At 34.4% G+C, this 144179-nt stretch overlaps 10 protein-coding genes, 1 long non-coding RNA gene and 1 other non-coding gene across 16 annotated transcripts; 7 read left to right on the top strand and 5 right to left on the bottom strand.

Moving 5' to 3' along the window:
* Positions 1-5278: 5278 nt before the first annotated feature.
* LOC126682693 (vacuolar-sorting receptor 6-like) lies at positions 5279-9719 on the bottom strand. Its single transcript, XM_050378440.2, has 13 exons — positions 9118-9719; positions 7907-8599; positions 7740-7828; positions 7579-7648; positions 7394-7477; positions 7201-7277; positions 6997-7078; positions 6758-6840; positions 6573-6639; positions 6341-6469; positions 6143-6246; positions 5653-5770; positions 5279-5560 (listed from the first exon to the last, which is right to left on the bottom strand). The coding sequence occupies exons 1-12, from the start codon at positions 9422-9424 to the stop codon at positions 5654-5656; spliced, it is 1902 nt and encodes a 633-aa protein (XP_050234397.1). The 5' UTR covers positions 9425-9719; the 3' UTR covers positions 5279-5560; position 5653.
* Positions 9720-22001: 12282 nt separating this feature from the next.
* On the top strand, positions 22002-22107 carry LOC126685228 (small nucleolar RNA R71). The gene has a single exon (XR_007643339.1). It is a non-coding gene; the product is annotated as a small nucleolar RNA R71 (small nucleolar RNA).
* A 24410-nt stretch (positions 22108-46517) lies between these two features.
* Positions 46518-49484, top strand: LOC126682885 (receptor-like protein EIX1). The gene has a single exon (XM_050378653.2). It carries the CDS (start codon positions 46621-46623, stop codon positions 49345-49347), a length of 2727 nt encoding a protein of 908 aa, XP_050234610.1. The 5' UTR covers positions 46518-46620; the 3' UTR covers positions 49348-49484.
* A 16255-nt stretch (positions 49485-65739) lies between these two features.
* LOC126681521 (uncharacterized) lies at positions 65740-67029 on the top strand. Its single transcript, XM_050377064.2, has 2 exons — positions 65740-66053; positions 66241-67029. Exons 1-2 carry the CDS (start codon positions 65993-65995, stop codon positions 66846-66848), a joined length of 669 nt encoding a protein of 222 aa, XP_050233021.1. The 5' UTR covers positions 65740-65992; the 3' UTR covers positions 66849-67029.
* A 424-nt stretch (positions 67030-67453) lies between these two features.
* On the bottom strand, positions 67454-68295 carry LOC126681520 (E3 ubiquitin-protein ligase SINA-like 10). The gene is made up of 2 exons (XM_050377063.1): positions 68209-68295; positions 67454-68134 (listed from the first exon to the last, which is right to left on the bottom strand). The coding sequence occupies exons 1-2, from the start codon at positions 68293-68295 to the stop codon at positions 67454-67456; spliced, it is 768 nt and encodes a 255-aa protein (XP_050233020.1).
* A 1745-nt stretch (positions 68296-70040) lies between these two features.
* LOC126681519 (uncharacterized) lies at positions 70041-73548 on the bottom strand. Its single transcript, XM_050377062.2, has 2 exons — positions 71359-73548; positions 70041-71141 (listed from the first exon to the last, which is right to left on the bottom strand). The coding sequence occupies exons 1-2, from the start codon at positions 73546-73548 to the stop codon at positions 70041-70043; spliced, it is 3291 nt and encodes a 1096-aa protein (XP_050233019.2).
* A 1122-nt stretch (positions 73549-74670) lies between these two features.
* Positions 74671-75466, top strand: LOC126681518 (uncharacterized). The gene is made up of 2 exons (XM_050377061.1): positions 74671-74680; positions 74838-75466. Exons 1-2 carry the CDS (start codon positions 74671-74673, stop codon positions 75464-75466), a joined length of 639 nt encoding a protein of 212 aa, XP_050233018.1.
* Positions 75467-77687: 2221 nt separating this feature from the next.
* On the top strand, positions 77688-80716 carry LOC126683043 (uncharacterized). 5 transcript variants are annotated; one of them, XR_008790818.1, is made up of 11 exons: positions 77688-77817; positions 77916-77948; positions 78206-78258; positions 78337-78386; positions 78466-78540; positions 78663-78890; positions 78976-79057; positions 79544-79578; positions 79767-79874; positions 80077-80448; positions 80533-80716. It is a non-coding gene; the product is annotated as an uncharacterized LOC126683043 (long non-coding RNA). The 5 variants fall into 5 exon arrangements; XR_008790819.1 differs by lacking the exon at positions 78206-78258; XR_007641579.2 differs by having other exon boundaries at positions 77688-77948.
* Positions 80717-91461: 10745 nt separating this feature from the next.
* LOC126682308 (receptor-like protein EIX2) lies at positions 91462-94752 on the top strand. The gene has a single exon (XM_050377949.2). It carries the CDS (start codon positions 91680-91682, stop codon positions 94647-94649), a length of 2970 nt encoding a protein of 989 aa, XP_050233906.2. The 5' UTR covers positions 91462-91679; the 3' UTR covers positions 94650-94752.
* A 2350-nt stretch (positions 94753-97102) lies between these two features.
* On the top strand, positions 97103-100241 carry LOC130014746 (receptor-like protein EIX2). The gene has a single exon (XM_056105768.1). The coding sequence runs from the start codon at positions 97134-97136 to the stop codon at positions 100098-100100; it is 2967 nt and encodes a 988-aa protein (XP_055961743.1). The 5' UTR covers positions 97103-97133; the 3' UTR covers positions 100101-100241.
* Positions 100242-100736: 495 nt separating this feature from the next.
* Positions 100737-103032, bottom strand: LOC126679740 (uncharacterized). The gene is made up of 2 exons (XM_050374710.2): positions 102738-103032; positions 100737-101089 (listed from the first exon to the last, which is right to left on the bottom strand). Exons 1-2 carry the CDS (start codon positions 102937-102939, stop codon positions 100956-100958), a joined length of 336 nt encoding a protein of 111 aa, XP_050230667.1. The 5' UTR covers positions 102940-103032; the 3' UTR covers positions 100737-100955.
* Positions 103033-103797: 765 nt separating this feature from the next.
* Positions 103798-106011, bottom strand: LOC126679865 (peptidyl-prolyl cis-trans isomerase FKBP13, chloroplastic). Its single transcript, XM_050374876.2, has 5 exons — positions 105612-106011; positions 104965-105057; positions 104620-104680; positions 104451-104519; positions 103798-103967 (listed from the first exon to the last, which is right to left on the bottom strand). The coding sequence occupies exons 1-5, from the start codon at positions 105954-105956 to the stop codon at positions 103903-103905; spliced, it is 633 nt and encodes a 210-aa protein (XP_050230833.1). The 5' UTR covers positions 105957-106011; the 3' UTR covers positions 103798-103902.
* Positions 106012-144179: the final 38168 nt, after the last annotated feature.

The following is a 144179-nucleotide window of genomic DNA, read 5'->3' as shown; positions in this document are numbered from 1 at the left end:
AAATGTTGAAGTTGAATCAAATTTGAACAAATGGAAACTTAAATGTTGACATTAAACGGAATTTTGACAAGTAAATTCGAATATTGACACAAACCAAAATTTCAAAGGGAGTTCATACATTTTACCTAATGAATTCTAAATTCTTTCAAAATCACCCAAAATTACACAATTTCTTTTTTCCTATTTATCTTTTAGTGAATTAATTAATCTTGAACAATTAATTAATCAAATCTGAAATGATTAACTAATTGAAAAGAGAGAAAAGAAACTTACCTGCTGCAATGGCCGGAGAGGAGCTCGCTGCCATGGCTGCCGTGGGGAAGCTGTTGTCTGCCCTGGCTACCACGGAGGTCAACTGCTGGAAGGAGCCGCCGGACTGCTGCTGGTTAGAACCTCCGGACACTTGCCGTTGAAGGATGCCGCTGCTGCTGGGCAAAGAAGACGCCGCAGTTGCCATGGAGGACGTTGCCGCTGACGGAAAAGAAGCTGCCGGTGTGATCACCATCGGGTTGCAGCTGAAGCTTGGCGAGAGAAGTAACGGCGAGCTGTTGGGGTGGAATGTGGTGGCTGCTGACGAAGAACAAGCCGCCGTTGGTGATGTTGAGGCAGACAGGGCTGCTGCCGGCGATGGAAAAGCAGACACCGCTGCTAGCGAGGAGCTGGACGGTGTGGTGATGGGCGAATCGCTGACTGCTGCGAGAGAGGAGCTTGCCACCGAAGGCTGCTGCTGCCGCTGGAAAGGAATGACGGACGGCTGCTGTTGGCGAGAAACACCATCGCTGCTGCTAGCCGCCGGATCTCCACCGAGCTGTTGGGAGTTAACGGCTGCCGTTGAAAACAGAGAAGACACGGAGCCGCTGACAATCGCCGTGATGAGCGGCGGCGAGGGCGAAGAGCTGCCGACTGCTGGCAGCGTGGTGGCCGGCGGTTCTTCCTTCTCAACTTCAATATTTGACATATTTTGGGGTCTATCAATTTTTGGATTAGGGGAAGAATTGGGTTTAATTTTTGAATTAGGGTTTTGTTTTAAATTTTTTGGAGAAGATGAATTTGAAATTTTTTGATCTTCTAAAACCTTTTCACCTTTTGGATTTTTGTATATCTTTGAAACTTTTGAAACCATGTTTTCTAGAGGATTTTCACCCTTTCATAAATCCTTATCAATTTCAGAAAATAAAACCTTAGGCCTAACCATTGTGAAAGCTAAATTTTTTAAATTTTGGCTAAAAGAAAAATATATAAATAGCTTTATGTCTAAAAAGCCAATTATATAGGGGGCATTGTTTGCACCAAAATTAAAAATAGGGCTTTTTATATAAAATACAGGATTTAGGTTAGACTTTACTTTTATACGGCCCAATCCATATCTTTACTTTCCACACCATCAATTTTATGAAACCTAACCTTTTTTTTTTGGATTTCTTTCTTTTTTACCGTTTTCTTATTTTCCTTCTCAATTGGCGGTTTCTTCATTCTTCTCCGCCATTTTCGCTTCTTTTCTCCACGATTTTGCTTTGCGTTATCTCCATTACTGCACGACTCCTCTTGCTTCTCTCATTTTCATCTCTATTTCATCATTATCTCAACCGTTCTTGCTTATATAACAATAAATTCTTTTGAGTTGTGAAAAAAAAATTCACGATTTCTACTCCTTCGCTTCCGCCGTTCCGCCTCTGCTGTTGCGCCTCCGCCGTTTCGCCTCCATCGTTCCGCCTTTGTCTCGCCGCACCATCTTTCTTTTATCTTTTTAATTTTAGATCTGAAATATTTTGTTCTTTTTTTTATTTTCAGATCTGTAATTTGTTTATCTTTTACTGTTAATTCACCATTAAACATGTATAAAGAGTATCTTTAAAGAATCTAATGCTTATTTCATGTTATATAGAATAATTTTGTGATTTTATATAATAAAATTATGTTATTTCTGTATTTTTTTGTGTTTTGTTGTATTTCTGTGTTTTTTTATTCTGCAGAACGATTTGTTGATGATGATTGATTGCTGAATTATTGTAATGTTACAGTGTTGTTGATTTTATGTTGACTTTATGTTGATACTATGTTGATATCTGCTGATTCTTTTTTATTTTAACATTAACAAATAAGATACTATTGTCTGTGAAATAAACTTTCGTTAGATGAAATAAAACTGTATCATAATCGTCTTTGTCGAAAGTTAGTTAGGTATGAGAGGTGGAACGCAAAACAATTATACAAGTGATTTTGAAGAAACTGTGCAGCTGCAAAGAGAATTGAGAAAAAATATATTTTAAAATAGATTTGTTTAATTTGTGAACTGTTGTGTTGGTGTATATTTAATATATTTTTATTTTTATATGTAAGAATAATTTTATTTTTTCATTTGAATTATTGTTGTTGTTTTTTCATATTGTTTTGATTACTTACTCTGCTAACATCTTTATCTGATTCATTTATTTTAAACATTTTGTACCTTTATTGTTCTTTAGTAGAATTACTACTATCATATTAACAAGTTATCAACATAATGTCAACATGATATCAACAATTAATGCCAATTTAGTCAAGATGTTTGTAAAATGAGAGCATCGATTGATTTAAGCCAAAAACAATTAACATATTATCAAAAACATGTCAAAAGCTCATCAATACAACAATTTAAGACGAACTTTACTTTTCTTTTAATGATTGAAAAATCAACATGTTATCAACAGTATATCAACAACATGTCAACATAAAATTGAAAATCAAAAAAGTTAAAATACTTATCAACATAATGTCAACAATAAATCAACAACGAATCAACAATTAATGCTAATTTTAGTCAAGATGTTTGTAAAATGAGAACATTGATTGATTTAAGTCAAAAACAATCAACCTATTATCAAAAACATATCAATAGTTCATTAATACATCAATTTAAGACTAATTTTATTTTTCTTTCAATGATTGAAAAATCAACATGTTATCAACAGTATATCAACAACATGTCAACATAAAATTGAAAATCAAAAAAAGTTGAAATACATATCAACATAATGTCAACAATAAATCAAAAACGAATCAACATAAGGAATAAAATAAAATATAATTTTTTGAAAAATTGTGACAATCGATAAAATATCAACAAGAAATCAACAACATGTCAACATGATAATGCTAACATATTCTTATCTAATCTCATTTAAATTTTGTTTTTTTTTAGTTTATTTCACACACAAAATTATCTAATTTGCTAATGTATTTTTTAGAATAAATTTTTTCAATGTTAAAATTAAGAAAATACCAACTGATTATCAACATAAAATCAACATAAAATCAACAACACTGTAATATTATAATATTTCAGCAATCAACCATCATCAATAAATCGAACTACAGAATAGAAAAACACAGAAATACAACCAAACACAAAAAAATGCAAAAATAACAAAAATTTATTCCATATAATCATAAATTTACATTACATAACATGAAATTAGTATTATATTCTTAAAATATAATCTCTATACATGTTTAATGGTGAAAAAACAGTAAAAAAATTGTAGATCTAAAAATAAAAAAGAAGAAGAAGAAGAAAAACAATGAATAAATTATAGATCTGAAATCAAATAGATGACGGCGATGAGTAGAGGAGATGATGGCGTTGACGAAGATGACAACGGAGACGATGATGAGAACGATAACGGAGGAGCGGAAGAATAGAGGACGGCTCAGCAGAAGACGGCGAACGGTAAAAAAAGAGAGGAAGATGAACTGAGAGGAAGAGAGAATTGAATGATGAGGAGAGAGAAAATAATTGAAATTATGATTTGTATGCTGTTAGGGTTTAATATATAGAATCCGTATAAAAGTTATAATTCAGTCCGCACATGGTAGTTTAGAAAACCCAAACCTGCACCCATATAAAAGTTAAAAATTTGGCAAAATAGGTTGTTTGTGTAAAAAGCCTTTAAAAATATGGCCAAAAGGCCATAAAATCCCATATTCTTTTTTCAAAAGATAAAAAGAGTACTGTGAATAATTGACTTAGGAGGTTGATTTTCAAAGGTTAATTTCTAGAGGTTGACTAATTTTTACTCCAGAGGTTGATTTCCAGAGGGTGACTTCCAGAGGTTGATTTTTAGAGGTTGACTTCTAGAAGGTGATTTCCAGAGGTTGACTAGTTATTCCTAAGAGATTCAAAAAGTCCAAGTCCATTTGCAGAAGATTAAGCTCAAATTTGAGATGGCCATTAAATATTAATTTAAATGGCCCATAAGCCCAAAAAGTCCATTTCAGAAGAAAAGAAGTTAAAAAGCACGTACAGCAGAAACAAAACACGATTGACAGTTCTTGAAAGTGGGGAAGAACGTGTGCAGTTAACAGTTTTCAAAGGAAAAAGCTATAAATAAGAGAAGAGCAGCCAATTTGCAACCCCCGATCAAATCCAACAAAAACCAGCACAAAGGCAAAAACACTCAACACTTAGCATTTCAATTTTCTTCAATCAGTAAAGAACTTTACGATTGAACTTCTGCAATTTCTACACAAACACCTGTACTTTTATTTCATTCAATTAGTAAACACATTTACTGTTGAATTTCATATTTTCTATTTAAATTCTTAGCATTACTCGTTGGAGTACTTGTAATAAGATTAACCAGACCTCAATTGCTTGTTTAAGAAGTCAAGTTTTTACAAATTGGAATCCGCTTCCTGGCACGCCCGCATTTCACGCACTTGTTGTTACAAACGCAAAACGCCAGTAACAAGAAGAAAGAAAACGTTCCCAACGATCTTAGCAAGACTCTAGTAAATGTTAATTGTATAAAGGATCAATCCGGCCCCTAAACTTATATCTCGAAATTAAATCAATACTTTTCAATTTTTTTAGATCAATTAAATTTTTTTTTTAATTTTATCAGTCAATGCTCAAATGGTATAAGAGTTCAATTCCTCCCATAAGCGCTCCAAAAAGAAATTTATCGCTTAATTTAGATCAAGAAATTTCAAAATATACACCTCAAACGCGGACTTATTTGACCCTCAAACACAAAATAAGGGACGTAAGTGACTAAAATGATCTATTTGATCCAGAAACACAAAATTGAAAATTTAGCTGACCTACAAAAATTGTAAAAATACTTAAAAACCGCTTTAAACCTTTATTCAATGTTAATTTGAAAGGAAGACTCTAGTAAATAAGTATACTCAGCAGATTCAAAATTTGTTCTGTGCAACAGCAATATAAAAGCAGTATATGTTTCATTATAGACTATTTTCTTTATTCTGTTTGTTCCTTAACCTTTCTTCAACTCTATGGACATCCAATTGTTCCTTATTTCAACCTAAATATACACCTCAACTATTTTATTTACAGATCAAGAAGCAGAAAAACAAGGACCCGAAAAAATATTCGTCTGTTACAATAACTCGGCAACATGATTCTAAGATCGTATGGTATGCTTGATCAAGAAGTTGCCCCTTTTCTGCATCATGTAAGAGCAACATGATTCTTAGAGTCACTACGAGTTTAATTCCGATCCATCATCTAACGCGATCATTCTACCGTGCAACTGGTTGTTTCAGATCCTGTTTGTTGCTGCAGATAGTGACAGTATATGAGTTGGTTGTAGGAAAACATTTCAGCATTACCAAACTAAGACAAGCATACATAGGAAAATGATTTGTTACCTTACACAGATGTACCTTGTCGTAGAGGTTGAGTTTCGGTTGAAACTTCAGTGTTATGGTGGTTGTCAAGTGGCATGTACTGTGACATGATTGCCATGATCTCTGAATCCATGTAAGACTGCAACAGGAAATATAATTGTTTTATGAGTTATTACAACTATGCTAAGAATATGAACACTGGAGCTACTCTCGGAGTCCAGAGCGTAGTTAGACATATGAGCATCAGTCGGTCCATTCACCGAATGGACTGCTCACCCCAAATCGATTGATTATTGAAAACAATTTAAAGTTTAACTGATCCAAACTGAAAATATCTGTTTGGTTCGATCAAAATCGATCAGTTACTATATTATTAAATGATTGTGCGGATTCAAAACCATGACCTAAAAGAACTAATACGAGCACTTAACCACTAATTCAAAGGAGGAAGTTGGTTGTATTGTATCTATTAAGTTTTGACCAAAGACTGAAAATCCGTAGTTAGACGTACCCGAAGCCTATATTTGTAGAATACGTAACCAGCAAAACCAGCTCCTACTACAACGGCTACGATCACAACAGTGACGAACCATCCAAATTTTGATCCATTTCTTTCTGCATAAAAGCAAAAGGTTCGCTAATTCAGCTTAAGCAATTAGCCAATGAACACCGATAATTCTTTCAAATGTGAGTCGATTTTGTATCTTACCGATACAAGTATCTTGGTCCTTTATGTAAAGGAGGTCCCCTTTGCACTTGCACTCATATCCACCCCAAGTGTTTTTACAGGAGCAACCATCACACTGACAGGCAGTCCCGTCCTTGCATTCATTGTAATCTGTTCAAGGTAATTGAGAACAGAAATTGTTTCAGATACTAATTTGAATATATAGCTATATAGCTATCGTTTTCTCAATGTTGACACTTATTTAGAAAATAACCTTCACATGTATCACGGCCATTCCCTTTAAATCCATACGGGCATTCACAGCCTGATACCAGGGATTCCTGTTTATAAATCAACGTGGGAAATAAGAACACGGAAAATACTATTGCAACGTTATGGCAAAAGATGCAAACCAAATACATTAGTAAAATTAGAAAATTATGCATAAAATTACTGAACTGAGCATGCTGAGAAAGTTAATCCATTTCTTGTCTCTGACCAGCATCCTCCATTACTTACAGAACACCTTGCAGCTCCAAAAGCTGTTGTTCAAACAAATATAACATGAGTAGCTAATACATACATGAACGTAACATTTTCGACGACATTTACCAGTTTACACATGAAATTTTTACGCTCTATTTCAGATTTAAAACAATTGCACATGAATGATATTTCTCAATTAGGAAGAGATGTACCTTCACAAGATGCATAACCATCTCCCCTGTATTGTACCCCCTTCACAACTGGACACTCGCATATTCTTCCCCTAAATGTATCCTAACCAAATTCATTTTCCGTAAATTAGTATATAGGAACATATGAAAAACAAGAAAAGACCTGAAAATGAAGGTTAAAAATACCAATCATAATGTTTGAATTGATAAGTTCCATCAGTATACCTTGCAAGCAGTGACATTGGATCGTTTGTCCTGCCAACAGCCTCCATTTCTTTCAAGACACTCATTTGTCTCAAGATCTACGGAACAACGCAAGCCATATTAACAAAAAATGCAGAACGCGATAAATAATCAGCAAATTGTTTTCCAAGAGTATGTATAACAGTCACGGTTTGCACGTAAGATGTATACCAACCTGAACTTAAGCAGATTGGAGGATCAGTTGTCTCCTTAAAACCAGCACATACGGCTTTAAGCACAGCATTCCTCTCCAATTTTCCTTTTGAGTAACAAATTAAGACAACATTAAAAAATTGATGAAAATAATAAGACAGTAAATAAAAGAAATAACAGAATGCAATATAACGGCTGTATACACACCTCGGTATTGAGCGTTGTTGATGACTAATGTTGGCAAGATGGTAACGTCGCCGCGAGATCCCCGGCCAATCTATATGGAGTATATTAGCATGCCAAACTATATTAGGTTAAATTCTATGCCATCAGCATTTCTTTGTGTGTAATGAAAAAGGGAGTACTACCTGGAGCTGTTGCTCAGCTTTCAGTACTTCATTCGCTACATCAGCTTCAGGATCGCCCATGCACTTATGGATCTTATCAAGAGGCAAATCTACATTGGCATTGTCAGCCCGAGAAATTAATCGAAGAAGATTGCTACACAAATTAGGCATCAAAGAAGATAACTTACCAAGTGATCTAAGAACCTCCTCGGCACATTCTTTGCTATACCTCTTCTTCTTCATGGAACACCTTATATGGAAATCTGTCACAAAATCCCACCAAACCCAAGATCGGCCACTCTCGTTGCCAACTCTATGAACACAGAGCTGCCTCAAGTTCTCAATCACCACATCCTTCCCCTGATAACCCTCCCCAAAATCCTGTTCCGGATCAGGTGCACAGTATCTTCCATGGTTTATGCACTGAGACTTGCACTGATTGCTGAGAATAAAAGCCGGCGGACAATACCAAGTAATATAGTGCGGAGTGAACATTGTGAACCCCCCTTTCTCTAGGATCTGAGCATGACCCTTGAAATTCTTTACAAAACTCATCTGCTCATCACATCGAGTCCCACATTCGTCGTTGCTGTTTGTCCAAAGCTCGTACTCGACTCTCTTGTCAGGATGGGGCATCGACTCTCTCCAGTCCATCTTGATCACAACATCGTCACCCTTCTTCAAGGCTTGTTTCAAGCTCTCACCGAAAGACTTCTCTATCAAAGCCGATGGGATTGTGATTTTCTCGACATACCCATCTGAATCGCCGCTTGCCTCAGGAGAATCCATAGTTATTAGTGGCTCATCCATAGTATCAACCACTAACACCGCGGCAGCTCCGGCTTGCTGGGCATTCCATACTTTTAAAGCAAAATAACATTCTGCATTTCCAGGCAGAAAAGCATAAAGATCAAACTTTTGTATGATCACACGAAACTTTATCATTCATAAGGACATAAAAAAACAGAGTATCGCGCAGTAGGATTTCAAATTGTTGCAGAGGAATTCTGAGAGACTAAAAATTTAATAGCTAATCCTTAATTTCTATTTGAGTTTAATGCTGAATCATTGAATGATTTTTTTGCTAGTCAAGATCAAAAATATGACCTGCAATCTTAAAGTCAACTACACAATTTCAATATTAAAAAACCAAAGAATTATACTTCCAACAGCAAAACAGACTCAATTTTCACATCAAAAATTTGATAAATTCAATATTGAACATCCCATATGTTGTCTTTATCAACATCCTCCAATCAATCTTGATAAATTCAATCAGAATCAACAAACAAAATAGGCCCATCAAAACATTATTAAACTAGCACAAGTTTGAAAAAACGAACAATTTCAAGAATGAATAAGTTACTGAAACAAGAAATTATGAATAAAGAATTTATACCTCCACGATCAAGAAGAAGAATGGCGGGCCTCGGAGACTTAGACCTGAAGGGCTTATCACCATCAAAAGCTTGACAACCAGACGCACCTTTATCAGGAAACAGAGCAGAACCAACCATGAAACCGCCATAATCAGGCACACCAAAGTTCCCTATTGCACTGTCATGTTTTGATCTTAAACTCAACGGAGACAACACACTTATGCTACTCTTCTCCACTACAAAACGGCCCAACACACCACTGCTTAATATCAACGTTACAAGACATAGTAAAGAGCAAAGAAGCTGATGTTGTTTAAGCATAGCCATGCAAATGAAACGATGGCCAATTCTGTTTTTTCTCTTTGTTTTTCCCTGTGGTTTGTTTGGTTGTCGAGAAAGAGAAACGGGGACGGGTGTTAAAGAGTGTAGTTTAATGGAAGTGACAGTTTGAAAGAGAAGGGAAGAGTTTACTTTACATTTTGGAAATAAAATAAAGTGTGACGTAAAGGAAACGACAATTGGAGAAGAAGAAGAAGAAGAAGGGTGGTGGCGTGGCGGACGCAGTCAGCGGAACTACCCTCTCTTTTTCATTAGCTATACACTTCAAATTTTAAATGTTTGGAAATTTGTAATTGTGGAAGTGTGACATGAGAGATGGCAACTCATTTTCTACATAATTTCTTTCTAAATCAAAACTAGTAAATTATAAAATTTTATATTTTATTATTGAATATTCTAAAAAAAATTATTATTGAATAAAAATTATTTTTTGAATATATGAATAGACTAATATTTAATATGTGAAAATTACATTGCTACAGAAAGACACTAATGAATAAATATGAAGTATTCAAACTCAACTATTTTAATTTATTAGGTCAATTTATGTATATATCTATAGTACATGAATATAAAGAAGGGAAGTTAAAGAATTATTAAATTATATTTTTATAGAGTAAATTAATATGAGGCCCTCTATATATTATAATTAATAGTTTGATAGAACTTGTTTGAAAATTCTACTTACTAGTCCTCAATTTCAATTCTATTAATTATTAAGGCATTCGGTTAATTTGGGGTACACAATTGTTAAGAAAATTGAAAGCAAGGTATCAAATCGTTTGAAAGCGAGGTATCGAATCGGTAATAAAATTAAAAGTGAGGGGCCAAATCATTAACAAAATTGGAAGTGAGATACCGAATCGTTAGAAATTATATGTCGAAATTAACGGAGGAAACTAATAGTTAACATAATTGTAAGAGAGATACCATATGTAGGATTTTCAAATAAAAAGTATCAAATTATTATTCATGGTATAGCTAATAAGTCTTAAAATAATATGCTCTTTTTTAAATGAAATTTTGCAGATGAAAAATTGGAAAAGTCCCCAAAAATTTCTACTAGATTGACACATGTCTAAGCATATGCATCATTTTTCTCGCTTCTAATAATAATATTAAACTTAGAAGATTGTTCCAAGATATGATTATGATTTAATATATTGAAAAAGGAAAATATGCTTCTTTAAAAAAAGCGGCAAGACCACTTGTCAAAAATAAGACAGATCCAAATCGATGAACGATTGGTAATCCAGCTCGACAGGATTGCTGGTCGATTTGCACAACTATATAAATTCGTTCGATAGTAATTTATGAAGTTCGAGTTATTGATCTCATAAGAAAAACATGCTCAAATCACTAGATTTTCTTTCATTTAACTTCAATTAGTCTAGCAAATCAAATATTTTAGTTTAAAAAGACTAATTGTAACAAATAAAGAAAATATAATCAATTCAAATAAATTAGACAATTAAGATTATCTAAGATTTTAACTAACACATTGGTAAATAAATAGGATAAACTAATTGGGTCATGACAATTAAAACATACTAATTCAAACTATGATTTATGAATGTTATGTTGTAAATGTGTTCCCGGATATTCCTAGACAGTTTCTCCGCTCTCTCGAGTCAAAAGCAAGCAAAGGTTAATCAATACTAATCAACTTAATTAAGTAACTCACCCTCGTATTATTATTAATCAACCTAATTAGTTTTAATTAACCTAATTATACATTCTAAGTAGATCTGTTCATGGGCCGGATTTGGGAGGGTTCGGGCCGGGCTTAGGCGGACTTGACTTTTTTAATGCAAGCCCAAGCCCGCCCAAGCCCGCCCAAATCCGGTTTGGGCCTATGCTACCCAACCTCTGCCCTAATACACTATTTTTACGGGCTCGGGCCGGGGTTGGATTGGCTTACGTTGATTTTTTACGATATTGAAAGCCCGAGCCCGCCCATAAAAAGCGGGCTTTCGGGATCGGGCTTGGGCCGGGCTTGGAATCAATTGGTGTCCAAGCCCGGCCCTAAGAGGACGGACCTAAACGGGCGGGCCGGGTACCCAAGCCGATGAATAGGTATAATGCTAAAGAAACATAAAGTACAATTAAGCTCATCCTCATGCTACTAAGTGATAAATCACTGCCGACAGGCCGATTTATGAGTTCCGGAACGTCACCTGAAAGAGATAAGAAAAAACAGAGGTCAGTCCGAATACTAGTGTGGGACACCGACAATTTTCTTCGACGCTCAAATCAATTTAAGTTAGGGAAGAAGAAGAAGATAAAGAGAAAAGTGTAGTGAAAAAATAATTACCTCTAGGCACGTAAGTCGTCTTTTATAGGTTTACCCCGTGCAAACCTATTGTAGCAGATTCCTTCTGTTCTTTTGTCCCTACATTTTGGTTAACTGACGTGGAAACTTCACGTTGCGTCTCGAGTGCTGTGCCAGATACGCAATATGCAAGGAACATTATTCGTGTGTCAGATTCTGTCTATGGTCCCAGAAAGTTAGGATCATTTATTATCTTGATCCATGATCTATCCGAGTCATAAACTTATATCGCGTTCTGGTAGCCTCAGTTCTTAAGTATGTGTCGAGATACCCTGATATGTCTAAGTTTCCCTGATGCCAATTTCAACCGGTATAACCGTGTTATTGTTGTATCTTAGTGATACCCTCTTTAAATGAGGTTGCTTCGCCCATATGACGTGTTACTGCTACGCTATTACCGGTCCCTCTAGTTTGTCGAATATTTATGTCCGAGTTAAATATATTTTTCTAATTTGTGATAATACTTTCCTAACTTCCTTTTTTAAGATAAGGACGAGCCTGCTTGATTACGTGTTACGGTGTTATGTGTTAGAGGTCACGTCTTAAAATCTTTATCCGCGGTATAGTCAAAATTTTGTTGTCTATGACAAATGTACCAGAGGTGTCGTGTAACGCTTAGTCAATACTTCTTTTATGGATTTATGCCACGTGTTTCTTTCGATAATTTTTTGCGGTAATCTAGGCGATGATTCCGATAAGTGAGACAGTGGAAATTGAATGTGACTTTTCAATTTTCTCTCCTTCTTTCGGTTATTTTTTATTAAGTCTTTTCAATTTCTTTTTTCCACTCATTTGTGTTTTAGAAATTCGAAACTCCTAAATTTCTCTCTAACCTTTTCTTTTCTGAATTTCAAAAACTGAACTTAAAACTTAATTTTCTAACGAAATCGATTTCATTTTTCCCTGCAAATCTATGAGCAAGAGGTTATGTGAGCGGAGCGGGGTTCAGGGGCCGCTCGCCCAAGGCTTATGGCCGACTTCTTGATCTTGAAATGGTTTGAAAAACTAAGTCGCCACCTAGTTCAACTAGGAAATGCCTTTTAACTGACTAGATAGCCTTACTCGCCTCCGGTAAGACTATCGTGCATCAGACCAAAGACTAGGGTTCATGGATCTCCCCGAGACTCTTGTGCTTGGCTTTTCTGTTACCGGCTTTATTTACTGGACATATTCGTTTTATATCTCATCTCAACAGTACATTCAGTTCACAAGATATGAAAACTGTAAATAAACAAGTATGAAAGCAGTAATCATGTTTGACGTGCATATGACTCGATCTGGACTGGCATTTGTTACAAATAGCAGGTACTCCTAAGCATTCATCTAACCTTAGAGGTTTCTAGCAAATAGCATAAGTCTGACTGGTCTGGATTAATTGCATGTACAAAGCCTAAGACCGGTTGTATAAGTGAGATTGATTGAGTTAATTAGGCGATCTTGAAAAACCTATGCAACCGTTAATACATTTTCGTATTAGTCCTACGATGTTTAAGTGATGGGCTGGAATTGCATTAATGTGACAATTTTAGGTGATTAGTTCTTTAACCGATTATTATTTGATTTGGAATGCTTTTGGGAAGCGATAAAAAGTATCAGTATACACAAGGGCAGTAGGATATACATACAAGGTTAGTAATACTTTTGAACGTCGTTGACTTTGAGTGCCTAGCACTCGGCTTGGTTTGACCGTCAATCCGGTCGGATCTGGCTCTCGGTCAAAACACAAACATTGACCGGCTTGTCGATACAAATCCAGAGGTTCAAACCGGAGTTGATTCGGAGTTCGGTTGAACCTAGAAATCGGTCTGGAAGTTGCTAGTCATATCAGATCTGGTTAGGTGGGCCCGATTGACTAGGAAGATTACGATAGAGGGCTTTGAGGCCCTAAAAATATCGGGTTAAGCCCATTGACTATTACAAATAGGTCCTACAACTAAAACAATATTTATGGAATCAAACTGAGCCTAATTCGAAGTGCAGATGAGCCCGAAAACGCGTCTGAAAGTGTGAAAGATCTGGGAAGCGAGTCTGGGAGGCTAGGAACGAAGAACACAGCGCCAGCTTAAGCTGCCGACGCCGGTAGGACAAGGTGGCGGCAGCGCATTTTTGTTCTGGCGGCGCCGCCGGTTACAATGGCGGCGGCTGGGCTTTTTGACATCAGTTTTCCGGATTTTATTTTGCTTCGTTCTCACTTGTTTCAAGTCTTTTTCTCATGCAAAATTAGTCAAAATCGCATAAAATCAAACAAGGAATACATATATGGCATAATCGAAGTGTTTAAAGCTCATTTAAACAAAATTAATTTTCGGGCAGCAAGTACAAAAATTGAGTTTTCATGGCAAAAAGAGCTAAAATCTCCCAAAAACATGCATTCTAAGAGCTCTAGATTAACTGGATTTATATATTTGAGCTTAAACATGATTAATTACATCATTTAACATGTCTATCATCGAATTTCATGGTAATTATTGAAAGCATCGAATTGATTGATTATAGCAATTTTTTTAGAAAAAGCAACAAATTTACCTAAACATGCATCCTAAGCACACAATCACAGCAATTATGGAAATTATATATGTAAATTTATGGATAAATCAAAAGAAAAATATTGAGGGTCCTCAGAATTAGCGGTCTAAGTCCTTAGCTCATTTGCTGGCTAAGTGGATGCGGAATCTAGCTTCGAGTCTTTGCAGCTTGCATTCGTGGAGAATCAAAGCGTTCTTAGTATTTCAGGACTGTATTTGTTTTGTGTGTGTGTGTGATGGTGTTCGGCCAAATTAAGGTTTTTTTTAAGGGTGGAGATCGAATTTTTATGCCTATGGTTTATGTGTTTCTGGTCCGACCCCTGATTCAGCTACTAACAGCAGTATTTATAGAGGTCAATTAGGTTTAAGGTTTGCTTAAAGTCTAATTACAAGTTTGTCCTTTAAGAATTTAGGTCAAGGTTAAAGAAGTGTTTAATGATAAGTATAAAAATATTAGGATTAGCTTTTAATTATTTAATTAGGATTTTAATATGTTAAATATGTATTTATGCTTGGTGGCTAAGTAAAAAGGTGCTAAAAGTTAGTTTTGGTGCCTAAAAGTGTCAAAAAAGGCTACTAATTTCCAATGGGTTTGGTCATGGTCAATTCCAGTCCGTAAAACGTGCAAATTGGCCCATAAACTTCTAAGATATTGCAATTAGTCCAATTTCTAGACTTAGATCATAATGTTTTTGGATTTTTATGGGCTATTTACGCCTAATTGCGTTTTAGTCCCCCAAGTTTGCAATTATGCATAGACTACGCCTGCTTAGATTCTAGCAAGAAAATCGAAAACTCGTTGTTGAGATTAAACCCAACTCGTAATACTCGGTAAATACGAGATCGAACCCACAAGGAGCGAATTAAGAGCAATTGATGAGAATGAACTTTAGTTATGATTCAATTCGTTTAGCGAAACACAAATGGTTGAAGTTTCAAGTATCCGATTACTAATTAAGAATTATACTAAACGTGAAATTGCAATTAAATAAATAAGAGATACTAATTTTCAAGAATTTAATTCAATAAAAGGGAAAAGTCAAGGGATTGGTAATCCAACCTAGGTTATGCATTCATGGTTGATCAAAGTGGAAGCTACTAAGGACCGAGTGAGGCCTAAAATGTCATTCCCGCTCTCTCGAGCCTCGAGGAATGCCAAAACCACTATCTAATCAATTAATCAACACCAAGCTCACTCTCGTGTTACAAGGCAAAACTAAATCATTATCTAACGATTAATCAATCCACTCTAGGGCCACCTAGGTTCAAACCCACTCTCGTGGTGCTCTAAAATCTAGGTTTTCAATCTTATGAGTCAATCTAATCAACCACCTCTCGGTGTATCAATCAAACTCTAAACATGATTAGGGTAGCTAATCCTAATCAAGCAATAAGTAATAGGAGTGAAACATAAGCATACAACACTAAGAACCAACCAATCAATAAAATCCTAAGTTATCATACCAACCCCCTAACAAGGGGGTTTCGCCACTCATACTTAAATTAACACAAGCAATTGAGGAATAAGAAAAGTAAAACATTCAAGTAAGAAGAATTACCTTAATTAAATAAGTAGAAGAAACAACCATAAAGATAATGAAGATTCACAATGAGTAGCTTGTAATAAAAATGAAGATCTTGTTCTCACAAACCAAAATAAAACATTCAGTCAAGCTCCAACAATGGAAGAATCTCCAAGAAGAAGGTAGCTAATCTAAAAGAGGTAAAAACTAGAGAACAATCAATAATGTCTACAACTTGTCTTTTTACCCTAAAAAAGGTAAGGTGCTATTTATATGGGTTACAAATGAGGTAAACAAAGGACACCCTTCTAAGGAGTGTTGGGCCTAAAATAGAGATTGAGCCCTTTGAGTTTTGTCTTGTCTCGAAATTCAAATTCTGAGCTTCTTTCTAAGGGGCTCGATCAAGCCATCCTCTTAAGAGTGAGGGCTCGATCAAGCCTTATGCCTTCAAGAAATTTCTTGACCCATTTGTTCATAGGGCTCGATCGAGCCTTCCTTCATAAGTGAAGGGCTCGATCGAGCCCTTCCTTTAAATGTCCATTTCTCGCTCGTTTCTTTGCTCTTTCAACTCGCTCCTATTCCGATACTTGATTTCTTCCTTCTCTAAGCCGAAAACACTTCACATTGCTTCATTTTACCTGAAACGCTAATATACAAAATAAGTACACCAATACGGGGAAAAAGCGCTTCAAAGTATACTAAAAGCAAGCGAAAACAACTCCTAAACATAGGTGTAAAATGCACCTATCAAACCTCCTCACACTTACCCTTTGCTTGTCCCCAAGCAAGAAATGAATCTCACTATCAAAACATCATTAACAACCTTGGTGATTATGAACACATGTCAACAACCGAACTCCCAATCAATGAAGACACAAATACAATCATCTAGCATTATCAACCACAAGCTATGCAAACAAATGATGAATGCAATTATAATGACATAGTCCAATGACATTGAGGATACTATTGATATGACATTATGTCAAGCAAATTCGAAGTCACAATCATCTACGGGGCATGCACACATTGGTTCAAAAAGAAATGGCAATTCATGGCATATTGTTCATGGACATCAAGCAAAAGCAATTTAATTCTCACAAGATGGCACTCCAACACACAAGTGTTTCGGGTAAACAATTAGGCTCACTACATGCAAAATTCACCATAAGCTTGCTTTTAGTCCCGAACTCCACTACTTGATTCGGTAATCAACAACTATCATATGGACTTGTGTAAGGGTTGTAATTTGGCTAGGGGTTAGGGGTAGGTAATTTCGGATAATTAGCTAAATTGGGAGAAATGCCATTTCATGGTGGATGAAGGCATTGTACTCGGGCATAGGATATCGGAGGCGGGAATTGAAGTGGATAGGGCAAAGACGGCGGTTATTGAAAAATTAGTCGCTCCGGCTACGGTTAAGGGAGTTCGGGCATTTTTGGGCCATGCGGGTTTTTACCGGCGATTCATTAAGGATTTTTCATCTATTGCACGGCCTTTGACAAGTTTGCTAGTAAAAGATGCACCGTTTGATTTCACAAAGGAATGTCAAGGTGCTTTTGAGAAGCTAAAGGAGGCACTTGTGACCGCTCCTATTATCTCATCTCCGGATTGGAGTTTGCCTTTTGAGCTAATGTGTGACGCTACTGACCAAGCATTGGGTTGCGTGTTAGGGCAAAGAGAGGACAAGCGGGTGCATGTGTTCTACTATGCTAGTCGAACTATGGCAGGCGCACAACTCAACTATACCACTACCGAAAAGGAGATGTTGGCGGTTGTCTTTGCCCTCGACAAGTTTAGACAATATTTGATTGAGTCGAAATGCATCATATACACCAACCATGCCGCTTTACGGTATCTCTTCACTAAGCAAGATGCGAAGCCAAGGCTCATTCGGTGGATTCTTCTCATGCAAGAATTCGATGTAGAAATCCGAGATAAGAAAGGTACGGAGAATGTGGTAGCGGACCACCTTTCGAGATTTGAAATTCCGGAACCAATTCCTATCGGTGAGGAGATCAAGGAGTGTTTTCCGGATGAAACACTCATGATGATTCGGGAAGTAGAAACACCATGGTATACCGACTTTGCAAAGTACCTCTCATCGGGAGTCATGCCTCCGGACTTGACATCTCACAAAAGGAAGAAGTTCTTATCCGATGTTAAAAGGTACTTGTGGGATGAACCTTTCTTGTTTAAAATATGTGGGGATGGGATGTTGAGACGATGTGTGGCCTTGGGGGAAATGATGCCCATTTTGAGTTCATGTCATGAGACCGGACATTATGGTTCTTGCCTAATGTGGGGATGGAATCATGACATGAACTCAAAATGGGCATCATTTCCCCCAAGGCCACACATCGTCTCAACATCCCATCCCCACATATTTTAAACAAGAAAGGTTCATCCCACAAGTACCTTTAACATCGGATAAGAACTTCTTCCTTTTGTGAGATGTCAAGTCCGGAGGCATGACTCCCGATGAGAGGTAATTTGCAAAGTCGGCATACCATGGTGTTTATACTTCCCGAATCATCATGAGTATTTCATCCGGAAAACACTCCTTGATCTCCTCACCGATAGGAATTGGTTCCGGAATTTCAAATCTCGAAAGGTGGTCCGCTACCACATTCTCCGTACCTTTCTTATCTCAGATTTCTACATCGAATTCTTGCATGAGAAGAATCCACCGAATGAGCCTTGGCTTCGCATCTTGCTTAGTGAAGAGATACCGTAAAGTGGCATGGTCGGTGTATATGATGCATTTCGACCCAAGCAAATATTGTCTAAACTTGTCGAGGGCAAAGACAACCGCCAACATCTCCTTTTCGGTAGTGGTATAGTTGAGTTGTGCGCCCGCCATAGTTCGACTAGCATAGTAGATCACATGCACCCGCTTGTCCTTTCTTTGCCCTAACACGCAACCCAATGCTTGGTCACTAGCGTCACACATTAGCTCAAAAGGCAAACTCCAATCCGGAGATGAGATAATAAGAGCGGTCACAAGTGCCTCCTTTAGCTTCTCAAAAGCACCTTGACATTCCTTTGTGAAATCAAACGACGCATCTTTTACTAGCAAACTTGTCAAAGGCCGTGCAATAGATGAAAAATCCTTAATGAATTGCCGGTAAAAACCCGCATGGCCCAAAAATGCCTGAACTCCCTTAACCGTAGCCGGAGCGACTAATTTTTCAATAACCGCCGTCTTTGCCCTATCCACTTCAATTCCCGCCTCCGATATCCTATGCCTGAGTACAATGCCTTCATCCACCATGAAATGGCATTTCTCCCAATTTAGCACCAAATTTGTCTCCACACATCGTGCTAAAACCCGCCTTAGATTCGCTAAACAACCATCGAACGAATCCCCAAACACGGAGAAATCATCCATGAACACCTCCATTATATCCTCAATCATGTCGTTGAAGATTGAGGTCATACATCTTTGAAATGTGGCGGGTGCGTTGCATAGTCCGAAGGGCATTCGCCGGTATGCAAAGGTACCGTAGGGGCATGTGAAGGTCGTCTTCTCTTGATCTTCCGGGAGAATTAATATTTGATTGTATCCGGAGTACATATCAAGAAAACAATAAAACTTGTGTCCCGCTACCCTTTCTAACATTTGATCGATAAATGGTAGCGAAAAGTGATCTTTTCGGGTTAACTCGTTGAGCTTCCGATAATCGATACATACTCGCCAACCGGCTACCGTCCTTGTGGAGATTTGCTCTCCTTTTTCATTCTCCACCATTGTCATACCTCCCTTTTTAGGCACACATTGAATGGGACTGACCCACTCACTATCCGAAATAAGGTAGATTATTCCGGCGTCGAGGAGCTTGACGATCTATTTGTGCACTACCTCCTTCATATTCGGATTTAATCTCCTTTGCCTTTGAGTTGATTTCTTTGACTCGTCTTCGAGATTAATCTTATGCATCACAATTTTAGGACTTATGCCTCGAATGTCGGAGATTTGCCACCCCATTGCTAACATGTGCTCTTTCACTACTTGCACAACCTTCCTTTCTTGATCCTTAGAAAGCTTATTTGAGATGATTATCGGCAAGGTCTCATTTTCCCCAACAAAAGTATACTGGAGGTGTGGCGAAAGCGGCTTCATTTCAACCTTCGGGGGCAACTCCGAAGATGGTGGAGTCATACCATTGCTCTTGTTTAAACTTTCCGGCTTTGGTTCATCCTCTCTAGTGTATTCATCATCCACCGACCCGGAATGAAACGAGACTTGAGAAATGTGCTGAGAAAAAATTTCTGCTCCCTTTAACTCATGGGGCTCGATCGAGCCTTTCATTAAAAGGGAGGGCTCGATCGAGCCCTTAGTGTTAAAGGAAGTAGGGATTTTTTCCTTTGAGAAGCTTGACAACTCAAAATTTTCAGAAATTTCCCCCCTTGCTTGATTCAACACTTGCACATTTTCTTGAAGTTGTTCTTGCACAATCTCATCAATCAAGTCTATCCTCATGCAATCCTCCTCCTCGATGGCATTCCGCATCACTCTCTTCATATCAAACTCCACACTTTCCTCATCAATTCTCAAGGTGAGCTTGTCGGCATGAACATCGATGAGAGCACGTCCGGTGTTCATAAAAGGGCGACCAAGGATCATAGGGCATTCTTTATCTACCGCATAGTCTAAGATCACAAAATCCACCGGAAAGATGAATTTGTCCACTTTAACGAGTATGTCTTCCACTATCCCATACGGCTTTTTGAGAAAGTGATCGGCAATTTGCAATACCATCGAGGTGTGTTTCACCGGTTGATCACCAAACAATGACCTAGAAAGAAACAATGGCATCAAATTAATACTTGCCCCAAGATCACAGAAGCAATTTATAGCATTCATATTTCCTATGGTGCAAGGTATAGAAAAACTCCATAGATCCTTAAGCTTTATCGGTAAGTTGCTTTGGATTATGGAACTATAATGTTCCGTGAGCGGTATTGTCCCACCTTGCTCCCAACTACGCTTGTTCATAATTATGTCTTTCAAGAATTTTGCATATTGGGGCATCTCCCTCAGTGCATCCGCCAAGCTTAGATTAATTTGCAACTTCTTGAAAATCTCAAGGGACTTATGAAATTTTTTGTTCCCTTGAGCTTTCCTTAAACGACTTGGGAACGTGACCGGTGGTACAAACGGTGGCGGCGGCGGTGGCCTCACATAGGGCTCTTCAACCTCGATAACCACTTCCTCACATTCCGTTGGTAGTTCTTGACTTGAGCTTGCTACATCAACAACCACTTGAGGCTCATCCTCCTCAACAACATGCTTCTTCCCATTGGCTTTCTCAAGGTTTCTCCCGCTTCGGAGCTCTACCGCCTTAACTTGCTCTCTAGGGTTGTTTTCCGTAGTGGATGGAAACCCTCCTTGAGGTCTTCCTTGAAGCGAAATCTCCATTTGAGAAATTTGAGTTTCCAAATGATGGATAGTAGAAGCTTGATTCTTCTCCCTTTGCTCCATTTTCTCTAACTTCTCTAGTACCTTGGAAAGCACATTTCCCTCATCCGTATTCTTTTGTGGGTGGAATCCGGGAGGGTGTTGAGGTCTCCCGACATAATTGTTTCCTTGCCCTTGGTTGTTGTGATAAGGGCCTTGTTGTTGGGGCCTAATTCCACCTTGAAAACTAGGACCGGCTTGTTGATGCGCTTGAACATTGCCTTGGCCCTCTTGATTTCGCCACCCAAAGTTTGGATGGTTCCTCCATCCGGGATTGTAAGTGTTCGAGTAGGGATCATTTCTTTGCCCTTGACCTCCCACATAGTTCACTTGTTCACTCCATGCTTGACCCGTGGCATAACACTCACTACTACCATGATTGACGTCTCCACAATGTTCACATCCCACTTGGACATATGCCACCGGAGCATTCCGGGGGGATACTTTCTTCTTCAAGGCATCAACTTGGCTTTGCAAAGAGGCATTCATGGCCTTCATAGCTTCAAACTCCTTCGATTGGTCAAGTGTCATTAATGCCTTTTGAGCCGGTGCTCTTCTTTTCTCCGAGGACCAATTGCTACTAACCATCGCCAACTTCTCAATCAAATCATTGGCCTCATCAAACGTCTTTTGCATCAAAGAACCACCTGATGCCGAATCAATGGTGGACCGTGTAATCTCACCCAAACCATTATAAAATATTTAGAGCACATGCTCCCTTGCAAGGCGATGATGAGGAACGTGCCTTTGAAGATCCTTGAACCTCTCCCAAGTTTCATAAAGAGATTCCCCTCATATTGGTAATAGTCAATGATGTCCTTAGTCAACTTCGCGGTTCTCCCCAACGGAAAGTACTTATGGAGAAAAGCTTGAGCGAGATCCCGCCAATTATGGATTGATGCATTAGGTAACGAACAGAGCCACAAGCTTGCCTTGTCTCTTAATGAGAAGGGAAACATCCGGAGCTTGATTTGATCGGCGGTTACATTGTGGAGCTTGAACGTATCTAAAACTCCCAAGAACTTTGCTATATGCTCATTCGGATCCTCACTTGGTAACCCACAGAATTGGCACCGATTCTCTAAGAGTTGAATCGTGCTAGGCTTGATTTCGAAAGTGGTCGCGGTTACCGGCCTAGCAAAACACACATAGGTGGCGTTATCCACATCCGGAAGAAAGAATTCCCCCAATGTTTGCCTTTGTACTTGATGGCCTTGAACTTGAGGGTGATTGTCCCCTTGTTGCTCTTGCCGATTTTTCTCATCAAGTGGAGGAGGCGGATGTTGCCTCACTCCATCGTTTTGAGGGTGATATTACTCTTCCTCATAATTATCTTCCTCATGTTCCACGATAATGGGTCTACGATTCTCCCTTCTCACACTTCTTTCAAATCTCCCGAGGTTGTCTTGGAACGGTTCTAGCGGAAGATTGGCCCTTCGTGTATTGTGCATACACTATAGTCGATCTCCTACACAAACAACAACAAACAAACCACGCGTAAATCCGGAAAGAAGCAAAAACAACAAAAGTGATAAAAACAGAAAATAGAGCTAACTCGACCGAACAATAACTAATTTAAATCAATCAATAAACACTCGTCACTCCCCGGCAACGGCACCAAAAACTTGTTGAGATTAAACCCAACTCGTAATACTCGGTAAATACGAGATTGAACCCACAAAGAGTGAATTAGGAGCAATTGATGAGAACGAACTTTAGTTATGATTCAATTCGTTTAGCGAAACACAAATGGTTGAAGTTTCAAGTATCCGATTACTAATTAAGAATTATACTAAACGTGAAATTGCAATTAACAAATAAGAGATACTAATTATCAAGAATTTAATTCAATAAAAGGGGAAAGTCAAGGGATTGGTAATCCAACCTAGGTTATGCATTCATGGTTGATCAAAGTGGAAGCTACTAAGGACCCAGTGAGGCCTAAAACGTCATTCTCGCTCTCTCGAGCCTCAAGGAATGCCAAAACCGCTATCTAATCAATTAATCAACACCAAGCTCACTCTCGTGTTACAAGGCAAAACTAAATCATTATCTAACGATTAATCAATCCACTCTAGGGCCACCTAGGTTCAAACCCACTCTCGTGGTGCTCTAAAATCTAGGTTTTCAATCCTATGAGTCAATCTAATCAACCACCTCTCGGTGTATCAATCAAACTCTAAACATGATTAGGGTAGCTAATCCTAATCAAGCAATAAGTAATAGGAGTGAAACATAAGCATACAACACTAAAAACCAACCAATCAATAAAACCCTAAGTTATCATACCAACCCCCTAACAAGGGGGTTTAGCCACTCATACTTAAATTAACACAAGCAATTGAGGAATAAGAAAAGTAAAACATTCAAGTAAGAAGAATTACCTTAATTAAATAAGTAGAAAAAACAACCATAAAGATAATGAAGATTCACAATAAGTAGCTTGTAATAAAAATGAAGATCTTGTTCTCACAAAGCAAAATAAAACTTTCAGTCAAGCTCCAACAATGGAAGAATCTCCAAGAAGAAGGTAGCTAATTTAAAAGAGGTAAAAACTAGAGAACAATCAATAATGTCTACAACTTGTCTTTTTACCCTAAAAAAGATAAGGTGCTATTTATATGGGTTACAAATGAGGTAAACAAAGGACACACTTCTAAGGAGTGTTGGGCCTAAAATAGAAATTGAGCCCTTTGAGTTTTGTCGTGTCTCGAAATTCAAATTTTGAGCTTCTTTCTAAGGGGCTCGATCGAGCCATCCACTTAAGAGTGAGGGCTCGATCGAGCCTTATGCCTTCAAGAAATTTCTGGACCCATTTGTTCATAGGGCTCGATCGAGCCTTCCTTCATAAGTGAAGGGCTCGATCGAGCCCTTCCTTTAAATGTCCATTTCTCGCTCGTTTCTTTGCTCTTTCAACTCGCTCCTATTCCGATACTTAATTTCTTCCTTCTTTAAGCCCAAAACACTTCACGTTGCTTCATTTTACCTGAAACGCTAATATACAAAATAAGTCAACCAATACGGGGAAAAAGATTTTCAAAGTATACTAAAAGCAAGCGAAAACAACTCCTAAACATAGGTGTAAAATGCACCTATCACTCGTCACCCAGACGGATTTCTCTGGAAATCACCATTGGACGCTTCAGTTCCTTATCACTTTTTACATGTCCGAAAAGTAGGTGTCTACATGTTCCTTCTTACCACTCCATTTTATCATCTTCGCTATTTTTAGATCAATCGACTCGAACCAAGTAAGATCTATGTTCTTGTTTAAATTTGACTTATCTATTTGTTCTTGCTGATGATTTGCATTGCCGGTTCTCTATTTAAAAACTCAAACCGATGCGTTTGAATATGGAAATAAAAAATATTTGCCTGTTTTTGAAAATGGTAATCGATGTTTGCATGTGTTGAGGCTTCATTGTTGACTGTGTGTAGATTTCTGGGACGTAGACTTTATTTTTGTTTCAATAGTGGATTGTGTCTATAGCTGTTGTAATTTTTGATGTGAATTTGCGTTTTGGAAAAATTTCCTAAATTTTTATGGGTTTCATATCGTCGTGTCCGTCCTTAGGATTTCTGAGATCCTTTCTTTAGATCCTTTAGATTTAGGAAAACCTTTCCACTTTTGTTTTTCTATTTAGGGATTTTTCCTCATTTGGGATTCCATCTTTTGCCTAAGTATGTCGGACGAATACGATGAACAAGAAGGGTAAGGTTATGACGATGATAAGAACCTGAATGACTTGGATTGTGATGATGTTGAGCAAAACCCATAGGAACGTGCTCCCCTTCTAAAAAGGCTCTGGCGAGTAGGGACGTTATTCCGTAGGAAGAGTATCCTTAAGAAGACGTTCCAGTTAAGAGAAAATTTTGGGAAAAGTAAAAAAAAAGAACTCGTTCCCGAGGTTCCTCCGAGAAAGCCAGTGGTGTCCTAGAAAGAATCTAGGAGAGGGAAAGAAAAAATTCCTAACCCCGAGGTAAACGAAGGAGGAGAGGAAAAGGACGGGTTAGTGCCTTCTCGATGCACTGAAGGGTATCTTGATGCGCTTGCATCTGGCTTTGATATATCAGAATCCTTCATTTTGTCTTTAGTCCCGGAAGGGGAATTAGCCAACGTCACCACCCTCTCCGATAAAATAGCGTTGCACACGGAGCATATGCAGTCTGGGATTTGGTTACCAATCGACCCTCTGTATGATGCAGTGAGCACCTAGTTCCGAGTTCCCTTAGGACAGATTCATCCTAACGGGATACGACATCTCAAATGTTTAATAGTTATTTGTACAAAAAACAATCTAAACACCCTCCTTTCGTTTATTCGTCTGTTTGTATAATATGATGTTATCTGATAATTTAAACTTTGCCCATTTTTGTTACTGCAAAGAAAGGAAACCCGATCTTGACAAGGTGGTGCTAAAAGTTTCTGAGTCTTTGCAGGATTGGAAAAAAGGCTTCTTTCGGAATAAGAGGATGGACAAAAAAACCGTTTATTTCGTGCAAGCTTTGGGTCAATAAACCTGTTAAGGCAAAGAAGGACTACTGTACCCCGGGTCCTTTTAAATTAGAATAAATAAATTTTTTGAACGCGGCTAAGGAAGCAAGCGGGGTGCCTCATGCCAAACACCTTTGTCCCATAATACCTTTTTCATACTTGAAGATGTTTGGCAAACCATCTGGTATTCCGATATAAAACTCTGTCATACAAGATTTGTTGTTGTTTATTTATTTTTCTTTCTACTTTTTAACCGAGTTATTATTTTCTTGTATTTTTTATAAGACTAACGTTTTATCTTTCTTGGCGTGCAGCGGATATCAACTTATCCAAACTGAAGAAACCTGTGGGAAAGAAGAAAAGGCCAAGCACGCACAAACTGACTCATCCAACTGTCCCTTCTTCGGCTCCTGCAGTTGTTCTTCCTCCGGGTGGTGGTCCCTCGATACCCCATGAAGCTGATGCTGAGGGCAGTCTGATCCGTACTACTAATGGGGGTGTTAAAATAGGTTGGTGGGTCGTAATAATGTCGTGTCGACCCAAAAACGCGATTAGAGTCAACATGAACACGATCTGTTTAACTAATCGTGTCAAAACCTTCAACCTTAATAAGACACGAATTTTAAGCAAGTGACAAGACACGACACGATTAACACGTTAAGATAAACGGGTAACACGATTAACAAAATTACACGACTAACACGACACAACTAACACGACACATTTAACATTTAAAAATATTTAAATCATAAAAATATAATTTTAACCTCAAATTTATCAATTATTACTCTAATAATAAAAATTAATATAATTAATTGTATTTCTAAATTAATATTATTATATTTAAATTAATTTAATAATTTTTGTTATTTTATGAAATTATAACTAATTTATTTCTATATTATTATAAATAACATAATTTGTAAACGAGTTATATGGGTTCGTGAGTCAACCCATGACACGACCCATTTATTTCGTGTCATAAACGGGTTGACACGTTTATGACACAAACCCGCTAAATCTTAACCCGAATTTGCCAAATTTAAGTGTTAAGCGAATCGTATTATCGTGTCATGACCTATTTTGACACCCCTAGCTGCTAACGATGACCCCTTAGGTCGTTCCTTTCATATGCCCACTCATGTGCAATTGGGAGATGCAAACTCCATCTCATGGGAAACAGTATCCCTGAGATTCACCCATCGGGTCGATCCTCCTCCAGATCTCCCCGGAACAATGTAACCAAGTAATAAATCTGGATTCCATGGGCACCACCGTAAATAAACCAACTAATAGAAAATGCCTAGAACTTCGGAACGACATTTCTAGTTTTTCTGAGATCACGAGGCTTACTCCTGCGATTTTTCATGAGTGGATGAATGGCGTTGTCTAGGTAACGTTGCTGTCAGCACGAGGAACTTGTCTGTGGCTGGGGAAATAGCCCGAGTCACCACTCTTCTGGCGAATCTAGAAACGTTTCAGGGGTACCAACCTCAGGATTTGGGTTTGTTAGTTTCTTTTTTGGGGTAGCCAGGTATATGTTTTGTTTGGATGATATTCATATTTCTATTTCGTTCCTAGTTATGTTATTTGTTTTGTTTTCTCAGGCTTCTCAAGTTGGTTATCTCGCATATCAAGCTTACAAGATATTGAAGGATGATTAGGAGCTGGCTGCTGAGCAACCAAATATGGAGAAGGCCCGAGTTTCCAAAGCTGAAACACAACTGACCGAGCAATCATCCCAGGCTGCCAAGACATCCAAGGCGCCAGAAGAAGCTCGGGCCCGAATTAAAGAGTTGGAGGATCTTCGTGCTGTTGACTTCAAAAAACTTGATGAACTCCAAACTCAAGTTAATGTGTTTCAGGGAGAGAAAGATGGAGTGTAAGTCCAATTCTCCAAGCAACTTGACGGTCTGAACAAGCTTTATGACACCATGTGTACCAAGTTGAACAAAGATTTTAGTGCTTGACGAGACACTATCAAGGAAAATGACCAAAAATGGGCGCCCAAACTGGAGTCTAAGGAGGAGCTGTTGTATGCTAATTTCCGTCAAATTCTCTGAGCTAGTGAGCTTAAAAGTTCTAATGCAGTAAAGGCCCTTGGAGGTGAACAAGTGGGCCTGACACCTTTTCTATTGGATGTCAAGGAACTAGCTACGATTATGCTGACTTTGCCTTTAGAAGAGGAAGAATACGAAGAAGAAGAAGACTTTCTATCTCTCCAGATAATCAAGATGAAAATCCGCGACCTAATGATTGAACAATTTTATTGCGGTTTTTTGTACAGCCATAACAATGTGGTTTTGATTTTCTTTTTTTTGTTACAATTTTTCTGATATTTTGGTTCCATGTAGGAACTTGAATGTTTTTATATCTTTTTCTGGTGTTTTGGATGTTTAACAAAGTATATGGCATAGTATACTTTTCCATTTCCAACTCCGATTAGGTTTAGGCTTAATTGTACCAAAAATGAAAAACTTTTGTGTGTTTTTGGTATTTAATATAATATTTTTTCTTGGTAAATTTAACATTATCTTTCATTTTTTGGCATATTTGTCCGCAATTGCGTTTTCTTTGAAAAATTGTGCTGGTTTGGATGCAAAACGACGTAGTTTTTCATTCAAAATGGTCACGTGGACAAATATACCAAAAAATGAAAGTTAATGTTAAATATGTCAAGAAAAAAAGATCATGTTAAATACCAAAAACACGCAAAAGCTAGTGATTTTTGGTGTAATTAAGCCTAATTTTTATATAGGCACCTTTTATCTTTTGCTCGTATATCTCGGTATGTAAACTGACGTCGATTTATCAAACTTGTTTTGAAAAACTTTCTATCTATTTATAAAAAAAACTCAGTGGTTTTGTAGCATTTGAGACTCTTTGCTTTTTATCATATAATTATTTACCGGGATATCTTTTGAACTACTTCATAAGTTAGATGACTTAGCTATTTTTCCTTATTTACATCGACTATATTCGATAATTCAGTGGGAGCAACGTTATCGCGAACAATATGAAGCCTTATCAAGGAAGGAGGAAGCCGTATCGCCGAAGCTTTATCAGGGACAGCTGTAGCCTTATTATGGACAGCTATTTTACTATATGTTTATTAAGTAAAAACACGCTAGCTAAATTATACATATGCTTATTGATAAATCACTAAATGAATCCGATCTGCTAAGGCCTGCAAACACCAGCAAACAGAGGTCAGATGAAACTTCCGGTGGGGGTCACCGGACGTTCGCTCCGACGCTCAAGTAAGGTTTCTGTGAAAGGAAGAAGAAGACGAAGAAGACAAAATAGAAAGGAATTTCAGAGAATAAAAGAAGTTCCTTAGGGTTTGCCCTTAAACCCCTTTTTATAGTTAGGGTTTAGGTGCAAACATTGCCTTGCTGGCAGGCTCTCCTTCACGTGGTCCCAGAATTCAGTTATGCATACATGGAGAATATCCCCCGTTTTGGGCGTAGTTTGTTAGGTGTGTCAAGTGGAGGGAACATTCCTCCCGCACCTGTCAGAGGATCTTCTGTGGTCCCAAGATCTGGTACACGTGAGCGTGCTCGTCTGCTAGATCTCGGAGCTCGAACAAAGCTTGAAGTCCGGATTGTCTAGACCGAACTCACATGCTTCCAGTTCCGGAGCTTGAGCGTATCTCGAAGCTTGAGTTGTCTATACCGGGCTTTCATGTCTCCAGTCTAGAAGCTCGGACAATATCTTCGATCCGACCTTGTCATAATCACGTGTCTTGTATGATGCTCGAGTGTTCATCGATCCGGTGACTCCCCCAGGTCATGTGGTCTATGATCTAAGAGGTGGTCGGATGTCGACACCAGGTCGGTAAAATGCTTGACTTAGCAATGTTCGTTCTTGGCGAAGTTGCTTCGCCCCTACTAAATGTACTACGTTATCACTTATAATTTTATATATATATATATATATATTATCGGCTAAACGCATCCTAAAATTTTGTACTGTTAATTTTTTTTGTATTTGGTCCTTAATAAATTTTTCGTATTTAAGTCGTAGTTTAACTATTTAATTTTTACATATATGGTCCTTTGAGATATGAAACGTCGTCGCTTCAAATCAATAAAAACATACTTTTTTTTTTTGAAATTTCGTCCATAAAAAACCACATGTATAAAAATAAATAATTAAGAAAACATTTAAATGTAATATATTTATTAAGTCGGATAAAATAAAAATTAATAATATAGGAATTTTGCAATGATCTTTAACCACACACACGCACGCGCGCCCACACACACACACACACACACACACACACACACACACACACACACACACACACACACACACACACACACACACATATATATATATATATATATATATATATATATATATATATATATATATATATATATATATATATATATATATATATATCTATCGGCGAAGCCTCATGCTTGGGTAGGGGTCAATTGACCACCTTTTCAATTTTTTTTTAACTAAAATAGCAAATTCATTAGTCTAAATAAAATTCATACTAAATTAACTTTTAATTTATATTGACCATCTTATTTTTATATTTAATATAAAAATATAAAATTTGCCCTCCTTTTAAATAATTTTTAACTTTGTATATATATATATATATATATATATATATATATATATATATATATATATACAAATAAATTTATATAATAAAAGTTCTTTATTATAAATTTATTACCATTGAAAGAGTCTTAATCTAAATAAAGGTCAATAGCATTAGAAACTACCCACTTTTACTCTCTCTTTTTTTTCAATAGCACCACAATGTTGCAATTTCGTCAATTGCACCATATTTCACATTTTTACATTTCAATAGTACCCTGAAATATTAAATTAAACTCTTTTTATTTGAATAAAATTCAAAAAAAAAATTCATATTTTTTAAAAGTTATAAATATCATATGATGTTTTAAATTTTACATACAAACCCACTTCTCCATCAAATAAAAATATAAATTGATAAATTAAATAAAACATCTCCGCCACGGCCCCATTCGAGCCCGCCGCTCTTTGTCATCACCGCTTTCTAAAACGAGCTACTCATCTTCAGCCCGTCTTCCATGGAAGACCAACAACAATCAGTCTTCTTTAAATAATCTTTCTAATAATAAAATTATTTAGTTTCTTAAATTTAGAGTGATGTTGAAATATAAAAATACGAAATAGACTGCAATTAGCGAAATTACAACTGCTATTGAAGTGAAAGTTGATTGTTTTTGAGACTATTAGCCTTAAATAAATATTAAATTGTTATAAGTAAAGATTTAACACTAGTATTATATATAAAAAACCTTTGACTAAACTTAGAGTAATTACAAAATAAATTATAAATTTTAGTATATTTTATATGAATTTTTAATTGGCAATTTTATATTTTATATGAATATTTATAAGTAAATATACCACGTAGTTTTTTGATAACAAAATACTATGGATGCAGCACAATATATATATTTTGGTGTTTTTATCAGTGTTTTTTACTATAAAATTGTTAGGTATTCACAACCGTTAAAAGTAGCAATTTATATTTTAAATTATTAAAATTAAAATTTTGTACTAAAATAATAAAACATGTTAGATCTCATAGTTTATTTTACAATTAACTCTAAATATATCACTTGTTTCTTTCTCTTTTGATTGAGAGATCAATTCTTACTCTTTTATTTTGAAAAAAAAAATTCTCATAGTTTATTTTACAATTAACTCTAAAATATATCACTTGTTTCTTTTTCTTTTGATTGAGAGATCAATTTTTGCTTTTTTTTAATAATGTTAAGTTTTAAATAAAATTTAAAAAATTCAAATGTAAATTGAGTAAATGGTATGTTTATATCCATCTACACGTCAGTATGAGCTAACACGATAAAATAAAATTCTACTGAAAAATGATCTAATTTGGTCATTTTAATTAAGCTTAATTACTTAAAAAGCCTCCACCTTAAATTTTTTTATGTTTATACTCTAATCTTGGAAAAAAGTCATTTGTACCCAATTTTAGGTTTTTAGGTTTCATCTCTACCCAAAAGTACTAAAATTGCCTCTTTTCATTTGAAAAAAAGTTTAAAATAATCCTTTAATTTATATTTATATACTAATTAAATGTATGATATAACCTTTTATTTATTTATTTTTTTAATTTTTTCTAATTTTTTCATCATTTAATTCATTAAATTCTCAATTATATTTTTATATTGGGTAGAAATAAAACCTAAAAACTCAAAATTGGGTACAAATGACTTTTTTACAAGATCAGGGTATAAACGAAAAAAAATTCAAAATGAATTTTTTTATATAATTAGGCCTTTTAATTATGTTAGGGTTTCAAATGGTCTAATTTGGTCATTTTAATAAGGCTTATCCCCTTAAAATCCCCCCACCTTTTACCCCCAATTCATTTGCACCCTCACGTTGTAAAACCACCAAATATACCCAAATTACGACCTTTCACTTTCAATTGCACCCTCAATCATTAAATTGATCTCTTTTCACTTAAAAAATGTTCAAATCAATACTTTAAATTTTAGCATATATTTTAAAATTGGACTTAATATTTTATTTAAAACAAAAATAAATCTATTTTTTCAAGTGAAAAGAGATCAATTTAATGTTTGAGGGTGCAATTGAAAGTGAAAGGTCGTAATTTGGGTATATTTGGTGGTTTTGCAACGTGAGGGTGCAAACGGATTGGGAGTAAAAGGTGAGGGGTTTTTAAGGGGATAAGCCTTTTAATAATGTTAGTGTCTTTATATATAGAAACATAAAATGTCTAAAGCGAACACCAGGGTTCAAATTATACCTTTGGCCTAAGTAAAATATGATTAAACGGAAAACTAAATTGTGTCGTTTTTACAGGGTTCTTATCTTATGTTATTAGCATCCATAAATTTAGAATTATTGATAGATTTCTTCAACATTAAGGTATAATCATATTTTAACTTTGTGATTTAATATAACAGAGATATCTCCACCTACCGAGTTATAGTTTTTTTTTTTATATGATTATGACATACAATAATGTGGTGTATGTTAAGGTCAATTATGAAATTCAATTTATTTAGAGAAAAAAATATTTAAGGAAAGTTCGGTTTAAACTCGGGATTACAAGGGGGAAAATGAAAAATTTAAAGCTAAATAATTTTAAAAAACCAAACATTTAGCAAAGATGTTATAACTTTTAAAACATCTCTATTATAATCCAAATCATATTATTATTTCTAAAATCAAAAAAACGTTGATGCATTTGCACAAAAAAAACTCCTTTTTTAAAGGTCTAATCATTCAAAAGTCCTCTATCTTTAATTTGTTTTTCAATTGCACCCTGACGTTGAAAAATTCTCTCAAAACCTCCCACCTTTAAATTCCATTCCAATTGCACCCTGTCGTAGGAAAATTCTTTCAAAATCCCCCCACCTTTAGATTTTTTTTCAATTGTACTCTAAATTAGAAATTTTTTTGGTTAATTTTAAAAAGTTATTGGATATAATTTTAAGAAGAATGATTTTTTATATTATTAATAGTATTAGTGTTTAATTAGAATATATATTAAAAATAAAAAAATATTTTAAATTTGTTTTCATATGAAAAGAGGTCAATTTAATATTTTATGGTACAATTGAAAAGGAATCTAAAGATGGGGGAGGGGGGGAGGGGGGTTCTGAGAGGATTTTGCTACATCAGAGTGCATTGAAAAAAAATTAAAGGTGGGGGGCTTTTGAGTGATTAAGCCTTTTTTAAACTTATCTATTCCCAATATCTCAATTTCAAAACTTTACTTTTTTACTCTATTTTTTTATTATTTTTAATTGTAATCTCAATTAGTAAAATAGCTTATTTGGGATATTAAACTCCCTAGGTCATTAGGGTTACCACGAATTACATAATGATCACTAAATTTCATTTTGTTACAAAATGGTCACTGAACTATATCTTTAATTACAAAGGGATGTCACCCATATAAAACACATCGTTTTCACACTAAAGTTGTTACAAAAAGAACACTGAACTTTTCATGAATTACAAAAACGTCACTGAGTTATATTTTTTATTATAAAAAGATCACTGAACTATGTCTCTTTTTGTAATAATAGCTTGCCACGTAAGCAAAAATATTGCATTTTATATGGGTGACATCCATTTGTAACAAAAGGTATAATTCAGTGACCATTTTGTAACAAAATAAAGTTTAGTGATCATTATGTAATTCGAGGTAACCTTAGTGACCTAGAGAGTTTAATATCCAGCTTATTTGCATTTTTGCTCTCCTTCTTTTAAACACACACTTATTTTGTTTCTCTATTCTTTTTTTTCTTTCCTCCTTTTTTCCTTTTTCTCTTCTTCGTCTTTTTCTTTTTTTTTTCTGTGCAACTTTTTCTCTCTCTCTCTCTTCTTTTTCTCTTTCCTACTCTTTCTTCTTCTTTTTCTTCTTCTTCTTTTCCTTTTCTTTGCAACTTTTTATTTTTTATTTTTCTTCATCTTTCTCTCATTTCCACATTATATAAATAAACTCTAAAACACCGAAATTTAAATAAAATATCAATAAAAAAAATTCACTTAGATGAGAAAACTTGTAATTGTGAAAGAGTTTAAAAGATAATATGATAGGTGATGGGCGATAAATTTCTTCTTCTTCTTTCTATGTTATTTTAAATTATTGTAATATCATTTTTTGGAACGGTTTTCAACTTTTTTTGAAAAAATCGGCATTTTCTTCATTAATGATATTTTGAACTAGTTTTCAAACATTTTTAATTAATTTTAAAAATTGTTTGAAACTGTTTTTTTTTTTAAACTGTTATTTAGTGTTCGAAATCTTTGTAAACGGTTTAAAACTATTTTTTTGAAACTGTTATTTTTTAAACTGTTTGATTTTTAGAAACTGTTTTAGACTGTTTGAAACCTTTGTAAACGGTTTGAAACAGTTTATTTGAAACTGTTATTTTTGAAACTGTTTGAAAGTGTTTTTAGAAACCGTGTTAAACTGTTTGAAACCTTTGTAAACTGTTTGAAACATTTTTAAATTGTTTGAAACTATTTTTAGATAAAGGTTGCAAATTGTGTTTAATGAAATTGTTTAAAATTTTTATAAACTGCTTGAAACTTTAGTAAACTGTTTGAAACTTTTGTTAGCTGTTTAAAACCTTTATAAACTGTTTGAAGCTATTTTTAAAAAACTGTTTGAAACGCTTGTAAACTGTTTGAAACTATTGTATAATTTTTTTTTAAATGATAATATATGTCTTTTAAAAATTGTTTGAAACTGCATTTGAAACTGTGTTTGAAATCATTTTTAATAGATTTTTAATGAGAACAAATAAATAAAAAATTTATATTTTTTTATTTGTAGATAAAGTTATGATTGTTGGATTTGAATTGCAAGTGAAATTTGAAGCGATTTGATTACGAATTAAAAATTCGAGCGGATTCGAAACTAGATTTGAAACTAGCAATAAATCACATATTTTTTTTTGAAATGTTATGAGCTGAAAATTAGAATTGATGTTGATTTGTTTTGAAAATAAACTGAAAAGAAGAAGAAGAAGGAGAAATTTGTTAGAAAGGAAAATACATGGAGTAAAATTTAAGTATAAAACTAAATGAACAGAGTAAAATAATATTTGATGGACACACTAGAGTACAACAATAAAAACTTTAAAACAGGGTTAGGAATTGCAAATATTTTACCTAATTAGGCATTTGCCTAATTTTTCCAAAAACGTTTGTCACTGCTGATCTGGTGCTAAATTGGCCCGTCATATATTTATCACTCGTGAAAAGTACTTAATCTAACACTATATAAATTAGGATACGTAAAACTCTAATCTAATATGAAATTATCATTAAATTAGGGTGATGTTCGCGTGGTCCTCGAATAAAAATTCCAACTTTTAAGTTTTTGTTTGAATTAATGTAGTCCAAAATATTATTATATAAAAATTACTCATCAAATTCTACAATTTATAAATATAAATAAAAGCATAAACTTTCATAACAAGAAAGTAATTAATTTTTGACAAGTTTTAAACTTTAGTTAAACTAAATAAATTACTAATAGAACTTTACAAACTGATCATTTTTTACAATTTTTGAAAATATTAATATAAAAAAAAATAAAATTTTATGGTAAAAACAGTACTTTTGTCACGATCCAATTTACCGTGACCGGCGCTACGTTATGGGAGTGGTAACTCTGAAAACTGTAGTTAGCCTCGCGAATAACATACAAAACACATAACCTGTATCAAGCAAACCTCGTGGGCGACCGAGACTCCAACCTAAATCTAGAGGTTATATAAGCATATATAAAAATGCTCGACACAACTCCGAAACTCAAACAACATGACATATTAATCCAAGGTAAAACGATGCTAACATAAAAATAAGCAACCGTCAGACCAATCCGACAAAACAACGAGTCTAATAAAATAAAGGCATAAAGCTAATACTTCTACGGTCTTAGTTTTAAATAAGTTTTGACCATCTTTATTTGAAGCAAAAAATAGACCTCCAAGAAAAAATGAAAGCTGGAGATCAAACTGACGACAAATGTTAACTTAGAGAATGAGAAAACAACGAGATCTGATATACTAGGATGAGTTCTTATTACTATTTTTATTTATTAAGTGAAAAACATTTAAAATATTTATAAAATACTTTATCATTATGAATAAGAATTGAAACTCTAAACCACAAATATCTGAATCGAATTTTCGTGTCAGCAATACTCTTTATAATAGAGAGCATGTATACTATTATATAATTCTGAGCTTTCAAAATACTTTCAACATAATTCTACCATATAGAGTCTTGTGCTTCAAACATGTGTACTATAATATCTTTTAAATTCTGCCAAGTGGAGTCTTGTGCTTCAAATATATGTACTATAATATTTTTAAGGGTTAATCACAAAAAAAAACCCGACCTTTTAACCCCTTTTCACTTGCACCCTGACATTGTAATTTTGTCTATATTACCCTCATCCGCACCTTTCGTTTCCAATTACATCCTAAAAAATTAAATTAACCTTTTTTCACTAGAAAAAAATGTGAATTTGATCCTTCATTTTTTATTTATTTTTTGAAAAGTATTTAACATACTAAAAGTCAAGGATCAAATTGACATTGTATACAAAACTGAATCAAATTGGCTTTTTTCTAGTGAAAAAGGGTCAATTCAGTTTTTAGGGTGTCATTGGAAACAAAAGGTGCGAATTAGGGTGATATAGACAAAATTGCAATGTCAGGGTACAAGTGAAAAGGGGCTAAAAGGTCAGGGGCTTTTTGGTGATTAAACCTTTTTTAAATTTATAAGTTTTCAAATTCTCACAACTTTTCATTTTCTTTTGACAGCTTTAAACACCATATATTACTCCAAGAAACGTTACAATAATTAATTACTTTAAAAAACTTTAGAATAGTCTAAAACCACCAAATCTTCTTATTTTCTCATACAAACAACAATTCCATGTCCTCTTATATATACTGATGTCAATGCAAGCACTTGCAGGTTTCAGTTCAAAGAAATCCGTTTCAAATAATGCAGGGTTAATTACAAATAAAATCATGATTTTTTCACCAAGTTTCAAAAATAACATTACCTTTAAAACGTGTCAATTATAGACATCCCCTTTCATTTTTTTTCAATTTCATCATGCGCACATTTTTTTGTGAAATTTTGCTGATTTGGACAGCCGATGGGTCTGCCACGTGTCATGTCACGTCAGCGAAAATGCCACTAAAAATCGCCGATGTTATTTTTGAGAAAAAAATGAAAGGTGGTGTCTATAATTGACACGTTTCAAAGGTTATGTTATTTTTAAAATTTGTCGCAAAAGTCACAATTTTATATGTATTTAACTCAATAATATACTACTCCTTTTTTTAGAAATCTCATTGTAACATTCTTATTTCTTACCTTTTGTTATCTGATTTTTGAAATAGACATGTTCTAGGGCCAAGTAATTAAGTTTACAATTCTCTGCTTCAACATTTCATTCTTTAATAAGCAACTTTTTTTTTCCTTTAATTTATTTTGAACGAAGGATCACTTTATCCCCCGAACTTGGCACAAAGTATCAAAAAACGTTCAAATTAGCAAAACTGGATCACTTTTCCCCCGAACTTGGCAAAACCGGTTCAAAAACACCCCTATGCTGATGTGGCACCTTAATTGGAGAGTGAGATTCTAAATTAAAAATAATTAACTCTAATTAATTTAATCTAATTAACTATTTAATCATAATTAATTTTAAACCCATCTTCTTCTTCCTCCACCTCCACCATTATCCTTCTTTCTCCACCTCCACCTCTACCTCTACCTCCTCTGACCACCACCAAAACTCATCATCAACCGAAACACCGACCAAACCCGACAGTAGCGGCTGAGGAGACGAACTCAGTGTGTCTCTCAGATGAGAGACGAACGCTGACGAACGCTGGTTCGTCTCTTAGTGAGAGACGACTCTGACGAACCCGATCTGGGTTCGTCGGAGAGACGAACCGAGTTCCTCTTTCTGACGAACTGAGTTCGTCTCTGACGATGAGGAGCTGCCGGAAAAAAATTCCCGGCAGCTGCTCATCAGTATTAAAAAAAAATTAATTTTTTTGCAAAATATACAAAAAGGTCCTTTATATTTTTAGTTAATATAATTTAGATATATAAAGTTTTAAAATTAATTTTTTTTTATTTTTATGGACTAATTTATACAATATTGCAAATATTAGGATCATTTTAAACTTTTTTCTATAAAAAACCACCTAGGAAACAAAAACCACCATCCAAACCGGAGAGTGTGTTTCACTCTCTTAGGTGAGAGTGGGAAGGGAGGTTTTTGTACCAATTTTGCCAAGTTCAGGGTAAAAGTGATCCACTTTTCTCAATTTGGACGTTTTTGATACTTTGTGCCAAGTTAGGGGGATAAAGTGATCCTTTGTTCAATTTATTTTTATCAACTCTTTTTTTTTCCTTTAATTTATTTTTCTAAAAGTTGTAAAGTTTACTATGTAAATTGTTTGAGTATCTTATTTTTTGTCAGTTTTTTTTTTATTTTTCTTTTTCATTATCATTGTTGATACATTTTCTATATGTGGTGGTTATTTGGATAATTTATTAACTCATAAAGTATTTGAATATATATATATATATATATATATATATATATATATATATATATATATATATATGTATATGTATACATATAGTAGCGTATCATCGTAAAAATTTATAGTTATGTGATGAATTGTAAAAGTATGATGACAATGTGATGAAATGTATAAATATGACGTTATTCATATAGCTTGACTTTATCTGTAATCGATATGGAGGAGATTTAGCTGTCACGACCCAAATTATTGAGCCGCAACCGACGCTAGAGAACAGGAGTGGTAGCTCCGGAACCCGTAGCAAGCCTCAAATCACCATAATTTTTCTCAAATAATAAACAAATAACATAAAGCAACAGAAGTAAGTATACATAGCATATATACACAAACCTTTACACTAACTGTTTAAAATCTCGCGGGCTCTAGTTACCGTACCCTGTACGAACTGGCCTCGCGGTACTACATACATCAGTTAGTGTCTCAGAACATGTCACCGGCATCTGAGGCCGTGAACCACATATAATACATGTAGCCTACAAAAATATAAACAAGACAGCACGCAATATGTACACTCAAAATGTACTGCTGTCTAGGCTACGACTCTGTCAACACGGGACCACTACTGCAGCATTCACAGAAGTCAGAAACTATACATACACAGATGACTTCTGGACTTCAAAATTGGCCTCTAGCTAGGTCCACATACTAAGCACCTGAAAACATTAAGGGTGAGGGGTCGGTATTTGGGAAAATACTGAGTGAGTTGGCATTTACTAACATAATTAATTTAAAAATATAGCATCGCATCTCAAGAAAACAATAATATAAAACACATAAACATGTATTTGATCCGTACAAAACTAATATCCTAGCATGCGACACCTCTCTTGAATAATTATACATCATTCAACCCAATCATAAATCTCAAGTTGTGAGTCCAACTCACTGGTGGGTCCAACCCACTAAATACGGGGACTCCAGGTTACACCGTAACCGAGTGCTCACTCGTATCAAATCATTATCTGATTTCAAAATTCATACTCAAATCATGCCATACATATCAAATCATTTTTCAAATGCAAACACACTAGACTGACTCAATACTGGTGATCACACAGCCTATTGACACCCAATAGGTAGCTAGTTTATTCGGATCGCATACTAGTTCTTGTATATATACTTGATAAAAAATATCTATTATTTACTCAAACCATATATCATGCGATGCGATAAACAGTATATATATATATATATATATATATATATATATATATAAAATAACTTTATTATATAATACACGAAAGTAAAATACAACTCACAGTGACCGCAATCCAATCAATAACGTGGTCGATGAACTGATATGCTCTCGCTATCCCACGTCTACTGACCTCTCTGCTCGCCGACACATCTGATAAACAATTAACTTTTAATGATTAGACGGGAATCTCGTATTCCTATACGTATAATACTTCCAAACTCTTGGGTTTAGTTTCATTCCTAATGTTATTTGTGAACTCGATATTACTTTATCGTATTCACGATATATCAAACCCTGATTCTCGTATTCGAGAAACGTATAATATCCTCAGCGTTTTTCATTATCGCTGCTCGCGTAAAACGTCGAGCTAAAACTTTATTTTTCTAATTAGTGGGGTCCTTAATCATTCTTAGGGTCTAACATTCAAAAATATTGAATTCCAGTTTAATTAGGGTTAAAAGTCCATTTTAGTCCCTTGGGCAAAAGTCCATTTTGGTCCTCCGTGGATACACTGTGCGCCCGCACAGGGTGGTGTGCGTTCGCACACCGTGGGTGTGCGTCCGCACACCGTGGGTGTGCGTCCGCACACCGCGTGCGATTCGCACACAGCTCCCGGAAACGTTGTTTCCGGACGTCCCGTCGTGCTACCACTTGCCATACACACCAAACACTTCATTTTCGACAAAACCCGTAACTCAGTTTTCATTAAAACGCTAAAACCGAGCTTAAATCGATAAATTTCTATTTTATACTAAAACCATCATTTAATTCGAATTTATCACCAAATATTAAGAGATTTACCTCAAAACAAAGGTTAGGATCGATAGAGGATTCGATTCTGAAGAAATCGCCGCGAAAATCACTTGATTCGGACGTCGAACGGCGAAACGGCGGCGAAACGATCGTAATTGACGATAACCTTCCAATTCTCTCGATCCTTCTCTGCTTCTCTAATTCAATCTTTAATTTCTTATATAATCCGGCTAAAGTGCCACTTTGATCCTTGTTCTTTTTGTTTGTTATCATTTATCTTTTAAACTTTTCTTTTGTTCGATTTAGTCCATAACTAAATCAATTAATACTTTAATTATGACTTATACGTATTATTTATTTCCGATAAACAATACGAAGCTCGATATTAATACTTTCCGTCAAAATCTTCAAATTTCCATTTTCGACGCAAAGTGGCTAAATTACCACTTTGGTCCATGTACTCTATTTTGGGCCTTTCTTGATATTTTTCCTTTTAATTCCATTTCTAATTTTAGAATTGAAATATAACCTTAATTTCCGCATAATAAATTTCCAAAACCGACCTACTTGAAATTTATTTACTTTATCTTTTTAGAAATTCTTCTGATATCGCCACTATGGCGAATTAAAACTGGACACGTGGTCCAATTAGCCAATTAAATATTTTGAGGTATTACATTAGCGCTGCTATCCAAGAAACATATAAAGTGAATATTAACTTTAATTTATTTTTTGAAGTTTTTTTTATTATTATTCATTTGATTTAACATATTTTAATATTTTATTTCACTCTAAATAGGGAAATATTGTGTATTTGTTGTATGCGATATTTAATTAGATTGACTATTCTCGTAAAAAACAATATTTATTTTATTATTTTAATTTATTTATCTATAAAGAATTAGATTTTAATTTTTTATATAAACTAAATATTAATTATGACTATATATTTTTTCCAAGTAAATTTATTTAAGATATAATCAAAAATCTAAACCGAAATTGAGCTCTCTCTTTTGCGCAATATGATAATATAAACTTGAAGGATATTTTAATAATGTTTTCACAATTATCGTTTTAGAAAGAGTTCAATTTGTTCTGATTATATCATATTCGTAGATTATATCCCGTATTATTTAGCTATTTTAAATTTCTTTTATTGCAACCATATAAAATTATGATATCAAAACAAATGACATTTTGTACCATAATGAATTACTTCAACATAATTCATAGAGATTATTGTCCAAATTAAATAAAACTATCCAAATTTTTTTAGTATAAGTTAATTTTATCCGCGCAATGCGCAAGCATCGACCTAGTTTTTTTTTTTTTTTTTTTTATAATACAGAGAATATTTCAAATTTAAAGAGTATAATTTTTAGTGTTAGTCCAATAGACTCTCCAATTCATAACTTTTGAATTTATTTTATTTTTGTAAGTATTAAATAATGTTAATTTTTTTTTTATCAAAAATAATATTAATCTATTAATTTATTTATTTGTAATTTCTTTAACGTTAAAAATAAGATAATATCATATTTTCAAGAATAAAAATCCTTAAAATTATTTTAACATTTTAAATTTTGGTGATAAGATATGAAATAAAAAAGTAAATTTGGCTCTCTATTATTCACTCTCTACCCTAAATTTAAAATATAAAGACTCCATTAGACTTTATATTTTGTATCGAACTCTTTAAATTAAAGAGTTTGACATTTTCAAAGAATGCATTGAAAATGCTCTAAAAAGTATTGTTGGTTCCTGTGGTTAACGATACATGCTTGAAATATATTCTCTATAATGCTCCCCTAGTTCAAACCCTATTAATTATGTCCATTTTCAAAACAAATAGCACTTGTTTCTTTATCACATATCAACCGGGGCGGAATCACATCCAGGCTCGGATAGGCCCAAGGCCGAGCTGTCGCCAAAATTTCAAAGGTCTGAGGTGTGAGCGATGATGGTGTACATGGAGTTACAGCACTTCAGCCATAGCTACTGGCTGAACAGAGCCTGTTTTTGAAGAAGATGAAGAACGAAGAAGAAAAGAATTTAATTTTTTAGTTTAAAAAGGACACATTTTGCCCTTCTATTTTTATTTAAGTTTTTTTGGTCTCCCGCTATTAGTACTATTAGGAGCATACTAAACTGTTAGAATGAAAAGTTTCAAAATAAAGTTGCACGTTGTCATAAACTCGGATAATTGATTCTGACCATCATTGAACTTTCGAGTTTTTTCATTTTAGTCACTAAACTTTTTTTTTTCATTTTGATCACTGAACTTTCATTTTTTTTTTCATTTTCTCATTTCAGGCCAAAAATGCTTAGGTGGCAGCCGGAAGTTGACATGTGACAACCAGATTTTAAAAATTTTACTTTGAAAATTTATCACGTATACATAATTTCACTTTGAAAATAAGTTTTTGGCTTAATACATCATTTGACCCCTAAACTATACCATTTTATTCTCTGCGACCTCTAAACTAATTTCATATTCTTTTGGACCTCTTAACTCTTTTTTTTGTTCTATTTAACCCCTCATTCGGAATGTGCACACCACGCGCGATGACGTGGATAAAACTGCTGACATGGCTTTGCTGACATGAGGTTAAATAGAATAAAAAAAATAATTAAGAGGTCCAATGGAACACTAAAATAGTTTAGAGGTCATAGGAGATAAAAGGGTAAGATTAGAGGTCAAATATTATATTAAGTCTAAATATTTTTTTAATTTAAAATAAAAATGATGTACTTTACATATTATTTGAAAAAATCATTTAAGGCTTTAAAAGTCATAAAATTTAGCGTGTTTTCCAATTTTAACACAAATTTTAAAAATTCAGAATTGATTTGAAAAGTTTGAAATTGCAAAAAATTAAAAGCTTGTGTATTAAAATTTTTATAATTGAAAATTCGTGAAATACACTAAAAATTATAATTTTTTTAAAAAATTAGTCTTTTTTTTAATATTATCACAGTATAGTAAATTTATATATTTTATAATATCGTTAAACAGACAAAACTTCTTTTATCATTATTGAAATGTAAACAAATATTTACATGTACAAGAAGTTATATTATGTAATTATTTGACTAAATTTCAATATTTTTTTATTTTTCTAGAAGATTAAATGGATAAATAATTGTATTTTTGAGAAGGTTAAATGGGTAAAAATTAAAAGTTTGAAGGTGCAATAGGAAAATAAAATAAGTTTAGCGGTCAAATAGAATAAAATAGTGTAGTTCGGGGGTTCAATAGAACAAGTTATGCATTTTAATTATCCTTCACGCGCTTCAAAGCGTTCGAAAACACGCGTTTTTGCCACGTTGAATGAAAAAGGTCTGATCGGCAAAAAAATTACAGTTGACGGGTTAAATAGAACAAATAATAAAGTTAAGAGGTCCAATAGAATATCAAATTAGTTTAAGAGTCTCAGAGAACAAAAGTGTATAGTTTAAGGGTCAAATGATGTATTAAGCCATAAGTTTTTTGATCAAATAATGCATATATGGTAAGTTTTCAGGTTAAAAAATTTAATCATGGCTGCCACCTAAGTATTTTTGGCCGGAAAATACCAAAATAAAAAAAAAAAGAAAGTTCAGTGATCAAAATAAAAAAAAAATACCAAAAAAAAAAAAGTTCAGTGATCAAAATGAAAAAAAAAATAGTTTAGTGACTGAATGAAAAAACTCGAAAGTTCAGTGATCTTCAAGATTAATCCCATAAACTCGGACAACCTCTCTTTCTTTCTTTCTTTTTTGCAAAAGATAACAATATATAAATATATAATAAAAAAGGCTATCTCATGAATATGATAACCCCTTTTAAAATAAGAAAACTAAAAAGTGAACTTCGCGGCTACTCTTTGAGTCATAAGATCGGACGGCCTCTCTTTCGATCACTCATAACTACACTCCAAAATATTTGAACTGGACTAATATAACCCTTACTATTTGTTGGACTACACACCTCGTCTATTTCTTCAAAAACATTTTTATTTAAATGACAAACTATGAAACAATAGTATTGTAGTTCTTATTTTAAACTTAATTTATGTGAATATAATTTCAATAATATTATATTTTCACTCATTTTATAAATTTAACTTTTTTAAATCAGTTTTAAAAATTATCATTTAAAGTTTTTATTTACTAATTCTATTTTAAAATAATAAAAAGGAGGTTTCTTATAAAATCTATATAAAATAATAATAATATATAGTCATAGATTTAATAGTTTAAATTTATTATATTTAAATTTCATCAATTATTTTGAAACTAATATTAGTAATTTTAGTATTATTATCTTAATTCTACTATAAAATTCGATACGGCTACTATTATTTACACTAATTGAATTTTTAAAGTAAAAATATACTTGAATGTAACTAATCATGTAGAAATAATTCCGGTTTAATATTTTTTTTAGAAATAAGCTATTTGATATTCCTAAAATTTCAGTAGCCTTATCTACGAATCCTAATACCCAAATGCCCGTCCAACAATTTTTAAATCTAGTTATTAATTCTCGATCAAATCTCTATGAATTCTCCGTCTATTTTCTATTAATTTTTAAAATTTTCGAGATTATGAATAAATTTATTATTATAACACTAAAAATGGCCAATTCAAATAAGATAATTCAAGCAAATTTTAAAACAACCAAATTTATTAGTTTTCGTTTAGCCCATGCTGGAAAACATGTCTAGTTCCGCCACTGATAATTAACAACATAGAATTGACTGTATCTATTCAGCTTTTTATTGACTGAAGTTAACCTTTTATTAGATCGAGGAGTTTATATGTCCCTTTTTAAAAATATCAAGCATTTTTTGGTATATTTTTAGCTATTAGGGGCATATTTGCACCTCACTATAAACATTAAGGGCAAATATGCCCCTTTTCTCAAAAAGACAATCATATCTTCTAGTATAATAAAACTGTATTCTTAAAGTCTGAAAGCGTGTATAGAGTCAATTTGTTCATTTAATTCGCAGTTGCTGGAGTTCAAAGCTTTGTTGCACTATTAGAACACAACCGTTGACTTGGAAGTCAATAAAGGCATTTTATTATCAAACATCTCATAATTCATGCCATCTTTAATACATACCCACATGTTAAACAAGAACAAATCTGACCAGAAAACCTATATAAAATCGAAAATATTATATACCAGAATTTTTTATAATCTATTTATTTCAGTTTTTGAACTTCTAGAAATTATAACAAACAAACTTTTCTGAAAATTATAAAACTATCTTACCCAATTTATAATTTTATTGATACATTAGCAAAACAATAGTAATAATAACAATGTATGTAAATGATACATTCATCTATTTAAACTCAAAATGACAAACCATATTTAGAAATTAAAAATTTATTTTTAATTTGTCTAGCAATTCGGTAAACCAGAAATGATAAATCCGCTAATTTAGTACACTTTCAAAAATTTAAACACCAACTTAAAAAAAATTATGTACTTAAATAGCATATTAAAAAAAGTTAGCTATGATTTTTTTTTTTTTAAAATCCTATAAACTCTTCCATTGGAGCAAAATGGCATGTGGGTATGCCACCTTAATAATGGAACACTCATCTCACACTATCTTCTCATTTTCACATTATAGAAGATATTTATGAACTTCCAATCTCTAATCCACTATATAAATTCTGTTAGCTTTCTTTATCCATCACCACCACATACAAATCTTGAAACATGAAGACTACTACTAAAAACTACTTCAAATCACTTTGTTTTCTCTTGTTTCTCATTAATGTCTGTTTGGGTGCTGAGAATCTCAATGCTAAGTGCATAGACACAGAGAGAGAAGCACTTCTTGTCTTCAAAAAAACCCTAACTGATCCTTCAGGTAGGCTGTCTTCTTGGGAAGGTAAAGACTGCTGCAACTGGAGTGGAATCAAATGCAACAATCGAACCAGTCATGTCATCAAGCTCAACCTTAGAAATCCTTACACTGGTGGATTTGGTGATCTGTCAGCTTATGAAAACTCCTGTTTAGGTGGTAAGATCAGTCCTTCTTTAGCTAGTTTAAGCTACTTAAAGTACTTGGATTTAAGCTTGAATGATTTTAAAGGTGCTCAAATTCCTGAATTTCTTGGTGGGTTTCGTAATTTGGTTTATCTTAACCTGTCTTTCTCATCTTTCTCTGGAATTATCCCATCTCAGCTTGGAAATCTTTCGAATTTGCGCTATCTCGATCTCTTTGCAGATTCGTTTAGTGTTTCAGGATCTTCTTCGGAGCTGAGAGCAGATAATCTGCATTGGCTTTCAAGTCTTTCTTCTTTGAAATACCTGAACATGGGGTACGTTAAGCTTAATAATGTAAGCCAAGACTGGCTGCAGTATTTTAACAAGCTTTCTTCTCTTGTAGAGTTAAGATTACAATTCTGTGACCTGAAAAGTATTCCACAAACATTTCCTTCCATTGGTTTCACTTCGCTTTCGGTTCTTGATTTGTCTGATAATTCTTTCAATTCCGCAATTCCGCAATGGTTGTTCAGTCTTACAAGTCTTAAAGAGCTTTATCTTGTTTGGAACTTTTTCAGTGGTCCTGTTCCTGATGAGTTTTCAAAGCTGAAATCTCTTGAAATACTTGATTTGTCTAATAATATTGATTTTGGTGGTAAAATTTCTGGAGTTTTTGGAAGTCTTGATAAGCTTAGGATTTTAGATCTTTCTGCTAATGGTTTAACTGGGGATTTACATGAGTTCTTGGGTGGTTTTTCTGATAATAACAACTTACTCTCGCTGCGTTTAGGTTCTAATTCTTTGTCAGGGGAAGTTCCTGAATCATTAGGAGTGCTTAGAAATTTGAAAAATCTTGAACTCTCTAGTAATTCTTTCTTTGGTTCTATACCAAAATCTATCGGAAAATTGTCAGCCTTACAAAAATTGGATTTGTCTTATAACAAAATGAATGGGAGAATTCCTGAGAGTTTTGGCCAACTCTCAAACCTTGTAGATCTAAATCTGATAGAAAATTCCTGGACAGGAACTTTAGTAGAATCTCATTTGGTGAATCTGAAAAGTCTTGAAAATATCCAAATCACAACAGATTCGCCAAGATACCTGATTTTCGATGTATCGAAGAATTGGGTTCCTCCTTTCAGGCTCAAATCCATCAATCTTGAGAACTGCAGAGTAGGTCCTGCCTTTCCAATGTGGCTACAAGTCCAGAGTGAACTTACCTCTGTCCGCTTAATAAATGTCGGAATTTCGGATACGATACCAGAGGAATGGTTCTCAAAACTGTCTGCTCAAATCACTTATTTGGTTCTCTCAAATAACCAAATCAAGGGGAAATTGCCAAATCAATTAGTATCTCCCAATTTGAGATTTATTGATTTGAGTTCTAATCACTTTAATGGTCCTATACCACATTGGTCTACAAATGCAAGTACTGTTTATCTTCAGGATAACTCGTTTTCTGGACCGGTACCTGAAAACATAGGAACCCTAATGCCTGACCTTCAGATTTTACATCTTTCTTCAAATCGTCTTAGCGGTACAATTCCATCATCATTCTGCGATATAGAAAGCCTGCAAATTCTTTCACTTAAGAGCAATCACTTTTCAGGACAGCTTCCCAATTGTTGGCATCATTCGTTCATGTTTTGGGCTATTGATGTTTCAAATAACAATTTAACAGGAAAAATTCCAACTTCATTTGGTTTGTTACCTTCCCTTAGCGTTCTGCTATTGAGCAATAATCATTTTGATGGAGAGATTCCGTCTTCCTTGAGAAATTGCTCGGGACTCACGAGCATCGATCTTCGAGGCAACAAGCTATCCGGAAACTTGCCTTCATGGATAGGTGAAAGATTCCAATCCTTATTCATGTTACAGCTTCATTCAAACTTGCTAACCGGTCCGATCCCGGAACAATTATGCAATCCAGAGAATCTGCATATCTTAGACCTTTCAGAAAATAAATTTTCAGGAGCTATTCCGAAATGTATTGGCAATCTGACAAGCTTGGCTAGCAGTAATCGAAACAGTGAGCCATTCCTGCGGTTATTGATAATTGCAATGAAAGGGAGAACTGCTGAGTATAACAAAACTGTTTCAGACATATATGGAATTAACCTGTCAGGAAATAATCTGACAGGAGGAATTCCCGACGACGTAACAAAGCTGACAGGATTACGAAGCTTGAACCTGTCGAGAAATCAGCTAAGCGGAAAGATTACTGAGAAGATTGGAGAGCTTAAGAAATTGGAAATACTTGATCTGTCACAGAATCATTTTTCAGGGTCAATTCCTGAAACCTTGGCTTCTTTGAACTACCTGGTGGAGTTGAACTTATCATACAATAACCTGGAAGGCAAAATTCCTGAAGGGCTGCAGAAATTCAATGACCAGGCAGTTTTTATAGGTAATCCATCACTATGTGGAGCTCCACTTCCAAGGAAATGCCCATAAAATGAGGAAATGCAAATTCAAGAATGTGAAAAGGGAACATATAGCACAGATGAATAGGGCTTGCAAGGTACCAGTTAAGTGGCTTTGAAGCCCAATTGTATAAATAAGTGCATCAATAAAGAGATAATTACACCAAATCACCCAAAATCTGAAAACTTTATGTTAGTGACCCATTTTTTGTTTTTTTTACAGAAATCTCTCAATTTTTAAAAATAGTTCGCATGCCGACCTTTTAATATTTCACTTTTCTATATTATCCCTATGCTCTATTATTCTATTGTGTTTCTATAACACAGAATAATTTCATCCTTGCTCACGCGTTACCACACTGTCCACACTGATTATTATCCCTGCTTGCTAATGAATTACCACACTGATTATTAATTCTACTGTCCTACTTGCTCATACATTAACCTTCTCATGTATCACCTATTACCTGCTCATACATTATATTTATTTTAATTTAGTTTTTTAATCATTTTTTAATATTATTTTACTTTTAGAAATATTATAAATTATAAATAGGAGTCACTCGTCTATTATTTTTCTGTAATTTTCCCCATTATTTGCCATTTGATTTTCCTTTCTATTTCCAATTAAAATAAATTTATTTTTACATTATAAACAGTTGGACCACCGCCGGTCGACGACGGCAACTGCTAGACCAAACCAATAGTGGTTGGTGTTCACTGTAAATTAAATATGACTAAATATCAATTTAAATTAAATTTATTATAAATTTAATATTAAATTAGTCTAATTAATTTATTTATTAAAAATTTATACAATAAAAAAATAAAATATGCATATATTTATATTTTACACTCTTTATTAATACATAAGTAACACTAGTAATATATTTCACTTTTCAAATTTGAAAAATATAGTGGTTTGGTAGTTGGACCCGAGGTGGTCGTGGTTGTGATGTGGTAGTGGGGCCCGTTATAGTTTGTGTAAACTCAATATGATTTCAATATAAAATTAATATCAACTTTAAGTAAATAATTTAAAATAAATTTTATCAGACTATTTATAAATTAAAATTAACTAATTCTAATTAAATTAATGCTAGCGTAAATTAAATATAAACTATATATTGACTTAAAATAAATTAAATTAAAATAAATTTTTATAAAATTTAAAGTAACTTAATCTAATTAAATTAATTAATTAAAAACGAATACCCTGTATAAACTAAACATCAACTTAAAGTAAATTAAGTTAAAGTAATTTTTTTATTAAATTTTTTATAAATTAAATAGTAATTTAAACTAATTAAATTAATGTATTAAAAATTTACATTATTGAAAACCAGTATATAAAATGATATATAAACTAATTAAGAAATTGAAAATAAATTATTTAATTTTTTGTGGTGGTCTCTTTAAACTTAATGCATTGAAAACACATCAATCTAATGTTAATTCAATGTAAACTCAGAATAAATTATATAAAATAAATTATTAATAAACTAATTATAATTTTAAAAATAACTAATTATAATTAAATTAATTTATTAATTGTTACTAAAGTGACAAATAAATTTATAGTAAATTGAAAGTAAACTTTTTAAAATTTCCTGTAGTGGTCGGTGTAAACTAATATAAACTCAATATAAACCTAATGTAAACTCAATGTAAACGAGTGAAGGTTCAAAAACCCCCTGAGATTGGCATGAAAGATCAAATACGTCCAACCTCGCGAAAGTGAATCAAATCACCTCACAACTATGCAAAAACCTATCAAATGCCCCCTTCCCCACTCTCACCTTAGAGAGTGAACGCACTCTACGGTTTTAGATTGCTTTTGGTGGTTCTAGATGGTTAAAAACTTAAAATAATCCTTAGCATTTATTTCAATCACAAAATTGACACTTAATATATTTTTATAACCACTATATTTTAATACTTTAAAAATCAAATTAATTTTAAAATAAAAACTAAAGGATCTGTTTATACTTTTTTCAACTATCATTAATATTAGAAACCCTAAACTTCATAACTTCTTCTTCTCCAATCAGCCACCTGTCTCCCGCCGCCGCCGCTATCCCGCCTCCATCGCTCTCACTGTTCACCTCAGCAGACCCTTCTGGGTCTGCCTCAGAGACGGCAGACCCATCTAGGTTCAAACCCACTCTCGTGGTGCTCTAAAACCTAGGTTTTCAATCCTATTAGTCAATCTAATCAACCACCTCTCGGTGCATTAATCACACTCTAAACATGATTAGGGTAGCTAATCCTAAGCAAGCAATAAGCAATAAGAGTGAAACATGAGTAAACAACACCATGAACCAACCAATCACACAACCCTAAACTATCATACCAACCCCCCAATAAGGGGCTTAGCCACACATGGCTATCTCAACACAAGCAATAGATAAATAGCTAGACATTAAAGGGTAAAGAAAAGTTACCTTAATTGAAATTGAAGAACAATGAACCATAAGATAATGAAGAGTAATCAATAACTTTCATCTAAATAAGAGCTTGTTCTTACAATTAATAAAAGCTTCAAAAGCACCAACAATGGTGGAAACTATGGAGGCACAAAACCCTAAACTATTCTACTCCTATAAAGTATCCATGTACAAGTTGTGTCTAGTCAAAAGGGAAAGTAGTCCCAAGTCTTGTATCTTGTGTTTGAAGCCTAAAAAAACCTATATTTTTGCCTTGTCTCGATCCAAGACACCAACTAAAGCCAATGTGTCTCGGATCGGGACATTATAATATGCCTCCCCTCTTCTTGTGTCTCGGATCGAGACAACTAACTTAAGTTAGTGTCTCGGATCGAGACACCCTTTCCGCTGCACGACCACGAACTTCAAAACTTCATAACTCAGTGTAGAAACGTCCAAATGAGTTGGTTCTTGAACCCCTGGAAAGCTTAGGATGTCTACTTTATTTCTTATGAGAACACAAACTCGTTAGAAGCCTCTAACCGATCCAAAATCGTCAAAAGATGCAGCGGGGTCAGATTCTCAAATGCGATTTCAGCCTCTCTTTGCTTCAAGACTTAGCCCTTTCTCCGAATCGTCGATTCTTCCCTCTTTTTATTCCAAAACACTCCGCAATGCTCCAATATCCCTGAAACACTCGCACGTGCTATAAGGGATACAAAATACTAGAAAAGTACGGTGAAACATAGCAAAAGCATGCGGAAAACAACTCAATACATAGAAGTATTTTACTCCTATCAATTGTTCATGGTGGTTTGTGTAAATTTAATGTAAAAAAATTAATAGTAAATTTTAAAGATTGTTCACGGTAATTTATTAAAAAGTTACACTATTAAAAAAATTATAAAGTGACGGATAAGCTAATAGTAAATTGAAAGTAAATTTTTAAAGTTTTTCGGAATAAACTTAATATAAACTCCATATGAACCTAATGTAAACTCAATATCAACTCATTGTAAACTTAATATTAACTCAATGTGAACTTAATATTAACTCAATGTGAACTTAATATTAACTCAATGTAAACTAATCTAAAATTAATTCTTTGTAAAATGGTTATAAATCTAAAATTAACTTACTCCAATTTATTAAAAAAATTAAAAAATTAAAAATAAATTTATAAAGTGATAAATAAACTAATAGTAAATTAAAAAAAAATTACAATTTTCAATATAAACGTAATGTAAATTCAATATAAACTTAAAATAACTAATATATGAATCCACTAACTTTAATTTCTTAAAGATAAAAGGGACATTAGAATATACATTAGATTTTGATGTCTGCCTCATAAACTCTGTTAGATGCTCACTCTCTATATACAAGAAATTGTCGATAAATAATTTTATTTAATTTTTCATATCAGTTGCCAAGAGAAATAGAACACGAGTTAGCTTCTATGAATCGGATTGAATTCAATCATCTTTTATTTGACTAGAACTACTCCAAGAAAGTTAAATTATTTATTAACAATAAAATTACTAATAATTGGAATCATATTTCACTGCTAGCACCAAAAGCTCAAATTATTTAAAAAGAATAATCAAAATTTTTTTTTTTGGTCAATCAACCAAAAGGCAGCAACTCTTTATTGCTAAAGGGGAGATACACCCAAAAACACAGCAAAACAAAAGCCAAAAAGCTGAAACAAACTACAACCCAGCTGGGCAAAACAGAGAAAGAGAACTGCCTAAACAACAGGCTAAGAACCAAACAAAACAACCCAGAAGGGCTAAACAGAAATCAAACTAGCTGCTGGCTAGGCACAAACAAAAACTACTGAAACACCAGAAGGATAACATCAACTCCTCCTCAAGTTCACAGCCATTCTAATCTCATTCTAGACAAGCTCCACAGGCAGAAGGGTCTAATTGAAAATGATTTTATTCCTTGCTTTCCATATAAAGTATATAGCAGTAGAGAACATAATCTTCCTGGTTCTAGACATACCAGATCTCCTACCTGTTCTTCTGATGAAATAACTGACTTCTCTGTTCCAAGAAGTAATGCCTCTATTAATGCCCAACTCTTCAAGAGCTTTCTTCCAAATAACCTGAGAATAACTGCAGGAGAAGAACAAATGGTCCACTGTCTCAACATTACTATTACAAAGGCTGCATATCTCAGAATCAATAATCTTCCACTTGAACAGCTTGTCTTTAGTGAGCAATCTCTTCTTCATACAGAGCCACACAATGAAAGAATATCTTGGAACATATCCTTTGAACCACACCAGGTTGTACCATGTAACTCTAGGAGGCTTTAAAACTAACTCAGAATAAAGGCTTTTAATGGAAAAGACTTTACTCTTGTCATCCCTCCAACTCACTCTATCCTGCACATCACAACTAACTTTGAAGTTCTTTATGACGTAATCCCACGCATTCTGAGTTTCTTCATCAATAGGGTCTGGAAGTCTCCAGTTTCCATTCCTCCAAAGCCTGCTCACTTTAGCATCTTTCTGAACTTTTGTATCTTTTATATTCACCTCAGGGAATCTCTCAGTTAAAGACTTCCCATCTGGCCAAGGGTCAAACCAGAAGGAGAATATATTCCCATTGCCCTGCTTATATTCAAAGAAAGATTTAACCTTATCCCTTATCTTCAGCAGGTTATTCCAAGACCAGGAACAATCAGCAGGTTTGCAAATGCCCAAAAAGCTCATCCTCTTTAATTTATTATCAATAACCCACTTGGCCCAAAGAGTAGGCTTAAGGGTGACAACACTCCAAATATGCTTAGTAACAGCTGCTATATTCCAAATAAGAATATTTTTTATGCCCAAACCACCACACTTTTTATCACAACAGACAGTTGTCCATCTAACAAGGTTTTTGCTTTTGCTAGGATCATTGCCATTCCATAAGAACCTCCTATAAGAACTCTCAACACCAGCTATAACACTTTTTGGGAGAATGAAAATGGTGCACCAGTAAATATGCATGCTCATAAGCACTGCACTAATAAGTTGAAGTCTTCCTGCATAGGACAGACAATTGGCAGCCCAAGTAGAAATTCTCTGAGTGATTCTACTAACAAGGTCATTACAATGACTGCTAGATAATCTGGAAGTAATGAGGGGCAAACCTAAATACTTAACAGGTAACTCACCCTACTGAAACCCCATAATAGAGAGTATTTCAGTTCTAACACTATTATTGACACCATCAAAGTATATAGAACTTTTGTTAAGATTGGGGAAGAGACCAGAATTTTTAGAGAAGTCAGAAAGGGTTTTTTTTTAAAAATATTAATGGACTTACAGTCACCATTGGAAAACATAAAAAGATCATCAGCAAAAGCTAGATGACTAATTCTAAGATTCTTACAACCCTTATGATATATAAACTCAGACTCAGGCCCAGTTTTGGACTTAATGAATCTAGACAGGAATTCCATACAGAGGACAAACAGTAAAGGGGATATAGGGTCCCCTTGTCTAAGCCCTCTTCCCCCTGCAAAATAACCCACTTCTTCACCATTGATTAAGATAGTGAACATGGCAGTTCTCACACATTTCATAACCAGGGCAATAAATCTACTAGGGAATCTAAAGCCTATTAAGACATCTTCTATGAAATCCCAAGCTAAAGAATCATAGGACTTTTGAATATCAACTTTTATAGAGCAAGAGTTACCCTTCCCCCTATGGTAATTTTTGACAATCTCATGAGCTAATAAGACATTATCAGCAATATTTCTACCAGCAACAAAGGCAGATTCGCTATCACTAACAATGACACCCAGAACACTGCTAAGTCTACTAGACAGAATCTTAGAGATTACTTTGTAAATAACATTACAGCAAGAAATAGGTCTATAGTCATTCACACAAGAGGGACTAACTACTTTAGGGATTAGCACTATAGAGGTAGAGTTGACCTGAATTAGCAGCTTGCCAGATTGGAAGAATTCCATAACAGCACTGCAGACATCATTCCCCATAGTGTTCCAGCTTTTCGTGAAAAAGGCACTAGAGAAACCATCTGGGCCAGGGGCCTTGTCATCCTTAATAGAAAACATAGCTTTCTTGACAGCATCTTTAGTAACAGCCATTTCCAGGGTACTCCTATCATTTGTATTCAGAACATACCCATAACTGAAGATGTTATAGTCCACACTCTCTCTATCAGGAGTATGTGTGCCAATGAAATTCTTATAGTGGTTTAAGAATTCATCTTTGATTTTCTCAGGCTCTGTAATAGTACCACCAGCTGTGTTTAGAGTGATAATCCTCTTTCTAGCTTGTCTCTGGCTAATACTTCTGTGGAAGAATTTAGTGTTAAGGTCTCCTAACTTAATCCACAACATTCTGGATTTTTGTCTTTTAATACTCTCCTCCCACCTAAGAAGCTTGTACAAATGGGCAGAATAAGCTTTGTCCTCATCTTGCAAGTCACAATTAAAAGGATTATTGACCAAATCCTTTTTTAAAGTTTCAATCTCTTCCCTGGTGCTGTCAATCTTCTGACCTAAATTACTGAAAGAAGATCTATTCATGTTCCTCAAATCACACTTCAAGACTTTGAGCTTTTGATAAAGCGTGTACATATTACAGCCTCTGAATTGTCTAATCCAAGCATTCTTGACTATATTATTAAAGTCCTCATGCTCACACCAAATATTGAAAAATCTGAAGGGAGATCCTCTATTGGCTATACTGCTCTTCATGGACACAATAATTGGGGAGTGATCTGAGATCCCATAACCCCTGAACTCACAGAAAGACTCATTCCAAACTTCCAACCAAATGTCATTCACAAAACACCAATCAAGCTTCCTCCAAATTCTGCTATCCCCATATTGGTTATTGGTCCAGGTGTACTTTAAACCAATATACTTGAGCTCCACCAGATTAACATCTGCTACCCAATCTTTAAACTCTTGGCCAGCTATCTCATCAATCTCATTGCCCCCTATTCTGTCAGAATTACTCAAAACAACATTAAAATCACCCAAGACTATCCAACTACCATCCACACTCTGATGAATGGACTGCATACTATTCCACAGGTCTGCCCTCTCAAGAGCAATATAAGACCCATACACAACTGAACAACAGACATACTTTAAATCCATAAACAACCTACAGTGAATAAATTGTTTATGAATTGTAATAGAATCTATATTAACCAAATCCTTCTTGTAGATAATCCAAATTCTTCCCATACTAGAGCACTAATAATTATGAACTATCTCCCAACCAGGCAATTTATTACAAATACTATTCCAGACTTTATCAAACTGACCAGCATCAACTCTAGTTTCAGTAATACCAAAACAACACAACTTACTTTTATTTATCATATGAAATAACTCAGACTGCTTTAGAGAGCTGTTAACTCCTCTCATATTCCACACACCAATCATCTATCAATGTCTAACATTCTGGAGTTCAGCCTAGCCTTCCTCCCATCTCCAACGGAACCAAACTTCAAATTACCACTAACCTTATTCATAATAGAGTCATCTTCCACAACTGATAGCTCAGCTAGAGCTTTGAACAAATTCTCTTTGTTCAGTTCACCACCCTCCTTCTTCTTGGCTATGGGAGTTAAACTTCCCTCTGGTTTATGATGTTGACCAACAAGATCATTCTTCTTCTCTATTTGAGCCATAACGATTTGAGACACAATAGAGTCAGTAGCCTTAGGAGCTTCAACACTCTCATCAATCCTTTTCACCTCCACCACTTTCTTCATATTCTGATTACTCCTACAATTCTTCAAGGAATGTCCCATTCTGTTACATTTCTCACAGAATAAAGGCCTCTATTCATACACAATTTTATGACTGAAAATCTTTCCATTTTCATCATGTAACTCAACAGCTTCAGGGAATATACCAGCAACTTCCATTTCCACCAACACTCTTGCAAAATTAAACTTAACTTTGCTAATAGTGCACTGGTCACTATATAGAGGATTACCACAAATGGAACCTATCTTACTAACAATATCCGGTGTCCAAAATTCCCAAGGGAGCCCTGGTAATTGAATCCACACCGGTACTGAGCTTATGGCATTAGGATCCATTGACATTCTAGGGTGCCACTTCTTTAACATCATCGGTTTCTAATCAAAAGTATAGGGACCATCGCCGAGAACCTTGTTACAATCTTCCTCAGACCCAAATTCAAACATAAACATTGAGGCATTCACTCTAATCACATTTTTCAAACCATACTTCAACCATCTATTTCTAACATACGAATTGATTCTCTCGAATTTAGGATACATACCATAGACACAGCCAATGATAGCATGCTTCCACCGATCCTCCTCCTTCTTGACATCATTAGAATTAAAACTTACAAAACGAACTCCATCTTTGACAGAGGGAGGCACAAATTTTAGCTCACTTGCTTCAGATCTGCCCCTATTATTAGAGAAAAGGTCATTCCACTTCTTGGGAGCTTTATCTTCTACAACCTTGGGTATCTCATTAACTTGAATCTCATTATCTTCCATCGCCTGATTAGGGATTTCATTATTTGCCTCTACCACCTCACTAGCTTCAGCAATGTTAGGAACCACCACGTCTTGTGAAATGGGTTCAGTAAGAGTAATCAGATTATCATTTCTCATAGGAACAGAATGATTTGCAGTCACCGGAGTAGTAGATCTAGTGGATTTAACCGTTTTCTTCTTCGCCATAAGCACCAGCGTACGTTAGCAGACTAACTTGCGCTGCGAGGAGGAAAGAGAAAATAATAATCAAAACTTTGAATGGCTATCTCTGTTCATTCAAATTAAAATGAAGAAGGAAGTCTATTCCAAGCAAAGCAAAAACTACATAGCTTAATTTTTAGACCTAGTACAGTTCCAATTCTCATTTAGAAGACCCTTTTCCATTTTTTCCCGATTATAAAATGTAATGAGAAAAGACAAGAAGGCAACAAAGTCAAATCTAACAATCAAACCAATATATTATGAAATACTCAAAAGCTTATGAGAGAAATTATTAATTCTTCATTTACGAATCTAAACAAAACTATTTACAAATTGACGGGTCAATCTTTTTTTCTGTTTTCGTTAAGTAGGGGGTATTCTAAAAAAAATTAAGAAGGGGGCATAAATAACCTTCAATTTAACAGATGACACTTAAATCTATTGCTGAATTGAAGTCATCAATCAGATCATTAAAAAGGAGGGAAGAAGAAACAAAATTTGTATCACTGTTGGAGCTTTAATGGCAGAAGTATGGGAGGCTGAAGATGAAGTAAATTTTGTTTGTTTGTTTGGAAAGAAACTTATATGATTTTGTGCTACAAGGACATGATTACCCAATTTATTTTACTTTTAAGTTTGTTCTGTGTTATTGAGGGAATTGTGAAAATGTTTCTATTTAATTGAGAGATTTTTGCCAAAAAAATAAAATTGAGGTAAAAATATTAGATAAGAACACTTTTGAGGGATTTATGTAGATTATCCATTTGTTTGTACCAAAATTAAAAATATGGCCAAAAGGCCATAAAGCCCATGTACTTCTCAAAAGATAGAAAAAAAACTACTGTGATTAATTGGACAGAGGTTGACTCCAGAAGTTGATTTCAGAGGTTGACTCCAGAGGTTGACTCCACTTAATTTCAGAAGTTGATTTCAGAGGTTGACTCCACTTAAATTCAAAAGTTGATGTGACTCTAGAGGTTGATTCTAGAGATTGACTTTAAAAGTTGATGTCAGAGGTTGATTCCAGAGATTGGCTTAATTGACTGAAGTTAATTCCCAGAAGTTGACTCTAGAAGTTTAATTTCAGAAGTTTGACTCTAGAAGTTAATTTCCAGAAGTTAATTCCAGATGTTGACTCCACTTAATTTTCAAAGGTTAATTTCAGAGGTTGACTCCAGAGGTTGACGAGTAATTCCTCAAGAGATTCAGAAGGCCAAGTCCATTTTCAGAAGGATAAGCCCATGTTTAAAGTGGCCATTAAATTATGTTTTAAATGGCGCATAAGCCCAAGAAAGTTATTTTCCGAAGAATAGAAGTTAAAAAGCACGTGCAGAAGCAACAGAGACACGATTCGCAGTTTTTGAAGGTGGGGAAGAACGTGTGCAGTTGAAAGATGAAGCGACAGTTTTCAAATGACAAAGGCTATAAATAAGAGAAGAGCAGCCAATTTGAAACCCCCGATCAATCATCCAAAAATCCGGCCCAAAAGGCACAAAACACTCACTCTCTGCAATTTCAATTTTCTTTAATCAGTAAATAATTTTATGATTGAATTACTGTTTTCTCTACTCAAACACCCGTACTTTCATTTTATTCAATTAGTAAACATATTTATAGTTGAATTTCGATATTTTAGCATTGCTTTTTGGAGTACTTGTTATAAGGTTAACCAAGCGCCAATTGCTTATTTAAGATGTCAAGTTTACAATTGGAATCCGTTCCTGGCACGCCCGCATTCACACACATTTGTTGTTACGGTTTTCATTACAAACGCAAAACGCCGCTAACACCATCAATAAATATATAATCCGTTTGATGATAATACAGACATTAAATAATTCATTTGAAAATTTTATATAAATTGCCTAATTTTTGAAAAACACATATATTAATTTTCCGTCAAATTTGTTTTTCAATTTAGAAAATGTCATACTTAATTACTTAATTTTCTTTTTTGTTTAAAATAAATCTCTTTAAACTGTTATATAAATTAAATTAAAGGGTTTCATTCATATCCCTACAATGATTCGAATTCAAAATTTATTGATTTCAGATTGTTAGGGCACTCTTACCACTTCATTCTTCAAACTCTTGATTATGCAAAACAGCAGGTTGAAACTAGATTTTTTTTTGAAGTAATTGAAACTGGAAAATTTAAATGAACATAGAAAAATATTCAATCTATAAGTCTATAGAACTTGAGGGCTTGGCCTGATGGCAAAGCCACTCATTGTATATAGAGAGATAAGGGGTTCGACCTGTCTTGTTCAAGCAGTTGTTTCGCCTGTTTGAAAATGGTTAAAAAATGATTTTTTTTTTGCCAAAGATAATAATATATAAAATATATAAGGCCTAATGCCTCAAACCCCCCTACCTTTTAGCCCCTTTTCAATCCTACCCTGACGTTAAAAATTGGTCAATTTTACTATTTCGCATTTCTGTGTTTCAGTTGTACCCTGAAATATTAAATGTATGTTTTTTTCGTTTGCAAAAAATTAAAAAACGTTCTCCATGTCTAGCATATACTAATTGTATATGTTAAAAATTTATTTAGATTTAGTTAAATTAATTAAGAATTTAAATTAGTTTTAATTTGATTATGATTTTTAGTTAGTTTTTGAAAATAAAAGACTTATTTGTACTTTTTTGAATGGAAATAAATTTAATTTTATCTTTAAATTTAGTTAATTAAATGATTTCATCATTGAAATAAAAAAAATGTGAAAAAATAAAAATTAGGGTAAAATTGAAACAGAAAAATACGAAATAGGATAAAATTGACCGGTTTTCAACGTCAGGATATAATTGAAAAGTGGCTAAATGGTCGGGGTTTTTTGAGGTCAACCATTTGAAAAAAGACCTTCGCTCGAGCAACTGCATTCCCAATCTTTACCCAGGTTGTGTCAAAAAAATAAGAGTTTGGAGCATTAAACAGCTTGTATCCCGGAGATATTCGTGTTACTTCATCTGCACTGGTTTGTACACGAATGCGTGAATTATACCGGCAGCGGATCACGAAATTTTGGTGATTAGGCCATTATATAAATATATAGAAGAATAATCATCCCATGAAGGAAATGAGCCATTCTTTAAAAAAAATAGCATGTGGACTTTGTAGCTATTATATGAGCCATCCAAATACACATTCATTTAACAAATTAAAATAAACTAAAGTTTAAATAATCTGTTAAACAAACGGTAGAAAGATAAAATAAGCTGACAATATAAAATATGAAAAACACACTTACCATTAGTAAAAATAACATAACAATAGAAGTACCTTATGAGTTTATTGCAACATATAGTAGCATAGATTGAGGAACTATCCAGATAAAAATTTTCAACAAAGCATACGTGTACATTTAATTTAAAAAAATAGAGTAACAATTTAGTGTAATCATACCTGATGCTGGAGGAGTCTTTCCGAATTATCTACCGAGGATAGGAGTTAGAGGGGCCGCGCACTTGAGAGGTCCCTCTTATAATATAGATTTTATTAAAAACGTAAATAATAATTAATTAGTTATTTTGATTAACTTAATGCATTTTTACACATTCTTTTCTTTTTAAAAATTATAAAAATAAAAAAAACCCTTATCTGCTTCCTAAAATTATTATATCCGGTAAGCAAAGCATGTAATTAGAGATATTATAAATCCAACCATTGATTTTTATTCAAATTTATGCAAGAAGGTCTTGTGGTAGATTGATCCTGGACGGGGCAAATATTTTCGTTCCGCTGATTTTCTATCAGCCCGCTTAGGAGGTAATCCCTCTTGGGCCTGGCGTGGATTATTGGTTGGCCGAGATGCACTTGTTTTGGGGCTCCGATGGAGGGTAGGAACAGGGGAAAACATCTCTATTCGAAATGACCCATGGCTCTCATCAGACTTCCCATTTAAACCAAGTATCACACAAAATGCTCCAATTGAAATCCACCAAGTGTCTGATTTGTTATTGTTGGATTGTGGTAAATGGAATGTGAAGCTAGTTAAACAAGTTGTTGCTGATCCAGATTATCATCAAGTTCTGTCAATGCCAGTTACTAAAAGTTTTTTGAAAGATAAACAAATTTGGCATTACACCCGAAATGGTATTTTCTCAGTAAAATCATGTTATCATGTGATTTATGATACATGTTTGGACATGGAGGTATGACACACAAATAACACAGGCTCAGGTGTCAATAACTCTCCGAATTGGAAGATGGTATGGACATTGAAGTGTCCACCGAAATTAAAGCATTTTTTATGGAGAGCTCTATCAAACTGTCTTGCTGTAAACGTGAATTTGAAGCATCGTATGACCTATGTGAATCCTATGTGCCCTGTTTGTCTCCTAGATGATGAAACCATGATACACCTGTTTACAGATTGTCCTAAATCTAAACAGGCATGTACTTTAAATTAATGCTATAATATTTCAGATTGCTAAATTCTGATCAGTTATTGTTTATAGATTGCCATAGGTCATAGAACTTAATATAATCGAAACATGTTTATGATTTTCTAACCAACCTTATTTGATACAGTTTCTTTAAGTATGATTCATGTCAAGTGAGTAAGAAAAAATTGAAAACAAATGTTATATGTTAACGTAGAGTGATCAGTATACTTGAAACTCATCTTTTGTGCTCGTGTTCATCTCTTTAATATCATTAGGTAAAAACTATATTTTCCCAATTATGTGCATCTAAATATTCTAATATGAATCTCATGCTTTCTAATGGATGTCTTGCTCTCAAAATATTTATTTCATATTTAAATGCTCAAAGCTATATTACTACATTAGTTGGTTTTTATTACTTCATGATAGACATCTTTAATGAACTGTAACGAAGCATGTTTATGTTCTGAGATTCATATAACCCCCGATTCTATCTTCAGCACTTGTGCTGTACAAAAATTAGCTTTCTAAGTTGCCATATGTTGCTGTATATAGTAATTAGAAATTGGTATGCTAGAATATCTTATAATGTGTGTTATGGTTTAAAATCAGATGTTATAAGCCATAAATTTCCTTGGGGATTACATCATTTTTGAATATGGTTTAACACTAGCTACTGAATTTTAGTTAGAACTCTACTCAGTTAATGTCCTCTTACTCTCTTAAATTATATAAGAACCAAATATAAGATATCAAATATTAGCTCGAAGAATGAAAATTAGGTACAAGATAACAGGTGAGAAATGCAAATTCTGAAATGCAAAGATAGTTAATTCTAGGAACAGATAAAACCTAACTTTAAAGTACTCAAGTATTTATATCTATCAATGAAACATAATTTTGTAGAGCAAAACCAATAATTGACATTAACTATAAGTGATCATGATATAATCTCTAAAATTAACCTTTCCTTGAATCTGTATAAGCAAAATAAATCACTTGGAGGTTGATACAATGGAATCACCTATTGAAGATCAAGAACAAAGCAAACAAATGTTTAAACTTTGTTACCAGGAAGAACTATAGAGCAGAAAAACCAATATAGGTATATCTTGAAAGAATAATGAGTTTTGAGATTAATACACCAGCCATATAAAGAGGTCATTTTTGAAAATAGTCAATTGAAAATAATGCTCAATAAACGATATACCCATTAGTATTCTAAATTAAAAATAACATAGCAACCAAATATAGCATAGTTATAATACCTTAAAATTAGGAATCCTCAGCACTAAATATTCAGAACCACCTAGTCCTATAAAACTCTAAAAACTGCACTTGAAACCTCTGCATCCGCCTTGACCCAACATTTTACAACAGTAGATAGAATTTCTTATTGTCTTAGCACTTCCTATTTCTTAGATAAAGTGATCAGTGATGAACATGCAGCAAATAAGAAGGGATATGTAATCTTAGGAAGTTAAACATCTGAGAATTAAATTAAAAAACAAATCTTAATAAGAGAAAATATAAATGTAAGTCAAGGAAATCTTGTGAAGTAGAAGTCAAAATAAACTAAGGAAAATAATATGATTCCTATTCAGCTTTTTACTATTTTATGTTAATTAAAACATATAAATGAATAAACAAATACAAAATTACTTTTCAAAAATATAAGATCAATTACTCATTCTTTCTACTTTGTGAAGCACAAAATTTTGGCCTGAAATGTTGAAGCTAAATCATGTATGTGATTTTCTTTTCCTTCTACAGGACATGAAATGTAAAACAAAACCAAATTGAAGGTTATTTACTTTCCACACTCTTCTGTAACTATCCTACACCTAAAATACTTTTAGTTAAATTGATCTTTGAATTGATTAGGCATGAGAATCTAAAAGATGAAAGAAATAATCTTAGATGGTATAGTACAATTGAGATATCATATTGATCTCCAATTAACTAAATATTAACACTAAGGAATTACGTGATGTTTTTATCATAAATAACACGTCATTTTCTTGTAATGTGCAGTTAAGATGTTAGAAAATCAGATTATAAACACAAATATCATGTGCTGTAACTTTTGAATTCAACCATTTATTTCCACTTAAATTAAATCACTAGGTTGTGGACTATGATATTAAATACTTGAAATAAGGAGTTTGATAACTAGATCAGGTTCATAATATGTAGAGAAATATGTTTTACGCGATAATACATTTGAACCTGAACTAGTACAACGAGTTACAATGTTTAGACATCTTTTACAAATAGCTGTTGCTTGCAAGGTTTTTAATATTAATATATTTTTAAAAGAAGACAGCGGTGTGCTGTATTACCTAAAAATTGCTGAAATCGTAACATATTTGGTTCATTTGGACTTTTACAAACAGGGATATACAGATAGAAAACAGTTAGGAGTTGATATCATAATCAACTCCTAATACTAGTTATAGCATTAAATTAATTTTCAAGTAATGCTACTACTTTATTGTATCTTATTTATAATTATCAGCTAATGTTAACTAACATTCATTTTATGAAATGTCCGGCTAATAATCACCCACGGACCCTGACTTTAGGGGTACCTTACGATAAACCCCCTGATAAAAAAAACGATCAGTAAACCCCCTATTCTTTGTGACGGCTGCACGTAAACCCCCTGAGCCCATTTCTCGCCGATATTTTGGCAAAATGATGACGTGGCACGATATATTCACTGACGGCTCTGCAAGTCACTCTGCATGCATGTCAGACATGTGTAAGAATGTGTAAGGCTGTGTAAGGTTGTGTTGGTTGACTTTTTTCAAAAAAAAAAAATCGTTTTTACCGCTCGGTTAAAAATCACTTTCTCTCTCTAACATTTTTAACTTTTCCCTCTTCTTCCCCCTCATTCCCTTTAATTGTCATATTTTCAAATATTTCATCCTGTCTTCGTCTTGTTCCTTTTTTTTTCGTTCCTTGCCCTAGGTCTACTACTCCTGCACTCTTATCGCCGTCCATCGTCTTCATCTTCTTCTCTTCCATCTTGTGTGTTATTTCGCCCCTATTCAGTTCTTCGTTTTTCTTCGTTTGCTTGTGGCCCTTTCTTGTCTAAATATTTTTCGAGGTCTCTGTTCTTTAACAGAAAATGGGATCCACAGAAATGAAAAAAATGGGAAAAGAAGATAGAAAAGGGAAGAAACGAAAAGGTATGTGTGTGTTTTTTCGCCGGAAGAAATTTTTTTTGAGTTGTGTTTGGTTCGTTGGTGATTTTTTTTGAATTTTATTGGTATTTTATTTCTTGTTCGTCATTGCCTGTTGTTTTGATTTGGTTTTCACTGGTTCATTAATTAAAAATTAGTCTTTGTTTATTTGTTTATTTGTTGGTTTGAGCAGCTTCTACTGAAGATTGTCTTTTTGAGGTCTTTGAAATTATTCTGAACTACAATGGACAGTTTGAAGACTTTGGTTATTTTAATGAGGATGTGGCTGTTAGAAAATTTCATATTGAGGATATAGGATTAAATAGTCTAGATAAGTGGTTACTTGAATTGAAGGTTGAGGGATTGTTAATGTATTATTGGAGGCGGGCTGGCATGTATACTGAAGAATTAATTCCCATGGAAAATGATGACCATGTCATGGACATGGCACTGGCTGGGACACAAGATGGTAGTGTTGATGTGTATGTTAGGAAGTTAAGCTGTGTTGACGTGTGCAACCTAAGGCCTGTATTTGGACACACATTATTTGAGTTGAAAGAACTTGAAGATGGGGATGATGCATTGGAGCTACAGGGTGTTGGTGAGGCTGAACCGGTGGGGGTGCTGCAGATTGAAGGTCCTGTGGAAGCAGTGGAGGTGCTGCAGATTGAAGGTCCCGGTGAACCAGTGGAGGTCCTTCATATTGAAGGTCAAAAAGAAGGTGAACCACTAGATTTGCTGCAAATTAAAGCAGTTGAAGAACCCTCGGAGGAGCAGCAGCAGATTGGTGGGTCAGACTGAAGGCCGAGACACTAGATTGACCTATTTTTGGGCCATATGAAACAACATTTGTAACCTTTTAGGTTAATATGTATGTTGCATTTTATATTATTAGTGACAATTTGGATTTTAGATCAAAATGAATGTTGATTACAAACTTGGAATGTATTGTTTGCTTATGTTATTGCTGTTTTGTTTTTAATATTGGTTGTTATTGTTATTGAAATTGAGTAAAGTTTGTAGTTATCGTCGTTCGGTTCGTTTGAAACGACCTACATGTTCCTTGAAACTGATAATTACATATGGACCCTATACTTTTATTTTATAATCCGCCATGGACCCTCATGTATTCTTACTGATCATCTTTGGACCCTTCAATAAATACGCACTTTTGAAATTTATTAAAACATCATGTACATCAATAATGAAAATTAGTCAACCATAAAGATACAACATATATCAATCAACCATTATATAAAAAAATTTCCAAAATAAAACAACTACGAATTACAACTATAATATTCATCAACGATACTACAATATTCATCAAGCAAAAAAATAAAACCTATACTAGAATATTCCAAATTACAACAGAAAACTAGAAAACATGTTGACTAAGGGCAGCGTTAAACATCATCTGCAGAACCAAGCTCCAACGATCGATATACCGAAATTTCCATCTTGATCAACCCGTCAGCAAAAAACTCTTGGTCGCTACTATCAAGAAGGAATCCTGTCAATGAACGGTAATACTTGTTGGTGTCTTGAAAATTCTTGGTAGAAGAATGAAACCTGTGCACTGACGATTCATCAAACTTCACTTCGATGTCATAAGGGCAGCTTCCGTTTGACAATGGCCCGAGACAAAACACTGTTATAATATTCCCATAAGAGCACTTCGTGTTGTTCAGAACAAACACAATGTCTGATTGTTCTTCTTGGAGAAGCAAACCCCTATCATGCATGTCCACAGAAACTGCAAATTTACGTCCAAAGTTAAATAGTGTGAGAATATCTTTATGCAACTCTTTGCAGTGAGCATAAATGGTTTCGGACGAGCCCTTCACATTGCACTCTGGAAGCGGGCATGAACACTCTATAAAAGAGCAGTATTTCTCGTGATCTGTCTTCTCGTCGTAATTGAAGCTTTCTTGGCAACCATATACTCTGTTCTGGCAGTAAACCGTTAAAGACTCCACGACTGCTTCCATTATCCGACAGCGCATCGGTCCGATTGGCAAAGTGCAAGCATGACATTTACCCATCTTCACAGAGCAGGAGTTGCATGTTGCATGTCCATTCTGACACTGAAGAAAAGGAAAAGTTAGAAAATTAAGAATAACCTAAAGTGAAGAAATATATAAATGATGTGGGGTCAAACCTGAATAATGGGAGGGCGTAGAGGTTCACAGCATACGGTACAGTCCATGAGTTCAAGATCAAACGAACGGACTGTATTATCAGGCATTGCTGCGTTGTTTTGAAGATGAAGGCGAAAGTGGATCACTTTAAGTATGAATGATAAGTGTCTTTGTGTGTGTTAGTAAGTAAGCATGATTACATATTTAAAGAAGTTGGATAGATGTCTTTTCATATTCTTCACTTAAGCGGTGTGTTGTTTCCCAAGTGAGTGGATGTCATTAATGACGATTTTGGTTAATGAAAGGGTATATTGGTTTCTTAAACAACATTAATGCTGATAAGACAAGTCAGTATGTATAATTAGCGATATTGGGCTGTAAAACATCATTAATAATTACTCTAGCATATTTAATTAATTGCTCTATCATAATTAAAAAAACACTGTCTGAAATTAAAAATTATTTAATTAATATATGTAGCATTACAACCCATAATAATAATGAAGCAACATCATTTAATAATTATTCAATTTTTCCTCATGCAATGCAAGCCTACACTGCATCCTGCAACTGCACAAGCAGCACAAAAACCAAACTTCATGATCCTGGTTGACCTCTTCAAGTCTGCACACTTGACCTCCATGTCCTTGATCTGGCCCTTCAGTATGTCTATCTCCATAAAAAGTAGACCGCTTTCCTCAAACAAGATTCCATTTTCATCGCGATACATCTCAATGGACTCCTTCAATCCCTGATTTTCGTCTATGTACATTTCATGGGACTCCTTCAATCCCTGGAACTCGTCCTTTTTAGCAGCAAGCAAACTTTTGGCCTCCTCCAGTTCAACAGTCATGGCATGAATGTCAGTTTTCAAGTTTCGGACCACCGACATTTGGTAAGGCATGTCATTCTCTAGCCAGGCAAAAAAATCACACTGATTCTGGCAAATTTAGGTCGAAAAAATAAAAGGCGAAGTAAGGTCAAAAAATTAATGTAAATTACTTACAGTTTGAATTTTTTTGTAAAGCACATGAATTACTTACAGTTCGCTTTGAACAAGTGTAAAATCTTCGACCAGGATTCCTATCCGTTGAAGAAATCTGTAGGCGACATGGGATTCCGCAATCGCAAACCACTTGTGCAGCTACTCCTTCCATTTTTGGTTGTAATTTTTGAGTTGAGTTGTAAGCGTTAACACTGGATGAGTGGGGCTGGATGAGTTGTAGGCGGATATTTATGGGCCACACTGTGGGCCAAGGATGATTGGGTTGTTTTTCATAGGGGCTAGGTCTGTTAAAATAATGAAATATTAGGGTCCATGCTTGATCATATAAGAAAACATAAGGGTCCATGATTGATTATTGCTAATACATGGAGGGCCGTAGGATATTATACTTTCACTCAAGCGTATGACAATAAAAGACAACCATAATCTGTCACAATTAAAGACAATCATAAACCAACTTCATTTACAAATAAAAACCATTCAGAATAACATTTCCAACCATTTACAATTGCACATACACCACCGTACGCTTCTAAACACAACAAAGTTGGGGCATCTAGTAAAATATACATCCATGTGTTGCCCAAAACAAAAAACATTCCTTAACAAAAAGCACATGGTACAAAATATACATCCATCTGTTTTGTTGCACTACTTGTTCGTTGCTCGTTTCCTCAAACAGTCCCTGTATCGCGAAGGGACTTCTCGACCAGCAGGCCTCTTTCCTTTTCTCTTAGCAGCTCGAGCAGCTTGTGTAGAAGTGTCATGACTGGGTTCCCCTACACCTTGCTGTTCAACCGAGGCTTGTTCTGTTGCAGAATAGGCTCCACTTAGGTGTACGCCAGACTATCCTGTTGGGGCCTGCTCTCCAGTTCCAAACTCCCCACCTGGAACCTCCCCTGCATCTGGTGCTTCTCCCCCTGTTTCATCCCCTGCAGCTCTTGCTTCTGGCTGAGTGTCACCCCCACATGCAGCCTGCTCATTGTCCTTTTTGCACGTGCGTTTGTTGTGGCCAAATCGGTTACATTCACTGCATTTAACCTTCTGAAGCCCCTTACGTCCTAACTTTGCCCTCTTTGCATGGGCCTCCTGTACAGTCTGTTCATGTTGCTGCTCCAGCTCTTCCGCTTCCTTTCGTCTTACCGTCGATTTTCTACCCCGCTTCTTTGTTTGCACAGGCGAGGGAGGAACTATGATATGGAATGGATTTGGATCGGTTTCCCACATATCAGCCCCATTCAAAGGGTTGATAACATAGCTGTACACTTTTTGGTAGGTGGCTTTTGTGTAGCAGTCGTCCACATAGTTCTCTGGGACCTCATTGTTCTCATAAATACAGGGGCATGCGTGGACGCATGGAATCCCAGTGAGGTCCCAACGCCTACATGTGCAAGTCCTTTCATCCAAATTTACCACGAACTGACCTCCGGGACCTATAACTTGCACTTGTGGACTGCCGGCAGGGTGTGCGGTGTAATTCCAACCCTCTTCAATTATCTTGTCCAGTTTTTTCCTAATTTTAGGGCACAACCGCGAATCAATCTTGCTCCCAAAAATCTGTTTGTCATGGATCTGCTTCATCAGCTGAGTCCTAATCATTTCAAACATCGTCAAGATAGGTCTCGTCCTCGAAGTCAGTACATATTTATTGAAGGCCTCCGCTAAATTGTTCAGCAATATGTCACACTTGACTTGCGGCCTGAAATGTGCCCTGGACCAATGCTCCCTAGATCTCTCCTCAATCCAGTTGTAGCCCGCCGTATGAGTATTCTCCAAAACTTTCATGGCAGCATTCAATTTGGATGTGTAGGTTGCAATCCCAATGTTCCATATAAGCGGCTTTAAATGTTGCAAGTGGAAGGTGGTTCTGAAATTTGCCCACAGATGCCTCCAGCAATACCTGTGCTCTGAATGTAGAAAAAGCGCGTCCAGTGCATGTATGAGGCCCTGTAGAAGCACAAGTTAAAGACATTAACAAATGATCAACTATGGACCCTAACGTTTAACAAATGATCAACTGTGGACCCTAACGTTTAACAGATGATCAACTGTGGACCCTAACGTTTACTAAATGATCAACTATGGACCTTACTGATAAAAAGCACAACTATGGAAAGCAATTACCAGCTTATATAATCAATGTTCTGTTATGGAAAGCAATTACCTTCTGTTTGTCTGACATGAAGGTTGTCCTGTTGCCCAGATGCAAATCAGCCTTCAATAGCTCCAAAAACCACGTCCAGTTTTCAGTATTCTCAACCTTCACCCATGCCATAGCCAGAGGATACATGCAATCATTGGGGTCAATCCCAGTTGCAGATAGCAACTGACCCCCATACTTCCCCTTCAACCAGCAACCGTCCAAACAAACGATCTGCCTCAGCCCATTTCGGAAGGCATTCTTCATTCCAGCCAAGCACATGTACATACCCGCAAACTTTCCTCGAGGCTCTTTAAAATCCACTGTGCTCCCCGGATTGGTTCGAAGGACCTCCCTTCGGTAGTCATACAACTTAGCATACTGCCCATCCTCATCCCCCTCCAATTTTCTTACAACCCTGAGTCGTGCTCTTCGTGCCGTCTGCACACTGATCTTCTGCTTCAGCTCCCGTGCAATCTTAGCAACAAACTGCTCAGGGTTGTAATCTGGATTGGCCCTAAACTCCTCCAAGAAACTCTCAGCCAGATAGGCACTGGTCATGTGGAAATTCGATCTTCTCTTCGGGCAAGTGTGTACCAAGTTCAGGGTCTTCACTAGGAATGTTTCATCATCCGGATCTGACATGTTTTGCTTGGATGCAAATATTTCAAACCGACACTTACGTACATTGTCACTCTTGTCAAAGCACTTAGCCCTAACACGAGTCTTCTCGTTGACAGGAAAATGCAGTTGATACCTGTGTTTGATGCCCCACTGCCTACATGCTTTCTTGAATTGCTCTCTGTTCACAAATTGCAATCCATTCTTGAAGGTTGGATTTTCCATCTCTTTCTCCTCGTTGAACATCCTGAACTTCACCCGACCGTCACTGTCAGACTCGGAAGCCGTGTTGTTATCATCAGAAGCAATGTAGTCCGAGTCTACCTCCTCCTCCTGCTCGTCAGCTTCTAGATGTATAGTTCTATCAACGCCCCCCGGGCGAAATTCTGCCTGACTCTCTCCCCTTGGTCTCCCACCAGATCTCTGTGAAGATCCAACATCTACATCATCCTCATGTTGGGCATCTGGTCCCTCTTCAAAATATTGGCCCGTCGATCTAAGCTCCGTTATCAAATCGTCATCGTCGTCCCATATGTCGTAGTCTGGGTCGACGATGTAATCATCGACATTTAGCTCGACGTCGTCAAGAGTTGGCTTCTCACCCTCATTCTTCCCCCTTTGACCTTCTTGCTCCTCTGCTTGAACCTCATTTTGGTCATCGTCATCAAACAGCCCCTCCATGCCCTCTATCTCCTCAGCCATATGATCAAATAGACCTTGTGCCATCCTCTCTAGAGTTGAAGGGGGACAATCTGGCCCCCCTTCTGGCACCTCCCCCTCTTCAGTAACCTCTGCCCCCTCAGACTCTTTCTCTGTCCCAACCACTTCTTCATGTTCATTTAAATTTAAACCCTCTGCCAGCCCCTCCTGCGCCTCATCTAGCCCCTCCTGAACCTCATCCAGCCCCTCCTGAACCTCATCCAGCCCCTCCTGCACCACATCAACAAACGGGTCAGGCTCCCAAGCATCTACAACTGCAGCCTGCACACCCTCTTCCAGCCCCGCTACTGCATCCTCCGGCTCCAATGCATCTATAACTGGTGACTGCACATTGTTGCCGTGCCACTCGATCAACAAAACCCCCTCAATTTCTGGTAAAATCACAGGTGGCCCCTGAACTTGAACTGGTATATTCACCTCTTCCCCTGGCCCAGCCTCCGGGTCCACAAGCTCCTCAATAACAACAGTACTAGGGGGAAGAGGAGGAGGCTCCAAGTCAAGCTTAATCTTTTCATGTAACTCTTTAATGTCCTTGACAGAATACTCCCTTACGTATACCTCAACAGACCCTGCCTTCAATCCTGTCACAGCCATTTCCCTGAAATCTTGTTCATGGTTTATCGCCTTTATCCCATCCCGGTATTCGATTCCCTTCGGACACCAATGGTAATCAACAATGGCTTTTCCGCCGTATAGCCTCCTACACCATTTGTCAAGGTCGGACATTTCAATCTCACCAATATGGTATATCCTACTTTGAACTTCCCCACCATAATAGGCCAAGTCACCAAGATCCCCATGGTGATGTAAATTAATCTGGAATAATTTACCCCCTCCTGGTGAAACTGCAAAAAGAGAAAATAACCAATGCATTCATTTCTAAAGCAAAACAACAAACCGCACAATTGGATACACCCACCAACATAACAACGACAATAAATTCTCTATATCCTAAACAACCAACACAGCAACAATATTTAATTTTAAACAGGAACAGACCAACAATAAACTATTCATAAAGCCAACACACCACAATAAAGTATTCACAAAGCCAACACAAAATCCAAATTTTCACCAAAAGCAAGCATATAAAGAAATATTATCACAAATGGACCCACAAAAATCATACTTCATTTTCAGCACACCAGTTCAACATAAGTGGTCCTAGAGGTTATGAGGTCAACATTTACAAAAGTTTCGTACCTTCGACTACTTCTTGACTGCTTTCACTATCAGTATCATGGAGATGTAAAGGGTTATCTCGACTATTTGACCCCCTTTCCCATCTCTTGTCTCTTTCACTTTGCCTTTCCCGCTCCCTTCGCTCTCGTTTTCTTTTCCCCATTTTTTCCCTTTACACCTGCCAACCACAAGCCTGTTAAAGTTATACATTACACGAACCAAATAACATAAACACAAACCCATTTTCAAAAATTCAAAAAAATTTCCATTTTCAAGAAATTATAAAATGTTACATACCCAGTTGCTAAGAAACGAAGAAAACCCAAGAAGACGATCAAGAAACCAAACCCTAACAGGAAACTAAGAAGGCGACGAAGAAACGATCAAGGCGAAGAAGAAACGAAGTAGGTACACGAAAAGAACAGAAAGGACGTTTTTTTGGGACAGAAATAAAATCAAATAAACTAAGGGAGAAGAAGAGGGAAAAGTTAAAAATGTTAGAGAGAGAAAGTGATTTTTAACCGAGCGGTAAAAATGATTTTTTTTTTTTTGAAAAAAGTCAACCGACACAACCTTACACAGCCTTACACATTCTTACACATGTCTGACATGCATGCAGAGTGACTTGCAGAGCCGTCAGTGAATATATCGTGCCACGTCATCATTTTGCCAAAATATCGGCGAGAAATGGTCTCAGGGGGTTTACGTGCAGCCGTCACAAAGAATAGGGGGTTTACTGATCGTTTTTTTTTATTAGGGGGTTTATCGTAAGGTACCCCTAAAGTCAGGGTCCGTGGGTGATTATTAGCCGAAATGTCCACAGGTTTGGTTTGAATCGAAATTCTGCCTCCGCTCAAATTTGTTGCCTCAAAGCTCATTAGTTGATTGGTGGAATGCTTTAGTTACTGATTTAGAGAAGCTGGGAAGAAATAAAGAAGATTTTGCCTTGTGTAATTTCCTACTCTGAAACATATGGAAAGCACGCAACGATGTGGTATTTAACAAAATTCACTCAACGGCTTCATCAATTATTGATAAGGCATGCGAGCAACAACGAGAATATTTGGAAGTTTCAGGGAAAAAACACATTAGAGAGGGCATGCCAAATACTCTTTTGAGTGTGGAAACTGATCTGGCTTTATGGTCACCTCCTCCGACAGGATTTCATAAGGTTAATTTTGATGGTGCTATTGATATGAATTTAAAAATAGGTGCGGTTGGTTTTGTTGTTAGTGATATTGCAGGTAACATAATCTTTGTTGGGGCTAGGCGATTTATTGGCATGGTGATACCACTGATTATAGAGGCTTTGGCGCTTCGGACATCAATGGAGGAGGTGTTATCAACAGGACTTACTGTAGTAATCTTCGAGGGAGATTGTCAAGTATTGATAAATGCTATTAATGCCTCCTCTAGCAACGACAGAGATGTCGGAGTAGTTTTAGAAGACATATTCAATCTAGTTTCCCGATTTTCTGAAATTAGATTTCAATATGTTAACCATAAATGTAATTGGGTAGCCCATTTGGTGGCAAAAAGAGCCCTTATCGATGACTGCTTCTGTAGGTCTCATCATTTTGTTATGGAATGGCTCACTCAAGTCTGTTGAGGAGTTATTCATTTGTGTACTTTTCATTACATTCAATGAAATATAACCTTTGTTAAAAAAAAAAACAAAGTTGTCAGATTAAAGGTTTATTAGAATGATATTATGCATAATATTAAATATTTTGTTCTTTCATGGCTGTGCAAAACAATTTGGAGCGTTTATTTTACAATTTTATTTATCATTTATTCTTAATTGGTATAACTCATTTAATTAAAGAGTAGGTTGCAATGCTCTGTTCAGATCAACTTTTCATCCTTATTTTTTTTAACAAAGGCTAAAATTTCCATTAATAATAACGAAAATTACATGAACGGTTTCTCAACATACTGAGTCAACTATTCTAGAAAAGATGATGAGAATTGTAAAAATACAGTCATCGACTAGGGCTAAACTAACCACCAAGGGTCATCCAAATTTGTAGACTAAAACTAGATCTAATAATAAAATCTAGATTTATTGAACGTTCTAAGGAAGTCTAACTTCGAATGCACGACTGATCACATCTTCTGTGATACATATGTTTTCTTGAAGATTAAAAACAACATCGATATTGACGCAAGACATATCTGTACTTGATGAAATCCGTCGTAAAATGCTGCTTATAATTATTTCAGAGATCCAAGTCGTTTGCACCGCAAAAAACAATTTCATCTCCAAATCACCAACAACTGTTCAAATCAACTTTTCATCCTTATTTAAGATCACAAATTTTGTCTCTCTAAATCACCAACAACTACGAATTCTCAAAATTTACTAATAATCCAAGAACAAACTTTGCTAATAATGCAGCAGCAGTAGTAGCATACAAAAAATGGGTGGTTTTGATTCGAATAATCTTTTTAGTATTCCCATTGATGAACCAATTAAACAACTTCACTTTTTATAAAATTGTAATAAAATACATTTTGGTAACGAGATAATGACAACAAACTATATTAAAATCACGCCAAAACTATGAGATTTTACAATTGAAGACAGTTGAATTAATGGATGATAACATGGTTGAAGGAATACTTGTTTTATCAAAACTTGAAAAATTGCAAAGTTGATTGAATTATGTGAAGTCTATATATTGAAATGTTAAATAGTTACATAGAAAATAACCCACCCACATAGGGGAAATAAAAAATCACCCATATCAGGAATGAAAGGCAGTGAGAAACATGAAAATAGTAATCATTTTCAGATTCAAATTTTTTGTCTTTCTTCATTATATATCCATGCATTGATGATCAATATAAAATTGATTATAATTCAGGAGAACCTAAATACTGATTAAGAAAATGGCATAATTCATAGGCGTGTACCTGTACTTTTAACCTTCTGTACCTAAGGTCCCTACACTTCATTACCCCTATTATAAATCCCTACACTCCTTAACTCAGCAGCCCGTGGTCCCTCAGTCCAAGCGAGTGTTAACGCCGTTAGAGACTTCCATCCATCTATTTACATGTCAGATAACATCTCCTTAACCTTCCTTCTTGTTCAACTAAGTAACCTTCATGTCCTTAACATTCTGCTCCCTTATTTCTCGCCATTAACCCCGCCGTGTAGATTGCTTTCATCCTCGGCACCTCATCGTGATACCTAGTCGAGGCGTCCACCATTATCAAATCCCATTATGTATCATATACATCATTAGGGAAGTTTTTAAAAGCCAGCTGACAAGGAGACAATCTTGGGTCATCTAATTATCCAGTACCTCTTCAGATTTAATGGTTTGCTTTGCTTTATTTCATGATCAGGTTGTTTCTTAGTACCACTACCACATAAGTCACATTCAGCAACACTAGTGAAGCAACACTTTCAATACTGTTGCAATAGTATATATAAGGCAACAGAAACGTTACAGTTAAAAACCGTTGCAAAGAAACTAATAAAATTCAAAAATTTACAACATAAGACAACAAATATGGAAAACTGTTACATTACACTAACAAAATGCAACAGTTTAACTAAATCTAGCAACACTTTTAAACTGTTACTTTTTATTATCTCATTTCAAAATATATTTTCAACTGTATTATAACTCCTAATAAACAATAAATTATTTAAAATCAGTAAATAACTTAATCAGACTCTAAAATCATCAAACCAATACAAATCTACAATCAGTAAACAATTTAAGCTTCATCTATATTCTCTGATTTTGAAACAGATTGATAAATCAGGGAAGAGTCCAAAACTTTTACAGTACAAAAATGATGATGTTACCCTACCAAATTAGATAATCAAAATTTTCTATCGACTCTCTATTGCGTCTCTCTTGTGCAACACTATCTTTTCTAGGGTTTAATCAAAAACTCTCTCATTTTCTCAAACAAATCGCTCTAAAAATCTCTCTCTCTCAAGTAAAACTCTCACTGATGTCTCTATTTTTATTATCCTTGTTCTCACTCGCAATAATTTTGTACTCTCTAACCTGGATTTACCTTTTGTTTTGTTTTAGATGCGTTGATTTTTACATGAATTCTCTCGCAAGGTATGAATCTAGTCTTATTATTTTGTTTATTACAATTGATTTGTGAGTTCATTGGATTTTATGTTTATGTTGCGATTTGTTAACCCTAAAATTAATTATTTGAAGTATTTAGGTTTTTTGTCAGCTTAAAATCCGATTTTGATCTCTAATTGCAACGATTATAACTTGAAAAACATAATTAATTTCAGTTTAAATGCTATTAATTTTAGAATACTTAATAGGTTGAAGTAATCGAGAGATTTACTTGCATTTTGCAGTAATGGACACTGGCATAACATATCACTAACTTAAAGAAGAGTTGTCTTGTGCAGTAAGAGTTTGTTTAATCTCTTGTACTTTACTAAGGTTACAATTTTATTGTTTTGAATGAAGTTTTGATGTTGTGTAGACTTGTTTGGAGATTTGCTTTGAACCTTGCACCACTTCTTGTGGACCAAGGTAAATTAGAATTTTTAATTTTTAGTTTTGGAAGAATGTTGATGAATTTAGTACTGATTTTTTCGATCTTTGTTTGTAGTTTCCGTAAGAAATGCTTAAGATCTGCCACTAATAAATGCGGGAAGAAATGTCCAAAATGCAAACAACTAATAAGGTCTGAATCCCACAATCTTCATTCCATTTTTTATCAATTTGAAGATTTTGATTTGATGTTCATGTCACTACCATGTATAATATTTGGTGTTCGACCGTGTTTTGTTTTGTGAACTCTTTTAGCAATGGAAGATCTTGCGCTGTGAATACGGCTCTTTGGAATACAATGCGACTTTTGTTTCCGTAAGAAGTTGAGGCAAGGAAGGCGGTCACCAGCTGTAGAGCGCAAAACGCCCTTATACAGTTTCAAGGATCAAGCAGAAATGAGTCTGCAAGGAGAAGCGGTCTACGTAGTCAAGACGATCATTCTGCATCAGCTGTTTCTGTTACTATTTAAAGAGTCATTTACAGGTCCAAATGACCGAATCAATCCTCCTTCCTTTTACCTATTTAGGCAATGCAAAATTTCTGATTTTGATTCTTTTTCCTATTGCAGAAGTACAGGCTGGGTAAGAATCAGCTTCTGCAATCAGAATCACAATTTCAATCACAAGGCAGCATTGAGAATAAGCAAGAAGGTGAGCTCTTATAAATTAATAAGATTTGCAGATTTTTTTAATGATTTTTTAATTTTAATTTTGTATAATTTTGATGTTTGCTGTTTGGTTGACTTTGGATTGATTATACTTTTAAGAATTGATGTAAATTGATGTACACTTATGCATATATCTATTCTATATATCTAAGTTTATCTTTTCAAAGACGAGTTTCTGCCATTTTTTTGCCATTCTAGGAGTTTATTGAAATTAATCATCTTGTTAATTAGTTAACAAACTATGTTATTGCAAGATGAACCTATAACATCCAAGTCCAGAGATGGCAAGGTTTCTTCATCTTCCCCTAATCCTTAATCGAGTTTAAATAATGGGCCACAATTATATCATTTTATAATTGTGCATATATCTATGACTACATATCTAAGTCTATGTACCTTGCGTATATCAAAGTTTGTTTGTATGGATTTTTTGAGTTATTGTATTAATTCAGCAATGATTCTCTCTTAGGTACGTGATTTGATTATTGGGAAACGGAAAGAAAGGTAATGACAGTGATGCTTCCCTTCTTTTTGTTATGTGATATTAACCTCTGTGCTTTCACATAATTGCTCAATAATTATCTTATGAATATTTTGAAAAGAACACACATATAATTGAGCTGATTGAAAAACGAGAAGCAAAGCAACTTTAAGAAACACCACAATGACTAATTTTTTTGTTATTGTATCAGATAAACAAAGAGAACCGGGAGCTTCTCAGGTCGAAATTAAAGCTTTGAAAACCATAGAAGTTACAAAGGATGAGGCTCTTGAAGAGGTATTGGAAAACCATAAACAAGGTATTAAAGCGTCTTTAGAGTGTATGTGGTCTGTTGAAGTTTTGATTTTGTTATTTATTATTTAACATGTTTCATTGCAAGCTCTTGAGCACTTCATGATTTTTTATTGTCAGTCTATTTGCATTATTTATCAATGTAATCTAATTAAATATATGTAAGTTAGTTTTGGAATAATTTATTGTCTTTAATCTAATGTGATTAGATATTAGCTGCTCTGATGCTAGAAGGAGATGGAGAACTTTTCAGTAAGAGGTAAAACCTAGATAGAGGACTTGCACTGTTGTGGCACTAGTTGCTTATACAACAAGGTGACTAAATATTTAATGCGATCTCTTGATGATTTTATAATGGCCTAAAACATAGTGGATGTAGGAGGAAATATATTATACATGTGATTATAGTTGGCAAGTTGAAGATAATTTGATGATGGGTTGTACAGAATGTTGAATATTTGATTAGTTGGATTGTGCTAATTGCAGTGTCATGTAATTGCAAGTATGCGGATATATACAACTCTAAGGTCTTGAATTTCCTAAACTATACACCATTCATGTACCTCAATTCGCAGGAAGAGGTATGACACCTTCGGTTTAGTTAAAGTGCTGCGCAGTTTATTAAGCATTGAGCTGAAATTTAATAATATTGTTTTCATTTGCAGACGTTGGCTCAATTTTGAGCGACAGATCCTCTAGTTAAGTACCCGTTCTTTGTACACATTTATCTTATTATGTATTATGTTTGCATATTTTGAGTATCATTGTATGTGGTTTTGCAGGGTTTCATGAAGATATTTGTGGAAAATGATTACGTAGCAGAAAAGGCGCTCAATGTTTAGAAGTATAATCGTTATTTTTGATAAATATTTTGGTGAACATTTTCTGTTTGTAATGTAATGGATGGATGGAATATTTTCCGATTTTAAATTTTATGAATATTTTCCATTTTCTAATTTTGGTGAATATTCTCTGTTATCGCATTTTAATGAATATTTTCCGTTTCTAAATTTAGCGTATAATTCTAGTTTCCACTTTTAATTCTTGTTCTTTAAATATAAATTGTTGCGTATTCTATATAAACTGTTATTTAAAGTTTTAGCCAAACCATTGCATCAGTATATATAGGTGTTGCCTAAAGTACTATCCAAATTGTTGTCTTACAAAAAATAAATGTTGCTTAAAGTAATGTACAAATCGTTGCCTTAAAAAAATAAATGTTGCATAAAATGCATTATAAAACTGTTACAGTAGATGTTAGAAACCGTTGCTTTTGTTATAAATTGCAACGCTTTTATTTGTATTACAATAGTATAAAATAACTGTTGCAATAGCTATCAAAACCTATTGCAGCGGCCGTAAATGTAGCCGATTGAAAAGCGTTGTAATAGACCTAAGGCAACAGTTTTTGTACATACAGCAACACTTGTCCAGTGTTGCTGAAAATGACTTATGTGGTAGTGTACTGACTATTGGCTCGATTTTTTTTAATAGTTATTAGCAATTTGAACATCAGAAATCTAAGAAAATAATTAAATTTCACAAGTACGTAATCCTTTCAACTTTCATTTTTCTAGCTTGCTTGGTTAATTCTAGAGTTTGCTGTTTATATGTCTGAATAGTTGTAAGATGGGATTGTAACAAAGAAATTAAATGGAACGAATTATCTCAAACTATGTTTATTTGTCTGTCAACAAATTGATGACTGTTCTTGGCTAAGGTTGCCTCTCATGGTCCCCCACGATTGTTCAACCATTAGTATAACCATTAGTATAACCTCTACACAGTAAAGTTCAGTTGATATAACTTTTTCTATATGATAGCAAGATGTGGTTGAGAGGCTTGAAGGAGGTTGTTGCTTCTTGCATGTACTACGTATTTCAAGTTCAATTACACACTCATATACACTAGGACAACTATATCAATGATCTCACTCAACTATCAATTAAGAAATCTAAATTATAATACATGATTTTCCATCAAAATACAACCTACCACATACACAAAAATACTACCATACTTCAATCACTATCTTGAAGAAGTTAACGAGTGTGATACAAACCAAAAGTGATCAGGAAAAAAAATACTCGAGTTGTAAATTAAAAAACCGCAATCAAAGATTCAGGATAAAAATCCAGCTTAGTCAACAGGTAAGTTCTAAATTTTGAATGTAATTGAAGGAACATAAAAGAAAATACTCGAATGTGGATAGTAGATTGAAAGTAAAATTATTTGTTTAGAACTTGAGTTGTAAATTAAGTTATAAATAAAGATAATTTTGCCTCTAAATTAAGTTGTCTATTTTTCTATTTTTTATCTCGAAATTCTTATTCATTTTTAATTAATAGCATTTTTTATAATTAACTTTTTATATTGTCTCTATTTAAAATTTACTAATAAATCAATATTTAAATTTATAAGGAAATAATAACTAATAATTATATTAAATAAGATTATATAAAGAAAAATAAAAAGATAAAACTTTAAAATATTAATTATGTTTTTTTAAACTATATATGATGATAAAAAAAGTGAATTATTTTATTGGATTAGAGAGAGCATTATATAATTATTTTAATCAAATAATGTTTGTTTAATATAACATTGATTTTAACATATACTACTTCCTCCGTCCCAAATTGATAGTTAGTTTAGGACAAACACAAGTATTAAGAAATTTAGTAAATCTATGTAAAATGAGTAATTTCATTATAACATACCACACTTGCTCTTATTTAATGTAGAGTTGACATTGTCTTTTAGTGGTGTTTGCTCTCTTTTTCATGTAATATAGTATAATTAATGACGGTATCTATGTCATTTTATCATTAAGCAATAAATGACTGTCTATAATTTGGGATAAAAAAACTTAGAATAGTGCCTATTAATTTGGGACGGAGGGAGTATAAATTTATACAAATTCAAAATAAAAATTAGCATCTAGTTGGACACCTATATTATTTCAAAATAATATTATATTATTTTTATATGTTGGCTGGAGTTGCTAGGTTTAATATTGAAGAGTATAGTCAAGAAAAGATTTAAAAATCAATTAACTTATTGGTCCACAAGTACCTAATCATGGCCATGCCACTATATTGAATATTTGCAGTGATCAATACGTAAGACACACTCGCTAACTTCTGTTAATGGAAGGACAACAGACTGCTAAGTTAAGGAGTGTAGAGTTTTATAATAGAAGTAAGGGTTAATTACATATAAAATCACCACCTTTACATGAAATTGCAAAAATAACACGACCTTTAAAACGTGGCAATTCAGGGCACCACCTTTCATTTCTTTTCAAAAACAACATGTGCACATTTTTAGTGGCATTTTTGCTGACGTGGCATGACACGTGGCACTCCCATTGAGTGTCCAAGTCAGCAAAATTTTATCTAAAAACGTGCCCGTGTTATTTTTGAAAAGAAATGAAAGGTAATGCCCTGAATTGACACGTTTTAAAGGTCGTGTTATTTTTGAAAATTCGTGTAAAGGTGGTGATTTTATATGTAATTAACCCTAGAAGTAATGAAGTGCAGGGACCTTATACGTAAAATGTTAAAAGTACAGAGACACGGTTATGTATTATGCCTAAGAAAATTATTGGAATCCTCGAAGCACAACCATTCATAAGAACAAAAATTAGATAATCAGATAAGCAGTGATGTTGATTATCAGTTCTATGTCATGTAATTCAATAATCATAATTCATAAACTAATACTACACAAATATTAGCGATTACACATAATTTTAGTTCAAAAAGAGAAAAATTAATAAAGACACTTAACTTTATGTTCCTTCCTTCTTAAAACTTTAACTTTTGCAAATTGTTGAAAACGGTTAATAGTTTTTCCCAGTGATGGAGATAGGGGGAGATATGGGAGTGTCATAATCTCCTCTAAAATTTCAAAATTGTTAAAACTAGCACCAACTTTTTAATTTTTTACAATTTAACCCCCTAATTTTTAAGATTACCTATTTCATATAGGTTTAAATGCAAATTCATACACCAACTTTGACCTAATTTGCAATCACAACATAAACTTTAAAACTTGGCAATGTCAGTAACCAACTTTACCCTTTTGGCAAATCGATACACCAAACTTAAAAAACACTAACGTGGACATTGTAATAAACCGTCATTTTTCGGTTTTATGATTGGTTGGTGTACCAATTTGCCAAGAAATGAAAGTTGGTTACCGACATTGCCAAGTTTAAAAGTTTATGTTGTAATTGCAAATTAGGTCAAAGTTGGTGTATGAATTTGCATTTAATCCTTTCATATATTACATATTGCAATTTGACCCTTTTTATGTTTTTTTTTTTTGCCAAAGATAACAATATATAAATATATAATAAGAAAGGCCATCTCATGAAGATGATGAAACCCTCTTGAAATAAAAGAACTAAAAGTGGACTTCGCGGCTACTATTTGAGCCATCCAATTACACATTCATTTAACAAATTAAATACCAATATATGAATAATTTGTTAAACGAACGGTAGCAATAATGAATAATAAACATAAAATAATAAAAATAAAGAAATTACTTACAGTTGGTAGCGGCTAATGTGTTATAAATATTACCTTCATTTTGTAGGAAAGTAAAAATTGAAATATCGAGATCATCCAGAGCAACAATCACCATAGTAGAATACCTGATTATTTAAATTAAGAACAAAAATAAAAGTAATTTGATCTTAACTGACTGTAGCGGTGTCTAATGAGGTAGTCGAGGAAGGAAGTGAGCTAGAGGGGCCATTTGAGAAGCCCCTCTTGCATATATGTGATATAAACACCCATAAAGGGACAATAAACACCCAATTGGGGATGAATTTTTTCTTAAAAATGACTAAAAAAATTCATAAAGTATCACCATAATAATTGAAATTGTTCAAAAATGTACATAAAATAAATGAATAGAAACCTAATCCTAATGATAAATGTTAGAAATCAAACCTGAAAAGGAAGAAAATAAGGCAGTAATCGTTATCACCATCGCCACCGCTGGAATTTCAAATCACACACTTCTCTTCTCCGATTTTTCCTTTTCATTTTAACTGGCCAACAATCACGGAAAAAGAGTTCCAAAGGTAGGGAACGCTTTTTTACCACCAAATTACAATTCTCCATTTCATTCACTTACTGTTTTTTATCAAAATAATTTTTTTAATTTTAGGCTTGAAAAGAATTAAAATTGGGAGATTTTTATATCAATGTAAATAAAATATGAACTTTGTAAATTTGAGAATATAAACTTTATAAACAACAGACCAACAGATTGATTTGGGTTTTTCAAGGCATGAATACAGACGGACATCGCCATGGATTTGTTGCAGACATCACAAACTTTAAATTTCATATTGAAACTTTATTTTCACCAAACTGCGATCATTATAAATTTTCTGTTCTTTTGAAAATTATAGAAATGAGTTCAATAGTTATCTTTGAAACAAGAAAAAGTAATGAAAAAGAAAATTAAGTTAGGATAGAAAGTAAAATTGAATATGAAGATCCCAATAGACATAATTTTCCTCACAATTTTCAAATATGGAAAAAGAGTTCTTTGATTTTATCATTAAAATCAGAAATAGTGATTTATTTTAAAATTCTAATCATGCAATTCCATAAATTATTGCTATAAATATAAACAGGACTATAAAATTCAGATATTTAAAAAAGAGAAAAAAAAGTACTTATCTTTGTCATAGTTCCAGCAGATTGGAGGATTGAAAGTTATTGAGACGTTCGACATAATCATCATCATCATCATTGTATATGAACCACACTTTTTACTTCTAGGAAACCGCCGTTCGGAGTCACAAAATTGCAAGAAACCGCCGCCAAATAAACTGCCGTTAACCGCCATGGAGTTGCAATAAAAGTGTAGCATGCATAGTTCTGTGTGTTTGAAGGTGATGCATTTACTACCCTTTTTATGTTGAAATCCTGGCTCCGTCACTGGTTTTTCCGTGGTTGATAGCGAAGCATTTATGGTCCATGGATGATTCTGTCATCTCGCAACATTGGGTTTTGTTTGAAAATGAAGCGTGCAACTAAATCCACGAAACATGAACCTAATGGATGCGATGATTCTGTCTTCTTCGTCTCTTTATTAAATTGCTATTTCAAGTCCAGTAATCAAAATGTGGAATAGAAACCAAAAAAATTTCAATACTTGTCCGATCAATGAATTTATTAATTCCAAAATGAAAAATTAGATAATGGAAGAATCAAAACATAATTGAGAGAAAAGTATTGAAAGAGTAAAGGTTTTAAAACCCTGCCGACTTGAGTGATTTTGAAACTGCTTTGGCTTTTGGTTAGCCTCTGCCTCCTTTGGTTTTTTTGCAAAATAGATTTACTGAACACAATAGCACACAGTTTAAAAATGATTATTAATTTTTACTATTTTTCGCTAATAATTAGTTTCAAATAGTTCTATTTCTGATAAAAGAAAATATAAGTCTATAACTAATTCTTTGGTTGCCTATACGAGGCGAGGAAATTACTCCCTCCATTCCTTTTTAGTTGTCCATTTAGCCAAAATTGCACATATTAAGATAGTGGGATTTTTGTCTTAAATAATAGTAGTAAATACTATTATAATCCTAATATATAATAAATGCTTTATAAATTGAGTTATACAGTTATTAGAAATGGTTAAATTTGAAAGATAATAGCTAATATTATTTTGAAATTCTAAATGGATAACTAAATGTAGACAAAATTATTTAGCTAAATGGACAACTAAAAAAGAACGGATTATAAAGGTCTAATTACTTAAACACCACCCACTTTGTAACTTTTTTTCATTTATGCCATGACCTAGGAAAATTTTCAATTGTACCCTATTTTTAATTTTTATGTTTCATCTCTACCCTAATAAGTTGAATTGACCTATTTTTTTCCGAAAAAAAGTTTAAATTAGTCCTTCATTTTTAACTTATATTTTAATAAAATGTTAATGTTAATCATTTATATATCTTGTTTTTAATATTTTTATCTTTAAATTAATTAAATTATTAAAATTTTTATTTTTAAGGTACAAATGAAATATAAAAATTAAAAATAGTGTACAACTGAAAATTTTCTTAGATTATAGTATAAATGAAAAAAAGTTATAAGGTGAGTGGTTTTTAAGTAATTGGACTTTTTATATTTGAAAAAACTGCATAAAAATATATTCAAGTTCTCTACATGTGAAACAAAAATGAGCATTAATTTATTTGGCTTTTGGAATAGCGCATGGGATCATAATTTTACAGTCAACTATATCATGCGAACTTTGTCCTTATGCACGACGCCGTTTTTCAAAAATTAATACAAATAATTAAGTGTTACACATTTATTTATTTTACAGATTCCAAGCTGCTAGGGATTTTAATAATGATGATAGCAAAGAGTGTATAGTTATTGTCATTATTGCTGGGTAATAAATTCTGGAGATCATTGAACTTTTTTCAGAGTCATAATTTGGTGATTCAATTTTAGTTCATTACAAAATGCTTAATGTACAATAAAAACCTGACTTTCAACGGTTTTTAAATGAATTCCAGCTAATTTCAACCAATTTCTAAATGAATTTCGGCCAATAAAAAAAATTTGGTGATTTCTAAATAACTTGCGGAATGATATTGTAAAAGAGGGAAGGGTAACTCGGACTCTAGCTTCCTCATTGAAAATATTGGCCGGAATTCATTTAAAAACCGCCGGAAATTTGCTTTTTATTGTACAATAACCATTTTGTAACGAATTAAAATTGGATTATCAAATTGCAACTTGCGCAAAATTCAGTAACCTCCAAAATTTAAAAATTAATTATGTGCATTATATTATACATCTGATAGTTAAAAAAAACTCATGTGATGTGTTGATTTAATAAAAAAAAAGTAGTTCTAATTAATTTTTAGAGTTAACAATTTTTTAATTTTTTTATTAATTTTTTACTTTTTTTTATCATAAATATGATTAACTGATTAGTGAGAATTAGCAGAATTAGTTATTAGTATTATCATTAAACATGTAATAATTTTTAAAGCAGCCGAAACAACTAGCTGCCAAAATCCGGATCGAACCTATAATAGTTTTAGCCCTATTTGATAGGTTCATAGTGATCACATTTATTTTAAGTTTATAACATATTTGCCATTGTACTTTCATTTTTGATTTAATTTGATTTAAATTGGAAATTGAATAATTTTTTATTTTATATGATTTAAACATTATAACTTTTTAAATATTGATTAAAGTTTAATCTTTTAGGGCCATTCAGCTTTATTATTATTATTATCATAAAACCTCCATTAATTGTTTTAGTTTATTAATTTTATGAGAAGAAGCAAACATGAGATGAAACAAAATAAAACAATTTTATGACAAGAAACAAACATGATAAGATCATATATAGGAGAGACCTGTTTTCTTTGTTTATTTTATTTATCTATATATATGAATAATTTACACTCAATAATTCACATGCAGCTTATTATTTTATAATCTGAAATATCCTGCCCAATTTAGCCAATATTTATTCATTAACTTATGCTGTCAATGGACCCTACTGACATTTAAATGGAAATTGAGAAAAAACAGAAAAAATATTACAAAAATACATATTTTCTGAAAGAACAAAAATACAAAATAAATTATCACTTTTTACGCACTATATTAGAGATGCATCACAAATATATCGGTAATATATCAAATATATATCAAACATTCATTAAAAATATAATTTTTTTATAATAAAACAAATACGTAAATAATGTAATTTTTTTAATTTTTAGATAAAATTAAATTTTTTTGACTAAATATGTATGTTTATAAATTAAATGATTTTTAGAGTAGTTTTGTAGTTATCCTATAAAACATTTTCCAATTATATTTTAGTATTTTACATTGTATTACAAAAATTGAAAATCACATATATAAAATTATGAAAAATTTAAAAATCATGCATTTATTTTTGGACTGGTAAAAAGTAATAAGTGACTCAAGCGTTCCATAATGATTTTTAGAAAAATTGGTCCAGGTGACGAGCTTGTGCTCCGCTTGTTTGAATTCAAACAGACTAGATTAGTGTGCTCTTGCAAACTTGAAGGATTGAAACATAATTAACCGCGAATAGCCTATAAAAATCTAAAGAGATTGTGATCTAAATTTAAAAAATTGGCCTAATTGCAATATATTAGAAGTTTATGGGTCAATTTACATGTTTGATGCATTAGATTGACCATACACAAATCCTTACGTGACATTTTTGGACGCTAAAATAATTTTTAAACCTATTTGTCACCTCATGTAATTATTAATACGAATTAAATACTAAAAATTATCTACTTAACACTCCTAACTCTATCACTCTACACACTTTCACACTCATAACACTACATGAATTAGTAAACCTACGTCAACCTAATCACTATATAAACACCATTAACTCACCTAGGTTGGGGGATAAACGAATTTAATAAGAAAAATCAAACACAAACCCTAGAAACACAAAGGTTGGCTGAAACCACCACGCACATTTACAGTCGATTATACCAAAAACAATCTAGAAAAACTTCAATCCATTTAAGAACGCACTGCTGCTATCGAATATAAGTTGGATTCTACATTCAGATTGTCAGAAAACGAGAAAAGGATTCAAAATGGTACTTTTGAGGATCCAATACATCTCTTATCATTTTTTATTACATATCTATCGTATTGTGAAATTATATGAGCTAGGATGCATGATTAGTGTGCTTTTACTACAATCGCCATAAACTATATCGTTTTTGCCATGATTTCCATGAAAAGGACGTAAAAACATGTTTGTATGCTGTTTTAAAACGTTTTAATCATCATATGTTAAAACTGTTCGATTTTGATGCTTAAAACGCATGCTAAGGTTTGATTTGACATATTTTCCATGTTTTTTTGTTCATACCATGATTATCATGATTTGTACCTTAAAAACATGCTTTGAACTGTTTTAACATGTTTTATCAATCATATTTCGATTCCAGTACACCACTGAAGGTCAACGCTCTCCCTGAACTTGTGACACGGGATCATTTAACCCAATTTATACTTTTTTGAGCAACTAACCCAAAAACTCTTCATTTTTAGGTCAAATTATACCATAATATATTTTTTTATTGCAAAAAAATAGATTTAAAATTATTTTATAGCAATAATTAGGAAACTCCCTATTTCTTTTTTGCATCCCTCGCCTCCGATTTGTATTTTACACATTTTAAAAATATAATTATAAGGTATCTGACAAAAAAATATAGAATTTTGGGGTTAGTTGCTCAAAAAAGTATAAATTGGGATAAATGATCTCGTGCCGCAAGTTCAGCAGACACGTTGAGCCTTTGTTTATCTTTTGTGCGTTTTGACTGAATTTCAAGCATTTTAGCATGAAATCTGAACCAAAATGACGAACTCCCGCACAAATGAGTATGGTGGCGCCGCCGCCGCCATATTATGGCGCTGCCGCCACTACATAGTGCATAAACATATATTAGAATAGAGCATAAGCATATTGCATAATTACCCTCATTTGTACAGGTACACTACATAGCTAGTTCCGCCAGTAATTAGCCGTGTCAGCCAGCCAAACAGCCTCAGATACCGGTACATGCAAATCAAAAACAAGTACTCACTCAATGGGACAAATAATCCTCAGTGTGAACGAAAGCACAAACTTAAAAGACATACTCACACGAGTACAACCGTAAGGTGCAGAAGGCACAATATATGCATATGGGACCGAACAATTGTATATAAATTTGTATACAATTGTGGTCGAGAAATCAGGAAACGCACCCAAATATCTCAATTAAGTAGACACACCCTTTTAGCGTATACATTATCAAAAAATAATAAATATTTAGAAGTTAAATATTTTTATTTAGTGTAAATTAAATTAAATATTTGGTGAAATTTATAAATGTAATTATATTTCATTTAGAAATTTAAATTAAATACATCTTATATAAAGATTAAATTTTAAAAATTATTAATTACTCATTTTCACCAGCGCGTACACTGCCCTAATTTTATTTAAAGGTATTGGCAAAACAAATCTTAAAATCTCATATTTGTAAGAATTTAATTCTAATGTTTAAAACGTCACAGAACAAATCCCAACTTTTTCCTTTTTTGCATTTTATAGCCAAATTAAAATTATTAGAAAGAATATGTTGCTGTAATCCGAGCGAAGACGGATTCGAAGAAAAAGAGCAGGTCTGATATGTTTGATTTTGGTCTTTAGATTAGAACGGATTTAATTCGTTCAAAACAAATCGGTTTTGTTTTCAAAACGGCACCGTTTCTTTAAATAAAAATTCGAAAAAACGGTTGCGTTTTGAAGTTTTGTCACGTTGTGCATGACCGTACACTAAGCCATCATATATGAGCAAAAAATGGCGGAAAATTAAAATTGAGGCTACAAAATATAAAAATTGAAAAGGTTTAGATTTATTTTATCACGTTTTAAACATTGCGATTAAATCACTACACATATAAAACATTAAGATTTGTAATTTCAATGCACTTTGTATTTAAATTTAAAGCTGCTTTTGAATTTTATAATTTGCCTCATGAAGATGCAGGAGACATAATTCAACTACTTCACTCTGATTTCACACAAATGTCAATGCCACCGTGTATTGCCAACCAGTGTGATCGTTCTCCTCACACGCGCTTCTCTCTACATCATTTTTTAATAATATTTCTGCCAAATCAATGTTGTTTGACTCAAGTACAGCATTGCAGAATATATTTCTTCACTACAATTACTAGTTTCAATCATGAAGACTAATTTTCTTTCTCTTTTACTTCCCGTTCTCTTATATTTCGGTTTGAATCCATGCCATGCACAGATCACAGCAGCCAAGTGCATTGACACCGAGAGATCAGCACTTGTTGCTTTCAAAGATGGTGTCCAAGATCCATCTGGTCGGCTATCTTCTTGGGTCGGTGATGATTGCTGCAGCTGGAAAGGTGTTGGGTGTAATAATCAAACAGGACATATTGTCAAGCTTGATGTTCGAAACCCGTTTCAGTTTAGAACACTTGATGTTTATTCTTTGACAGAATCTGAAGTTACTGAATATAGTAGCTTATGTCTAACTGGTGAGTTGAGTTCGTCCTTGGTACGTTTGAAGTATCTGAATTACTTGGATTTGAGTTTGAACAACTTTGAAGGAGTACAAATCCCTGACTTTCTTGGTTCTTTCAAGAATTTGAGGTATTTGAATCTATCTTATGCTTCATTTTCTGGGTTAGTTCCTACTGTTCTAGGGAACTTGTCAAATTTGCAGTATCTTGATCTTAATGGATATTCATATAACGTTTCTGTTGCTTCTGGGCTGTATATTGAAGACCTAGAATGGGTTTCTAAGCTATCATTTTTGAAGCATCTTGACTTAGATTTTATACAAATTGATAGCACAGATGGGGCTTGGTTAAATGCAGTTAATATGATGCCTTATTTGTTGGAATTGCATTTACATGAGTGTCAATTAAGTGATATGTTTGTCTCTCTTCCTTTTGTTAATTTCACTTCACTTTCTGTTCTTGATGTTTCTAAAAATTCCTTCAACTCTTCGATACCGACATGGCTGTTTAATCTTACTAACCTTACTAAGCTTGATTTGAGCTCGAATTCTTTCGGTGGTTCTTTTCCTATTGAGTTTGGTGATTTGACAGCTCTTGAAGAGCTTAATTTGGAGCTGAATGTTATAGGAGGCCACTTGCCAAGCTCACTAGGGAAGCTTTGTAAACTGAAGAACCTAAAACTTGGAGGAAATAATCTCAGTGGAGAGATTACTCAACTGATGGATAGTTTTAATGATTGCCCTTCTGCTAGTTTGGTTTCATTTAGTGTAAATTCTAATGAATTTAGTGGGGAGTTGCCTGCTTCTCTTGGGAATCTAAGGAACCTGCAATATCTTGATCTTGCCTATAACTCTTTTTGGGGTTCAATTCCTTCATCATTCGGAAACTTGTCATCATTGCAAGTCCTTTACCTTCACATAAATAAGATGAATGGAAGCATCCCTGAGAGCTTCGGCCAGCTCTCTTTGCTTGTCGATTTGAATCTTATGACCAATCCATGGGAAGGTGTTATCACCGAAATTCATCTGATGAATCTGAGCAGTCTACAGACTTTGATGCTTACGACGAACCCAGGTAAGTCTTTAGTGCTAAATGTGAGTTATGATTGGGTTCCTCCGTTCAGGCTGAAGCATATTGAGCTCAAAAATTGCAAAGTTGGCCCGAGCTTTCCCATGTGGCTACAAGTTCAGAGCGAACTTGATATTGCGGTACTCAATAATGTTGGAATCTCTGACATTATACCTGAAGAATGGTTTTCCAAGTTAGCTTCTCAACTAGTTCTTTTGGATCTCTCTAAGAACTACATCAAGGGGAAGCTTCCAATCGAATTGGAATTCCCCAAATTGGATCTGTTGGACTTAAGTTCTAATGGATTTGAAGGCCTTCTTCCGCGCTGGTCAACGAATGTAACACAGCTGTATCTCCACAACAATTCATTTTCAGGGACTCTCCCTGAAAGTATTGGTGAACTAATGCCGAGACTGCGTAATTTGCATGCCTCTGACAATCGTCTGAATGGTTCGATTCCGTCATCCATTTGTAAGTTGGTGGATTTGCAAGTTCTTTCCTTAAGGAACAATGACCTTCATGGAGAACTTATTGATTGTTGGGAAACTATGCAATCTTTGTGGGTTGTGGATGTGTCAAACAACAATCTGTCGGGAAGCATCCCCGGCTCACTTGGTTACTTACGATCGCTTGGAATGTTGTTACTGAGCAAGAACAATCTAGTTGGGGAAATTCCATATTCGTTGAAAAATTGTTCGGCGTTATCAACAATTGACTTCGGAGGGAACAGACTTTCAGGAGAAATTCCTTCATGGCTGGGAGTAAATGTACAATCCATTTTCATGCTTCGCCTTCGATCAAACTTGCTGAGTGGACAGATACCGCGACAGATTTGCAATCTTCGGTATCTTCATTTCTTAGACCTTGCCAGAAACAAATTTTCCGGGGTTATTCCAAGCTGTTTTGATAATTTGACTGCTCTAGTATACGGAAACAGCAGTGAGCAATACTATCACCGCTTTCAGTACCGGTTGGCCTACTTCATGGAGCAAACCATAGTCGTGACAAAAGGAAGAGAGTACGAATTTAACCGGAACATCGGGTTACTGAACGCCATTGATCTTTCAGAAAACAATCTAGAAGGTGAAATTCCTGATGAAATAACAAGTCTTAAAGCACTGCGAGTCTTGAATTTATCACGGAATCATTTAAGCGGAAGCATTCCGGAGAAGATAGGAAATCTGAGACTTTTGGACACATTTGATCTGTCAGACAACAATCTTTCAGGGACTATTCCTCAAAGCTTGTCTTCATTAACATTTGTAAGTCACTTAGATTTCTCATATAACAACTTATCAGGAAAGATTCCTACAGGAAATCAGCTGCAAACACTGAATGCTTCAGCCATTTATGAGGGCAATCCGTTTGTATGTGGATTTCCATTACAAGTCAAGTGTCCCGGAGAAGAGATAGACAACCTCGAACCTCCTCGAACGGACGATGAAAAAGAAAATGATTCCATGTTTCCTGAGTTGTACTATAGCATTGGAATTGGGTTTGTTGCAGGGTTTTGTGGTGTAGTTAGTGTATTTTATGTGAGGAACAAAAAAAGTGCAGGAGCAGGACAATCAACAAACTCAGATTCTTGGTGATTTAGGACATGTCATGTCCTATTTTGCCATTCAAATAATAGCAACGCCATATTATTTATAATTATTTGTTTCAAAAGAAATAAGAATGTAGAACATAATTAAATTTCGAGGTGTTTTCATCTCAAAAAAAAGTGCAGGACAATCAATAAACTCAGCTCGTTGCAGCCGTTCATCAACCAGCGCTGGCAACACCTCGAAGCTGTTCAAACCACCATCTGTAATCAAACAACTACGAACCATTTGTAATCAAACAACCAACACCGGCAAATGACAGTAGCAGCCATCGGTAATCAAACAACCAAGAACCAAATCCACCACCATCTGTAAATCAAACATAAAATTAAACTACCAACCTACCCTAATTAAACCACCAATTAAGCGTAAACGCCGCAATCGTTCAGTAGGGCAGCGGCGGTCTCCGATGGAAATTAGGTTTAGGTTTAACTATTGTTAAATAGAGTTTTAATTGTATTTAGTTTGTGTTAAATTATGATTAAAATTTATAATTAGTTAATTTCACTCGTTTAATAAGAAAACACAAATTATTAATTATTTCAATTCAAAATCGTTAAAATTAACTCATTTGATATTTCCTGTCAAGTTGAAGGGGTGAATTTTTATAAGTAAGTTGAGGGGGTGAATTGATCATTTATTCACGAGAAATTTCTGGTTTTTTTTTTATTCTTCGGAGAATTTGAAATATTTGAATCTATTGGAGAACTTGAAATATTTGAATCTATCTTATGCTTCATTTACTGGCTTAGTTCCTCTTAATCTTGAGAATTTGTCAAATCCGCAGTATCTTAATCTTGATGGCTATTCATTTCATATAACATTTTTGGTGGTACTGATTTGTATATTGAAAACCTAAAATGGATCCTAAGTAAACATTCTTGAAGCATCATTAAGTTAACATTCTTGAAGCATCTTGACATGGACTTCATAAAAATCAATAGGCAAAAGGCTCATTTTGGTTCTTAAAGTCGGACCAAAAAAATAAATAAACTTTTAAAATTGAGGTTGGCTCACTTCACATCCTGTAGTTGTCCAAAACAGTTCACATTACACCGCCGCTAGTTTCTTCAGTCAAATGATGTTTATTGTTTATGATGTTTTAAGTGTCTTCGGAAATCGTTGTTTTACGTTATCTCGTTAGAAGAAGTGATTGGATCACTGATAGTTTTTCAATATTGGTCTAGTGCATCAATTGAAAAAAGAAAATGAAAACAAAAACTCAAATAAGAATATCAGTCAATTATGTAGTAGTTGGTGTCCTTTTGATTATCAGAAATCTTTGTTTAAAAGTTATGTCTGTATTTTTTTCAAATTAAACAATTTCATGTTTGTATTCACTAAAAAAACATGCACGTAGTATTTCTTCTTTCATAGAGAGAAAACGAAAGTTTGTTTTACAAAAATGCATGTTCTGTTTTAATTGAAGATAAAAAATTAAAATTTAATTTTTATTTCAAAATACAGATCCATTAGCTTATTTTTCCAGAATCCATTAAAATAAATAGATAATTAATTGGTTAAAATACTAATAGAATAAACATCTATTTTCATCATATTTTAACTTGTCATTTTGAAATTTTTGAAATTAAATTTTAAAAAAAATTAATTGACTTTTACAAATTAAATTAAAAATTGTCTTATTAAATATCCAACTAAATTAGTTTAGAGACAAATTCTTTTAAGTGGATATATTTCTGGTTATCATTATTGAACCACCCGCGTATCGCGTATCAAAAAATAATGCTTACACATATCATTAATTGTCCTATAAATGTGATTTACTATTAAAATAAAATAAAATTTATTGATTAAAACAAAAAAAATCAACTTTTTAAGTGGAACGTATAAATAATAATAAAATACTTTCTAAATGAGATTCATAATTTTTCTTTTTATCTTTAACATTAATGAGTTTACTACATAGTAAATTAATGATGTAGTTGACAATATATCATATTTTCAAGATAAAATTAAAGAGTGAAAAAAATTAATAAATCAGTTTTATGTAATTTTATATACATAAAAATAAAAAAAGTGACCAACAAAATGACTAATACATAAAATATAAATTATATGTAAACAGTGGCGGACCTAGAAATGTTGTATAAGATGGATAGATTATACCAAAAATTAATAAGATGGATAAAATTGATAAAATATAAATTTAACACCGAATACTATTAATTTATATATTCATAATTTTTTTAAAATTTAAAATAATAAACTAGTCAACGGCCCAGCATAAATTCCTCCTAGAACCGGCCGCGTATGTAAATATATAGTATCCGTTCAGTTCAATGTGAATGAAATAGACATAATTCAAACACTACACTCTGATTTGACATAAATGTGAATGCACGCCACCGTGTAACCACTGTGATCTTTCTCATCACACACGCTTCTAAATGGATGGTTCATATACATTCTTTCTTTAATATGTTTGCCAATAAAATCAATGTTGTTTGACGAATGTTTTATCCGCTTCACTGCCTTTCAATCATGCACACAGATTTTCTCTCCCTTTTACTCCCCATTCTCTTTTATTTCCATTCTATGATCAGCTTCAGTCCATGCCATGCACAGATCACAGCAGCCAAGTGCATTGACACTGAGAGATCAGCGCTACTTGCTTTTAAGGATGGTGTTCGAGATCCATCTGGTCGGTTATCTTCTTGGGTCGGGGATGACTGCTGCAACTGGAAAGGTATTGGGTGTAATCATCAGACAGGACATGTTATGAAGCTTGATGTTAGAAACCCGTTCCAGTTTAGAACTCTTGAAGCTTATTCTTTGACAGAAACTGAAGTTGCTGAATACAGAGGTTTGTGCTTGAGCGGTGAGTTGAGTTCGTCTTTGTTACATTTGAAGTACTTGAGTTACTTGGATTTGAGTTTGAACAACTTTAAAGGAGTTCGAATCCCTCAGTTTCTTGGTTCTTTCAAGAATTTGAGGTATTTGAATCTATCTTATGCTTCATTTACTGGCTTGGTTCCTTCTAATCTTGGGAATTTGTCAAATCTGGAGTATCTTGATCTTGATGGCTATTCATATAACATTTTTGGTAGTACTGGTTTGTATATTAGAAACCCACAGTGGGTTTCTAAGTTATCATTTTTGAAGCATCTTAACATGGATTTAGTACAAATTTATAGCACAAATGGGGCTTGGTTAAATGCAGTTAATATGTTGCCTTTTTTGTTGGAATTGCATTTACATGAGTGTCAACTTACTGATATGCTTGTCGTTCTTCCTTTCGTTAATTTCACTTCACTTTCTGTTCTTGATGTTTCTAAAAATTCCTTCAACTCTTCGATACCGACATGGCTGTTGAATCTTACTAACCTTACTAAGCTTGATTTGAGCTCGAATTCTTTCGGTGGTTCTTTTCCTATCGAGTTTGGTGATCTGACAGCTCTTGAAGAGCTTAATTTGGAGCTGAATGGTTATATTGGAGGCCACTTGCCAAGCTCACTAGGGAAGCTTTGTAAACTGAAGAACCTAAATCTTGGATCAAATAATCTCAGTGGAGAGATTACTCAACTGATGGATGGTTTTTACGATTGCCCTTCTGCTAGTTTGGTTTCATTTAGTGTGAATTCTAATGGTTTTAGTGGGGAATTGCCTGCTTCTCTTGGGAATCTAAGGAACCTGCAATATCTTGACCTTGCCTTTAACTCTTTTCGGGGTTCGATTCCTTCCTCTTTTGGAAACTTGTCATCGTTGCGAGTCCTTTACCTTCACGCAAATGAGATGAATGGAAGCATCCCCGAGAGCTTCGGCCAGCTCTCGCTGCTAGTAGACTTGTCCCTTAATGGCAATCCATGGCAAGGTGTTATCACAGAAACTCATCTGATGAATCTGAGCAGTCTACGGACTTTGATGCTTTCGACTAACCCGGATAAGTCTTTAGTGCTGAATGTGAGTTATGGTTGGGTTCCTCCCTTCAGACTGAAGCAAGTTGAACTCCTAAATTGTAAAGTTGGTCCTTCGTTTCCCATGTGGCTACAAGTTCAGAGTGAACTTGATATTGTGAGACTCAATTATGTTGGAATCTCTGATATTATACCTGAGGAATGGTTTGCCAAGTTATCTTCTCACCTAGTTGCCTTGGATCTCTCTAAAAACTATATCAAGGGGAAGCTTCCAATCGAATTGGAATTCCCAAAATTGGATACCTTGGACTTAAGTTCAAATGGATTTGAAGGCCTTCTGCCGCGGTGGTCAACAAATGTAACACAACTGTATCTTCATAACAATTCATTCTCAGGGACTATATCTGAAACTATTGGTGAACTAATGCCGAGATTGCGTAATTTGCATGCCTCTGACAATCGTCTAAATGGTTCGATTCCTTCATCCATTTGTAAGTTGGTGGATTTGCAAGTTCTTTCCTTAAGGAACAATGATCTTCATGGAGAACTCATTGATTGTTGGGGAACTATGCAATCGGAACTGTGGGTTGTGGATGTGTCAAACAACAGTCTGTCAGGAAGCATCCCTGGCTCACTTGGCTACATAACATCACTCGGAATGTTGTTACTGAGCAAGAACAATCTAGTTGGGGAAATTCCATCTTCCTTGAAAAATTGCTCGGCATTGACAACCATTGACCTCGGAGGGAATAGACTTTCAGGAGAAATTCCATCGTGGGTGGGAGTTAATTTACAATCCATTTTCATGCTTCGCCTTCGATCAAACTTGCTGAGTGGACAGATACCACGACAGCTTTGCAATCTTCGGTATCTTCATTTCTTAGACCTTGCCAGAAACAATTTTTCCGGGGTTATTCCGAGTTGTTTTGATAATTTGACAGCTCTAGTATACGGAAACAGCAGTGAGAAATATTATCGTTACTTTCAGTTCCGTTGGGCCTACTTCATGGAACAAACCATGGTTGTGACGAAAGGAAAAGAGTACGAGTTCAACCGGAATATCGGGTTACTGGATGCCATTGATCTATCAGAGAACAATCTAGAAGGTGAAATTCCTGATGAGATTACGAGCCTTAAAGCGTTAAGAGTCTTGAATTTGTCAAGGAATCATTTTAGCGGAAGCATTCCAGAGAAGATAGGAAATCTGAGACTTTTGGACACACTTGATCTGTCAGACAACAATCTTTCAGGGATAGTTCCTCAAAGCTTGTCTTCATTAACATTTGTAAGTCATTTAGATTTCTCATCAAACAACTTATCAGGAAAGATTCCCACAGGAAATCAGCTGCAAACACTGAATGCTTCGGCCATTTATGAGGGCAATCCATTTGTATGTGGATTTCCGTTACAAGTCAAGTGTCCTGGAGAAGAAATAGACAACCTCAAACCTCCTGGAGAGGACGATGAAGGAGAAAATGATTCCATGTTTCCAGAGTTCTACTATAGCATTGGAATTGGTTTCTTTGCAGGATTTTGTGGTGTAGTTTTGTATTTCACAATGTGAGGAACAAAAAAAGTGCAGAAGATTTAAGAAAATCTGATTCTTGGTTACTTTGGAAATTTGAAGTCCCGTCATGATGACATTCTGTAGTGTAAATCCTTTTCCGTATATCAGAAAATAAATTCACTTTTCCATTTGTTTTCATAGGCCTTCTGTTTGGTAGACAGAAATTATAACTACATTTGAATGGAAAAACAGTTTTAATAATGTATCAAAGTGAATTTGAATGCAGAAAAGTTGTTCAATTAATACTAATCCTAATTTTCGGAGATCGGAGGGATGGAGGGACGTGAGAGGAGCAAAACAGTTGGGAACTTGAAAGGAAATGAAGTGAGTGAATTAAAGAAAAAAAATGCAAAAAGAAATTTTAGCATCTTTTTTTTAAAAAAAAAAATATGTAGAAAAAATGAAACTTTTTTTTTCAAACTGATGGAATAATTGACGTCCGGTTTTGTATTTCATTAATATTCAACTTTCTGATACAGCAATGTTATACTTCATAACAATCTAATTGACAAAATCATTTCCGATACAAATGCACAAGTCTACTGATCCACAAAGATAACAAATTCAGAACATGATGCATTACAAATTCCGCTGAATTTTCTTGAAGCGTAATAAGTTTTGTTCAAGCATAACTTCAGTCTCCATTGGATAAATGCATAAATTTTCTGAAATCAATACAGGAGATTTATGGTACTGAAAAACAATAGCAGTATCTCATTCCTCATATACCTACACAATCTGTAACTCTATCATAACATCAGAATTTAACATAGTACTGTCAAACAAACCTCATCTCACCTTGCTAAAACCTATACCGAAACATGATCACAATATCCTTACAAGTTAACAGCGTTAAATGTGATTCCTCTTGCCCTTCCCTCCCTTACCACGACGATTGCGTTTTGCCAGCTTCAATTTCTTTTTGAGCTTCTTGCCTATAGGCTTTAATGAATCCTTAGTCTGATTGTCACCCGCCATTTCCACATCTGTTCAAGGACCAAACATAGAATGAGAAAAAAAATAGAAAACAGACAAAAAAAAAGCACGGCATAAGAATTAGAGTTAACTAATTAAAATGTTGCATAACATTCCTTGTGTGGGACTTTCACCAGAAAAAAACTGAGATTTTCAGAGACGGAGAGATTATATTGGTTTTGGGAAGACAATAGAAAAGATAATATTGCTTCCTTGGTGATCATGCTATAAGTTTTTATTGATAAATTTCTCAAATAAACAGACATAGTTAACAAACATTATTATAATAAATAAAAAATCTGTGACAAATCTTGTCAGTAATGACCATACCAGCAACAGCTAATGCAAGCATCTTAAAATATAGAAAAAAATCTCACTACTCTAGTCACATTAGCAATCGCAGTTAAACCATCTATCAAATTTAAGACAATTGCATGAGCAACAGCAGTCACTGTCGTTTTCAACAGAACTTTATAGTTGATATGTATATTTTATATCGATCATTAGTATATACCATGAAATGATTGTCCTAGAATCTCCCAAAGTCTCACTATATTCTTATATTTTACATTGTCTGGCAATTTTTCTCTTTATGGTAAAGCGGTGGATGGTATGAAGTGATTGTCCAAGAATCTTGAGAAGTCTAAGCTAACTATGTTCCCAAATTACTTAATTACCTAACTTCGTACATTGAGAACTATAGATTCCCAAAAAATGTGCATTCTTAATTTTGATTAGTGATAGATTAATATGTACTGTATTACTATTTTCTTTATGTGTTTTGTTAAAAGTTTCATGAAGTTCGTTGGAGATTTTTATGCATCAAGAATTTTTTGTTAACTGTTTACATATACTAGAGAAATATATCAAATTATCAACAAATGCTTTTATTCATCAACGACTGCAATCATCCCTGTTTCAATTTCTCTATTATGTTATCCATTCTTCCAACTAAAAAGTTACTTAAATTTTCATCTAATTAGGTATAATAAATGTATACTCTTTTAAATTTTGATACAATGCATTTAATTAAAACTGAAACAAGTAATTTCATTTCATGTTTAATAGTTAAGCACTTTCCTCAATGAAATGTTGATAATCAGTTCCTCAAATCCTTTACTTATCCTTATTTTTACCCTCTTTCAAGTTCAAAAGAACTTACTTTTTCCTTGTCCGTGTCCATGCTACTTAGTTTGTGCATTTAGCAAAGTTTCTTACACTTGTATATAGTCTTTCCCTCAAGATACTACTAATGTGTAGCAGATTAAAAATAGAAATCTGTACCTAAAAAAAATAAAAAAATCACAGCAACTTTTGTAAACTTTAGCACTTGAAGTGTCATACCAGTTCTAATAAACCCCACTACCATATGAAAATAAGTAGCATGGACACGGACACGGGAAACAGGACAATTGGGCACGGGCACACTGAAACAGTGTTATTTTATAGTTTCCTATATAAAAAATAAAGTTTTGTATCCTAAACGTAAAGTGTCCCACACGTTTCCGAACGGGACATATTGATTGAATGAAGTGTCCGTGTTACCTAGTGCACATCGGCACATCCAAAACTTAGGAAATAACATAGCTTACATGAAGTCATAAATGGGTATGAAATAAATGACATGAAAATGTAATAAAAGAGGAAAATAAGACATACCCATGTTGGAATTTGATGGGGCGGCGACATCCATAGCAGCAAAAGGGGAATTGGGCTGTTTAACAGGTAATTTAGGGGCAGAAATTGCAGCTTGTAAAGCTGCAAGCTTTGCCACATCTTTTTGGTCGTAATGAGACTCTAACATATCTCTTCTTATTGCTCTCAGTCTCTTCTCTCGTTTCGATCTCAATGACTTCGCCATTTTTTCTGATTTCTTGGATTGGAATTTGATGTTCGGCTGTGCTCTTTATATTAGGGTTTTGTTATCTATGCCTATTCCAGTTTTAGGGTTTTTAATTTGTTTTGTCATTTAAACGACTTGTCGATGATGCTAAACGTCCTGTTTGGTTGCTTCCATATTTTGTTTCTTTTCCTGATTAGCGAGTATAAATAACCACTACTTTTTTTTTTCTTGAATATAACAGATTATAAAATACTAGCACCTGAATTTAATAATCTGATTTGTGCAATTACTAATAATTTATGGAATCTAACACTTTCTAAATTTAAAAAAGGTGTAGAGGTCTCACCGATATGATTCCATAATCTTCGTGCTAGTTTTTATAATTAGTAGCGTTGTTTCAAATTTTGATTAACAATGACGGCCGCTAACATTTTGGATGCAATGCAGCTTACCGCTTATTTGTACCATTTAAAATGTTTGTGAGTTGAGTTAAATCGAATTAGAAATTGAAAGGTATAAAATATTTTTATTCTAAAGTTAGAGAACTTATTTATACTTTTTATCTTTTAGCAAACCACATATTTGAATCTTGATATTATCACACTTTTCGAATTAAGTCCCTTCATTTTTATTTGACAAGATTTGGTCATATATTTTTTATTTTGTAGAAATTAGATCACCTGTCGCTGAAATAAAATACGTGTATACTTTACGGATTTTTAGTGCGATTGATATAACCTTTTTATTCGTTTTTTTATATTTATGTTATTGAATTGGGTCTCTATGTTTTTTTATTTTTGTTGAAAGTAAGTTTTTCAATCGACTTTTTTAGTCTAACTACTGTCAACTCTTTTTATGAAAGAGCAATTTAGTATCTATAAAAATACAAATACAAATATAAAAGTGTGATTAATTACATGAATATAAACAATGCGCTTCGCTTCTCAAATAGTAATATACAAAGGCAAGAAGATTAGCATTTTATGCCTTCCCAACAAACTCTACATCAAACAGCAGAACTGAATCCGGAGGAATGATGCATGACCCTGCATTCGTCACTTCTCCATTACTACTAATTTAATTTCAAATTTGACATTTTAAAAAGTAATTAACAAATTTCTCTAATAGGTAGAATTGAAAAGGCTTAATGTCTTAAAAAAAACCCCGACCTTTCATCCCCTTTTCAATCCTATCCTGACGTTGAAAATTTGTCAATTTTACCCCATTTTGTATTTTTTCATTTCAATTGTACCCCGAAGCATAAAATTGACCTTTGTTTATCCGACAAAAAATCAACAAAACTTTTCAAAAATGGTCATTTTAATATAAAAAGTTAATCTAATGCAAAAAGAATCAATTTAAAGCATTTTTGTCAAATAAAAAAAAGTCAATTTTATGCTTTAGGGTACAATTGAAATGAAAAAATACGAAATAGGGTAAAATTGACTGATTTACAACGTCAGGGTAGGATTGAAAAAAAGATAAAAGGTCGGGGTTTTTTAAAACATTAAGCCATTTGAAAATGTTACCTCCTTTGCAGCCAGCACCTCTAATGCCATATCCCAGTGCTGAAGGAATCTTCAAAATACGTTTTCCTCCTATTTAAATAAATTACATCAACCAAAATATGTTAATTTTACTTATATTTTTTGGTAGGAAAAATGATGACCCGTAAGCTGTTCATTAATTAATCAATACCGGCTTGCATAGGAGGAACTCCATTACCACCAACAATTCCTTCATCCCATCCTTTAATCACCTGTGCAATTTTTTCTAAAATCATTTCCCAGTTTTTCAAATAAACTATCATATGGTACGATAACTGTTTCGGTCCAAAAGACCGAATTGAACAAAACCGTATTTGGAAGAACAATTTTGGTCGGATGGTTTGGTTCAGTTGTTGATGTTGTGTATTGACTTATGCATCGATACAGTTCGGTGTGAAGTTTTCATACAGTTAGGTTTGCTCGATTGTAAACCAAACCGAACCTACCGATATATAGCCTAGTTTCATGAAATGTTACGTATAGATAGCAAATATACCTCACCAACGCCTACACGAAATGTGAGAGGCTTTCCTCTATTGTAACTGCTATCAAATACCTTTCCATTCTCCAATTTCCCAACATAATGTGCCTGCATAATGTTTAGAAATACAACAATTGGCATAATATGTTTAATAAACATCAGTACAAATTAAAGCTGTATAAAAACCTAAACGAACCAAACCAAATAAATAAACTAATTCCATAAATAGGATAAGGTATTGTTCAGTTTGAAATTATAAAAGAAATAAACTTAACCAATAAAATTTTCAAATATTTAAAATTGAAATGGACTCATCATATTTTACTATTGATTAAAATTTCAATTTAGTTTGGTTCGGTTTAAACATAGTACAAACCTTTCAATAGGGGTGTGCAAGAATTGACAGAAAACCGAACCAAACAAACAAATCCAGTTCGGTTTGATTTCATATGCTAACAGAATTCCCAATGTTCGGTTTTTACCTAAAAAAATTATAAGTTTGTTTTAAGGACCGAATCCACCAGTTTGGTCTGGTTAAAAAATTATACTTTTTTTCGAATTTTGATTCGGCTGGTCTTAAAAAAGAGGAGAATGTTCCGGTTTGAACCGAACGCACACCCCTAAGGGTAAGACAAAAGTGATTGATGTGTATGCGATGTCACCTTGATAAGCTGTCCCTTAACAGCCTCAGGACCAAAGCCCACAACCTTGTCGCAGAAGGCCAGGCCAGAAGGAGCAACAGTGAGCTCGCACGGACCTGCTTCAGCTGCTGAACTTGGTCTTGACAGCAAAAGAAGATCAACAATGCATACACAAAATCCAACACCAATTGCTTCTCTTCTCCTCACCACATTTGGTTCATCAGAACTCAGAGTTTCTAGCCTCTGGGCTGAGGATGCCAGCCTCAGATTTGCTGGTGTGTCAAGATTTGTAGTGATGGGTAGTGATGATGTGTTTGATATTTTGAGTTTTGTGTAATTAGCAAGTGAAAATGCTAAGGAATTCATCTCCACACAACCCAGATTTTTGAAAAAAGATTGAGTATGAGTAATGGTGGTGGACTAGCTGAACTTTACATATACATGTACTATGACTCACAATTATAGCCCACCTCCTATGCCATGTAGCCCATTCAAATAGCCCAATCTGTGCCACCCACTTCAAATTTTGAAATTGTAGTCCACCTCCTATACCATGTAGCCTGTTCACAAGTTAAGAAACTAGAGAAATAGATTCCCTCAAAATTCAAGAAGTTTACTTTAGTGACTCATAAATCTATTTAATCAAAAATCCCCTTTTTTTAAAATCTCTTCTCACCTCTACCTTTTCAAAATATTTGTTACTATCTACCCCTAGTCCACATTCTTATTGTGTTCTACATTTATTCAAACATTTGCCCCAATTCTTCTCCTTCCATCATCGATTTTATTTAATTTTCTACTGTTTCACTAAGTTCTCTCATTCACTCCATTTGTCAAACATCGGCGGCAGTCTTACTAGCGCTTGCCGGTCGATTATCGGATTGTCAGTGGCGATGATGATCTTCCGACTTAAGAAGACTAATGGTTTTTTGTGGTTGTTGTAATTAGTCGGCGGTGGTTGATCGGCGGCTGACAATGGTTCCTTCATTGATAATCTTATAAAAGAAAAGTTGCTTCTGTTGAAGGTATGTTGTTATTTACTGTTATCGAAGCAATTAATGTTCTTCAAACACTGCTTTTTGTAAGGCTGTTTCCGACGGTGGTCATATTTTTCTTAATTCGCATCACTGAACCCAATTTTATTGTTCATAGTCTTAAAGTAATAATAGATTACAATTGATTTTTAATTTTGCAATTGATTTGTTGATGTTGTCTATTTTTAATTTAATTGAAGTTTTTTGTTTATTGATAAAGAGAAATTTGAAGGTCAAGAGATTCATCGGAAAATAGAGGGCCACTGTTCAACCGTTCTTTCATCTTTATGGCCATCAATTTGAGTAACAGTGCTTGCTTCTCTATTCTCAACTGAATAGCTTGTTTTAGTAGGAGATCCATATTAGCAGTGTCCTTCAGAAGCTAAAATTTCATGGCGGTGGCAAGAAGCAGAGAAACCCACGATGATAGCATTAACCATGGATTAATTGATATTTCCAATGAAGCTTTGAAGCGAGTTTGTGTACATCCTCTTGGTTTTGAAGTCTGATTATGAATTTTTATTTGGGAACTGATAATAAAAAAATTATTTCAGTAAGAATATGTGTATTCAAGAACCAATAATAAACATTGTCTTAGGTGTTATTAGCAGTGTCCATTATGCAGGTATTAAGAATTCAATTATGGCTTTATTTATGGATGGACAAATATTTTCAGATTATACTCATTTGCTAGGTGATTTTGTTTATGGTGGCCTTTTGGATTCTCATGTTGGTTAACTGGTTTTGTTGTTGGTTAACCACTTATTTACTAATGTGAACCTAATGTGAATTAAAAATCAACCTAATGTGAACCTGATGTGAACCAAAACATAACCTAATGTGAACCTGATGTGAACCTATACCAATTGAACTCGTCAATTCATTTTTTTTATAATATTTGTCTTAGTGCTCTTTACAATCTTAACAAACATCTTATATAGAGAGAATTTTGAGATTTAGTGTAATCTATAAATTTAATATCTTTTTTAAGTGAAATGTATTTGACAATCTATAAAACCGAAAATGAACCTGATGTGAATCTGATGTGAATCTATATAAACCAGACTACCTTAATTCAGTTTTTTTTATAAAATTTGTCTCACTGCTCTTTATAATCGTAGCTGACATTTTATATAGATAAAATTTTGAGATTTAATGTAATATACAAAATGAATATCTCGTTTAAGTGAAATGTATTTGATAATCTACAAACCCAAAAATGAACCTAATATTAACCTGATATGAACCTATATTAGCTGAATTATTTTAATTCATTTTTTTATAAAATGTGTTTTGCTGCTCTTTACAATGTTATTTGATATATTATATAGAGAGATCTTGAGATATAGTTTATTATAAGAATTGAATAACTGTTTTTAAGTGAAATGTAATTAACATTCTATAAAATTTAAAAGTAACCTAATGTGAAGCGGATGTGAACTTATATCAACTGAAGTAGTTTAATTCAATTTTTAATAGCATTTGCCTTGCTGCTATTTATAATCTTAAATGTCATTTTATAAAAAGAGAATTTTGAAATTTAGTATAATCTACAAATTAAATTTCTCTTTTAAATATAATGTATTTGATAGTTTATAAAACCGAAAATCAACCTGATGTTAACCTGATGTGAACATATATCAACTGAACTATTTTAATTTATTTATTTATAATTTTTTTTGCTGCTATTTACAATATTAACTAACATTTTATGTAGATAAAAATTTAAGATTTAGTAAAATATACAAATTGAATACCTCTTTTTAAGTGAAATGTATTTGATAGTTTATAAAATCAAAAATCAACTTGATGTGAACCTGATATGAACTTATATTAACTGAACATCGTCATTAAAAAATTTCTAGTATTCTAATTTAATATTTAATTAATTATAGTTGTATCATAAAATATATAATTTAGTGAGATGTCAGAATAAGAAAGTGGTAATTTTTTGAGATATTTAACAAAATATTAATCAACTTTTATACTTAAACATGCATCCAAACAAAGACTAATCAATTTGTACTACTAAAACCAAAATTTCGTCTCCATTGGCCTAGTTTTATCCGATTAAAATAAATGATTGTACTATTAAAAAGGACCAAATCAACAATCAATTATGAAAATGGACACTGAAAAATATAACTCTAGATCAAACCACCGTCCTTTTGATGGAATCAAACTCAAAGTAGGATGAAAAATTATATGAATAGACGGTCCAGAAATCTTCTCCGTTCTCCTTTCTTCTCCGCTCCGGTCATCTTCATTCTACTTCTGCCACTCGTTACTCTAAACAAGGACTTGCCGATGAAGCTCTGTATCACGACACCAGATCTGTCCTCAAAATAGCCATCTGTCCGCCTCCTCATTTTTCCCACTTCCGATGGATTCCCTTCCACCTTTATACCGCCGCCGATGAAAGAAAGATCTGGACTGCTCACGGTGGTCAAATTGACGTGAAGACCAAGATGAATTTGCATTGAAGGTGAACATCGTCATTGAAGGACTTAAATTCCATGAACTGAATTTAGTCGGAGATGTTGTTGTTGCCGGTGAGGAAGGGAGACTGCTAGTGGAAAAGCAAACATGGAGGATTTGCAATTGGCATTTTAAATTTTTGGTAGTGATACAGTTGGCGGGGGGCAAAGCTGTCATATTTTGTTTTAAAATCAATATCTTTGGGGTTATGAGGGAATTGTAAAAACTTTTTTATTTTATTGAGAGATTACTGCAAAAATAAAAAAGCCAAGGGAAAAACATAAGAGACGGGCATTTTTAGGGGATTTGTGTAAATTACCCAAGAAACTAACTAGAAATACCCATTTATTAGTTTTCTATAGTTCCTCTGAAATTTGAAAAGAAGAATGAAGAACAAATATCTATTCATATTATATATCAGCTAATGTAAATTTTAAAAAAATTGCATGTTATTTCAAGAATGTAACTGTGAAGTTATCCCGCATTTTACTCCGTTTTAAACAACTGAAATTATTAATATATTTATTGTATAATATTTTTAGTTGTAATAAAAAAACAAATACATATATAAAAATTAAATAATTTTTGAAAGCAATAATTTTTTTTAAAATGATTTGAAAGATTAAAACTGAAAATAAGTTTTATTGAAAAACAATATTTTCAATATATCGTTACTGTCGAAAATGAATATTCTAATAAAAATCATATTTGGCATTACAAAAAATATTTGCAACAAATTGATTGTACAAATTTTAAGATTTATCCACAACAGCATAATATTATTAGAGTATTGTAAAAACCTATTTTCCGGATATGTAAAACAATAATAAGGGACCGAAGCGTTTGATGATATCTGTATACCCCATGTTTTCAAACTTGTTTTGGTGGTTTGGTTGTCCGTTTAAAGTTGGTTTGTGATGCACTTTGGTTGTGTTTTCGCTTCAACATGTTCTCGTTGTGATTCCGACTTGTTTTCGGATTGATATATGTTGGGATTAGCATATGTAGTACCTTAGTTGTGTCTTGTTGAGTGACTTATGTGTACCCCTTGAGCCTTTAAATTTTTTGATGTTAACTCATGTGTACTCTTGAGAATTTAACTGCGAAGTTCTCCCGCAATTTACTCCATTTTGAACAACTCAAATTATTAATACAATTATTGTATAATATTTTCAGTCGTAATAAAAAACAAATACATATTTAAAAATTAAGTAATTTTTTAAATCTGTAATTTTATTTTTATTTTTTTTAAAATGATTTAGAAGATAAAAACAGAAAATAAGTTTTATTGAAAAACAATATTTTCAATATATTGTTACTATCGAAAATGAATATTCTAACAAAAATTCATATTTGGCATTACAAAAGATATTTACAAAACAGAAGAATACTATTAGAGTATTGTACATACCTATTTTCCGGATGGGTAAAACAGTGATAAGGGACTGCAGCGGTTGATGATGATTTTCAGAGTCACCCGTCCTAGTGACGAGCTAGCGATCCGCATATTTGAATTCAAGCGGGCTAGGTCAGTGTATAGTGACAAACTTGAGGAATTGAAATGTAATTAGCCGCAAATAACCCATAAAAATCAAAAGGGGTCACATTAAAGGTCAAGAAATTGGACTAATTGTAATGTCTTAAAAGTTTATGGGTAATTTGGAGATTTTACAGATGAAATTGACCATACCCAAACCTTATGACCCTAGAAGCCCTTTTTGATACGTACCGTTCATATAGATTTCCACGTATCGCGTTTTTTCCAATTTAAAAACAATCTAAAAAACGTGGTACCATATATCCCTACATACGATATTGTTTTAGTCATTCACATAGACAAAAACGACATCCTTTTTACAGAAAAATATTGTAAAACGCAATCCGGGTTATAGGATGAAAAGTTTGAAAATGTTGGGATGTAAGGTGGGACATTTTTTTGATTATGCTTAGAAAAAAAACGCTAAATGTGGATAAGTATAGTAATAATAACTCTAAAAATTATAGAATTGCCGTGAAAATATAATATGATTGCATTATATATTTAAGATGATAAATTAATACAATTAATCTCGCATATACATCTGGTTTTAGGCCGACCATGTAATTGGAATAAAATCAATATAACCTGTTATTTTTTAGAAATCCAAAATTAGATGTCTGTTTAAAACAATGTTTTTCGTAATTGCCATGATCAGTCAATGAGAATAATAAGTCAGTCTTTATTGATTCAACGCATGTTTTTAATCATTTTCTATTATTTCTAACTTTTAAGTTATTTTCAGTTTTATTCAGTTGTTGTGACTAGTTATTATTTGTTATTGTTATACTATGATATTCATAATTAGACTATTTCATTAAATTCATAATCTTAATAAATGGAAATTATAAGAGTTAATTATGTTCATAAATCCGAATTTTTTAGTCTAATGCACGTTATTTTATACATCCATAAATAAATGGAATATATTAGTCGGTAGTCCTAGCAGAGTTAGGTGAAGAATTCATTTCAATCTAAGTGTCCAAGTTACCATAAATACCGAACGAAATCGATCACATTATATATCACTCTTTACGTTTTCACTAATTCTTAAAAGTATTTTCTTTTTAGAAAGAGAGGGAAAAACGGGAAATGAGAAACTGAGCAAATTGGACGGACGTTAAATTGTGAAAAAGAATGAGGAGTTGGTGGTAGACGAGGATAAATTACCGAGGGTCGCTGTCACGACCCGATTTCCCCCTCAAAACTCGAGCCGAGACCGGCGCTAGGGAATGGGAATGGTTGTTTCGAAACCCGTAGCAAGCCTAAAACCTCTATAAATTTTTCGCAAATATAAATCTAGATCGTACCTCGCGTACGACCCGTTTTCAGAAAACACCGTTAAAACTTTTTTTTTCGTTTAACGTGGATAACACATTCTGAAAATATTCATATAAGCGGAATTGCGTTTTCAAAAATGCTGGTTGAATAACCCTAGTTATTCTGACCCACGCGCATTTCTGAAAACCGGTGCGGTGGTACAGGGACTTGGCTCACGTGCCTTGCCTCGCAGGCAGCCCTGTTTCAAACCGCGCACCCGAACAATATGTTTAATAAAATATATCGAACACTTTCCTTTTCAAAGCGTTATATCAAACATATTAAAAACATACACATCAGGCACACAAACGTAAGGCCATCTAAACTATACACAGTGTCTTTGCAGACCAAAGACACGAAGTTTGGCCCACGCGTAGGGGACACCATAAAACACCATATGCCTATTAAGTAGCCACTTATTAGAGCTAGACAAAGTCAGGTTCCTATCAGAGTATATAGACAGAGGAACCATGACGTGGCCACAGGCATATCAAACCTATATACACTATTGCAGCATCTAAGAGTTTAAAGTGTTATTTACATAACAACAAGATAAGCTTCCCTGATGGAAAAGGGTGGAAGCTCGACCAAAACCCGGTAGCTAGGTACCTGAAAAATGATAAACAACAACGGGGTCAGAAATATAAATATTTCTGAGTGAGTAGATAGGTTTACAGTTAAATACCAAAATCGCGTATAGACAAAATATCGGTATATAAAAATATTACCAGTCCTCGATCCAAATGAAATCCTAGTCCTGTTTACATTATAACGCTATCATATATATAATGCATATGCACAACTCTTGTTTAATACAGGATGAGCTGTATACTTATGTATCACAGCCATCTTAACTCTGTATAGGGTTGCTGGGCCGGAACTTAAATCACTGCCACCTCAGAACTACCCATTAGGTTTAAGCCGCTTTACAAGCATCTGGCTTAAGACCTAATCTCAACATGTATGCTTATAATATTTACCTCTCATCTAGTTCATTAACACCGGTGATCACACAGTCCTATTGTTGCCCAATAGATAGCTCGTTTCAGTGGATCTTCCTTGGCTAAGTTTCATACTTAGTGCGATTTATGGATTTAAAAACAATTGAATACTAATATTCAAAAGTAAACAAATGAACTCACAAACACCGCTAGGTCTGGAACTTAATCCTGTGGTTGTGGTCAGACTGCTCGCTAGCTGGTCGGACTAAACACACAAAGCAAACAGGATAAAATACATCAATATATGTTTCCTATAAAATTTCTAGGTCCTTAAACCAAGATCTAGGTCAAACATATAATCATTTAAACATATAGCACTTATGGTCTGTTTTCTTTTTAAAACCATATTATAAATTCTCGTTTTGAGAAAACGTTCTAACTTCTCTCTAGAAGTTATTTTAGGTATCGCAATACATAAAGAAAACCATTTATAGTATAGACCTAATTGTCAAAACAATTCTCGGTCATATACTAATTATTTAGCAAAACCGTTTGCTAAATCTTTAAAATCGTTTAAACGTTGACTTTAACTCTTTTAAAGTCTCATATAAACGTTTTACCTTACTTTTAAAATCTCTTTTTAAAAGTTTTTAGGTTTAGTTTTAGAACTCATTTCACTTTCTTCCAAAACAAGTTATTGTTTTAAAACGTTTTCGGATCAACAAAACTATGTCAAGTTTTTAGGGCAAAAAGCCCCAAAAAATCCCCATCCGTCGGCATCTGAGTAAGGTACACGATCGTGCACCTTAGGGTAGTGCACGATCGTGTACCAAATGGTGCACGTTCGTGCACCCGAGTGCACAGTCCCGGGAAAGTTGATTTCCCGGGCTTTCTGACGTGCTTTAACTCCATTTTTTCCGCCCCTAACACGTATACACATTCCAATCTATCCATATTCACGTTCGAAACGTAAAACTAATACGTTTACATTCGATTCGATACGGTAACCGTTTATAAACGAATATATATTCAAAATATATCGAAATATATCAAAATAAATGTTTAATACGGGTATACTACCTCGATTACTTGAGTAATCGTTGAAGAAATGGAGTTAGAATCGAGAAACGGATCGAACGGCCGGAAACCCTAGGTTCGGTTTCGCACAGAGAGAGCAAGCAGCTCTTTATTTCTTTCAGATGAAAGAAAATGAAGATTTGGCCTTCATTTGCATCAAATGATGCATATATATATATACTTTAATGGTAAAAAGTCCACTTTAGTACTAGCTTCTTAATTAGTCGTCCGTAGTTTAAACAGAAACGATTTCCAAATTTCGTGAAAATTTTACCAAAAATCTAATAAAATATAGAAAGAATAAAAATATTATTTTTATTCCCATCCGACTTATATTTTATTCTTAATAAATCATTTTCGATTTATTAAGTCTGCATTGACTGCGCTTGATAAAATTTCTACTTCCAAATTTTATCAAATTTTCACGATAACCTTTTTAAATTATTCCGCGAATATTGGTATCAAAAATATTCGCTAGGGACTTATGAATTATTCTGCACCCAATTCATAAATCCAAATTGCCACCGTTAACTATATAGTTATTCAAATTTAAATTCTAAAAATTTAAATTTGCAATCCTATAGCCATATTAAAAATTTAGGGACACTTGTAAATTAAATTTATCTTTAAATTTAATTTACCTACTCCCGTCTAATAAAATATTAGACACGTGGCTATATTTTAACTATTAAATTTCCAGGTTATTACAGTCGCCATTCAGGGGCAGAACTATAAAATTTTAAATAAAAGGGATGGGGCATTAAAAAAATTATCATATAACTAAATCTAAAATTATACGTAAAAACAATAACTGATGGAGTCTGCCTTCTGAACCGGTGAGTGAACCTGCAAAACAGGGTAGAAGCTAACCGGACGGTGGTTGTCCGATTAACTTTCTGATGCTAAAGTCAGTCTAGAGCTTTGAGCAGCGTTTTGAGTATATGAATGTAATTGTGATTCTAGGCATACCTCGTGCTCCTTTTATAGTAGTCGAATATACCTGGTAGAGTTGTATTAGGCAGGTGAATCCTACTTTGTAGGGATTCGGCCGTATCGTAGAGATTCTCCTGATTTGTCGGGATCTACCTTAATCTGATAAGAATCCTATTTAGGAACATCTTCCTAAATAGTCTTATCTTCCTAAAGTAGAGCTTATCTTTCCATATGTAGTTTTTGTGTCCAAATAGGACAAGATTTCCATATTTAGTCGTTTACCCGAATCCCGGACTCGAAGCGCTCTCGGCGGATCACGCGGGATTCGGTCTTTATGTCACCGAATCTAAAGAGATTCGGCATTTCCTTCATATCTTCGGATCTTCAGGGGGAGTCTGGTATCACCTGAGAGTAGATCTCCTGTAACTCGGCTCCATTATACTTTCAATAGGATTCGGTATCCATCATTAGCCCCCCCGCAAGTGAGCTGAAGTAGTTTGGCATTTATGCCTCAGTGGATTTTAGCTCTTTTGGAGCCGAGTTCTCTTATACGGGCGAGTCGTTTTGTATTCCGGGCGAGTCGTTTCATATGTTTGTGGGTGATGTTTCTTCTTTAGTAAGATTCTGTGTTGCCACGTGTCGGCATTTAATGATTCAATGGTTAATGATTCAAAAGCGTTTTGTATTTAATCTCTTTGCATTTCTTCTTTTCCCTCTTACTTACTTTTCGAATTTACTCTCATTTCTTGTAGCTATTTCCTTTTCGTTCTTCGTTTGATTATTTGATTCTTCGTGACTTGTTTTCTCCAGATTTTTCAGGTATGTTTTCTTTCGTCGTTTGGATGTTAATATGGCTTTCTTCTTTGTGTATATTCTCCATGGTTTATATTCTGGAAATTCCTTTTCTGTACTTGGTGTTCTTCGATGTGTTCTTCAACGTGTTCTTCAATATATTTTTTGTTTGATCCTTATTCTGTGTTTATGTTTGTGATTTCCTGTTCTAGGATGCCTCTTAGTCGAGCGGAAGATGCATGCGCTGCTATGGCTTTTACCCGATCAAAGCTTCGTAGGGATGCAGTCTTAGATATCTATTTTAAGTATAGCTTTCCTTTTGATTATAGGGTAATATTACCCGGTGCCGATATGGCTGCGTCCGATTCTCCAGGATCTTCTTGTAGGGCGGTTCTCTTCGAAGAGCAATTTGCTGCTGGTCTTAGGTTTCCTTTAGATTCATTTTTAGTAGAAGTGTGTAGGGATTTAAAGGTTGCTCTGGGGCAACTTTACCCTGGTACGATTAAAGTAGTGCTCGCCTTTTCGGAGGCATGTAGGCTCCGGGGCTGTGCCCCTTCTCTCAAAGTGTTATATCATTTTGTAGACTTTAGGAAGTGTGATGGTTGCTTCGTTTTCGCCCTTGGCAGAGAAGGGCGATCTCGTATTTATCTTCCTTGCCTAACCAGTCGCTGGCGAAGGCGTTTCTTTATTGTTTACCATAAATTTGCTTTTCTTCATTTTTCGGATGGTTTTTCTTCTCATCAAGTTCGGAGCAGTCTTTCTCCTTTAAGTTTATCCGAGTCAAAACTTGCTTTCGACATATCTTCCTGTAGTATTGAATCGCGTCCCATTCTAGATGTCTTGGTCAATAGTCGTCTTCGGCGTCGATGGTTTCCTTTGGAGGATCCTCCTCGAAGCTTGGCGGATCTTTGCTACTCTTTTGTTCAAGGTATATTAATTTGCTTAAGTTCTTTTTAATGTTTCTTTTGTAGGATGTCTTCTTCTTCTGACGATTTCCTTTCCGGATTTCAAGTAGATTTGGACGTTCCGATGGGTGGTCCTGACGTTCCTATTGCCAACATTATTCCTGGCGACATTGACGTGGATGGGGCTCCTGTTGATATTCCCATAGCTCCCGCCGAGATAGCGTTGCCTGAGGTTATTGTTGTAGATGATGATGATGACTTGGCTGATCCGGTAGGTGACGAGGCGGTTCCGTCACTACTTCCCCCTCTAGCATCATTTACCGTCTCGGGGGGAGTTGGGGGTGTGGCTTCAGAGGGGCCGGTTGTTGCTGATTCGGGAGAGATTTCTCTAGGTCGAGACCCGGATTCTCCGTCTAGGAAAAGACGTCGAGTTGGCGATGGTTCTCCATCGAGGGAGAGTTTCCTGGAAACTCTTCTTCTGCTCCAGATTTGGTTCAGTGGGTCGAAGGTCAGGATCCTGCTAGTTTGCTGAATCCTAGAGTGTTGGCGGAATATATTCGAACTCTGGCGATTCCTGATGATGTCACGTGGTTCTGTGGTAGGCCGGGTCAGGAGCTTTCCGATCTGGCTTGTTTTCATGGTTTCTCTGTAAGTGCTTTCTTTCTTGAATATAATATGTTTTTTGTATTCAATTGTTTCCTTATTTGTTTGTTTTTGGTGCTTGTAGGCTCTTCAATCTGTTCTGGTATTGAACGACCGCCGACAGTGTGCCGAGGAGGAGGTTGAGCGTCTTTCCTCTCTTTTGGTGACTTCCGAGTCTGAAAGGGCCAAATTGAAGGCTTCTTTGGAAGAGCATGATTCCCTTCTGGCGCAGCTTAAGGCGCAGGATGCGATTAATGATCGCCAAGTTAAAGTGATCGAGAAGAAGACCGATGACTTGACTCAAGAGATTGAGGAGCTTATTCGAATTAATTCCCTTGTTGGTGGGGAGAGGGACAGTCTAAGATCGGAGGTCGAAGGTCTTCACATCCGTCTGCTAGATACGAAGGCTTTTTACTCTGCTTTGATAAGCGAGTATCGCCTTGCGATTGGGAAGAAGCTTCTGGAGCAGAATCCTAATATTGATCTTTCTGGGGTTAACGGGTTGGATCCCCAGGCCATCGCCCGTGATCTCCTCGTCAAGATGTCTAAAGACCGCGTTTAGTAGTTTTCTTTTTGATTGTATTTGCTGATGTATTAATTTTGCTTTTGTAATTCACAATTTATGAATATATTTCCTTCGTGTTTCTTCGAAATGTGCTTTCGCTTTATTTTTATGTACTTGTCTTGCCTCGAGGGTTATTCTAAACCCTGTTCTTGGCGTTACTTTTTATAGAGTTAATCTAAACTCTTTTTTGTATTTGTTTTTGTTTCGAGTTAATCTAAACTCTTTTTTGGCGATTTGCCTTTTCTGAGTTAATTTAAACTCATTTTTAGCCTTTTGTGGCGATTTGCCTGGTTCGGCGATTTTGCTTTGAGTTAATTTGAACTCATTTTCTTGGCTCTTAGCCTTTCGTGGCGATTTGCCTAGTTCGGCGATTTTGCCTTGAGTTAATTTAAACTCGTTTTCTTGGCTTTTAGTTTTTCTTGAATTTGATCTTTAATTTATTTTTTCTTCTTTCGTCTTTGATTTAGCCATTCGTGGCTGTTCTTGATTTTTATTTCTTTATTGGTTCGTCTGGCTAATCAGATGGTAGCAAAATTGAATTTTTATTGATAAAAAGATGGCATACAAAATATTAAAGATAGATTTGACGCCATCCGGTAAGACGGAAAGTCGTTACCGATGATGGGTCATTTTCCGTTCCTATTCTTCCTTCTTTTCGGTCTTGTTTTCTTGGAGATCCACCACTGACTCGTCATAGCACTTCTTGGCTATTCCTTGGTCTCCTCTCAGCGTCACTACTCCCTTTTCGGTTGGTACTTTCATTGCCAACGCTCTTATGCTGGTTACTGCTGCCGAATCATGGAGGAAGGGCCTTCCTAGGATGGCATTGTATGTCAGTTCCATGTCCACTATGTTAAATAGTGACATGATTTTCTTATTTATTCCTCTTTCTGGGCCGATTATTACTTCCAAGGTGACTGCTCCCAGTGGAGTGATGGAGGGGCCGCCGAGTCCTGATAGCGGAATTGGGACTCGGCGTAGCCTTGACGCTGTTCCTCCCAGCATTTTGTATGCTGCGTTTGTCATCAGGTTTACCGCGCTTCCTTCGTCGATTAGGATCCGCTCCATGTTCCAATTTTCAATGATAGTAGTCACTACCAAAGCATCGTTGTGGGGTGCTTTGACGTGTTCATAGTCTTCTACATCGAAGATCACTGGCGGCATGTGAGTTTCTCGTATGTTCATTACTTCCTTCCTCTGCTTCCTCCTGATCGTGGAGCTGCTATGCCCTCCACCATTAATCATGTGTATGGTTCCCAGAATTTTGGATGGGCGCTCGTCTTCCTTTTCTTTCGGCTTGTCTTCTCTGTTTCTTTTTTCTCCCTTGTCATTGCTCTTCTCTTTTCGGGCCACAAATTTCCTCAGCTCGCCTGTGTCGATCATTCTTTCGATCTCGACCTTCAAGTCCCTGCAGGTATCCGTTTCATGTCCGTAATCGTCGTGAAATTTGCAGTACTTTCTAGTGTCTCTTATCTCTGCTTTCATCTTTGGTGGCCATACCACGTTTTTGACGTTTTCTTTGATCCACATGAGGACATTAGTTCGGCTGGTGTTTAGCGGAGTGAAGTTATTCTCGTCATCTCTGGGATCGTATCTCGATTCATATCTTGTCTGGGGGGCGAATCGTCTGCTTTCTTCGGGTCTTCCTCTCCTGTCATCAGGTTTGGACTTGGTTTTTTCTCTGGATCTCTCTTTCGATTCTTTTCCTTTTGCTTCCTTTCCGCGAATCGCCCTTCGCCCTTCGTCTAGCTCGAAGTATTTCTGGGCTATGCCCATTAGGTTCGAGAAAGTTGTGGGTTTATTGACTAGCAACTTGTCCACCAGCTTTCCGAATCGCGTCCCTTCTCGCAATGCTTCTGTCGCCATGTCGACGTTCAGGTTGTCTATCTTCATAGCTTGCTTGTTGAATCGTTCGATGTAGCTTCGCAGGGTTTCTCCTTCTTCTTGGATGCAGGCTCTCAGGATACTGGTAGTGGTTTTAGCTGGGATGTTTGTGAGATATCTATTAAGGAACTCCGTTGAGAGCGAAGCGAAGCTTTTGATCGAGCCTGGTTTTAATTTGTTATACCATCTTTGGGCCGTGCCCGTGAGTGTGGTGGGGAAAACCCTGCAAAGAATGGCGTCTGATACGCTGAGTAGCCCCATGGTCGCTGTGAACCTAGAAGTATGGTCTCGGGGGTCTCCTTCCCCATTGAAAATTGGCAGGATCGGCAACTTCATGCTGTGCGGGATAGTTTCCTCCATGATCTCGGGCGAGAGGGGTGATCCTTTCAACCTGAGGTCGTCTATATCCAATTCTTCATATTTTAGTTTTTTGAGCGCTTTGGCGATCTTCTCTTCCAAATCTTCTTCCACCACATATGTGGCTTTGCTTTTTTGAGGTGTCTCTGACGATTCGCCCTCTCGTTCTTGGTGTTTTTTCTTAGTTTGCTCTTTCCCTGCATCTCTTTCCTGTCGCTTACTCTTTGGCGGGGCGTCTTCTTTTTCCTTCTCCCTTCGTTCGTCTCTCTTTGAATTCAGACCGCTCCGGGCGTCCTCCTGGTTGTGCTCATTTCTGGGTGTCTCCGGTGATTCCTCGTTAGATTTGTCTCTGTTCGGACTTTCCTCGTCGCTGGTTCTATTTTCTCGCTGGTTTCTTGCTTCGTTTCTTTCTCTGTTCCCTCTGGTTCGGGGTTCCTTGCTTTTATTGTTTTCTGCCCTTGTCTCTCGTCGGCCTGGGTTTGCATTTTCTGTTCTTTCTCTTCTTCTGGGAGCTGTAGGGCTGAAGTTTTCCCTTAGGATTTTCATAGTTTCTTCGTGCCTGTCGTTTGTTCTTTTGGCTTCGCTAGCCAATCTGTCAAGATTTGCCTGTATAGATTCCAGTATCTTCTTCAGCATTTCGTTGTGTGAGTCTTGTGCTGCTGTATTTGGTGCTTGTTCTTCAGTGCCTAGGTTGAAAGCAATTGGGATGCTTCCCCTTATCGGATTAGTTTGGTACTGGGGTGTTGAGAAAGAGGGCCCTCCGGTGTTGCTTTTTTCCCCGGAGTTGTGAAGCCCGTCTTCCGTCACGTTGATTATCTCCGGAGTGCTTTTTGGGTCCATTGGTTGTTTGTCTTTCAGGTTTACTCTTTCAGAAGTCATCTTCTTCAATGAGATTTGTATTTGAGTTCAGAAAAGCTCCTTCTTTTGAAGTTTAGTTAAGCTATTCCCACAGACGGCGCCAATTGATGGAGTCTGCCTTCTGAACCGGTGAGTGAACCTGCAAAACAGGGTAGAAGCTAACCGGACGGTGGTTGTCCGATTAACTCTCCGATGCTAAAGTCAGTCTAGAGCTTTGAGCAGCGTTTTGAGTATATGAATGTAATTGTGATTCTAGGCATACCTCGTGCTCCTTTTATAGTAGTCGAATATACCTGGTAGAGTTGTATTAGGCAGGTGAATCCTACTTTGTAGGGATTCGGCCGTATCGTAGAGATTCTCCTGATTTGTCGGGATCTACCTTAATCTGATAAGAATCCTATTTAGGAACGTCTTCCTAAATAGTCTTATCTTCCTAAAGTAGAGCTTATCTTTCCATATGTAGTGTTTGTGTCCAAATAGGACAAGATTTCCATATTTAGTCGTTTACCCGAATCCCGGACTCGAAGCGCTCTCGGCGGATCACGCGGGATTCGGTCTTTATGTCACCGAATCTAAAGAGATTCGGCATTTCCTTCATATCTTCGGATCTCCAGGGGGAGTCCGGTATCACCTGAGAGTAGATCTCCTGTAACTCGGCTCCATTATACTTTCAATAGGATTCGGTATCCATCAATAACATATCAAACTATATAATGCATACATATATTCAACTGAGTAATTAGTATGTCTGTTAAAAATTTATAAAAGTTATATATTTTTAAGATATTAACAGAAATTAGAGAGCACAATTATATAAAAGTATAAATTTGATGACTATATTTTTTTAAAAAAAATGAAGTGCTGATTTTTTATTTTAAAAAAATTTACGGGGCAGTCGCCACTTCACCCTAAAGGGCTGGTTCTGCCCCTATTGTCATTGTTTCTCCATTGATTGATCGATGGCCTAATGGTTAAAAAAAAGTCATATTTTTACGACTTGTTACAATTTAAACCAAATCTTTTAATTCTGGTAATAACAGCCGAATTGCATTGTTTTTTTTTTTCAATAATAGCAAATTGATGGCCAGACTTGCGATGAAAAAAATTCAAATTTGGCTATTATTATTTAAAAAAAATGCAGTTTGGCTACTATTATAAAAATTAAAAAATTTGATTTAAATTGTAATAAGGGTTTTTTTTGATAAATATCTCACTTTTTTGAAATTTTTATAAAAATGTCCCTTTTTGGTAGTTTATTAGTAGATTATTAATAACTCATTAGTAGATTAGAAGTAAAAAGGACATTTTTTTCAAAAATTTCAGAAAATAAGATATAGAGTGTAATTTCTCTTGTAAATAAGCGGTAAAGGTTTGACTTTTTTATCGCCATTAAAACCCTAACGAGGCTGCAGGGTAGCAATTCTCTTGCTCAGAAATTATGATTGCGACTATATATTAGTAGATATTTGGACATCATATGTTCCGTACAGTTTCCCAATGAAATGAGCAATCTTTGCTACAAAACATAGATCATTGAATTTGGTTTCTTTATTTAATAAATTATTGAGAAAGATTGATGGTAACTTGTAATAAAGTTTGCATTACTATAATAATTAATACAACTAAGCAAAACATAATAAATAAAACCAATGTCGTATAAGAAAAGTAATTATTTCAAAAGAAGAAACAAAAATACGAAAGAGATGGGAGGCTAAGAATTTGTTAAAACAAAGCATGATAGCTTAAGAAGTGGGGATAATCAAGTCTGTTTTTGCCTTTTCATTATAAATTTAATAAAACCCATAAAACTGATAATCATTAATCTGTCGGTAATTAAAATTATAATGAAATGTAATGAAGATGGGGACCATTAACAATCATCTTTATTTTTCTAGAAGTTTAACCGTCTAAAGAACCATAATAATTAGGGGTAGTTTAAGGTCCAGCGCTGGATCGGTCCAGCGCTAGACGACATAACGAATAAGACAACGATTTTATCTCTTGATAACTGTGCTGGTAGGTTGTTACCGGGCCTACATTATAAAAAAAACACACCAATTTGAGGAGAAATAACCAAGTGCGTGTTGCATATACACGCATGTATTACACATGATACTGCACTATGATTTCTCACAGGGCCCACGCAGAAAAAATGGAAATTCACCTACTCGCTTTCAACAAACTAAGAATGTGCTGAATTTAAACGAATGCTGTCTATTTACCAGATTATAATAGATATTTAGTAGATACAAATATACCTTCATGTTAGAATAAATAGATGAAGCTTTTCTGGATGTTTCGTGTTTAAAGTAGTTCTAAAATCTTATTTTTAATATTACGATTTAGGTAATTAATTCTGAATGTGTTCGTATATGGGTCGGGTCTCTCATGGTGAATTGTAAATATTTTTCATGGAGATTAGCATCTAAAACAGAATGAGTTATGACTGGATGTGAGAGGGGAAGGCAGGGATGGAGCACAATCCGGAAAAAGGAAAAAAAATAAAGTCAAAATTGAATGCAGCGCTCAGTGTTTTATTCAGGAAAATCATATTAAATTAGGATGTATCTACGTTTTATATCAAATACCCGTATAAACATTGCCATTGCCATTTCCATGTCTTTGAATGTAAGTTCATTCCCTAGGCACATTAACTGTACAAAAGTAGACATGGAAAAATCCCAGTCAGCCGTGAACACGAACTGTGCCGGTACTTGTTTTTTATCATTCTTTTAAAACAAAACGAGATGGATATATACGGATACAGGCATGTGTGCACTCTTTATCTAAGCGATTCAGAGCAGATATGGTGTAGATTTCACCGTGACTCTGCACACGCAGGGGGGAGGTTTCGCCCTTTCAGAAGAGGAGTCCGGGTAGGATGTCCCCATGAAAGTTGTAGGAAGTGCAGTCATATCTCCAGGAAGATAGTCGGCCAGCTTTCCTATATCTTTTATGTCTTTTAAGAGTAAACTTGATTCTCGTAAATCCACGAATCGAAGTAAAATAATATAGCAATCTGTGGAATTAGCCGGAAAAAAATAGATCATTATGAATTCTCTTTAAAAGCGACGTATATTTGAACGGAAAAGTAAAATAATCAAACATGTATTCTACTTACTCCGAAAATAAATTATTATAAACCCCATATCCATGTCTTTTACTATAAGTCCATCCACTTGGCACCTCAACCGTAAAAACGAGAACAGGGATTCCTCAATCGGACGCCGGGAAGATCAGGTGTGCCTGTACTTATTTTTTAATCACTCTCTAAAAAAATAAGAAAAGCGGATATATACGGATACAGGCACCATTATATTTTTTATCCGGGCGATATCACCCGGATATGGTGTAGATTTCACCGTGGCTCTGCACACGCAGGGGCTTCAAGGGAGGTTTCGCCCTTTTTTTATCGAACTCTCTAAAAAATAAAAAAAGCGGATATATACAGATATAGACAATAGTACGTGTTTTATCCGAGCGATATCCGCCCGGATATGGTGTAGATTTCACCGTGGCTCTACACACGGGGGGGGGGGGGGGGAGAGGTTTCACCCTTTTCAGAAGACGAGTCCGGGTAGGATGTCCCCATGAAAGCTGTAGGAAGTGGAGTCATATATCCAGGAAGTTCTGATCATAAAGGAAGAGAGTCGGCCAGCTTTTCTATTTCTTTTATGTCTCTTGATAGTAAACTTGATTCTCGTAAATCCATGAATCGAAGTAAAATATTATAGCAAGCTGTGGAATAATCCGGAAAAAAATAGATCATTATGAATTCTCTTTAAAAGCGACGTATGTTTGAACGGTAAATAAAATAATTATAAATAGTTATAAACCGTTTCCGTTGTCAAAAGGTCCATGTCTTTTACTTTAAGTTCGTCCACTAGGCACCTCAGCCGTAAAAAAGGTAAACATGGATTACCCCGATCGGACGTCGAGAACATCAGGTGTGCCTGTACTTTTTTTTATCGAAATCTCTAAAAAATAAGAAAAGCGGATATATACGGATACAGGCACCATTACGTTTTTTATCCAGGCGATATCCGCCAGGATATGGTGTAGATTTCACCGTGGCTCTGCACACGCAGGGGCTTCAAGGGAGGTTTCGCCCTTTTTAGAAGACGAACCCGGGTAGGATGTCCCCCATGAAAGATGCAAGACGTCCAGGGACGTTCGGATGAGTCCAATCGGACTCCGAAAAAAAAAGATCCTCGTGGATTCTCTTTAAAAGCGACGTACATATAGACCGGTCAAAAATAAAATAACCAAACATGTATTTTACTGACTCCGAAGATAAATAATCATGAACCGTTTCCGTTGCCAAATTAGGCACCCCGTCGATAACAAAGGTAAATATGTATTACCCCAATCGGACGCCGGAACACCAGGTATGCATGTACTTTTTTTTATCGAACTCTCTAAAAAAAATAAGAAAAACGGATATTTACGGATATATGCACCAGTACGTGTTTTATCCGGGTGATATCCGCCCGGATATGGTGTAGATTTCACCGTGGCTCTGCACACGCAGGGGCTTCAAGGGAGGTTTCGCCCTTTTTAGAAGAGGAATTCGGGTAGGATGTCCCCCACAAAGCTGCACGAAGTTCAGGGACGTCCAGATGAGTCCAATCGGACTCTTGACAAAAATAGATCCTCGTAAAAGCGACGTACATATAGACCGGTGAAAAGTAAAATAATCAAACATGTATTTTACTAACTCCGAAGATAAATAATATGAACAGTTTCCGTTGCCAAACTAGGCACCCCGTTGATAAAAAAGGTAAACATGGATTATCCCAATCGGACGCCGGGAACACCATGTGTGCCTGTACTTTTTTTTATCGAACTCTCTAAAAAATTTAAAAAACTGATATATACGGATACAGGCACCAGTACATGTTTTATCCGGGCGATATCCGTCCGGATATGGTGTAGATTTCACCGTGGCTCTGCACAGGCAGGGGCTTCAAGGGAGATTTCGCCCTTTTTAGAAGACGAATCTGGGTATGCTGTCCCCCACGAAAGCTGAAGGACGTCCAGGGACGTTCAGATGAGTCCAATCGGATTCCGAAAAAAAAATAGATCCTCGTAAAAGCGGCGTACATATAGACCGGTGAAAAGTAAAATAAGCAAACATGTATTTTACTGACTCCGAAGATAAATAATTATGAACCGTTTCCGTTGTCAAACTAGGCACCCCGTCGATAAAAAAGGTTAACATAGATTACCCCAATCGGACGCCGGGAACACCAGGTGTGCGTGTACTTTTTTTATCGAACTCTCTAAAAAATAAAAAAAGCGGATATATACGGATATAGGCACCAATACGTGTTTTATCCGGGCGAAAGCCGCCAGGATATGACGTAGATTTCACCGTGGCTCTGCACAAACACGGGCTTCAAGGCAGGTTTTGCCCTTTTTAGAAGACGAATCCGGGTAGGTTGTCCCCCACGAAAGCTGAAGGACGTCCAGGGACGTTCGGATGAGTCCAATCGGACTCCGAAAAAAAAAATAGATCCTCGTAAAAGCGACGTACATATAGACCGGTGAAAAGTAAAATAAACAAGCATGTATTTCACTAACTCCGGAGATAAATAATAATGAACTGTTTCCGTTGTCAAACTAGGCACCTCGTCGATAAAAAAGGTAAACATGGATTATCCCAATCGGACGTCGGGAACACCAGGTGTGCCTGTACTTTTTTTTATCGAACTCTCTAGAAAATAAGAAAAGCAGATATATAAGGATACAGGCACCGGTACGTGTTTTATCCGGGCGATATCCGCCCGGATATGGTGTATATTTCGTCGTGGCTCTGCACACGCAGGGGCTTCAAGGGAGGTTTTGCCTTTTTTAGAAGACGAATCCGGGTAGGATGCCCCCCACAAAAGCTGCAGGACGTTCAGAGACGTCCAGATTAGTCCAAACGGACTTCCGAAAAAATAGATCCTCGTAAAAGCGGCGTACATATAGACCGGTGAAAAATAAAATAAGCAAACATGTATTTTGCTGATTCCGAAGATAAATAATCATGAACCGTTTTCGTTGCCAAACTAGGCACCCCGTCGATAAAAAAAGTAAACTTGGATTACCCCAATCGGACGCCGAGAACACCGGCTGTGCATGTACTTTTTTTTATCGAACTCTCTAAAAAATAAGAAAAGCGGATATATATGGATACAGGCACCAGTACGTGTTTTATCCGGGCGATATCCGCCAGGATATGGTGTATATTTCACACGCAGGGGCTTCAAGGGTGGTTTTGCCTTTTTTAGAAGACGAATCCGGGTAGGCTGTTCCCACGAAAGCTGCAAGACGTCCAGTTCGGATGAGTCCAATCGGACTCGGGAAAGACACGTTTTTGCACGGAGAGATCCGGCCAGATTTCTTATTTCATTTGTGTCTCCGGATAGTAAACCTGATTAATTAACTAGTCCGTAGAGATAATTCAGCATATCTGCTCAGTATCTATAGGTATCTTGTTGTGTTATAGGCATAACTCTAATTCCAATCTCCGATTGAACCGATTCAAACGTCCCTTGAAACTTTACTCGAATACCTACAGCTTTCTAATGATGAGAAATTCAAACATTTCTGGTGAATTTGTGATTACATGGTGACTCTTCACAAAAAGACGTATTTTGTAAAGAAAAGTTTGTAACTCTTCAAACTCTATAAAGAGGGGGTTATCTATGTTTCTTTTGTCCACTTATTCTCATTAGATGAATTTGTTTTAATTTAAATGTACGTCGTTTTTATTAATTTATATGAACTATTTCATCTGAATTGTTCAACCCTCGTATCTATACTTATCTATTATATATATTTGGGGAGTGTATCCACTCTTTCTATAGATGAGAGTGGTTTTGAAAAAAAAAATCACATAAAAAATATTTTTTAAAAAATAATATTGTTTAACGAGATATACTGTTTAACTCGTAGAGAGTGTATCCACCATCAAAATGATGAGAGTGGATTTGAAATATGCCATAATATCACGTGTACCTATTTATAATTATTGTTTACTTTAACCGGTTATACAAGTAGCTAATTGTTTTTGTCTTATTCGACCGCCAAAATACTTGGTTCTCCTTGCGCTGAACCGGTCCAGCGCTGGACTGAAGTCTGACTCTAATAATTATATTCAACCCATAATTTTAATTATTTTTTAAAATTTATTTTTATAACTAATGATTTAATTTTTAATTTTAATTAAGAGTTATTTTATATAATAGATATTTTAGTTTAAAAATGATTATTGAGTCACGATAGGTTTAAAATAAAAATTATGTGCTGACAAATCACTTTAAAATAACAATTGACAAATCATAAAATTAATAGATCAAATCATCATAATTTTTAAGTGTATATTGTTCAATCTAAGAATTTCTTTTTGAAAATAATAATGTAAATTTCGCTAAAATTAATATTAGATTCACCTATGAGAATCAATGAGATTCGTATTAAATTTAGATTATTTTATAACTAAGGCAAAAACCACAACTGTAACTCAAGATCATAAGTAGGATAATTTATCTCGTGCTTGTTTAACTAACGAGAAACATAGGCAATCACCTTATCATGCTGCATTAACACGCAACCCAAACCATGAACCCTTAATGCTAGATGGCAAAGAAAAAACAGAGGTTATAGTCAAAATTTCCTTAAGTTTCTGAAAATTTGCCACACTTGTTTGTCCACTTGAACTTAACATTGTTCTATGTAAGTTTCGTTAACAGTGCAGATATTCGAGAGAAATCCTGCACAAAACAATGGTAGTAGCCAGCTAACCGAAGAAAACTTCTGATCTCGGTAACTGACCTTGGCTCTACCAATTCATAACTGCCTCAATCTTTTTTGGATCAACCTTGATCCCTTCTTTTGACACAGTGTGTCATAGAAAGGTAAACGATCTAACTAAAACTCACACTTGGAGAACTTGACATACAACCGGTGCTCACGCAACGTCTGTAGCACAATCCTCAAATGTTAAGCATGTTCCTCCTCGGCGAGAATAAATCAAGATGTCATCAATGAAGACGATAACAAAATGATATGAGAAAGGCTTGAAAACTCGATTCAGCATATCCATAAACGCTGCTGGTGCGTTGGTCAGCCCAAAAGACAAAACTAGGAATTCAAAATGCCCATAACGCGTTCGAAAAGCAGTCTTAGGCACATCGACATCCCGAATCCGAAGTTGGTGATACCCGAATCTCATGACGATCTTGGAAAAACACTTCGCACCCTGCAACTGGTCAAACAAATCATCGACGAGGATATCTGTTCTTGACAGTAGCCTTGTTCAACTGTCTGCAACTAATGCACAACTGAAAGGAACCATCCTTCTTCTTAACAAACAGCACAGGAGCACCCCACAGAGAAGTACTCGGTCTGACAAAACGGTTGTCCAACAACTCTTGCAACTGTTCCTTCAACTTCTTAAGTTTTGCAGGAGCCATCTGATACGGCAGTATCAAAATAAGAGATGTACCAGGAACAACATCAATGCAATACTCGATATCACGATTAGGTGGTAATCCATGTAGCTCCTTTGAAAAAAAAACCAGTGAACTCATTCATTATCGGAACGTTGTTCACATTACCAACATCCGCATCCACATCACGAACCACTCTAAATACCATCTCAATCTCTCTAACTCAAGCTTCCTTCTTTAAACTCTTAACCAAATTTTTAATTTCTTAAACTTGCCTGAATCATCCCTCTTCTAAGGTGTCATTAATACATGTTCTCTAAATAGATTCAAAATGGAACTTTTTAAAATAAGTTTAAAACCTAAACAAAATTAAAATTTCTTAAGTAATCAATTTAAAAATAAGAACTATTATTTTCCAAAAAAAGTATAAATTTTATATTGCTAAAAAGTCATAGTTTTTGGAATTTTTACACATTTATCCTTAGTTTGTTTTTAAAAATCTATCTCAACTTGATAATTCAGTTGCAGTTTTATTTAATATTTTTCTAATCAATTTAATTGTCTTAATATCCAGTTGAGTTTTTATACGCAAAACTTAACTCCTAGTTTATAAACTTAAAAAATCAGGTAACGTCAAAATTTAATTCGAAATTTTCTAACTTTTGATGATTGAAGGAAAAAAGAAACAAGTTTGAAGTTAAAAATGAATATGAAAGGCAAATAAAATAAAAAAGTATTGTATTGGGGTGAAAATAGACACAGTTAAATTGATTGAAAAATATTAGGTAGAACTGTAATAAGATTGTCAAATTATGATAAATTTGCAAAAATTAAACGTTGAGAACAAAATTGTAAGAGTTTTTTTTGACACAACTAAATTAAAAAAGAATTAATAAATTATCCAAAAAAAACGTTTTATATTAAAACCCTGCCCTTTTGGGAGGTTTCACATATATATTTCATACAGATAGTTAATTATATGATAAATTTAAGTGATTTTTATATACTCAGATTTATTTTTGTTTGAACTTGATTTTTAATAAAAAGCAAAACTCCACTATTTTATTTTAAATGATAATATTCATGAACACTGTTTGAACCCATGATTTTATATGGATAAATTTAGGACTGTGCATCGGTCGGTTCGGTTCGGTTTGGTTCGGTTCTGAATATTAAGAAACTGACGGTACCGAATTACAGGAGTGAAACAAACCAAATTGCACATTTTTTATATGATAACCGAAATATTTTTCACCGAAATTTGTCGGTCGGTTTCGGTTCGGTTCAATTCGGTATATCGGATTGGGCGTCCACATGGGTCTCCATATGGGCCTTTTGCAGAGGAAATTACACCATTTACCAAAAAAAATGAAAATAATTACAAAACTACATGTTGACTTTTTGCATTTACAAAAAAATTAATAATATTTACAAAAGTACAAAAAAATAAAAAATAATATCAAACATACGGTGTATACTGTGGGTATAATGTCAGTATACTAATAAACTAACATTATATTAACATTTTATCAACATTATACCAAAATTATACCGACATTATACATACTAAGATTTTATTAATATTAAATAAAAATTTACCAAAATTTCATCAAATCGTATACTAAAAATTAAATTAATAATATACCAAAATTATACCAACAGTATATCAAAAGTGTACACATCAAAATATACTGAAATTATATTATTACATCAACATTCCACCACATCGCATACTAAATATTAACCTAACAATATACTAAAATTATACCAACAATATACAAATTCTCTAGTTTATTACCAACTATAATGAAAAGTACATATAAAAAAAATATACATGTTATCAACTAGAAAATATATATAAAAATTTATAATCGATATACCGAAAATATACTGAAATTATACTAATAATAGACCAAATATTATTTTTAAATTATTTGATTTATAGTTTTAGTATTCCAAAATTATACCATAATTATACCGACATTATACAAATCGTACTTTTGTAATTAATTTTCATTTTTTGATACTTTTGTAATTAATTTAAAATCAGTCGTATTTTTGTAAATAAAAAAAGTATACAAATCGTACTTTTGTAATTAATTTTCATATTTTTGATACTTTTGTAATTAATTTAAAATCAGTCGTATTTTTGTAAATAAAAAAAGTATATAGGTACTTTTGTAAATATTTTTAAAATTTTAGGTACTTTTGTCATCGTCCCGGGGAACTTGTTTTAGGTACTTTTGTATATTTTTTTATATGTATTTTTCACTATAGTTGGTAATGAACTAGAGAATTTGTTTATTGTTGGTATAATTTTAATATATTGTTAGGTTAATATTTAGTATGTGATGTGGTGTAATGTTGATGTAATAATAAAATTTCAGTATATTTTGATGTGTACACTCTTGGTATACTATTTGTATAATTTTGGTATATTATTAATTTAATTTTTAGTAAACGATTTGATGTAATTTTGGTAAATTTTTATTTAATATTAATAAAATCTCAATATGTATAATGTTGGTATAATTTTGGTATAATATTGATATAATGTTAATTTATTAGTATACTGACATTATACCCACAGTATACACCGTATGTTTGATATTATTTTTTATTTTTTTGTACTTTTGTAAATATTATTAAAAATTTTATAAATGAAAAAAATCAACATGTAGTTTTGTAAATTCATTTTTTTTGATAAATGGTGTAATTTCCTCTTTAAAATACTCATCAAAATACAATAAAAGGCATTCAAATGACATGCCCAAAATACAAAATATAATAACTAAATACTATTTCTCATAGTTTAATTCTCTTCTTTACAAATTTACAGGTATAATATATGCAAAAAAAATTACATCTTAAATTATCAAAAAATATAATCTTGCAACTTGCAAGTTACAACCAAATATTCAGAACAGAAACTCAGAAAGCATTCAAATAATGATCCTTCTTTTCACTGTATAATTCACCGCATGAATAGGAAATGACTGAGTTCAGTTGACAGTTGAGCATGAAGCAGCAGAAGGATGAGAAGCTGGCAGCTTCAAGCTGCTGGAAAATCCAATCAGAAACAAAGCTTTCAAATAACTGTAAAACTAGAAGTAGTTTAAAAGCTTTCAAATAGGATTAAAACTTTGAAATATTAAAAGTTAGGGGCTCAGAAATAAATTCTTCCTTTCATTTGTAATGCGATCACATCACATATGATATGGTGGCTCTAATATGCACCATTGCATCTTATCATATCAATGAAGGCATTACAATATCTGTTTTGATGGAAGCTTCATCATAGCCCAAATTAAGTATAAAAAGCATCGAATAGAAGTACAGTAGATAAAACTTTGAAATATTAAAATTTAGGGGCTCAGAAATAGATTATTCTTTTCATTTGTAATACAATCATATCACATATGAATGATTGCTCTAAAATGTGCCATTACTTCATTTCATATCAATGAATGCATACTGATAGGTGCATTTTACACCCATGTTTAGGAGTTGTTTTCGCTTGCTTTTAGTATACTTTGAAGCGTTTTTTCCCCGTTATGGTGTACTTATTATGTAGATTAGCATTTCAGGTAAAATGAAGCAATGTGAAGTGTTTTGGGCTTAAAGAAGGAAGAAATCAAGTATCGGAATAGGAGCGAGTTGAAAGAGCAAAGAAACGAGTGAGAATTGGGCATTTAAAGGAAGGGCTCGATCGAGCCCTTCACTTATGAAGGAAGGCACGATCGAGCCCTATGAAGAAATGTGTCCAGAAATTTTTTTAAGGCTAAGGCTCGATCGAGCCCTCACTCTTAAGTGGATGGCTCGATCGAGCCCTTAAGAAAGAAGCTCAGAATTTGAATTTCGAGACAAGACAAAACTCAAGGGCTCAATTTCTATTTTAGGCCCAACACTCCTTAGAAGGGTGTCCTTTGTTCACCTCATTTGTAACCCATATAAATAGCACCTTATCTTTTTTAGGGTAGGGGGAAGTTGTAGACATTATTGATTGTTCTCTAGTTTTTACCTCTTTTAGATTAGCTACCATCTTCTTGGAGATTCCTCCATTGTTGGAGCTTGATTGAAAGTTTTATTTTGCTTTGTGAGAACAAGATCTTCATTTTTATTACAACCTACTTATTGTGAATCTTCATTATCTTTATGGTTGCTAGTTCTACTTATTTAATTAAGGTAATTCTTCTTACTTTAATGTTCAACTTTTCTTGTTCCTCAATTGCTTGTGTTAATTTAAGTATGAGTGGCTAAACCCCCTTGTTAGGGGGTTAGTATGATGACTTAGGGTTTGATTGTTTGGTTGGTTCTTAGTGATTGTATGCTTATGTATCTCTCCTATTGCTTATTGCTTGATTAGGATTAGCTATCTTAATCATGTTTATAGTTTGATTGATACACCGAGAGGTGGTTGATTAGATCGACTTATAGGATTGAAAACCTAGATTTTAGAGCACCACGAGAGTGGGCTTGAACCTAGGTGGCCTTAGAGTGGATTGATTAATCGTTTGATAGTGATTTAGTTTTGCCTTGTAACACGAGAGTGAGCTTGGTGTTGATTGAATGATTAGATATCGGTTTTGGCATTCCTTGAGGCTCGAGAGAGCGGGAATGACGTTTTAGACCTCGCTCGGTCCTTAGTAGCTTCCACTTTGATCAACCATGAATGCATACCCATGTTGGATTACTAATCCCTTGACTTTCCCCTTTTATTGAATTAAATTCTTGATAATTAGTATCTCTTATTTGTTAATTGCAATTTCACGTTTAGTATAATTCTTAATTAGTGATCGGATACTTGAAACTTCAACCATTTGTGTTTCGCTAAATGAATTGAATCATAACTAAAGTTCATTCTCATCAATTGCTTTTAATTCACTCCTTATGGGTTCGATCTCGTATTTACCGAGTATTACGAGTTGGGTTTAATCTCAACAAGTTTTTGGCGTCGTTGCCGGGGAGTGACGAGTGTTTATTGATTGATTGAAATTAGTTGTTGTTCGGTCGAGTTAGCTTTATTTTCTGTTTTTATCACTTTTGTTGTTTTTGCTTCTTTCCGGATTTACGCGTGGTTTGTTTGTTGTTGTTTGTGTAGGAGATCGACTATAGTGTATGCACAATACACGAAGGGCCAATCTTCCGCTAGAACCGTTCCAAGACAACCTCGGGAGATTTGAAAGAAGTGTGAGAAGGGAGAATCGTAGACCCGTTATCATGGAACATGGGGAAGATAATTATGAGGAGGAGCAATATCACCCTCAAGACAATGGAGTGAGGCAACATCCGCCTCCTCCACTCGATGAGAGAAATCGGCAAGAGCAACAAGGGGACAATCACCCTCAAGTTCAAGGCCATCAAGCACAAAGGCAAACATTGGGGGAATTCTTTCTTCCGGATGTGGATAACGCCACCTATGGGTGCTTTGCTCGGCCAGTAACCGCGGCCACTTTCGAAATCAAGCCTAGCACGAAATCTTTGGCTTTAGTTTGTTGAAAGCATGATTAGTGTGTAGTTTTGAAATTTGTCAACTAATGTATTTTCCGATCAATGAAGTCATCAAGTGTGTTTTCTAGTTTAATCAATCAAATGTTGATGCTTGCTTAATGAAATGCAATTTGTATGACATGTTTCAATGTGATTAGGGTGAATTCAATTAGTTGGTTGTTTTGATTTTAGCAATTTTCGGAGTTACTTAATGCGGATGCATGATATGTGCTTTAAATTGTAAAAATTGGTGCCATTTTGAAATTTTGGGCATGATTGGCATGTGTTCATAGGAATTAAGTATTTGGCATGACACCACCTTTATTTGAGCGTTTGATTGAGCCTAATTGTTTTTGATGAGTGTCGTTTGCATGCTAATTTCCTAGAACTTGCTTGGTGTCCGTTCGAGACTATATGGTTGAGTGTCAATAGCTAAATGAGTATGGCATTAGGACTACCCCAAGTGTGAATAAGACCACTTTAAAAGCCCAACCTTCACCCTTAGATTTCACCATTTGAGCCTAAAACCCTTCCTTGATACATACCAATTATACACCATTATCCTTCAACAATTTACCTCTTAAAGCACCCAAATTTGACTTGAATAACTTAATATTGAGAAAATTGTGACACTAGCTTGATGATTAGGAAGAAAATGTGAAAGTGCTCTAAAAGAAAATTTGCCTTAAGAAAAAGAAAATCAAAAGAAAGAATAAAAAAAAGAAAAAGAAAAAAAAATGTGTGAATAAAGGCAATAAAAAAGAAAATGAATGAAAAGTTCACAAGTGTGGAAAATCCGAGCTAGGTCAAAAGTGCATTATAAGTTAGTTGTTCAAGTCAAGTTTTAGCCAATTATCCGAATTTACCTACCCCTAACCCCTAGCCAAGTTACAACCCTTACACAAGTCCATATGATAGTTGTTGATTACCGAATCAAGTAGTGGAATTCGGGACTAAAAGCAAGCTTATGGTGAATTTTGCATGTAGTGAGCCTAATTGTTTACCCGAAACACTTGTGTGTTGGAGTGCCATCTTGTGAGAATTAAATTGCGTTTGCTTGATATCTATGAACAATATGCCATGAATTGCCATTTCTTTTTGAACCAATGTGTGCATGTCCCGTAGATGATTGTGACTTCGAATTTGCTTGACATAATGCCATATCAATAGTATCCTCGATGTCATTGGACTATGTCATTATAATTGCATTCATCATTTGTTTGCATTGCTTGTGGTTGATAATGCTAGATGATTGTATTTGTGTTTTCATGGATTGGGAGTTCGGTTGTTGACATGTGTTCATAATCACCAAGGTTGTTAATGATGTTTTGATAGTGAGATTCATTTCTTGCTTGGGGACAAGCAAAGGGTAAGTGTGAGGAGGTTTGATAGGTGCATTTTACACCTATGTTTAGGAGTTGTTTTCGCTTGCTTTTAGTATACTTTGAAGCGTTGTTTCCCCGTTATGGTGTACTTATTATGTGGATTAGCGTTTCAGGTAAAATGAAGCAATGTGAAGTGTTTTGGGCTTAAAGAAGGAAGAAATCAAGTATCGGAATAGGAGCGAGTTGAAAGAGCAAAGAAACGAGCGAGAATTGGGCATTTAAAGGAAGGGCTCGATCGAGCCCTTCACTTATGAAGGAAGGCTCGATCGAGCCCTATGAAGAAATGTGTCCAGAGAATTTTTTAAGGCTAAGGCTCGATCGAGCCCTCACTCTTAAGTGGATGGCTCGATCGAGCCCTTAAGAAAGAAGCTCAGAATTTGAATTTCGAGACAAGACAAAATTCAAGGGCTCAATTTCTATTTTAGGCCCAACACTCCTTAGAAGGGTGTCCTTTGTTTACCTCATTTGTAACCCATATAAATAGCACCTTATCTTTTTTAGGGTAGGGGGAAGTTGTAGACATTATTGATTGTTCTCTAGTTTTTACCTCTTTTAGATTAGCTACCATCTTCTTGGAGATTCCTCCATTGTTGGAGCTTGATTGAAAGTTTTATTTTGCTTTGTGAGAACAAGATCTTCATTTTTATTACAACCTACTTATTGTGAATCTTCATTATCTTTATGGTTGCTAGTTCTACTTATTTAATTAAGGTAATTCTTCTTACTTTAATGTTCAACTTTTCTTGTTCCTCAATTGCTTGTGTTAATTTAAGTATGAGTGGCTAAACCCCCTTGTTAGGGGGTTAGTATGATGACTTAGGGTTTGATTGTTTGGTTGGTTCTTAGTGATTGTATGCTTATGTTTCTCTCCTATTGCTTATTGCTTGATTAGGATTAGCTACCTTAATCATGTTTATAGTTTGATTGATACACCGAGAGGTGGTTGATTAGATCGACTTATAGGATTGAAAACCTAGATTTTAGAGCACCACGAGAGTGGGCTTGAACCTAGGTGGCCTTAGAGTGGATTGATTAATCGTTTGATAGTGATTTAGTTTTGCCTTGTAACACGAGAGTGAGCTTGGTGTTGATTGAATGATTAGATATCGGTTTTGGCATTCCTTGAGGCTCGAGAGAGCGGGAATGACGTTTTAGGCCTCGCTCGGTCCTTAGTAGCTTCCACTTTGATCAACCATGAATGCATACCCTAGGTTGGATTACTAATCCCTTGACTTTCCCCTTTTATTGAATTAAATTCTTGATAATTAGTATCTCTTATTTGTTAATTGTAATTTCACGTTTAGTATAATTCTTAATTAGTGATCGGATACTTGAAACTTCAATCATTTGTGTTTTGCTAAACGAATTGAATCATAACTAAAGTTCATTCTCATCAATTGCTCCTAATTCACTCCTTGTGGGTTCGATCTCGTATTTACCGAGTATTACGAGTTGGGTTTAATCTCAACACATACCAATATAAATCTGTGGTGGAAGCTTCATCATAGCCCAAAGAAATGAAGTTTAGAATGCAAACAGTTTTGAAAACATTAAAATGAAGAAGTGAAGTAAAAAGACAGTTTAACAAGCATAGAATAGATGTAAAAGGACAATTTAAAAGCATAGAATAGAACTAGTTTAAAAGCATTAAACCAGTTATAAATTGAAACATTCTCAATAAGAAGTTAAAAAAACAAGTAGCTTACATTAGTCTGCTTCCACCACATAATTTTGCTCAATTGAGATGTTTCAAAAGGGACATTTAGCAGATCAGATTTGCATCAGAAGGGACAGGGACATGGGCATTTCTGTTGGGCATAGGCTTCCACCTCATAGTCCATAGCCAGCCAGAATGCAACACAGACTTGTGTAACGGTGTTTCCAAAAGCAAAAAACCAACATATGCTTCCAAGTACTAACAAGCAGGAGTCCAAACATTTGGCAATCCTGGTGAATCCACAAAAGAAAAAAGTTCAGAACAAGATATAAAGCATAAATTGGAAATTAAGATAAAAATAGAGTTGAGACTAAGACAGAATGCATAACCTTGCTCAAATGTCTCCAACTCTTCAATACTTTCTTCAACCACCAAAGGAGTAATGGAAGCTCTCAACCAATTTTGTGTACAAATAAGTGCTTCCACCAGTTTAGGAGTTAAAGAACTCCTGAAGCAATCCAGAACCCTTCCACCAGTGCTGAAGGCAGACTCAGACGCCACGGTAGAAATGGGAACAACAAGTATGTCTCGGGCCATTCTGGATAAAACTGGAAACCGCACAGAATTGAACTTCCACCACATTAGCACATCAATTTGATCCTCATCATCCAACAAGGCCTCATCCAGATAGATTTCTAATTCAGTCCTTCGACAGCTTGAAGTTCCCATTTCCTTCCTATGTTGCTTGAATCTAGCTTTCATAACTGATGGAGGCTTTCTAGTTTTAGAACCACCAGCAATAGAAAAAGGGACATGGACATTGGTTGGGTTACAGCCTCCATCAAGTTGAGTCAAATTTGGTTGAGAGCCTACCTCACAAACATTGCTCCCACCACCAATAGATTCATAAAGAGTTTTGTACTCATTAAACAGAAAGGATAGCTCATCAACAACAGATTTATATAAACAAACACCTTTAACTTGTCCAAACATGGTAATCAATGAATACTCCATGCCTGCTAATTTAACACTTGGATCAAACACATAAGCAAAAAAAATCAGCTTATTCATCTTTTCAGGATCCCCCCAGTACTTATCAAACTTTACCTTCATTCTCTCACCTAAAGACATAACCTCAGCATCCTCACTTGCCATCATATCACATAACAAAACATTAAGATCACATATTTCCTGAGAATGCATGTCAGCAGTAACATATAAAGACCCAGAAATACGCAGAGTGACAGTGTAGAAGTGAGACAGACAATCAGCAAATTTCCTGACCACCTCCCAGTCCTTGCTATCAGGAATAGCACCATTCAAATCTATCTTAAATGAGGATTCATCCTCATCATATTTCTCAAAAGCCTTTTCAAATAAACATGCAGTGGTAAGCATAAGCTAAGTTGAGTTCCAGCGTATAGGTACATCTAGGCATATGCATTTTTTTGATTTAATTTCAAGAAAATCAGCAGCTTCTTTAAACTTTTTTAACCTAGCAGGACTGTTTCTAATGTACCTAACACACTCTCTAACTTTTTTAATAGACACATTCACATCTTTAAGACCATCACTTACCACTAAATTCAGAATGTGAGCAATGCACCTCATGTGCAAATACTTCCCCTTAGCAACCCCAGTTCTCCAAGAAATCAGTTTCCTCCTAAAGACATTTACTGCTACATCATTGCTACTGGCATTGTCCATAGTGATAGAGAAAATATTTTTCAGACCCCAGTCAAGCATACAACTCTCCAAGGACTTAGCAATCTTATGACCACTAACAGGAATAAAAGACATGATACGTTTATTTAGCTTCCACAAATCATCAATCCAGTGGCAGGTGACACACATAGTGATGCTAGTCCATGTATCAGTAGTGATGCTAACCCTCTGACTGTGTTCTTTCAAAACAGACTTAAGTTTTGACTTTTCATTTGCAAACATATCAATGCAATCTCTAGACACAGTCCACCTAGAAGGAATTCTAAACCTAGGACATGCAGTACTCATCAGTTTCTTAAACCCCATTCCATCTACAAACCGTAAGGGCAACTCATCTACAATTATCATGTAAGCTAATGACTCCCTAACAAGTTCTTGACTAAACTTCCATGCACCTAAATTAAGTCTATCCCCATCACCAGCAGGTTGAATATTATTAAGAGTTAAGAGAGTCTGCCTTGTGTGCTTACTGTGAGGATTCTTTAGACAAGCAAGCATATGGGCTCTAAGAGTTGAGGTCCCATTGAGTTTGCTATGACATTGATACTCTTTCGCACAATATAAGCATTTAGCACTAACCACTCTGCCCATTTCATCGTTTATGCGTTCATAATGCTCCCAGACAGCAGACCTTTTGGACATTGGCTTCCTCTTTTTTGGATTATTCACGGCTGCCTCAGGTTGAGGTTGAGTAGTATTAATAGGTGCACAAGGACTGGAAGCAACATTGCCCCCAGTCCCAATTTGCTCAGCTGTTAGCATCTGAAAAAAAAATAAGAACATTCAGCCAGTTCAAACTTTACAAACTACTTAAACAAAACTAATTAAACAAAACAAAAATCAAATAAATCAAAAGGGCATTTTTAACTTACAATTGAATCGGGTTCCATCTGAAAGTGAAATGGGACTCAAGCTTCCACCACCAGAAGAATCAAGATGTCTCAAACTGTCAAACAAAGAGAGCTCATAGATCGCAGGCTTGCACCACTTCAGTTCTCGACAAAACAAAGAAAATAAACAATTAGTAAATGGTAGAAATTAAAAATAAAAATCAAAATAAAATAAAAAAATGTATCAAGAACAAATATATCTTTTAAGTTTGTGATTGACAGTGAAACTTCTGTGAAATGATCCAATCCATCCATTTTCAGAAAAACAAACACAAACAAGTGAACAAGAATAGATATCAGTGACAAAGATCTGAGAAGAAATGATGACCAATAAAACATCAATTAAAAATCGTAGAACACTCACCATATCATATGTTCTTTAACTATTGTTTGCTTCGTTATTAACAGATTGTTAATAAAGTTTAAAACTTTGTAACTTGAAAGGATGTTGTTTTTGTTCATACAAAACACACTGAGACAGTGAGAACCGAAGAACAGAAGCAGGCAGCCATGGATTTAATTTAAGTAAAGCATGTAATCAGAGAGGAACCATTGATTATGCGGGGAACAGAGGAGCGAGAGAGGCACAAAGATGAGTTAGGGTTTCAATTTTTAGGGGTTTCAGTTTCAGAGTTGAGAGAATTAGAAAACGAAGGAGTTGAATCGATGGAAATCTGAGAGGTGCTAGGGTTTGTGTTTTAAATGTGGAATATATACAAACACCAAAACTCAGCGTTTTGTGTTTGTTAAACACAAACCCTTCGCACATGCACAAGGCCTGGAAGGTTCCCTCGCATGTGTCATAAGTCTAGCAAAACGACGTCGTATTAGGACATCGGTTTTTTCGGTTAAATCGGTTAACAGATGCCTTAAACTGAATTAAATATCAAATATCTAATAAACTCCTTACCTCACACCAAACTGCACCGTTTTGTCGAAATTACCGAATCAAATCTGGAAATTTGGTTCGGTTCGATTCGGTTAATTCGAACAATTCGGTTTCTGCACACCCCTATATAAATTTATTCTAAAGAGTTGTGGCCATGTACCGGCATGTGGTGGTTTGATAATACTGTTGACTTATAGACTATTAATTGGTTGATTAAATATCAACGTTCACTATAAAGTTTAACTAAATTTTATGATAGATTACATTTTGAATACAATAATATAAATTTTACTAAAACCGACTAAAATTTAATAATATTAAATGCACCAAATTGAACGTAGGATTTGGTATGCGGATTCCAATAATAAATTTTGATTGAATTTTAATGATACTTTAAAATATAAAATTAATTTATTATTGTAAAAATCATAAAATTTAGCATGTTTTATAAATTTAAGGCTTAATTCCTTAAAAAACCACCACCTTGTACTTTTTCTTCGTTTATACCCTGACCTTGTAAAAACACCATTTGTACCCAATTTTGGATTTTTATGTTTCATCTCTACCCAAAAGCATTAAATTGTACTTTTTTCATTTGGAAAATAGTTTAAAACATACTTTTTTCTATTTTAAAATATACAAATAAATCCTTAAACTTAAAAAATAATCAAATACATTCAAATAATTAATTAATTTTTTTAATTTGATAAAATAATAAAAAATTAAAAAAAAATTATTATTTTTTTTAATTTTTTTTGTCGGAAATATTTTTAAAAAAATTAAAAAAAAAATTCGAAATATTTTTTAAAAAATTAAAAAAAATTATTATTATTTTTAATTTTTTGAAAAAGATGGTATTTTTGTACTATTAATAACATTAATATCTAATTCGTATATAAGTTAAAAATGAAGGATTGTTTTAAACTTTTTTTCAAATGAAAAGAGTACAATTTAATGCTTTTGGGTAGAGATGAAACATAAAAACTCAAAATTGGGTACAAATGGTGTTTTTACAAGGTCAGGGTATAAACGAAAAAAAAATGCAAGGTGGGGGTTTTTTAAGAAATTAAGCCTAAATTTAATATGAAATTTAAATTTTATTAAATTAAATATAAACTATCAGTTTTTTACAATTCTAGACACCTAGTAATTTTCTATCAGAGAATACTGATATGTTCATCGGAAAAATCACTACTTCTAATAGAAAATTGCTCGGTGCTAAAATTGCACACAAAAAAATTGTGAATTAATTTGCCAAAACTAAAAGCTCATGTTTTATTTTTAAAACACGCTAAAATTTATGATTTTTTATACTATCAAACTTATAATATTTTATAAATATTATTTTTCAAAAATTTTAAAATTTAAATTGTTTTTTTCAGTATTTTTACAATTATTTTTTAAAAAATAAGGTAGGTGTGTTAAAATTAGTAAAAAATATAAATATGACACTTTCTGACGTAACTTGACACTTATCACCTATGTAGTGTGCCTTGCCAACATATGACACTTTTCACCTCTTCAAAAAGAGGAAAAGTTATTGAGAGATTAAGGAAATATTTCACCTTTATCTACACTTTAATGCAATGATTTAAGAGGGAACCAACATTGACATTTTTGTAAAAGCCAAAAATAGTTCTTCTTTCTGTTCTTTTTTTTATACATTTGCTAAATATGCTTATTGTAATTATGTCTTTATTGATTTTGCTTTCCCACGTAATTTACTCCTAAAAGCTTACAATTGTAGCCAAAACCAAAATAATCATAAAAATATGAAAATAGTAGTTTAACAGAGCAGGAAAAAAGAAAACCATGGTAAGCAAAAAGGTCAGAAAATACTGAAAATCATGAAATGAAGCAGACTCGTCTAATCACAATGATCATCTTCGTTGACATCAAGAATTACACATTTAACTTGAATATATATTACAGATATGAGAACAAGCAGCCAGGCCAAAATTAAAATTATTCCCGAAAATGCATCTCTTCAAGCAAAAAGGTTTATAGCACAGTAATTAGGTGACACTCATTTATTGTAGAGAAAATGACAAAACTATACAAAAAAAAGGAAGCAAATAACAACATTACACAATCAGCAAAATAATTACATCAGCACATACAAAATCTGAAAAATTACATTAAATACATACTCCACAAGAAGATGACACGTTGCAAGGAGAGAAGGGTAGAAAAAGGTGAAAAATGCGTCAGAACAGGTCAAAAACGCGTCAGAAACGCGTCTGACATGCGTCTGACACGCGCGTCATAACCGTGCGTCAGTTCGTCAAACTATTCAAACATGTATCATTTATGTATCTGTTATGTATCGGATATGTATCGAGGACATATCTGATTATTATTTTTTCATATTTCTAAAACAAAAATAAATAAATAAATAAATAAATAAATATATTATTTATATGTATTATTTATGTGTCTCAAAGGTGTACGTATAATATATTTTAAATTAAAAGATATATGTATCACGTGCTTTAATTAAAATTCACACATCAAATAATATTAATAACATTTTGATAATGTTATTATTCACTATAAATTAAAGCATAAAAATAATATTAAATTATAAGGTGTATATATAATATCAAAATGTTATTGATATTATTTGATATATTATTGTCTTTGAGGTATATATATAATATATTTTAAATTAAAGATCCAAGTATCACATACTTTAATTGAAATTCACGCATCAATAACATCTTTATATGTTACTCGATATAAATATCTTTAGTATACATGATATATACAAAAAAAAGAACTAATAACAATAT

Source organism: Mercurialis annua, linkage group LG5, assembly GCF_937616625.2.
Source record: "Mercurialis annua linkage group LG5, ddMerAnnu1.2, whole genome shotgun sequence".
NCBI classification, from domain to species: domain Eukaryota; kingdom Viridiplantae; phylum Streptophyta; class Magnoliopsida; order Malpighiales; family Euphorbiaceae; genus Mercurialis; species Mercurialis annua.
This window is presented reverse-complemented; position numbering and strand designations above follow the sequence as displayed.

Coding starts and splice junctions, on each gene's coding strand:
- LOC126682308 (XM_050377949.2), top strand. CDS start 91,680: ATGAAGACTAATTTTCTTTCTCTTTTACTTCCCGTTCTCTTATATTTC.
- LOC126679740 (XM_050374710.2), bottom strand. CDS start 102,939: ATGGCGAAGTCATTGAGATCGAAACGAGAGAAGAGACTGAGAGCAATA. Junction 101,090..102,737: donor CCCATCAAATTCCAACATGG/GTATGTCTTATT, acceptor GTCCTTGAACAG/ATGTGGAAATGGCGGGTGAC.
- LOC126681521 (XM_050377064.2), top strand. CDS start 65,993: ATGGGATCCACAGAAATGAAAAAAATGGGAAAAGAAGATAGAAAAGGG. Junction 66,054..66,240: donor AAAAGGGAAGAAACGAAAAG/GTATGTGTGTGT, acceptor TGGTTTGAGCAG/CTTCTACTGAAGATTGTCTT.
- LOC130014746 (XM_056105768.1), top strand. CDS start 97,134: ATGTTTTATCCGCTTCACTGCCTTTCAATCATGCACACAGATTTTCTC.
- LOC126679865 (XM_050374876.2), bottom strand. CDS start 105,956: ATGAATTCCTTAGCATTTTCACTTGCTAATTACACAAAACTCAAAATA. Junction 105,058..105,611: donor TTAAGGGACAGCTTATCAAG/GTGACATCGCAT, acceptor AACATTATGCAG/GCACATTATGTTGGGAAATT. Junction 103,968..104,450: donor AGGTGCTGGCTGCAAAGGAG/GTAACATTTTCA, acceptor TGACGAATGCAG/GGTCATGCATCATTCCTCCG.
- LOC126682885 (XM_050378653.2), top strand. CDS start 46,621: ATGAAGACTACTACTAAAAACTACTTCAAATCACTTTGTTTTCTCTTG.
- LOC126681520 (XM_050377063.1), bottom strand. CDS start 68,295: ATGCCTGATAATACAGTCCGTTCGTTTGATCTTGAACTCATGGACTGT. Junction 68,135..68,208: donor TACGCCCTCCCATTATTCAG/GTTTGACCCCAC, acceptor CCTTTTCTTCAG/TGTCAGAATGGACATGCAAC.
- LOC126682693 (XM_050378440.2), bottom strand. CDS start 9,424: ATGGCTATGCTTAAACAACATCAGCTTCTTTGCTCTTTACTATGTCTT. Junction 7,278..7,393: donor TCCAATCTGCTTAAGTTCAG/GTTGGTATACAT, acceptor GTTGTTCCGTAG/ATCTTGAGACAAATGAGTGT. Junction 6,470..6,572: donor TGGCCGTGATACATGTGAAG/GTTATTTTCTAA, acceptor TACCTTGAACAG/ATTACAATGAATGCAAGGAC.
- LOC126681519 (XM_050377062.2), bottom strand. CDS start 73,548: ATGCATTGGTTATTTTCTCTTTTTGCAGTTTCACCAGGAGGGGGTAAA. Junction 71,142..71,358: donor TCATGTCAGACAAACAGAAG/GTAATTGCTTTC, acceptor GTGCTTCTACAG/GGCCTCATACATGCACTGGA.